The sequence below is a fragment of the Balaenoptera borealis genome (genome assembly GCF_965194805.1).
Source record: "Balaenoptera borealis genome assembly, chromosome: 1".
In the NCBI taxonomy this organism is placed as follows: Eukaryota; Metazoa; Chordata; class Mammalia; order Artiodactyla; family Balaenopteridae; genus Balaenoptera; species Balaenoptera borealis.
This window is the reverse complement of record NC_138860.1, coordinates 92,621,772-92,765,950: the sequence shown is the minus strand read 5'-3', so window position 1 is coordinate 92,765,950 and position 144,179 is coordinate 92,621,772. Positions and strand designations below refer to the sequence as shown.

The window sequence follows — 144,179 nt, the reverse complement described above, 5'->3', positions numbered from 1 at the left end:
TGCATGAACATGTGGTCAACTAATGTTTGACAAGGCAGCCAAGAATACTCAGTGGAGAAAAGACAGCCTCTTCAACAAATACTGCTGGGAAAATTGGATATTCACATGTAAAAGAATGACCCAAGATAAAACAAGTTTTGGTGAGAATGTGGAGAAAAGAGAACCCTTGTACACTGTTGGTGAGAATGTAAACTGGTACAGCCACTATGGAAAACAGTATGGAGGGTTCTCAAAAAATTAAAAATAGAACTACTGTACAATCCAGTATTCACACTTCTTGATATATATCCAAAGGAAATGAAAACAGGATCGCAAAGAGATATCTGCACTCCCATGTTCATTGAAGCATTATTCACAATAGCCAAGAGATAGACAACTCAAAGTGTCCATCAATAGATGAATGGATAAAGAAGGTCTTGGAGATTATACATATATATGAATGGTAGTTACCAGGAGCAGAGGAAGGAGGAGGAGATGGGGCGAAGTTGGTCAAAGGATGCAAACTTAGTGTTATAAGATGAATAAGTTCTGGGGACCTAATATACAGCATGGTGATTGTAGTTAATGATATTGAATTGTATACTTGAAAATTGCTAAGAGTAGGTTTTAATGTTCTCACCACAAGAGAAAAATGGTAATTATGTGACATGATGGAGATGCTGGCTAAAACTATGGTGGTAATCATTTTGCAATATATAAGTGTATCAAATCAACAGGATATATACCTTAAATGTACACTGTGTTATATGTCTATTATATCTCAATAAAGCTGGAAAAATTAAAGTAAAATATTTGAAGGTGTTTACCTCTCAGCAGAGCCTTCTTTGCCAACCTATTTTAAAATTCATTCTCATCCCATTCCCCCATTTTATTTGTTTTCATAGAAATTATGAACTTCCGACATAGTAATTTGCTTGTTTACATTGTTTATTTTCTGTCTTCCCCCCATTAGTATGTAACTTCATGAGAGTAAGATATTTCATCTGTTTTGTTCCTGTTGTTTCCTCAGTGCCTGGACCAGAGCCTGACAACTATTTTTTAGTGAATAAATAAATAAGATTCATAAGTTGAATTTTAAAACAATCAAGAACTGGGATTTGAATGTGTAATTCTAATAAAGTATTATTTGTTAAAAAAAAACATAAACCCTTGGATAGTCTTTTCAGAACACAGAAACCACCCTCAAGTGTACCTCAAAAGAAAAAGCTATAAGACCCTCATTTGGGCTTTATCGTACAGTGCTGATGGATAATACAGAAGCAGTGGAATTCCTTGGATCTTGCTTTATTCCTGCTTCCTTGTCCAAGAGAATCCTCTCCATGCTGAAAATTAACTGTTAGGAAGGGATGAGAGTCTTTGAGAGATGACAAAATTATTAAAAAGCACCCCCATCCTCTACGTTAGACCTAGCTTCCGGTCCCAGAAAACTGTGAGAAATTGCAAATTGTTAAATGTGAACTTTGGGGGTACTCTTGAGGGTGATTTCTGTGTTCTGGAAAGACTACCCAGAAGTTTATCTACTGTAGGGGAGGAAATTTTTTTCCTTTACCCATCTTAGGGTCTTGTTTGGGGTTCTTTATAAAAGACAGATTAACAAGAGAAAAACAAGTTTATTAGCATCTATATCACACATGTAACAAATGGGAGTATTCAGAGATGGGTAACTCAAAGAGGTAGCTTAGAATTCAGGCTCATAAAGTGTCCTCAATAAAGAAGAATAAATTTGTAGAGAAATGACAGGACAAAGGAAAGATGTTTTAGGCTTTCAAGGGCAGCAAATTGTGGGTAGGTAAATATATGGGGATCCAATGGTAGATAAAGGATAATCAGTAAAGTTTGTTATGTAGATTCCTCCTCTGGTGCCTTCTTCAGGCTGATAAATTGTTCCTAGTGATTAACTTTTGTTTGTCCTGGTAGAGAGGAGGAGGGACATCTTTGTATATTTATGTCCAACTTTCAGGCAAATACAGGAAGGGCAAGGCATTTTTCTTGTATCAACATCTCAATTACCTTCAGCTCAAAATAATCCTTATGCCGAAGTAGCATATTTGGGGGTAACATATTCTAGTTTATTTTACTATCAAATAGCATAATTGCTTCTTTGGGTACTGACAGCCAGAGAAGACACCATCACAACCCCCCAGAGAATCAGAAGAGGCTCCAAGATGATTCCACATATGTAGAAAAAAGAATTAATCTCCTGAATGTATGTGGACAATGCCTGAGGAAATCAGAACTATTTGAAAGGGCTGTGAGGAAAGTTAGTCTTCCTAAAAAGTAGAAAGCACCAGAGACAGAGAAACACTGATTGTCAATGTTAATTTTACACCCTAGCTGGTGGACCTGAACATATGAGTGATGTGAGAAGGTTGGTAGCACTAAAACTGAGCAGGACCTGTGGGGTCCTCCAGGGTACAAATCCTTTCCATGTCCCTCATTTATTTTTTTATTTTTTATTTTTTTTGAATTTTTGAATTTTATCTTATTTATTTTTTATACAGCAGGTTCTTATTAGTCATCAATTTTATACACATCAGTGTATACATGTCAATCCCAATTGCCCAATTCATCACACCACAACCTCCAACACCCCACCACTTTCCCGGATTGGTGTCCATACGTTTGTCCTCTACATCTGTGTCTCAATTTCTGCCCCTCAAACCAGTTCATCTGTACCATTTTTCTAGGTTCCACATATATGTGTTAATATACGATATTTGTTTTTCTCTTTCTGAGTTACTTCACTCTGTATGACAGTCTCTAGATCCATCCACGTCTCAACAGATGACCCAATTTCGTTCCTTTTTATGGCTGAGTAATATTCCATTGTATATATGTACCACATCTTCTTTATTCATTCACCTGTTGATGGGCATTTAGGTTGCTTGCATGACCTGGCTATTGTAAATAGTGCTGCAACGAACATTGGGGTGCATGTGCCTTTTTGAATTATGGTTTTCTCTGGGTATATGCCCAGTAGTGGGATTGCTGGGTCATATGGTAATTCTATTTTTAGTTCTTTAAGGAACCTCCATACTGTTCTCCATAGTGGCTGTATCAGTTTACATTCCCACCAACAGTGCAAGAGGGTTCCCTTTTCTCCACACCCTCTCCAGCATTTGTTGTTTGTAGATTTTCTGATGAAGCCCATTCTAACTGGTTTGAGGTGATAACTCATTGCAGTTTTGATTTGCATTTCTCTAATAATGAGTGATGTTGAGCAGCTTTTCATGTACCTTTTGGCCAAATAGACAAAAGCATGTCTATTTGGAGAAATGTCTATTTAGGTCTTCTGTTCATTTTTGGATTGGGTTGTTTGTTTTTTTAATATTGAGCTGCATGAGCTGTTTATATATTTTGGAGATTAATCCTTTGTCCATTGATTCGTTTGCAAATATGTTCTCCCATTCTGAGGGTTGTCTTTTTGTCTTGTTTATGGTTTCCTTTGCTGTGCAAAAGCTTTGAAGTTTCATTAGGTCCCATTTGTTCACTTTTGTTTTGATTTCCAGTACTCTAGGAGGTGGATCAAAAATGATCTTGCTGTGATTTATGTCAAAGAGTGTTCTTCCTATGTTTTCCTCTAAGAGTTTGATAGTGTCCAGTCTTACATTTAGGTCTCTAATCTGTTTTGAGCTTACTTTTGTGTATGGTGTTAGGGAGTGTTCTAATTTCATTCTTTTACATGTAGCTGTTCAGTTTTCCCAGCACCACTTATTGAAGAGACTGTCTTTTCTCCACTGTATATCCTTGCCTCTTTTGTTATAGATTAGTTGACCATAGGTGCGTGGGTTTACCTCTGGGCTTTCTATCTTGTTCCATTGATCTATGTTTCTGTTTTTGTGCCAGTACCATATTGCCTTGATTACTGTAGCTTTGTAGTATAGTCTGAAGTCAGGGAGTCTGATTCCTCCAGCTCCATTTTTTCCCCTCAAGACTGCTTTGTCTATTCGGGGTCTTTTGTGTCTCCATACAAATTTTAAGATGATTTGTTCTAGTTCCATAAAAAATGCCATTGGTAAATTGATAGAGATTGCATTGTATCTGTAGATTGCTTTGGGTAGTATAGTCATTTTCACAATATTGATTCTTCCAATCCAAGAACATGGTATATCTCTCCATCTGTTGGTATCATCTTTAATTTCTTTCCTCAGTGTCTTATAGTTTTCTGCATACAGGTCTTTTGTCTCCCTCGGTAGGTTTATTCCTAGGTATTTTATTCTTTTTGTTGCAATGGTAAATGGGAGTGTTTCCTTAATTTCTCTTTCAGATTTTTCATCATTAGTGTATAGGAATGCAAGAGGTTTCTGTGCATCAATTTTGTATCCTGCTACTTTACCAAATTCATTGATTAGCTTTAGTAGTTTTCTGGTGGCATCTTTAGGATTCTTTATGTATAGTATCATGTCATCTGAAAACAGTGACAGTTTTATTTCTTCTTTACTAATTTGTATTCCCTTTATTTCTTTTTCTTCTCTGATTGCCATGGCTAGGACTTCCAAAACTACGTTGAATAATAGTGGCGAGAGTGAACATCCTTGTCTTGTTCGTGATCTTAGAGGAAATGCTTTCAGTTTTTCACCATTGAGAATGATGTTTTCTGTGGGTTTGTTGTATATGGCCTTTATTATGTTGAGGTAGGTTCCCTCTATGCCCACTTTCTGGAGAGTTTTTATCATAAGTGGGTGTTGAATTTTGTCAAAAGCTTTTTCTGCATCTATTGAGAGATCATATGGTGTTTATTCTTCAAATTGTTAATATGGTGTATCAATTGATTGATTTGCGTATATTGAAGAATCCTTGCATCCCTGGGATGAATCCCACTTGATCATGGTGTATGATCCTTTTAATGTGTTGTTGGATTCTGTTTGCTAGTATTTTGTTGAGGATTTTTGCATCTATATTCATCAGTGATATTGGTCTGTAATTTTATTTTTTTGTAGTATCTTTGTCTGGTTTTGGTATCAGCGTGATGGTGGCCTCATAGAATGAGTTTGGGAGTGTTCCCTCCTCCGCAATTTTTGGAAGAGTTTGAGGAGGATGGGTGTTAGCTCTTCTCTAAATGTTTGATAGAATTCACCTAGCTCTTCTCTAAATGTTTGATAGAATTCACCTGTGAAGCCATCTGGTCATGGACTTTTGTTTGTTGGAAGATTTTTAATCACAGTTTCTATTTCATTACTTGTGATTGGTCTGTTCATATTTTCTATTTCTTCCTGGTTCAGTCTTGGAAGGTTATACCTTTCTAAGAATTTGTCCATTTCTTCCAGGTTGTCCGTTTTATTGGCATAGAGTTGCTGGTAGTAGTCTCTTAGGATGCTTTGTATTTCTGCGGTGTCTGTTGTAACTTCTCCTTTTTCATTTCTAATTTTATTGATTTGAGTCCTCTCCCTCTTTTTCTTAATGAGTCTTGCTAATGGTTTATCAATTTTGTTTATCTTCTCAAAGAACCAGCTTTAGTTTTATTGATCTTTGCTATTGTTTTCTTTGTTTCTATTTCATTTATTTCTCCTCTGATCTTTACAATTTCTTTCCTTCTGCTAACTTTGGGTTTTGTTTGTTCTTCTTTCTCTAGTGCCTTCAGGTGTAAGGTTAGATTGTTTATTTGAGATTTTTCTTGGTTCTTGAGGTAGGCTTGTATAGCTATAAACTTCCCTCTTAGAACTGCTTTTGCTGCATTCCATAGGTTTTGGATCATCGTGTTTTCATTGTCATTTGTCTCTAGGTATTTTTTGATTTCCTCTTTGATTTCTTCAAAGATCTCTTGGTTATTTAGTAACGTATTGTTTAGCCTCCATGTGTTTGTGTTTTTTAGATTTTTTTCCCTGTAATTGATTTCTAATCTCATAACGTTGTGGCCAGAAAAGACGCTTGATATGATTTCAATTTTCTTAAATTTACTGAGGCTTGCTTTGTGACCCAAGATGTGATCTATCCTGGAGAATGTTCCGTGTGCACTTGAGAAGAAAGTGTCACCTGCTGTTTTTGGATGGAATGTCCTATAAATATCAGTTAAAACTATCTGGTCTATTGTGTCATTTAAAGCTTCTGTTTCCTTATTTATTTTCATTTTGGATGATCTGTCCATTGGTGTAAGTGAGGTGTTAAAGTCCCCCACTATTATTGTGTTACTGTCCATTTCCTCTTTTCTAGCTGTTAGCAGTTGCCTTATGTATTGAGGTGCTCCTATGTTGGGTGCATATATATTTATAATTGTTATATCTTCTTCTTAGATTGGTCCCCTGATCATTATGTAGTGTCCTTCCTTGTCTCTTGTAACATTCTTTATTTTAAAGTCTATTTTATCTGATATGAGTATTGCTACTCCAGCTTTCTTTTGATTTCCATTTGCATGGATTATCTTTTTCCATCCCTTCCCTTTCAGTCTGAATGTGTCCCTAGGTCTGAAGTGGGTCTCTTGTAGACAGCATATATGTGTCTTGTTTTTGTATCCATTCAGCGAGCCTGTCTTTTGGTAGGAGCATTTAATCCTTTCACATTTAAGGTAATTATCGATATGTATGTTCCTATGACCATTTTCTTAATTGTTTTGGGTTTGTTTTTGTAGGTCCTTTTTTTGTCTTGTGTTTCCCACTTAGAGAAGTTCCTTTAGCATTTGTTGTAGAGCTGGTTTGGTGGTGCTGAATTCTCTTAGCTTTTGCTTGTCTGTAGAGCTTTTGATTTCTCCATCGAATCTGAATGAAATCCTTTCCGGGTAGAGTAATCTTGGTTGTAGGTTCTTCCCTTTCATCACTTTAAGTATATCATGCCACTCCCTTCTGGCTTGTAGAGTTTCTGCTGAGAAATCAGCTGTTAATCTTATGGGAATTCCCTTGTATGTTATTTGTCGTTTTTCCCATGCTGCTTTTAATAATTTTTCTTTGTCTTTAATTTTTGCCAGTTTGATTACTATGTGTCTCGGCATGTTTCTCCTTGGGTTTATCCTGTAGGGGACTCTCTGCGCTTCCTAGACTTGGTTGGCTATTTCCTTTCCCATGTTAGGGAAGTTTTTGACTATAATCTCTGCAAATATTTTCTCTGGTCCTTTCTCTCTCTCTTCTCCTTCTGGGACCTCTATAATGAGAATGTTGTTGCATTTAATGTTGTCTCAGAGGTCTCTTAGGCTGTCTTCATTTCTTTTCATTTTTTTTTCTTTATTCTGTTCTGCAGCAGTGAATTCCACCTTTCTGTCTTCCAGGTCACTTATCCGTTCTTCTGCCTCAGTTATTCTGCTACTGATTCCTTCTAGTGTAGTTTTCATTTCAGTTATTGTATTGTTCATCTCTGTTTGTTTGTTCTTGAATTCTTCTAGGTCTTCGTTAAACATTTCTTGCATCTTCTCGATCTTTGCCTCCATTCTTTTTCCGAGGTCCTGGATCATTTTCACTATCATTATTCTGAATTCTTTTTCTGGAAGGTTGCCTCTCTCCACTTCATTTAGTTGTTTTCTGGGGTTTTATCTTGTTCCTTTGTCTGGTACATAGACCTCTGCCTTTTCATCTTGTCTGTCTTTCTGTGAATATGGTTTTTGTTCCACAGGCTGAAGGATTGTAGTTCTTCTTTCTTCTGCTGTCTGCCCTCTCCCTCATTTATTGTCTGTAGGAAATAGGCTTCTTTCAGCCTCCGTGACCTTCCTGGAGTTCCAAAGGGCAGATTCAAACAGTTGCTAATCAGAAAAGTGAGGGAATGCAGGAACAAAGGAGGAGCAATCAAGAAAGAGTAGTGCAGCAATAAAGCAGGATCTTGGTTCCTCCTCAAGGGATCTACATACCAACACCTTTGGTCTTGAGAACTAAGGCCACCACCCAGGTGGAGGATGGTAACTTCAGGCTGAGCACAAGAATCCTGGAGTACCACCCTGTTACCTCACCACCAGCCAGTCAGAAGAAAGTCTGCACACAGTGGAAGATAATGAAATTTCTGACCCCCTCCCCAAAGGATTAACTGCAATTACCTTCCCCTTTCTCCCTTTCAAAACTTTTATAGTCAAGCAAAATATTCAGAGTTGGTTCTTGGACATGAGTCTGCCTTCTCCCCAGGCTTCCAGCCTCCTGAATAAGGCAACCTTTCATTTCCAACCAACACTTGTGTCACAAGTATTGGCTTTCAAGTGGTGAGCAGCCGAACCTGAGTTCAGTAACAGCATTTTATACAATCCAGGCTTCAGGTGTCTCACCAAAGGCATGGAACACACATAGCTTGTTTTGTTCACATTACAGAATACTGGATCACATCCTGGGAAATGACACGTTAAGTGTAGGTTGCTTTCATGTAGCTCCTATATCATATGCACTGAAATATTTCACATAATTAAGTCTATTGTGTCTGCAGCACTACATTTGAAGATTTGAAGCAAGTCCTGCAGACTGCCCTCTTGTCTGAGGAACCCATTTCCTGGTCTCCATGTTGCAAACACAAGCTTCTTTGCCTGAACCTTGCTTCTTAGGCTGTGCTTTCCTCAGCTCTTGGGTCTAAGCCTATCTGTCTCCCCTTCCATTCTGTCTCATTTTCATCTCCTTGCTTCTGCTCTTTTGTTTGAGTAGGCAAATAAACCCAGAAAGCAATGTTTGAGGCAAAATTCTAAAAACAACCAAACAAAAAAAATCCAGCTGCTACAGTTTAAAGCTCATTAATGCTTGGAGGGAAAACTGCTGAGTGTAAAATATATTTCAGTAACATTTTTGGAGGGGAATTTGTCAATATCTATCAACATTTAAAATTTGTATACTCTTTGATGTTTTGATTCCACTTTTCGGAATTTATTCTATAGATAAACTTGCACAAATGTGCAAGTGTGTGCGTGTGTGTGTGTGCACATAGACACATCATTGTACCAACTTATAGTAGATGTTGTAGCAGCATTGGAAGAGCAGGAAGTTGGTAACAACATAAATGTCCATCAATAGGGCTGTTTAAATAAATTAAAATATTCATATACTAGATTACCACATAATCATTAAAATAATGAAATAGATCTATATGTATGATTTTTAAAAGACATCTAGGAATCTAGAAAAATGGTACAGAAGAACCAGTTTGCAAGGCAGAAATAGGGACACAGATGTAGAGAACAAACATATGGGCACCAAGGGGGAAAAGTGGAGATGGGGTGGGGTGGGATGAACTGGGAGATTGGGATTGACGTACATACAGTAACATGTATAAAATAGATAACTAATAAGAACCTGGTGTATAAAAAATAAATAAATAAAATAAAATTCAAAAATTAAAAAAAAAGATATCTAGGGACTTCCCTGGTGTTCCAGTTGTTAAGACTCCATGCTCCCAATGCAGGGGTCCCGGGTTCGATCTCTTTTCAGGGAAATAAGATCCTGCATACTGCAACTAGGCCCACACACCACAACTACTGAGGCTGGGTGTTCTAGAGCCCGCGTGCAGCCACTAGAGAAGCCCGCATGCCACAACGAATAGCCTGCGCACAGCAACGAAGACCCAGAGCAGCTAAAATGAATAAATAAATAAATTAATTTTTAAAAATAATAAGACATCTAAGATATACTATCAAGTAAGAAAAAAATCAAGTTACAGAAGAGAATATTAAGTTCCTTTTGAGTTTTAAAAATGTAGGGTGTGTGTGTGTGTGTGTATACACCAATGTTTTCTGAATGAACCCCAAAATTGCTAGTGGTTGTTGCCCCTTGGAGTCAGACTGGATGTTGTGAGATGGGTGGGAAGTGTGGTGGAGACTTATTTTTCACTTCATGCCCACCTGAACTTTTAGAAAATTTTCCCCCATGGGTACAATTTACATTTATAATTTAAAATAAATTTAAATAGGAAATATATAATTAATTCAGCAAAGTTGTATAAATCATCTTCCATGTCCCAAGTCATTTGTATCATTCAGGGTGTTTAGTTACTCATAGTCAATCCACTCCTGTCAGTTAGAATAGCAAGGGGTTTATTACGAGATACTGGATAACTCACAGAATTGTTGGGAGGCCTGGAGCATTGGGTTCTAGGCCAGATTTCCAAGAATGATTCCTACAGCCACAGACTTGTGATGAGGGAGTTGCCACCACCCTTACCATCCCAGCCCAGGGTGGTACCCACGCCCAACCGCATGGAACTCACTCCAAACCCCATCTCACTCGGGCAGCCATGACCTATGGGATCTCAGTCACATGTTTGTCCTCTGGCAAGGAGGTAGGAAATACAAGGATGAAAAAGAAAAATCTTCCTTAGGAAGGCACAACTCACAATGTGGGAAATACCAAAATGTGGAGAGGTTCAGTTTAAAAGACAAGGGCAATTAAAGGCGATAGATATCCATTACATGGTTCTACAGGTTACTGCCTCTGGGATTCTACTAACTAAACATATTTTATCAGAGAAAAAAATGTATTCCTAAATCGTGCTGTGTCACATTGAAAATGAATGATTGCAGTGATCTGGACTATCCTTTAGTTAACCATTTGTCAATTACATGTGGGAAGATTTTCTGACAGAAATAACCAGAACTTCAAAGTCTGGCGAAATCAAAATAAATCCTGGATTTAGATGGTTATCTCTGAGTTCTAGAATAGTAATGATAGTTACCATTTAATTAATGCTCATTATATGTTAGGTACAATTCCAGGGTCTTTACACATGAAAAAGGGGAAAATTGTCTTAAAGAATATTACCGTGGCCACCAACCCTACAACCTATTGTATCAGTCAGGGTTCAACCAGAGAAACAACCAGCAGGAGATATATATTAAGAGATTTATTATAAGGAACTGGCTTACACAATTGTGGGGTCTGATGAGTTAAGTCTGAAATCCAGGATGCATGCCTTCTGGAGGGGCAGGCTGGAACTCTTGGGCGTGAGCTGAAGCTGCTATCACAGGTAGAATTTTACCTTCTCAAAGAAGCCTCAGTTCTGTTCTTAAACCTTTTAAATTATTGAGTCATGCCCACCCAGAATAGCTAAGCGATAGTCTCCCTTACAAAATCAACTGACTGTGCACCTTAATCACATCTTCAAAATACCTTCACAGCAACACCTACATTGGTGTTTGAATCACTGGAGATTGTAGCCAAGATAAACTGGTATGTAAAACTGACCATCACACCTACCTACTGCTAACCATAGCAGACATTTTATTCTGCAAAGATTGTTCATGGATTCTTTAGTTATGCAAAATAGCCCATTTGGTGCTAAACTAGAATGGGACTCATTGGGAGAAGAATGATTTGTACACACTAATTCACTCAATTCATTGGACAAGTCATGAATGCCTTACTACAAGTTATTGTTTTTGGTGCTTGGGATACATCAGGAAATAAAACAGACCCAGTTTCCTGCCTCCATGGAATTTATATTCTTTGTGTAATAGAATGGTGACGATTGTGAGTTTTCTTCTTTTTGTGTGTGTGTGTTTTCTTTTGGCAGTTGCAAGAGATTGAAGTTTAGAGGCCCAGCATCCAAGAAGACAGCTAAGGAAGACAGATTTTAGGAAAGAATGTGTTACAACACAGTAGCAGTTTGGAATCGAGGAAATGCTGATCAGTGGGAAATCCTCTTGTGCTGACAGCCGACCGTTAAGAAAAATGATTTCCAGTAGTTCAGTTGTCTGCTTTGCTGTATTTTCCTCCATTATCCCCAATGTTTCTGTTAAAGTTATTGACACACCCAGCCTTAGATTAGTGAAGTTTGGTAGTGTCCATGCATTGAGCAAACTGGTGCAGAGTGAGGATGGCAGCCACAGGGAGCAAGAGGGCTGACAAGAGAAACAGAACTAGTAGCTAAACATATATATATAGAGAGAGAGAGAGAAATATAAATATATATATATAGAGAGAGAAATATATTTATATATATTTCAATATATATATTGAGGATTCAATATATATTGAAAATTGAAATATATATATATACTTTATATAAATAAATTTTCAAGAAATTGGCTTATGTGATTTTGGGAGCTGTCAGGTCCACAATCTATGGACAGACCAACAGACTGGAAACCGAGGCAGATTTCCTTCTTCCTTGGGGAAACTTCAATTGTGCTCTTAAGGCCTTTCATCTGATTGGATCAGACCCACTCACATTATCGACATAAAGTCACAAAGTCAACTGATTGTGGATATTAACTACATCTGCAAAATACCTGCAGAGCAACCCCTAGTTTCATGTTCAATTGAATAATCGAGTACCATAATCTGCCCAGCTTCACACATAGAGCTATCCATCACAGGCAGGAAATCGAAGTGGCCAGAAGAATCTAAGACCCCAGGAATCCTCGGAAAATTGAGAATGGAATTGGACTTTTGTGGGATAGAGCTTGAGACAGTTTGTCTATTAAAGTAGTAAGGAAAAAAAGATCAACAATTTGGAAATAGGCAATAGGATGACTGCATGTCCTATGAGTGTCATCCTGAAGCACCACCAGCTCCACCCAAGGATTATCTCATCCTCTGGAGGCATGTAAGTGTTTTACTCAAGATTTACAATTCTTTTAAAATTTATTTATTTTTGTCTGCATTGGGTCTTCGTTGCTGCGTGCAGGCTTTCTCTAGTTGGGGCGAGTGGGGGCTATTCTTTGTTGTGGTGCGCAGGCTTCTCACTCTGGTGGCTTCTCTTGTTGCAGAGCACAGGCTCTAAGCACACGGGCTTCAGTAGTTCTGGCACGTGGGCTCAGTAGCTGTGGCCCGTGGGCTCTAGAGCACAGGCTCAGTAGTTGTGGTGCACAGGCTTAGTTGCTCCGCGGCATGTGGGATCTTCCCGGACCAGGGCTCAAACCCATGTTCCCTGCATTGGCAGGCGGACTCTTAACCACTGAACCACCAGGGCCCATGATTTACTATTGATTAGGGTATTTTACAACTCTGGAAGGGTGGAGGTTAACTTGCTGAAGATGATTCTTATCTGACTGCAATGCAAACAACTTTTGGCTGATATAAGGAGTACAAAGTCACAAAGTCAACTGATTGTGGAAGTTAACCACATTTGCAAAATACTTTCATAGCAACCCCTAGATTCATGTTAGATTGAATAATCGAACACCATAATATGGCCAGGTTCACACATAGAGCTAGATGCTACTCCAAAGTATGTCTAGAGGGACTTCCCTGGTGGCACAGTGGTTAAGAATCCACCTGCCAAGAATATACAGTGGAGAAAAGCCTCTTCAATAAGTGGTGCTGGGAAAACTGGACAGGTACATGTAAAAGTATGAAATTAGAACACTCCCTAACACCATACACAAAAATAAACTCAAAATGGATTAAAGACCTAAATGTAAGGCCAGACACTATCAGACTCTTAGAAGAAAACATAGGCAGAACACTCTATGACATACATCACAGCAAGATCCTTTTTGACCCACCTCCTAGAGAAATGGAAATAAAAACAAAAATAAACAAATGGGACCTAATGAAACTTCAAAGCTTTTGCACAGCAAAGGAAACCATACACAAGACCAAAAGACAACCCTCAGAATGGGAGAAAATATTTGCAAATGAAGCAACTGACAAAGGATTAATCTCCAAGATTTACAAGCAGCTCATGCAGCTCAATAACAAAAAAACAAACAACCCAATCCAAAAATGAACAGAAGACCTAAATAGACATTTCTCCAAAGAAGATATACAGATTGCCAACAAACACATGAAAGAATGCTCAACATCATTAATCATTAGAGAAATGCAAATCAAAACTACAATGAGATATCATCTCACACCAGTCAGAATGGCCATCATCAAAAAAATCTAGAAACAATAAATGCTGGAGAGGGTGTGGAGAAAAGGGAACACTCTTGCACTGTTGGTGGGAATGTAAATTGATACAGCCACTATGGAGAACAGTATGGAAGTTCCTTAAAAAACTAAAAATAGAACTACCATACGACCCAGCAATCCCACTACTGGGCATATACCCTGAGAAAACCATAATTCAAAAAGAGTCATGTAACAAAATGTTCATTGCAGCTCTGTTTACAATAGCCAGGACATGTAAGCAACCTAAGTGTCCATCATTGGATGAATGGATAAAGAAGATGTGGCACATATATACAATGGAATATTACTCAGCCAGAAAAAGAAACGAAATTGAGATATTTGTAGTGAGGTGGATGGACCTAGAGTCTGTCATACAGAGTGAAGTAAGTCAGAAAGAGAAAAACAAATACCATATGCTAACACATATATATGGAATCTAAGAAAAAAAAAAAAGGTCATGAAGAACCTAGGGGTAAGATGGGAATAAAGATACAGACCTACTAGAGAATGGACTTGAGGATATGGGGAGGGGGAAGGGTAGGCTGTGACGGAGTGAGAGAGTGACATGGACATATATACACTACCAAACGTGGAATAGATAGCTAGTGGGAAGCAGCTGCATGGCACAGGGAGATCAGCTTGGTGGTTTGTGACCACCTAGAGGGGTGGGAGAGGAAGGGTGGGAGGGAGGGAGATGCAAGAGGGAAGAGATATGGGAACATATGTATAACTGATTCACTTTGTTATAAAGCAGAAACTAACACACCATTGTAAAGCAATTATAGTCCAATAAACATGTTAAAAAAAAAAAAAGAATCCACCTGCCAATGCAGGGGACACAGGTTCGAACCCTGGTCCAGGAAGATCCCACATGCTGCAGAGCAACTAAGCCCGTGCGCCACAACTACTGAGCCTGTGCTCCTAGGGTCCATGCTCTGCAACAAGAAAAGCCACCGCAATGAGAAGCCTGGCCACCGCAACGAAGACCCAACACAGCCAAAACTAAATAAATAATAAATAAATAAATTTATATTAAAAAATCTATGTAGAAAATAAGTGTCTCTTTAAAACACACACACACACACACACACACACACACACACACACAAAACAAAACAAAGTATGTCTAGAAGAAGATGCTACTCCAAAGTACGTCTCTTCGACAAACGGATTATTTTGAGCTATAGACCACTGAGAACCAGCAGATGCAAGAAAAATTCTAAAAGCAGAGCACAAGTTTTCCTTTTGTAAAGGAAGTTAACACTTATGAAGGAAATTTTAGTTTGCAAAAAGTATCTCCCTATCAGATCAGGAAGATGTAGAAAACAACTTTATGAAATGACCCTTACTTACCATGCTTTTCTTGGTCACCTTCCCATTACTTGCCTCCTCCCCTCCCGACCCCCCAACCACCCAGAATCCCCAAACCCCTTTTCCTTTGTTTTACCCTAACATGATATATAAATCCAAGTTCTAATCACCCCTCTGAATTACTCATCTCTGGGTACTCCCATGTGTAAGCATGATTCACAGGCTAATAAACTTCTGTTTGTTTTTCTCCTGTTAATCTCTCTTTGGCCAGTCTCATTTACAGAGCTTCAGCTGCATAATCTAAGATGGGTGGAGGAAAATATTTTTTCCTCCCCTACACATAGAAATGAAAATTATTTCCAGCCAAAGAAAAGACACTCCCCAAAGGTTACTGTTTTGTTGCCCTGTGGATCATTAACCAGTTTTGTCACAAATCAAGCAATCTTAGTCATCAGTCTTTATTTAAGTGACTGTAAATATTTCTGTCTCTACTACAAGCCTTTGAAATAGCTTTGCCATTCTGGTGCTTCCCTCATCAATGAGTTACATAAGTCTTTGATGTGTGTACATTTTATATCTGTATGAGAGACCTGTTTTTAACTTTTGAAAATTATACCTGGACAAAAGGAAAGGGTGAAGGACCCAGACACTGAATGACTTGGGAGTATTTGGGTGATGCTTGCCTTATCATATTTAATTGTCACAAAAATCACAGTGGTTTAATATTAGTATTGCTATTTTAACATGTGAAGAAGTAGATACTCTCCAAGGTTAAAAACTTACCCAGAACTACGTAAATAACATGTGGCGGAGCTAGGGTCCAAGCCCTGGTCTTTACTTGCCCTTCTCTATGCTGTGCTATCCGCAACTGAAGAGAAGGCAGAAGGGATTCTACAAGTCTAAATCGTCACACTCTGCCCGAATCCCCTCTGTAAGATCCTTGATAAGTAGTTACTCTCTTCCATCGGACAGGAACATAGTATTCACTTTCCTACAGTTTATTTTCTTTTCTGGCTCATCCTCTGTGTTCTCACCCATTCCTCAAAATGTCACAGACTTCAGATCTGTAACTTCCTAGATACTGGACCTTCATCAATTAGCTGTGAATATCACTCCTCAGACATAGCATTCTGAATTGCATATCATAATAGTGTACATGGAGCTGAAAAATGAAAAGTAAAAAACTATCAATCATCTTCCTTGTTGTATTCTTTCATTATTCTGCCTAAGATTGAGTTAGCTTTCTTGGTAGTTTCAATAACTGATAGCGACATTAATCTTGTAGGCAAACAAAAAAATTATGTCCTTTGTATCTCAGCATTATTTATTTCACTACTTCTTGTTTTCTCCTGTCTTTCACTGAAATGAAACAGAAATGTGTGGCACAGAGCTAAGAAATCCATGAGAGGAGGGGAACAGCTCAAACAGTTTCTGTATGTATTTTAATCAAAAGAAAAAAGAATATCATTTTTTTTTGTAAAGTAGCTAAGCTGAAGCAGCCAGCTGCAGAAGTTCCTAGAGGACAAAATATACATAAAAAAACAGAAATCAAGATTTGACTGACATAGTCTAGGAAATATTTTAATGCAGACAAGAGTCATTTGAAAGTTTTAAAGTGAATTCCTCAACCATCAAAATAAAATGTTGCAAGGACACAAAAAATAAAGCTGTATTTTTCAAAACAAACAAAACTGAATTTTGAAAATAAGTCATTCGTGTTTGGTTCCACAAGGAGTTGAATTACATGGAGAACTACTTGTTTTAGCATCTGGATGCTAATGATTGCATGAGGACAATGATTAACTCATGAAAATGCAAGAAAATCATCTTTTTAGATCACGAATAGCATTAACCTCATCTGAAATTACTGAGTCTGGAGCATCAAGCTGAGTGAGTTAGGTCTCTTCAGATGACAGAAACCTATTCAAACTTTCTGAGAGACAGAGGTTTCACATACTGCAGGAAGGACCCAAGGAGACCCATCAAGCCATCTCTGATTCTGCTTCTCTTCAAGTTGGTGTCCATCTCTCCTGCTGAGAACAGCTCCTTCTGCACAGTGGGCAGTGTGGTCAATCCACAGGCTCATATCTCCACTCCCACAGATCTGAGACTCTCCAAGTAGCCCCAGCGAAGGGCTCTCATTGGCTCATCTTAAACTTGGTTCATGTCTAGATCTGAATAAACTGTTGTGGCCAAGAAAGAGGGGTGATATGATTGGTCTGGCTTAGGTTAGATACTGACTTCTGAAACAATCACTATGGCCAGTGGGGTGGAATCTAAAAGAAAATGGCAAATCCTGTTCAAATCATATGGTTTATGTCCAGGAATGGGTAGAAAGCTACTTTTTTGGGCATTCTGAACAACAGATATTCAATAAACAGGGACAATTAATATTTGGAATTTGGTATTTTACCTGATAAAAAATACCAAACTACTTTTACATTAGAGTTAAAGCATTCTATTTCAAATGATTAGTCCATATAGTCTGTGTGTAAAATTGAGAGGCGTTAGCATCTTGTCTGTAAGGGCCTGCAGGAATAGAAAGGTCTTGCTGCCATTTATGAATGCAGCTCAACATTTCATACCTCCAAGAGCTACTGCTTCTTGGCAAGCCTCCATTAAGACTTTGATTAAGTTCAAGGTGATGAGACTATTATTTACATTAGTCATACTCTGGTAGACTCATTTCACCCCCTTCTCCATTCCTTTGATCATTGCTTTATTCACTTGCTCAACAAATATTTAACGTGACAGTTGTCTAGATATAGAAAGATATATAGAGAGAAATAAGTATGGTCCCTGCCCTCAAGTGCTACATCAAAGAGGAGACATCAAACAAGTAAACAGATTATTACAATACAGTATGATAAGTGCTGTGATTGGCCTATTCTACTTTCCACAAGCCTCTAAGGTCAAGTGAACAACCTGTTTCTTTGCACCTCAAAATACTTATTCATCCTATCTACTGATGTCTGCCTTTTTTCAAGCAGGAATTAACTTTCATTTACAAATACCGAGAAGTATTAAAGTGCAAATGTCCATGAGAATTATTTTAAATTCACACTGGCGACTGGTTCAAGATGGCAGAGTGGAAGGATGTGTGCTCACTCCCTCTTACGAGAGCACCAGAATCACAACTAACTGCTGGACAATCATCGACAGGAAGACCCTGGAACTCACCAAGAAAGATACCCCACATCCAAAGACAAAGGAAAAGCTTCAATGAGATGGTAGGAGGGGCACAATCAAAATAAATCAAATCCCATGACCGCTGGGTGGGTGACTCACAAACTGGAGAACACTTATACCACAAGGGTCCACCTACTGGAGTGAAGGTTCTGAGCCCCACGTCAGGCTTCACAACCTGGGGGTCCGGCAATGGGAGGACGAACCCCAGAGAATTGGACTTTGAAGGCTGGAGGGATTTGATTGCAGGACTTCGACGGGACTGGGGGAAACAGAGACTCCACTCTTGGAGGGCACGCACAGAGTGGTGTGCTCATCAGGACCCAGGGGGAAGGAGCAGTGACCCCTTAGGAGACTGAACAAGACCTACCTGCTAGTGTTGAAGGGTCTCCGTCAGAGGAGGGGGGTGGCTGTGACTCACCACAGGGACAAGGACATTGGCAGCAGAAGTTCTGGGAAGTACTCCTTGGCATGAGCCCACCCAGAGTCCACCATTAGCCCCACCAAAGAGCCTGTAGCTTCCGTGCTGGGTTATCTCAGGTGAAACAACCAACAGGGAGGGAACCCAGCCCCACCCATCAACAGACAAGCAGATTAAAGTTTTACTGAGCTCTGCCCACCAGAGCAACACCCAGCTCTACCCACCACCAGTCCCTTCCATCAGGAAGCTTGCACAAGCCTCTTAGATAGCCTCATCCACCAGAGGGCAGACAGCAGAAGCAAGAAGAACTACAATCCTGCAGCCTGTGAAACGAAAACCACATTCACAGAAAGACAGACAAAATGAAAAGGCAGAGGACTATGTACCAGATGAAGGAACAAGATAAAACCCCAGAAAAACAACTAAATAAAGTGGAGATAGGCAAACTTCCAGAAAAACAATTCAGAATAATGATAGTGAAGATGATCCAGGACCTCAGAAAAAGAATGGAGGCAAAGATCGACAAGATGCAAGAAATATTTAACAAAGATCTAGAAGAGGGACTTCCCTGGTGGTGCAGTGGTTAAGAATCCACCTGCCAATGCAGGGAACATGGGTTCGAGCCCTGGTCTGAGAAGATCCCACATGCCGTGGAGCAAATAAGACTGTGCACCACAACTACTGAGCCTGCACTCTACAGCCCACGAGCCACAACTACTGAAGCCCATGTGTCTAGAGCCCATGCTCTGCAACAAGACAAGAAACTGCAATAAGAAGCCTGTGCACTGCAACAAAGAGTAGCCCCCGCTTGCCACAACTAGAGAAAACCTGCACACAGCAATGAAGACCCAAAACAGCCAAAAATAAATAAATAAAAATAAATAAATTTATGCTAAAAAAAAAAGATCTAGAAGAGTTAAAGAACAAACACCCAGAAGAATTAAAAAAAAAAACAGAGATGAACAATACAATAACTGAAATGAAAAATACACTAGAAGGAATCAATAGCAGAATAACTGAGGCAGAAGAACAGAGAAATGAACTGGAAGACAGAATGGTGGAATTCACTGCCGCAGAGCAAAATAAAGAAAAAAGAATGAAAAGAAATGAAGACAGCCTGAGAGACCTCTGGAACAACATTAAATGCACTAACATTCTCATTATAGGGGTCCCAGAAGGAGAAGAGAGAGAGAAAGTGCCCGAAAAAATATTTGAAGAGATTATAGTCAAAAACTTCCCCAACATGGGAAAGGAAATAGCCACCCAAGTCTAGGAAGCACAGAGAGTCCCAGTCAGGATAAACCCAAGGAAAAACATGCTGAGACACATAGTAAACAAATTGACAAAAATCAAAAACAAAGAAAAATTATTAAAAGCAACAAGGAACAAATAACAAATAACATACAAGGGAACTCCCGTAAGGGTAACAGCTGATTTCTCAGCAGACACTCTACAAGCCACAAGGGAGTGGCACAATATATTTAAAGTGATGAAAGGGAAGAACCTACAACCAAGATTACTCTACCCAGCTAGGATCTCAGTCAGATTCAATGGAGAAATCAAAAGTTTTACAGACAAGCAAAAGCTAAGAGAATTCAGCACCACCAAACCAGCTCTATAACAAATGCTAAAGGAACTTCTCTAAGTGGGAAATACAAGAGAAGGAAAGGACCTATAAAAACAAACCCAAAACAATCAAGAAAATGGTAATAGGAACATACATATCGATAATTACCTTAAATGTGAATGGATTAAATGCTCCAACCAAAAGACACAGGCTCACTGAATGGATACAAAAACAAGACCCATATATATATGCTGTCTATAAGAGACCCACTTCAGACCTAGGGATACATACAGACTGAAAGTGAGGGGATAGAAAAAGATATTCCACATAAATGGAAATCAAAAGAAAGCTGGAGTAGCAATACTCATATCCCATAAAATAGACTTTAAAATAAAGACTGTTACAAGAGACACAGAAGGACAGTACATAATGATCAAGGAATCAATCCAAGAAGAAGATCTAAAAATTATAAATATATATGCACCCAACATAGGAACACCTCAATACTTAAGGCAAATGCTAACACATATAAAAGAGGAAATTGACAGTAACGTAATAATAGTGGGGGACTTAACACCTCACTTACATCAATGGAGAGATAATCCAGACAGAAAATTAATAAGGAGAAACAAGCTTTAAAAAACACAATAGACCAGATAAATTTACTGGATATTTATAGGACATTCCACCTGAAAACAACAGATTACACTTTTTTCTCAAGTGTACATGGAACATTCTCCAGGATAGATCACATCTGGGGTCACAAATCAAGCCTCAGTAAATTTAAGAAAATTGGAATCATATCAAGCATCTTGTCTGACCACAAGACTATGAGATTAGAAATCAATTACAGGGAAAAAAAACATAAAAAATACAGGCACATGGAGGCTAAACAATACGTTACTAAATAACCAAGAGATCTTTGAAGAAATCAAAGAGGAAATCAAAAAATACCTAGAGACACATGACAATGAAAACACGATGATCCAAAACCTATGGGATGCAGCAAAAGCAGTTCTAAGAGGGAAGTTTATAGCAATACAAGCCTACCTCAAGACACAAGAAAAATCTCAAATAAACAAACTAACCTTACACCTAAAAGAACTAGAGAAAGAAGAACAAACAAAACCCAAAGTTAGCAGAAGGAAAGAAATCATAAAGATCAGAGCAGAAATAAATGAAATAGAAACAAAGAAAACAATAGCAAAGATCAATAAAACTAAAAGCTGATTCTTTCAGAAGATAAATGAAATTGATAAACCTTTAGCCAGACTCATCAAGAAAAAGAGGGAGAGGACTCAAATCAATAGAATTAGAAATGAAAAAGGAGAAGTCACAACGGACACCACAGAAATACAAAGCATCCTAAGAGACTACTACAAGCAACTCTATGCCAATAAAATGGACAACCTGGAAGAAATGGACAAATTCTTAGAAAGGTATAACCTTCCAAGACTGAACCAGGAAGAAATAGAAAATATGAACAGACCAATCACAAGTAATGAAATTGAAACTGTGATTAAAAATCTTCCAACAAACAAAAGTCCAGGACCAGATGGCTTCACAGGTGAAGTCTATCAAACATTTAGAGAAGAGCTAACGCCCATCCTTCTCAAACTCTTCCAAAATATTGCAGAGGAAGGAACACTCCCAAACACATTCTACAAGGCCACCATGACCCCGATACCAAAACCAGACAGAGATACCACAAAAAATAAAATTAAAGACCAATACCACTGATGAATATAGATGCAAAAATCCTCAACAAAATACTAGCAAATAGAATCCAACAACACATTAAAAGGATCATACACCATGATCAAGTGGGATTTACCCCAGGAATGCAAGGATTCTTCAATATACATAAATCAATCAATGTGATACACCCTATTAACAAATTGAAGAATAAAAACCATATGATCATCTCGATAGCTGCAGAAAGAGCTTTTGATAAAATTCAACACCCAGGGATTCCCTGGTGGTTCAGTGTTTAAGAATCCACCTGTGAATGCAGGGGACACGGGTTTGAGCCCTGATCCAGGAAGATCCCACATGCAGAGGAGCAACTAAGCCCATGTGCCACAACTGCTGAGCCTGCGCTCTATAGCCTGTGAACCACAACTACTGAAGCCTGCATGCCACAACTACTGAAACCTGTGTGCCTAGAACTTGTGCTCTGCAACAAGAGAAGCCACCACAATGAGAAGTCCGTGCACTGCAATGAACAGTAGCCCCCACTCGCTGCAACTAAAGAATGCCCACACGCAGCAACAAAGACCTAAGTCAGCCAAAAATAAATACATTGATTAATTAATTTTAAAAAATTCAACACCCGTTTATGATAAAAACTCTCCAGAAAGTGGGCATAGAGGGAACCTACCTCAACATAATAAAGGCCATATACAACAAACCCACAGCAAACATTCTCAATGGTGAAAAACTGAAAGCATTTCCTCTAAGATCAGAAACAAAACAAGGATGTCCACTCTTGCCACTATTATTCAACATAGTTTTGTAAGTCCTAGCCCCAGAATTCAAATTGGAAAAGAAAAAGTAAAACTGTCACTGTTTGCAGATGACATGATACTATATAGAGAGAATCCTAAAGATGCCACCAGAAAACTACTAAAGCTAATCAATGAATTTGGTAGTCACAGGATACAAAATTAATGCACAGAAACCTCTTGCATTCCTATACACTAACAACGAAAGATCAGAAAGAGAAATTAAGTAAACAATCCCATTCACCATTGCAACAAAAAGAATAAAATACCTAGGAATAAACCTACCTAAGGAGGTAAAAGACCTGTACTCAGAAAACTATAAGACACTGATGAAAGAAATCAAAGATGACACAAACAGATGTAGAGATATATAGCATGTTCTTGGATAGGAAGGATCAATATTGTGAAAATGACTATACTACCCAAAGCAATCTACAGATTCAATGCAATCCCTATCAAATTACCAATGGCATTTTTTACAGAACAAGAACAAAAATTCTTAAAATTTGTATGGAGACACAAAAGACCCCGAATAGACAAAGCAATCTTGAGGGAAAAATATAGAGCTGGAGGAATCAGGCTCCCTGACTTCAGACTACACTACAAAGCTACAGTAATCAAGACAATATGGTACTGGAACAAAAACAGAAATATTGATCAATGGAACAAGATAGAAAGCCCAGAGATAAACCCATGCACCTATGGTCAACTAATCTATGACAAAAGAAGCAAGGATATACAATGGAGAAAAGACAGTCTCCTCAAAAAGTGGTGCTGGGAAAACTGAACAGCTACATGTAAAAGAATGAAATTAGAACACTCCCTAACACCATACACAAAAATAAACTCAAAATGGATTAAAGTCCTAAATATAAGACTGGATACTATAAAACTCTTAGAGGAAAACATAGGAAGAACACTCTGACATAAATCACAATAATATCTTTTTTGACCCACCACCTAGAGCAATGGAAATAAAAACAGAAGTAAACAAATGAGACCTAATAAAACTTAAAAGCTTTTGCACAGCAAAACTATAAACAAGACGAAAAGACAACTCTCAAATGGGAGAAAATATTTGCAAATGAATCAACAGGCAGAGGATTAATCTCCAAAATATATAAACAGCACACACAGCTCAATATTAAAAAAACAAACGACCCAATTAAAAAATGGGCAGAAGACTTAAATAGACATTTCTCCAAGGAAGACATACAGATGGCCAAGAGGAACATGAAAAGCTGCTCAATATCACTAATTATTAGAGAAATGCAAATCAAAACTACAATGAGGTATCACCTCACACTAGTTACAATGGGCATCATCAGAAAATCTACAAACAACAAATGCTGGAGAGGGTGTGGAGAAAAGGGAACCCTCTTGCACTGTTGGTGGGAATGTAAACTGATACAGCCACTATGGAGAACAGTATGGAAGTTCCTTAAAACACTAAAAATAGAATTACCATATGACCCAGCAATCCCACTACGGGGCATATACCCAGAGAAAACCATAATTCAAAAAGACACATGCACCCCAATGTTCATTGCAGCACTATTTACAATAGCCAGGTCATGGAAGCAACCTAAATGCCCATCGACAGACGAATGGATAAAGAAGTTGTGGTACATATATACAATGGAATATTACTCAGCCATAAAAAGGAACGAAATTGGGTCATTTGTTGAGACATGGATGGATCTAGAGACTGTCATACAGAGTGAAGTCAGAAAGAGAAAAACAAATATCGTATATTAACACACATATGTGGAACCTAGAAAAATGGTACAGGTGAACTGGTTTGCAGGGCAGAAGTTGAGACACAGATGTAGAGAGCAAACGTATGGGCACCAAGGGGGGAAAGCCGCAGGGGGGTGGGGGTGGTGGTGTGGTGAATTGGGCGATTGGGATTGACATGTATACACTAATGTGTATAAAATTGATGACTAATAAGAACCTGCTGTATAAAAAAATAAATAAAATTAAATTAAAAAAAAAAAGAGCTCGGAGGAGGGGAGTATGAAGAGAAGATTATGGAAGACAGGGTCCAAAGATCAAATCCCCCTGCTTCACATTGTCTCCAGTACCCAAGAGTGGAATCAGGAGGATGTTCCTAGGAAAGGAGGAGGCTGGTTTAACTTGGCCCCATTTTCAAGATCACCTGTTGGCATGAGTAGTTGAGTTGCTGAGATGAAGATTGACAGCCAGGGTAGTGGGTGATTTAGAAGTCATCCATGTAAAGAGGATGGTAAGCCAGCCTCAGTCACTAACAGTTAGACTGTGTCTTCATGAAATCTGGTGGAGAGCAGTATGGAAGAGGCTGTGAGCCTCTCAGGATGAGCCCAGGCTCAGGCTCTGGGCAGGCCCCTGCTAGGGATGGAGGCCAAAAATGGAGGGAGAGATGAGGGTTTCCAGCCCTGGGGAGAGGCAGGGAAGTGGGAGCAAGAGAGGAGCTCTGCAGACGAAGCTCACTTATTTCCCAATTTTGTCCAAAGTGAGAAGTCCACAGAAGAAAGGGTAGGATCGAGGTGAGGGAGTGGAAGGGGTGATGGAGAATTAATTGGCAGTGCAAAGAACAGGTGAGAGAGTCTTCAGTAGAAACTTTATGACTTTATGAAACTCCACAATATTCTGCTCCCTAGCAGTTAAGAAATCAGTGCTTTTTTTCTGTCTAGCAAGTAAGAACTTGCAACTTGTGTCCCCAAAGCTTCTGAATAAAGTGAGGACACTGGTCAGCATGGAAATTCCTTTGAGATTCTGGGAACTCCTTACAGATGGTCCCTTTGTGGAGCAGCGATGAATTTTTATTCAAGAAGGTAAATTATGGGAAGCAAGCTCTACTGAATGCAACTGAACTGTGTAACGTCTCAGGGGTTTATTCCTTACAGACCTTTCCTCTGATAGCGACATTCTGTTGAGTCTAGACGTCAGCTCTGTAGCTGGCCGTTGGTATTTGCAAGAGAGTAATTGTTCAAGGAAAACCCTCCTGTCTTTTTCTGAGATCAGAGTGCTCCGGAGCCACTAGCACCTCTTTTTTTCCCCACTCTGCTTGCTGTCTGCGTGAAGTGAAATTCGGGGCTCCCTGTGAAATTACTAGGAACCAGGCATCATTTTAATGCATTGTTAAACATCATCTGTTTTTCTCTGGGTCATAGTGGCGCTGAGCTCTCTTTCACTGAGGAGATGCAAAGTAGCATATTTCATGCACTTTTATGAGTCCTTTGGCTCTTCTAGGCTTTTCTTTGCTTTAGCTCAGCCCACAAACCAAAGTGAGTATCTGTTAATATTTCCCCAGACCGCTATTCAAGAAAAGGAACCGCTTGATATTAATCATGATGGCAGAACTCCCTGACAGTATTTGGTCCAGAATTCTCGAGGCTACAGTGCCTGTGGCACACTGCTAGTCCAACTCTGTAAACCCACGAAACTCCCTGAGGAGTTTGCTAGCAATGCCGGATCCAGCAAATTCTCCCAAAGATTCTGATCCAGTGGGTCTGGGGTAGGACCCAGAAATTTGCACTGTTAACAAACCCGTCAGTTGATGCTCCAATAGGTGTGCTGAGGAACAAACATGAAAAACCCTGAAATGTAGTTTTTTTTCCCCCCTTATTAGTGAAGTTGTTGGCTCATGCGTTAGATTCATTCATTCATTCATTCATTCATCCATTCCTGTTACCCAGCACTTGTTATGTGCTTCCTAACTTGATTTCCCATTTCTAAAGACTTTAAATTCCATCATCAAGTTTCACTTTTCTTGGGAAGACTTGCCAAGGGTGAGGCTCACAAGAGACAAAGTGAAATTGGCTGCAAGAGTGGTCACTCCAGCTGCAGGCCTGGAGCTGGGAGGGATGACATCTAGGTGGTTGGAAACCATCTGGTAGGGAAACAAATCCGATGATGACCTTCACCTAAGGAACTTGGCTGTTTGTCTAAGCCTCCAGAGGGAGTGATCCCTGGCCCCATAATGGGCTGAAGCAGCTTCAAGTGTTATGAGGGAATGGAGATTTCAACATGTGTGATCGGGAAGCTGAATACGATCTTTGTTTGGGAAGCTAGTGGGCCTCTTTTCTTTACTATTGTGCTGTGACCAATAATTGAGTGTTTGATTTTTGTTATATCTTGAAAATTGTGGACCATGTGAAATGATGTCTTGTAAATATTCCACATGGGTATAGCCCTCTCACATCCTCAGTTCTCTCAAAGTGTTTCTGGAGAACTACAATCCCTCAATACAAGCACAGGTTTCATTTTGGGGCTGACCCCAAATCATATGGACTCCTTCGAAAAGGCCACAGCCACCCCTTGGATGGGGGAATGTGAGGGAGGCTGCGTTGAGCTTTTGGGTGGTTTCATTTTGTTAGTTTTCTTTTTGGGAGGGATGGTAGAATTTCACAAAGATTTGGTGGGAGTGAGTGAGGAGAGAGGTATCCCAGGGAGGAGGAGCACTGTATACCCCACATCACCCTCTGACCTCTATAATCCCATTCAGGCTGCTATAGCAAAACACCACACACTGGGTGGCTTATAAACAAGAGATATTTATTTCTCACAGTTCCGGAGGCTCAAGGCCCAAGAATCAGGTCCAGGCCTTGGGCTTTCTTCCAGGTTGCAGACTGACATCTTGTCTCCTCATATGGCAGAAAGAGGGCAAGAGAGCTCCCTGGGGTCACTTATATAAGGGCACTAATCCCGTTCATGAGGGCTCCTCCTTCATGACCTAATCACCTCCCAAAGACCCCACCTCTAAATACCATCACTTGGGGGGTTAGGGTTTCTAATATGAATTTTAGGGGACATAAACATTCAGAGCATAGCATGACCTCACTTTTTTTAATGGACTTGTAACCTGTCTCCAAAAGAGACTTGGGTAAAGGTAAGTCGTGTGTGTGTGTGTGTGTGTGTGTGAGAGAGAGAGAGAGAGAGATCTATGTGTTTGCTGGGGAAAGCAGTGTACAGGTGAGTGGGTATACAACATTCCCAGTCCCACGATCAGGTACCCAATAGCCCATCCTTGGTAATAAATATGCCTGTTGTTTGGTTTGCCCCTTAAGTGTGGAATTCTCAGAGCCCTGATCCTATGGAGAAGAGTAATTTCAGCTGGGATAAAGAGAGATCACAGATATCAAAAATCCAAGCAGAAGAGGGACATCTCATGGGTGTTACAGTCTCACCCAGCCAGCAAGCAGCAGAACTTGTGTTCTCCCCACCCCATCATGATAAATGGGGACGTCCATGAGGACAGGCCACCAACATGAGGAGGTGATATGTATAACAGGCTCAATCCTGGGCAAGCGGCAAATGGGCATGCAGACACTCAGGCTCTGCCTTCCACAAAGTTTTGCCCATGACTATCCAACCCTCCGCCTTCACTCCTCCTTCTGTTGTCATCCCAAGCATAAACATGGGCCCAGGAGACTCTCCTGCTCACTCAGAGTCTCTCTGGCAGTCTCACTTGGCAGCTATCGTAACATCATGGACTTGCAAGGCAGAACTGACTTCCTGGGTGTGTGACCTGTATAGTCTCGCAGAACCTTGTGCTCAAAAGGGCCCTGTGCTTGGTTCAAAGCTCTGCTGTCACCATCTTGAAATGTTTAATAATTTTTTAATGAGGAGTCTGCAAATTATGTCTCCAGTCATGCTGACAGGGCCAGGAGGATGCTTCTGGCTCAGTGGTGGGCAAGGCAAGGCGGCTCCTGGTTATGTCCCAGCAGCAGAGCACCCCTGTGTCTTCTAGGTCTGCTACTCATCACCTGTCTTCCCCTCATCCCTCCAGGAAATGACCTAGAAAGACGTAGGGAAGAGAGAGCTCTGGTGTAATTTATTACTGCTTCTGGTAGGATCCAGGGGAGGGCATGGGGGAAGACTGTGAATGTTGGGACTGAATGAACTTTGATTAGGGGAGGCGACAAGAATGGCCCTCAAATAGGCCCCCAGCACAGGGGGCAAGTGCTGCTCACGGGGTCAGAGGCCAGGCCCTGGTGGGATGAACTCCTGCATGACCACCTTTATCAGTAGACTCTCTCCTTTGGCCCAGCACAGGCCTGGCTTGGATCCCAAGAGACTAGGGCATGGAGACCTCATGGAGCCCATCTTCACCTGGCTTGTCTTAGGATTGGGGTGCTGCTAAGTGCAGAGCCTCTGTCTACTGTCCTGTGTGCTGTTGGCAGTACCCCAGCACATCACCCTGGTTTCATCACCCCGGAAAGGAGCAGGCTCATGTTCAAAGCTTGTGGTGGGATTCAGCATGACCTAGTCAAGGAATCGAAAGAAGGTCAGTGAGGCCGAAGTGAACAGAAAGAGAGGTGCATGGGTCCAGAAGAGCCTGAAGAAGAAAGAGGTCAGAACCCGCAAGGCCTTTGAGGATTTTAGTCTTTATCCTAAGATCAATGGAAAGCTATTGATGAGTTTTAAGCAAAGTGACAGGACCTAAATTATAGTTTCAGAAGATCACACTGAGTGCTGTATGGAGAACACGTTGAAGAGTGGCAAGAGTGGAGATGGATGACCATTGTTGGCTATTTTAGAAGTCTAAGAGAAAGACAATGGTGGCTTGGAGGCAATGTTGGAGATGGAAAAAAACTGAGAGAGAGTAAAGAGGTAAAATTATAGGTATTGACTATGATTGGATCGGGGAAGTGAGGAAGAGAAAACTTTCAAGGATTTGAATTCAGGTCTGTTAGTCTCCAAAGACTGTACTTTTAATCACTACTCTTAAGCACTTGGTTTTTCAGGTTTAAGTTCAGCTGTATATAACCAGAAACACCGAATAGCAATAGTTTAAATAAGATAAAAATTTATTTTTAACTCACATTTAAAAAGTCTGAAGATGGTCAATCCATGACTAGTTTAGGGTTCTGCCACGTCAAGCACACAGGCATCTTCTATTTTCTTGCTTTGGCTTCCTTAGCACAGAGCCACCACCTCCTGGTCCAAAACTGTCAGCTTGAGCTCAGCCATTGCATCTGCATTCCAGCTAGCAGAAGAGGGGAAGAGGAAAAAGGACATGTCTCCTCCCTGTGAGGGTATTTCTTGGAAGTCACATACCAAACTTCTGATTACATCTCATTTATCAGAACTTAGTCAATGGATATACTTATCTGCATAGGAAGCTGAGAATTCTCCCCTTTATGAAGTACCAGCTTAAAACCAAGGGTTCAATTACTTAGAAGGAAGAATGGATGTCAGGGTACAACTAGCAGTCTCAACTATAACCACTAGTCCTGAGTCTGTGCAATGCCAAATGAAATGCTAAATAATGAAAAGTCAGAAGCAGAGACTCAAATATAATGAAATAAATTTCTCTATAAAATTGAGACATAAAATGTCTCAATTTTATGCATATTTTGAAGTTCCCTTTTTGTATAGTCATTAGACTGTTTACTAGGTTAAAAATACCCACTTGAATGTAAAATGGTGCAGCCACTGTGGAAAACAGTTTGGCAGTTCCTCAAAAAGTTAAACATAGAGTTACCATATGATCTTACAATTCCACTCTTAGGTATATACCCAAAAGAACTAAAAATATATGTTCATGCAAAAATGTGTAAACACACACACATTTATGGCAACATTATGCAGAGTAGTCAGAAAGTGGAAACAGCCCAAATGCCCATCAGCCGATCAATGGATAAATAAAATGTGGTATATCCATACAATGAAATATTATTCAACAATAAAAAGGAATGAAGTACTGATACATGATAGAACATGGATGAACTTTGAAAACATTGTGCTTAGTGAAAGAAGCCAAATAAAAAAGGACACACTGTATGATTCTGTTTCTATGAAATGTCCAGAATCGGCAAAGCCATAGAGACAGACAGTAGATTAGTGGTTGTCAGGAAATGGGAAGAACAGATAAGAGTCGTATTTTTGGAGTGATGAAATTGTTCTAGAGTTAGATAAAGGTGATAGTTGCACAGCACAGTGAGTACAATAAAAACGACAATAAAGATTGTATACTTTAAAGGGATAAATTTTATCACATGATATCGCTTATATGTGGAATCTGAAAAAATAATACAAATGAAATTATTTACAAAACCGAAATAGAGTCACAGATGCAGAAAACAAACTTATGGTTACTGGTGGGGGTGGGGGGAGGGATAAATGGGAGGTTGGGACTGACATATACACACCACTATATATAAAATAGATAACTAATAAGAACCTACTATATAGCATGGGGAACTCTACTCAATACTTTGTAATGGCCTATATGGGAAAAGAAACTAAAAAAGAGTGGATATATGTATATGTATAACTGATTCACTTTGCTGTACTCCTGAAACTAACACAACATTGTAGATCAACTATACTCCAATAAAAATTTATTTAAAAAAGGATGAATTTTCTGTTATAAGAAATATACCTCAGTTTTTAAAAAAACCTCCGTCTTTAGTTCCACGTGTAGTTCATTTTTTAAACCTCCTCCCAAATCCCACAAATATATATATTTTGGTTAAATCTAATGAAATAACACTCTAATCCTGGCTTTGATTCACGTCGTCAGGATAATTGAAGCTATAGGAAGCCAGACATTTACGTTTTTGCCTGGATTTGGAAGTCTTCCTAAAGATGCCCATCACCCCACATCACTGCAGTGCTGCTGCGTAAAGGTTATCTAGGGCTGGGTAGCAAATCACATCACAACTCAGCCGCTTAAGACAACAGACTTTGGCTATATCAGAGCTTCTGGGGGTCGGGAATCTGGGAGCAGAGCTGGGGGGTTCTGGCTCATATTTTCTTGTAGGGTTTCTGTCACGCTGTCTGTCAGCCAGGGCAGCAGTCCCTGTACCCATGACTACGGCTGCAGGACATGCTTTGGAGCGCCCTCCAGTGGCCGTTGGGCAGTGGACTTCAGTGTCTCACCATGAGACTCTTCATAGGGCTACTCTCAACAGAGCTTCTTCCCAGAGTGAGTGATGAGAGAGACAGAAGACAGAGAGAGAAAGAGAAATGCCAGCTGCTGTGTCTTTTTAACCTAATCTGAGACGTGACACCCGTCACTTCTGCCATATTCCACTGGGCCAAAGACCAAGCTAGCAGAGTGTGGGCGGGCACTGCACAAGGGTGTGAACACCAGGACGCAGGGTCGCTAGGGCCATCTGGGGGGCTGGCTGCTCCGGGGAGGCAGCAGCTTTCAGACTGTACGAACCCCAAACTCAGAAACTCAGTGACACTTCCCGAAGTGCCGTCACTCAGCTAGACGGAGACCCCACTTGAGTGCTGTAAGGTGAAGGCTCCGGTTCAGCAGGAGTGACACCCAGGGGTCCAGCTGTTAGTGCTGCTGCTGTGGGAGCTGCCCTGAGGACAGCACGCTGCGGGGCAAAGCGTGCCAGACCCGGCATGAGGCGTCTCTGAATCCACTCTGCCAGCTCCTCCCTCCGTGAGCTTGGAGAGGCCGCTGTCCCACTCCAGGCCTCTGCCTCCTGATTTGTAAAAGAGACAGTGTGATTAGACCAGTGTTTTTCAATCTGCGATCTCTGTGCCCCCAGGAATCCAAGAAGGTACTGCCAGGTGAAGCTCTGGTTTGATCAGGCCCCATGTAAGAGTTCACTTGGTAAAAAAATAAATAAATAGGGCTTCCCTGGTGGCTCAGTGGTTGAGAATCTGCCTGCGAATGCAGGGAACACGGGTTCGAGCCCTGGTCTGGGAAGATCCCACATGCCGCGGAGCAGCTAGGCCCGTGAGCCACAACTACTGAGCCTGCGCGTCTGGAGCCCGTGCTTCACAACAAGAGAGGCCGTGACAGTGAGAGGCCCGCGCACCGCGATGAAGAGTGGCCCCCGCTTGCCGCAACTAGAGGAAGCCCTCGCACAGAAACGAAGACCCAACACAGCCAAAAATAAATATAAAAATAAATAAATAAATAAGAGCCTTCCCTAAATTAAAAAAAAAAGAAAAGCAGCTTCATTATAAAAAAATAATAATAATAAAATAAATAAATAAATAAAAGTATAATGAAAGGAACGCAGGTATAAAAAGAACGAAGTGGGCTTGAAAGCCACCGTACACTATGATGTTTGAGCCCCCTGTGCCTTCACTTTTGAATGTCCTGATCTCGGAATCAGCAAAGACTTCACTACAGGATCACCCTCAGTCACGCTAAAGGTATGCAAAGAATGTGCAGTTTTGTTCCATCCCGGGGTTGGCTAACCAGAGGGAAATTGCCCTTGTATCAGATGTCACAGTAATTGTCATTCAGTCGTTTTCTTGTTGCCTGGAGGGGGAGTAATCATAAGGAAAGGGCGGTGTTGAGAAGGGGCCAACATATCTGCATGGAAAGAGAAAGATCAGTCATGGGAGTTGGAAGCCCGAGCACCGGAAGGAGCGCAGGGGGAGAGCGTGGGTTTGAGAAAGGGCTGCACCTGGAGTCCTCTGAGCTCTGCTCTCCTCACTGTGATCACCTCAAGCGTGGCCAAGACGAGCAAATGAAGTTGGAAAGTGTGTAAACAGGTAGTGCCCCAGCTGAGGGAGGCTGTAATAGGATAGGGGTGGTGGTGCCGCAGGGGAGAGGGCAGGAGGGTTCCCCGGAATGGTGGCAGCCTCCACCCACTCCCTCTCCACATGGGAATGCAGACTCAGGGTTGCAGAACTTCACATTTTCCATGAGAAGCCAGAAATCCAGGTTTTCATGTGAAATTTTCCAATTTTAAAACTTGCCAAACAAAACTTTTCACTGCACCAGACCTGATCCATTGGTCCAGTCTGCAACCCCTGAATTCCAAACGAATGACTCCATTTTAATTAAAAACACTGGGAATATTGGATTAAAATTTCCATTCTCCTTCTGAGAATTTGGAGGCACATTATTCAATTACCAAGTCCCTACTGTGTGCCAGGCACAGAGAGGATTCTAGAATGTTCTCATTTTCTCATCACCTCTCTGACCACAGAGCCCACTTTCTCCCTTGTTCCATCTGTTGCAGGAAGGGAGACCCCTTCCAGGTCCCGAGAGTGGGCTCTTGTCTAACACTTGGAAATGAATTGTCCGAGAAGACACACGTGCTGACAAAGCAGGAGACTTTATTGGGAAGGGGCGCCCGGGCGGAGGGCAGGAGAGTAAGGGAACCCAGGAGGACTGCTCTGCCACGTGGCTCACAGTCTTGGGTTTTATGGTGATGGGGTTAGTTTCCGGGTTGTCTCTGGCCAATCATTCTGACTCAGGCTCCTTCCTGGTGGCGTGCATTGCTCAGTCAAGATGGATTCCAGCAAGGAGGATGCTGGGAGGTTGGTAGGACACATGGACTGGCGTCTCCTCTCTCCTTTGACCTTTCCTGAATTCTTCTGGTTGGTGGTAGCTTTTTAGTTCCACGTTCCTTACCAGGAACTTCTGTTGTAAGAGAATTCATGCAAGTGGTTACTATTGGGGCTGGCCAGGGAGCGTGGTTTTGGTCAGTGTCTCCCCTAACACATCCATTAAGTTTTCCATACATGGGAAAGTGGGAAAAATGGAAATAGAAGGGAAGGAGAACCGAAGCCTGGAAGAAAAATTTGGCCAAAGTCTCATTCCACAAGTGGGGGTAAAATTATGCCCCCTAAGTCACCATCTCTGTTCCCTCAGAAACTAGCCCACCTCTCATTACATATTTATCAAAAGACTCAATAACGATTATAGCATACATCGATGGATCACCCACCATGTGCCTGCCCAGTGGGGGCATTATCGTATTACCATGCATTTTATTCCTCATAACAGGACCCCTTTGTGTAAGATGAGGAAACCAAAGCCTTAAAGAGACTAAGTTACTGGCCGGAGTTCACAGAGCTCTCAAGCTGTGGGGCTGGTATTTAAATCCAGATGTGCTGACGCCAGAGCACACATTTTAAACATTATACCGAATGAATGAATGAATGAGTGAGTCAATAAGTGAGTGAGTGAGGCCCTCATCCCTTACCCTCCAGCCCCTCCCTGCCTCCCAACTCCTGCACTGGTTCTGAGACTTAAAGGCCTGAGTGACATATTTTCAGGTTTCCCAGAGGAATCTTGGGGCCATCAGTTCCCTTAGTGGCTCAGGAGGCTCCTACCTGGCACGGCCTCCCAGGAGCGGTCAGTGTTAAACAGGAGCTCAGCCCCCTTCCTGTCACGCTGATACACTTGGCATCATTTGCCTTTTAAACGTGGTGAAAGGGAAAGAGTCAAGAAAGCTGCAGGTTTTATGCATCAAGGAGGGGTATTATTTACCAGCGCACTAGTTTCTGTTATTTTTTTCTGTACCTTAGTGTATAATCAGAGCTCATAAATGTGCTACTGTGTGGGAGGTCTACATTTCCTCCCGATTAAGCGTCCCCAGATGTTCACAGATCCTGACAATGTGTGCCTCCCTGCCTGCTTCAGCTCACCTTCCAGCCTCACCCTTCCGCTTTGCTCCAGCCCAGGAGATCTGAACATCCCGCCCTGCGGTTGCCTAATCAGTCAGCATTCCCCAGTACTGCAATTCGACCTCTGCCTGTGTCTGTTTCTTCCTTGATGTGGTTGAGGCGTCTACTGTCTGCTGTGACTCAGAAATCTCTCCTTCATTAGAACCTGACTCCCAAAGGCAGCTGGATTTCCTTGCTGCTTTTGGAGAGCACTAATAGGACTCCCTCGGTGCAACCACAGAAGTCCCTATGTGATTCATGCTGGCCTGATGGCTAGACAAGGGATCAGCAAACATTTCTCTACACTGCAGTTAGCAAACTCGCAATTTCAGGGGCTGTTGGGATGAAACCAGGAAATACTGTGGTCCTTAAGATAGGCCCAATGGTCTATTTTTGCAAAGTATCATACCCAAAGGATACTAGGGCTAACCCAAATAGGGGCCTCTCTGTTTTCCCCCAAATCCACCCGATACAAGCTCCATGGGCTTAATGGCTCTGTCCCAAGGGCTTTGGCCTTTATTCCCCAGGAAGAGACAATGAAAGGATCTTAGAATGACATAAGATTTGGAATCTGCAGAACTGGGGTCACATTCTTGCTCTGCTATGTATTGGTTCTGGGATCTAAATAAAATCACTGAATTTGGGGTTTGTTTTCCTCACCTATAGAAATGAAAGTAATAAGGACAAAAATTGCCTCACAAAATTATTGTGAGAATTACATAAATTGGCATCTGTGAATGTACTTGGAACAGAGTAGGTTTTTTACCAAATGTTAAATGAATTTCTTTAATGAAAGAATAAAGGTGTCCCCTTTCATTTTCCCTTCTCACTATTGAGGTGAAAGAAATATCATTACCTCCAGTGAGGAGCTCTGCACCCAGACCTGAGACCACTTCTCTCTCAGCATGATGGTGCGGTTCGGTCCATCCTAGTCCTGGTTTCTTCTCTCTACCTGGCCGAGAAGTCTGGTGTCAGTTTTTACCTCTACTCTTTTACTTAATTTTTTTTATTATGAAAAATTTTATGTCTACAGAAGAGTGAAAAGAACAATATAATGAACAATCTACCACCTAGTTAGCATTTTGCCATATTATATATTATACATATTATATATTTTACATATTATGTTATATATGTGTGTATATGTATATATATATATATATTTGCTGAACTACTGCAGAGATAATGACTCTTCATCCCAAAATATTTCAACAGGCATTTCCAAGAGAAGTCATTCTTTCATAACTAAATTAACATTATACACTAACCAAATTAACAATTTCCTAATATCATCTAATACCGACTTAATGTCAAATTTTCCCAAATTATTTCCAAAATAGATCTTGTAACTTTTTTTGGAATAGGTATCCAATCAAAGATGCATTTGGTTGTTATGTCTCTTAAATTTTTAAAAATCTAAAACAGACTACTTTCCACCCACCCCCACTCCCAGCTTGCCTGCCACACACACACACTTTCTGTCTCCTTTGATGCTAATTTTTTTTTAATTAGGGTATAGTTGTTTTACAATGTTGTGTTAGTTTCTACTGTACAGTGAAGTGAATCAGCCGTGTATATACACATATCCCCTCGTTTTTGGATTTCCTTCCCATTTAGGTCACACAGAGCACTATGTAGAGTTCCCTGTGCTGTACAGCAGGTTCTCATTAGTTATCTATTTTATACATATTAGCGTATATATGTCAATCCCAATCATGATGCTAAATTTGATTCCAGGGCTAAGATGGTGATCAGCCAGACCTCCATGTTTTTAAGGTAGAGTGCTCTCCTTTGTGATTAGCAAGGTATGGGGGCGAAGGGGAGGAGGGGCGGGGAGGAGGAGAGTTGGCTATTCTCTTTCCATTCCCCAGTTCCATTTGCTCCTCTGGTGCTAAGGAATAAAGAACATTCCTGATTCTTCAGGAACAACTGTTGGTTCTGAAAAAAAAATGTACCTCTAGGTGACTTTGACCAAAATAGAAGTTCAGGGAAGGGAGAAATTGCTACCCTAGGGAGATGATAGGAATATTCATTCATTAGATGGCATCTGAGTCAGCTCTTGAAGACTGGATTGGCAGATGTGGAGAAGTGTGTGAAGGGTGTCTGGCAAAGGGAACAGCATGAGTGAGGACATAGAGGAGGGAAAGTCTGGAGTGGTGTGTACAAGGAACAGTGAGCCATTTACTTTAAATAGAGGGTGGGCTAGCCCTACTGATACTACCCACAGTGGTGAAAAATACATACAAAAGGACCCAATTGTTGTCAACCGTGGATACCCTCAGGGGTCCAGAGGTCAGAACAAGCATTGCTTTGCTGTCCCCCTTGAGTCAGAAGTAAGGCTTACTGTACTTTGCAAGGGTGCAGGGGAGCTCTTTCCCCTTGGGTCTTCCTCCTTGCTGTTCTACTCTTTATCCCCATGGTCTTGGCTCCACGTTATTGCCTCATTCTTTACCTCTGCAGCCAAGCCCCACATCTCCTAGATCTATGCTATCTCCAGATAGCTCAAAGGAGGCAATCCAGTCTCTCCTGCTAGATTGATTGCCTCTCATGACTTTAATACTTTATTAGGATAAAATACACTAAAAACAAGGATGTTGAGAGTCACAGGGTTGTCAGGAACAAAGAACCCTCTACTGATGAGTGAGTCAGGCAGAATCTCCAAGTGATAGGAAGTAGGGTTGGAAGGGTTGGTTGGGATTTGGTCATCAATGGTTTCTGAGCAAGGAAAGGACCAGATCAGAACTCCTGAAATGTATCAATCTTGCAGTGGTGCATAAGTGCATAAAATGGCTTGGTGAGGAGAAGTGACCTGAGGAGGGGAGATTCGGGTAGAGACATCAGCTGGCAGGTGGCAGGTGACTCTAGAAGCATAGATATCACTGTGCAGAGAGAGAATGTTGAGATATAGGAAAACAGCACCAAGGATGACTCCTCAGGGGACACCCAAGGGCTGGGAGGTAAAAAGAAGCACCTGAGGAGAAGACAGAAAAGACTCATCCTGAGAGGGAAGAGGTAAACCAACCCATCCCTGTATAACACAAGCAAGTGAAGACATTGCCTGCAAGGAAGGAGTGGTAATAATATTCGGTGCCGAACTATCAGTACTTTCACAGAGATAAGAACTGAGCAAGAGACTTTGAATTGGGTGGACATGTTTCTCCTCCAGCCCTACCACTTGCTCGTCTGCATCCATCTCCCTTTCCTGTGGTCCTCCTCTGCCATCCATAGCTCATCTCTCCTCTGAACTCTGGGACCATCTCTTTCTTCCTTCATGTTCCATCAGTCCCTCCTCTCCCTCTCACCCTGCTCAGCCAAGAAGAGGCTCAAGACTCTTCTATCTTAAAAACACAAACCAACCAACCTTCCTCAATCTCATATCTACCTCCAAATCTTGCCCTTTTTCTCTATCATTCCACATTTAACTCTGGGAGGAAGTTATCTTAGCTGCATCCGTTTGTCACCTTTTACTCATTCCTTACTGCTGCCCAACCTCCCTTCACCAAAATGTTCTCATTATGATCACTGATGTCCATACAGTTAAATCCAATGGACAATGTTCGGTCTATATCTTATCTTGACTTTGTGAGTCATTGATAATATTAATTACTTTCTTTTTCTTGCAGTCTCCTCTTGCCTTGCCTCTGAACACCACTTATTCCTGTTTCCTCTCATGCCTCTCTATCCGTTCCCCCTCAGTCTCCTCTGCTCAGGCTGTACACACCCTTGGACACCCTTGGGAAGGCCCGTGGTGACCACTACCATTTTTATTCTGATGAGTGCCAGATCTGTGTCTCCAGCCCAGACTTCTTCTTTGAGCTCCAGAACCATATATGGTAACTAACTGTCTACCAGAGAACTCAATTTTTATTCAACAAATCCTTATATACTCTGTAGCAGGTACTGCTCTAAACACTTTATGAAATATTAGCTTATCCACTGCCCCATCCCAAATTGAAAACCACCATGACCAGAACTGAACTCATCACCTTTCCACCCAGCCTCCTCCTGCTCCCCCTGTGAGGCTGGCCTTGTAGAAGGGCATCCACCATTCACACAGCTGCTCCAGCCAGGAATTACTGGCTCCTCCTAGGCGTACCTCTCCCTCACCACCCAATCCTTGCCCTTTCCCTCCAAATACAACTAGTCTTCAAGACTGGCTGATCCCACCGCTTTATCACCTCCCACTGCCACTGCTTTAATTCAGGCCTTCATCACTTGTGACCTGGATCATCTAGAGACTCTCCTGCCTCTGGTCTGACCCCTCTCAAATCCACTCTCCATGATGCTTTCCAAATAATTTCTTCTAACGTACAGTTTGAGCCTGTCTCCACCTCTGCCTTCATGTTTAAGCCCTTCCATTTTGCTTCAAGATTTAAAGATGAATAAAATTCTGAGACCCAGGAAATAAGGTTAGGAGGTCCAGGTGGGCTCCGGGATGGCTAGCTGTCTCATGCCTCTGAATATTCTTGCTATGCCCTTCCCCTCTTCTCTCTATAACCATCATACACTCCTCCATACGTGACTTTTGCTCTCAGAAGACTTTCTTATTCTGATTTAAACCCCCTTTCTTGGTGTTCCCATAGCATACTTTGCATATATCTGCTGTTGTATATATCATTCTGTCTTTTATTTGTGGTCTCATCATTGACTGTAAACTTCTTAAGAGGAGAGATTAAACATTATTAAACTGTGACTCCCCTGTATTCAAAAAGCTTCTCTTGGATGAATGAACAAATAAATGAATGAATAGCAATAACTGAGTAGCATTATAATTAAATATTTAAGGATGTGGGGTTTTAGATCAATCTAGTTCAGTTCAATCCCAGTTCAATTATCATTTACAAGATCTATGACTTTGGGCAAATTTCTTAATACCCGGCACCTTGATTTCCTCTTCTATACAGTTAAGATTAATGAGAGAACTCCATCGGTTCAATGTGATAATTAAATGAGATTATCTATATAAATCAAGTAGCAAAATACCTAGCTCACAGTAATGCTTAATAAATGTTTGCTATTATTACCATCTTTAAATTAGGAAATCAATTACTTTTGAGGTGCTTGGAAGTAATTTTTTACATGTAGATGGAATATTCTCCCTGAAATGTTTAAAATTAATTTTCATACTTTTTACTAATTATTGTTACTGTTGTTAATTCGCAGAGTTAAAACTTAGTTTATAGCTAGGAAAAGTTCAGCCCAGCCCCTGGCATATCATCAAAACTTCCCCCAAAAAGGAGCTGAATTCATGAGATGATCCTACCCTGTTGAAGGTCCCAGAGTCAAATGGCTAGGGAATATAATCTTTCATTCCAGGAACTAGGGAATGTTGCCACTCACTTATGCTTTAAGCAGTTTCCTGACTCAGAAGCCAGATGATCAAGATATACATTTACCAGCACCCCAGAGACCCACTAACTGTTTGTCCCCAGCACATTTCAGAGACAGTCCTTTCTTTCACTGGTTGGAAAGGGCATGGGGATGCAAAGGTATTTTCATATTTGTAAAAGCAATACTATGGATGCTTCAGAACACTTAAATAGAGCAGAGTTAACTCTAAGACTAACACAAATAGTTTCTGACCTAGCCACGGATTTGGAATATCCAAGTAAGGAATACCCATCTTGAGCAAAAAGGAAAACCGACTATAGAATTTTGAAAGCCTGCCTTGGTTACTGAGAGCTCATTTCAACAACTGATTAAACAATACCACAAACTTAATTGACAAACCACTCATCAGCTCAATTTCTTCTATTAATACCCTTTTACCTGAATGTACATTTACAGTTGGAGCCAATCCAGCTGCTGCTGCCACCAGATGGTTTATAGATGCATGCTGAGACGCATCTGAAAAGTAACATCTGGAAGTCTTCGAATCACATTCTTCTTGCTAAAATATCCCTGGGGGAAAAGGGGCCTCAAAGAGAGGAAAATCCAAACTTTTAATGTATATTGTGAAAGATGTGAGATGTTAAAGTTTTTCTGTCTTAATTAAAAGTTCCAGAGAACAAAACAGAAATTGATCTAAAATTCTAATTGGAAAAGCATTAACACTATCGATAAAGGAGTATCACCTTTCAATTTGTATTATGATGTCATTTATGAGAGCTCATCTTTATTACAAGTTTATGAAAATGCCCAACCACTCATAAGGTCTGCACTCAAAACCATTTGTCCAACCGTGGTGACAGATTTGCACTGACCCTCTACATGCACATTTGCTCCAAGGGGCCTGGAGCAAAAAACTTCCCTGGGTTGTTCCCAGGTTTAATGAGATAATGAATGTGAAAGTGCTTTGTAGAATGAAGAACACTTTGTAAACTGTAAAGGGCTATGTTAACACAAGATTAGTCACTGTTAAAGACAAACTGTTTGACAGAACTCATAGTACAGCAAATAATGGTGGGTAGAGCAAAGAAAAATGATTAGCTCAGGCAGACACAAAACCACAGCTAAGTCTTTATTTTCAGACCAGTGATCAAACCACCACAGTTAAAGGGTCGGCTTGCATTACAGACCTGGGGTGGGGATGCGGAGGCCGTTCTTGTTTTTTTTCCTAACTTTGAAAATACCCTATATAGAATATTATCCTAATTTGGGACTTCCTTCCCTACCTGTGATTTCAGACTTTCTGGGGCCACAGGGTTATTATCCATGGATCCTTATGCTGAGCCAGCCCTGAGAGCAGTCTGGACAATGTGTACTCACTAGGCACCGGTAAATATTTATTAAATGAATGAATGAACCACCTCACTCATTTACATACTAGTGTATTTCAAATTATGTAAATACCATTGTATTTAGATTATCTATGGCTGCATAACAAACTACTCCAAAACTTAATGGCTTAAAACAACAATGAAGGGGCTTCCCTGGTGGCGCAGTGGTTGAGAATCTGCCTGCCAATGCAGGGGACACGGGTTCGAGCCCTGGTCTGGGAAGATCCCACATGCCGCGGAGCAACTAGGCCCGTGAGCAACAATTACTGAGCCTGCGCGTCTGGAGCCTGTGCTCCGCAACAAGAGAGGCCGCGATAGTGAGAGGCCCGCGCACCGCGATGAAGAGTGGCCCCCGCCTGCCGCAACTGGAGAAGGCCCTCACACAGAAACACAGACCCAACACAGCCATAAATAAATAAATAAATAAATAAATAAATAACCCAAAAAGTAAAAAAAAAAAAAAACAACAATAATCTTGTCATTTCTCATGATTCTGTTGGTTGCCTGGGTTGTCCTGCTGGTTCTACCTGGGATCATTCATGTGGCTGCATTCAGCTGGCAATCAGCTAGTGACTGGACTGATAGCTCAGCTGGCACAGGTGGGCCTCTCTTTCCCCTTGTGAGGCTAGACCAGCTCCCTCACATGATGGCAGCTAGGTTCCAAGAAGGCAAACCCCAGAGGGCAAGCACTTACCAAGCTATTGCTGTGTCAAGTTTATTGATGTCCCCTTGGCCAAGCAGGTCACTCCATCCAGAGTCAACGTGGCAGGAAACTAAACCAGGAGGTTGATTTTTTTTGGACCAATAGTGTGACAATCTATAACAGTGTGATTAATTAATTGCAAATTCAGAGTTACTGAATTCATAAGAGCTTTTGGTCATAATGTTCTCTCAAGCATCAGAATGTTCATTAAAGTTCAGACATTCTTGTGAGGCTCCACTAAATTGTTTGGCAGTTTAAAGGGATCCTTGTAGTCAAAAGAGATGGAAGGAATTTAAAGTATTTGATCTTATTGATATATTTGGGATGAGATTTGAGGTATTTGGAAAATGTTGCTTTAATATTTATTATGTTCTCCACCATATTAGGATGATGAGTGCTAACTGAAGAATGTTTAAAAAGTTAATACATCACTGCACTTTTGCTAGAGAAATAAGATGGGGTGTTTGTTCTTTCTCATCCCAGGGCAGAGCACGCCACCCTGGACGCCTCAGGCCCACCCCTGGCTCCTATGACTTTAATGTGGCAGAAATCAAGGATAAAGTACCAAAAGTCAACTTTTGCAAAAAAAAAAAAAAAGGAACATTGTAAAAAGCTGGCAACTGACAAATATAAACCTTCTACTTTTACATACTAGTTCTATAGTGCCAGCCAATAACTATAAAGTGAGAAAGGCATCAAACAGTAACAGGAGAGAAGGCAGGGGAAATGGCAGGTGAATGAATGTGCCCATTGACAGAGAATCTAGTGGCCATTCCATTCAGAGGGGTGAAATCAGAAGTGGGAACTTAAGTGTCTTGGTGAGTTGGATATTTTCCTTGGTGATAATGAGTCTGTGCTTTCTTTGGGCAATCAATCAACTAGCGATGTCGAGAGATCCAAAAGGAGACCAGTTCCCTTCCAGGGGAGCCTTCCTACAAGGATGCTCGCTACACGTGTGGTCAGAAGGCAACGCGTTGGCTTGTGGTCCAACTGCAGGCAGCACTGCTCTGGCTGACCACAAGGGGCTGCATTTGGGCACATGGCCACCAGAGTGGCGTAAGTTGTTCACCCCATCTTTATTGGCACCTTCCTGGCCCCACCCACACAGTTTTCTATGTGATCCTAATGTTCCTCTTAAGACCTTTCTAGCAGATCATTTTCCCAGTTTCTCCTCTGTGGCTCAACACTCCTCTCTAGTTTCCTCTTTGTTTACTTGTTCTTTCCATTAATTTACTCAACATGTCTTGAATGGCAGCTGTGTTCAAGGTTCTCAGTGAGATCCTGGAGCTACACAGGGCAAATACAGTTGGTTAAGGAAGACATATCCCCAAATAACCTCCAAAAAGCAGGAAGTGATACTAAATGTCACACGTGGTAGAATAAAGGGTCAGAGGAAGGAACTGATCTTTTACCTCCATGACCACTGCTTCTCAGCTTTCTTCACGGTCCCTTTTCCTCTTTGCCAGGATTCACTTTCCAGCCGCTTCTGTCTCCCTCACCAGCCACCCAGCCACTCTGGCTTTGATACCTCGTCCCAGCCCTGATCATTCTGCTTAAATCCCAACCACTCTTTCCTCTCTCTATTAGATGTTGTCATTGAAGGATTCTGGGTCTTCAGTCAGGCAGCATGGCTAAGCCTGAACTTACTCTTCTGGGACCTACTGTCACTCCTGTATTCTGAGACTCAACAATGGCTACAAGTGAACTACAAGAAACCTTAAGTAGTCTTGGACATATCCTATCTCTGGGTTTCTGAATCTACCTTGCCAAGTACTAATGGGTTTTACCTTCATTATACCTGGGAAATGCCTCATCTCATCCTCTTCCTATTAATTCCCAGGACCATCACACCAACCTACTAACTGGACTCACACCTCCATCTCTTTCTTCTCTAAACTATCCTCCAGGGACTTCCCTGGTGGCGCAGTGGTTAAGAATCCACCTGCCAATGCAGGGGACACAGGTTCTATCCCTGGTCCAGGAAGATCCCACATGCTGCAGAGCAACAAGCCTGTACACCACAACTACTGAGTCTGCACTCTAGAGCCCTCGAGCAACAACTACTGAGCCTGCATGCCACAACTACTGAAGCCCATGCACCTATAGCTTGGGCTCCGCAACAAGAGAAGCCACAGCAATGAGAAGCCCACACACCACAACGAAGAGTAGCCCCTGCTCGTTGCAACTAGAGAAAGCCCGTGCACAGCGACGAAGACCCAATGCAGCCAAAAAAAAATAAATAAATAAAAAGCATAGGCTCAAGGGCCAGCCTGATAAACTATCCTCCACTGAGACCAGGGTGATTTTTTTTTTAATATATAAAGTGATCATGTCACTTCTGTGCTTCAGAACTTTATCATTGTACACAGAGTAAATTTTTTGGCGTGGCATAGAAGACTGTCGGAATGTAATCTCATTTCCAATATGTTAATACTTCCCCTCCACCTCTACACCCTGCCCACACTAAACACACACACACACACACACACACACACACACACAGATACTTTTAACTCCTTCAAAAAGCTCCAAGGGAAAAAAGGCATGCAAGTCTCAAAAATGAAGAAAAGCGATTAGTAGAGTACCTTCTGTGAAACGCTGGCCTTGCCTCATGTGATTGTCAGGGACTGTCTAACTCTATAGGGGCTCTGCGCCTCTGATTGCCTTTGGTGGACGAGGCTGTTTCACAACTCTAGAATTAGAAGTTAAGTTGCGGAAAATGGATGGTAATGCAGATGTCTTCTTCCACAACAGGGCAAATGATTCCTTTTCATAACTATGCAAATAAATTTTGTCTCACAGAGACTACAAACTACTGTAAGTCAAATCTTGATTCAAACTGATTTTAACATCTTACTGGTTCCCTCATTAATTAAAGAATTACATAACATCTGTGGTACATGTTCATTTTAAATTTCTGTGAGAGTCATGAATTTACCACTTGACAATATTTTGAGGATTTCGTCAGTCATCACCAAGATGCTCCAGTGTACTTTCCTGGGGGAGCCAGGGAAACTGCTTTGCAAGAGAAGTCTCCCTCCTGGGCTGCTTATGCCTAAGCCCATCTTTTCTTTGCTCCCAGAGTGCTCCTTATTGACAATAGAACCTTAACTTTTTTCCTCAGTTTTTTATATCAACAAAAATTATGTGTTGTATGCGTCAACTTACACATAATTTTCAATATTTTAGGAAACTTAAAACCTTGAACTAATTTTTTTTATATAAATTGATTTTTTTTTTATATTTATTTTGGGCTGCACTGGTTCTTCATTGCCGCACATGGGCCTTTCTCTAGTTGAAGCGAGTGGGGGCTACTCTTTGTTTCGATGCGCGGGCTTCTCATTTCAGTGGCTTCTCCTGTTGCAGAGCACAGGCTCTAAGCACGCGGGCTTCAGTAGTTGTGTCATGCAGGCTCAATAGTTGTGGTTCACGGGCTCTAGAGCGCAGGCTCAGTAGTTGTGGTGCACGGGCTTAGTTGCTCCACGGCATGTGGGATCTTCCCAGACCAGGGATCCAACCCGTGTCTCCTGCATTGGCAGGCGGATTCTTAACCACTGCATCACCAGGGAAATCCCTTGAACTAATATTAAATTGAGCCAATAAAAGGAAAATACTGGACACAAGTATTGATTATTTATTTACTTTTGTTTTCATTTTCATATGCTATAGAGTGGTTATATTGTGGGTCATTTAATAAACATGGTCATTTTTGCCACTTTAAGAAGGTATAAAAGGATTGGGTGGCAGTAGAAAGTTGTGTTTTGTGTATTCAAGATCTTTTTCTGGCCTGCTAAAATGCTTGTATACGACTGAGGTCAATTATCTATTGTGCAGTTTTCTTTATAAAACAATTATTAATTAAACAATTATTAATTAATTAAAATTAATTACTTTGATTAAAAGTAATGATAATATAAGTGGTTAAAACTATATAAGAACAATAGTGATGAAGAAAAACAACTCTATGCATTGTTTATTTTCAAGGGAAAAAGAATAGTTTCATCCTAAAATAAGAGTTTGTTACAGTCAGAATAAGAATGAAGGACAAAACTCAAGAAAAGTACAATTTATTTGCCATGGTTTTTGGGTTTTTTTAATTAATTTATTTAATTTATTAATTTTTGGCTGCATTGGGTCTTTGTTGCTGCGCGTGGGCTTTCTCTAGTTGCGGTGAGCAGAGGCTACTCTTCACTGCAGTGCACGGGCTTCTCATTGCAGTGGCTTCTCTTGTTGGGGAGCATGGCCTCTAGGCGCGTGGACTTCAGTAGTTGTGGTACATGGGCTCAGTAGTTGTGGCTCGTGGGCTCTAGAGCGCAGGCTCAGTAGTTGTGGTGCACAGCCTTAGTTGCTCCGCTGCATGTGGGATCTTCCCGGATCAGGGCTCGAACCCGAGTCCCCTGCATTGGCAGGCGGACTCTTAACCACTGCGCCACCAGGGCAGCCCCTTGCCTTGGTTTAAAGCATCTCAGTCTGAAAATAAATTTATGAACTCTTAAAATTTTGATGGGCTTGCTTCCCTGGTTTATTAATGCCCTCGTTTACAACGTGAAAGGTTATTTACCATCTCTGTCATCTACCTAGAAATCAAAGATTCCATGTCTTTGCAGAATAATTTTCTGTGACGATGTTGACTTTATGATGTTTTTGATTGTTTTTTTAAAGTTTCTTTACTTGTGAAAGGGCTGAGTTTCTATAGAGTTGTATTATTTTCTTCTGTTTATTTTAAAATATTTTATTGTAATTAGATTAAGTTGGTAAGTTGGTATTGTTTCTCAATCACCCATGATCCTATTTTAATCAAGTGATTAAGACAGGATTAAATCTCTGACAAGCTTTTTAATTTTGTCCTCCCAAGATCGAGCCCTAAGTTTAGAAAGAATAAAATAATGTTTCCGGAATATTATTTACACCTAAACCTATCTTTGAGATAACCTAAAAGGCCCATGGAAAATGGCAACAATTTGTTAGTTTGCCTTATAAAAGGAGCATTGTTAGAAATAATTAGGTTTGTTTGGCATGCCCATATTTCTTAACAAGCTCAACATTATTGTAAGAGCTGCATAAGAAGAATTACCAAATCATGAAAAAATCTTCCATGAATTAAGTCAGAATAGGTAAACTATTATTAATATAAATTTTTTTAATTGTATGCTTTATGTGAAATCCCTGGAAACTTTTCAGTGTACTCACTGTCTATAATATGTTTTTACTTTCAGGGGAAATCACTGTTCAAACTCACATGAAATGTCCCCCAATAGAGGATTTTATTTTTCTATATATTGATATGATCAGTTAATGTAATAAATTAACCTCAGCCTTTCTATCTTTGTCATTTACAAATAATTTTTGCTTTACTTTTATGCTTGCCTGATGGCTCTCTCACAAGCTATAAACTAGAGTTTTTCTTGTCAACTAAGAAAGAGTCTCAGAGCTTCATGGGAAGGATTGCATCAGGGACTTTGAACTATTGACACTGCTTGGACAACTTCAGACCACACCAGTGGGCTGGGTGGGATTTCCAGGACTCATTTTAGTCTGGAAGTAAATGGCTTTCTGAAAACAAACGGCTGACAGAAAACTCAGCAGCAGAAGAATTAATTATGTTATTAATTGTGAAGTATAGTATATTAAGAATTAATTACATTAGATTGAGTGAACTTGATGAGCTAAGTTTAATTGGAGCTACTTGTTTGGAGTATTGTTCATGTTGCTTTTGTGTGTGTGTGTTTGTAGGGTTTTTTTTGCTTCATTGGATACATCAGGAAACCCTTTCTCTTTCTTCTTAAGCTATCTCTAACCTTCACTGTAGTAGACTCTGCTTTGCTACCTGAAGTTAAACAAATGGTACCCAATTCTCCCTGACACTCCTCTCCCCTCATTCTTCAATTCAGAAACTCTTATAGTCTCCTAACTTTCCTTGAACAATATAGTTATTGCATGGGTTTAATTAAAATGTCTTCTTTTTGCTAGAATATAATTTAAAACACTGACTTGACAACCAAAGACATCCACTCTATTTAGAGAAAGACGGAGCACCACATTTGAGAAAGATTCCCATTTAATTAGATATGAAAAAAGCAACATATGTGGAGCCAGTGCCCACAAAACTCTCTATCAGGGAGATTGTGAAAGCTTTGGAAAGGGGCAAAGAAGAGGACCTAGTGTCCTATCTAGACCACCCTCTAGGTTATCTCTCTGCTATTCATTGTCTTTGTGCTGTGACACAACTCTGTATGTTGTAGAAATTAATAATACATTTTATTCTCGTCCACGGAAAAGCAAATTGTGTTTGGTGAAGATGCACTTGATTACTGCCCTGTGGATGCTAAGTGGTTTCACATAATTAAGCAAATTTATTTCTATATTCCTGATGGCCTATGTAAGTATCTCCTCTTTGATTTCTCCTTTGAACTAGTTATAATGTCCTGCTGTTTCCCATATTAATAAATGGGTTAAATAAAGCCTTTGGCATGAGTTTATTATCATGATTTTACTTTTGTTAAAAATTTTTATTTTTTTTAACAGTTTCAGAGGTTAGCCTAGCTACCCAATGGATTTACCTGACAGAACCAGGTAAATTGCATTGCCTCAGGAGTGCCCTCCATGGGGAGGTTAACCCAGATATATCTCTTCTTGACGCCCACAGGTGAGTTCCAAGTGACAATAGAATTTAACTTTGCTAACTCTCCCTTTCTCTGGTTTATTTTTATTCTTCCCTACTGGATTTTTGTTTTGTTTTTGTTTTGTTACAGCCAGTGAGTTAGTTCCCATTGTTGGTAGGAATGATTAGGAATTTGGTTTTATAATCTCACAATTTGGGTGATTTCTCTAGAAGGATGATAGACATCTATTCTCTGTTGGGACAGATGACAGATAATTCAGTTCAGTAGGGTTTTTTTGTTTGTCTGTTTATCTGTTTGTCCTTTTATCTAAAATCAATTAATCATTTAGTGCACAGTGGGAGAAGAACAGCTCTTTGGTATATTTATAACAGTGAAATTTTTTGTTTGTTTCTGTATTTATCTGTGGCTGAACTTGCAGATTTAAAGCTATAAGCTCTCTGCATGTCTGTCTGTCTGTCTGTCTCTAATTCAGAAAGGCCTTTATCGCTCATTGTAAGACTATGGAAAGATTTCCTATTTTTTGAAGGCTCAAGGTCTGTCATGAGTCTGCAGTCCAGCTGTTGGCCAGGGCTGCAGTTTCATGTGAAATCTCGACTGGGCAAGAATCTGCTTCCAAGTTCACTCATGTGGTTGTCAGGACTCAGTTCCTCATGGGCTGGTGGGCAGAGGTCTTCAGTTTCGCACTGGCTGTTGGGCAAAAGCCTTCCTCAGTGTCTTGCTACATGGGCTTCTCTAGAGAGCCACAATGTGGCAGCTGACTTTCCTCAGGGTGAGCGAGAGAGCAGGAGAAAGCACCCAAGAAGGAAGTCATGGTCTCTTGCAACCTGGTATCAGAACTAACATCTCATCACTCTGGCATATTTTATTCATTGGAAGCAAGTCAGTAAGTCCAGCCTACACTTAAGGAGAAGCAATTACACAAGGTATGAATACCTGGAGGCAGACTCAGTGATCGTCTAGAGGCTGCCGACCACAGATCTCAAAGAGTTTTTATATATGTGGGTTATAGAACTGTCAATGTTTCCCATATTAGAAATTGATATTCAGAAATTTTACAAATATTTATTAATTGGCTCATTTAAAGATAGCACTGATAAATGCATTTCATGTTAACATAAATAACATCTTAGCATTATTATTAAAATAATTTCAACCTCATGGACCCCTGAGAGAGAACTGCTGTCTTAAAGTGTCAGTTTGCTCCAGAATGTGAACGAGCATAATGAAGAACAAAACTTGGAAAGTTAAGTTTCTTTTCCTTGGTTTAACATACCTGCATCTGAATAAAAAGTAATGAAAGATGTTAAAATTATAGCAAAGTCCATTCAATGCCCATGGGCTTATTACTTGGTTTACCAACGAATGCATTTGACTATAACATGAAAGGTTATTCTCTGCCTTCTTCATAACCTTCCTGTGTAGTAGAAACTCTGGGTCTTAACAGCATAATTTTCAGAACTTTATATTGACTGTATTAAGGTCTTTATTATTTAAGAAAAAACAAAGAGTCCTCACTTACAAAAGAACTAGGGTTCTTTTCCATCCCATGTTATCGTCTATGTTTATCCTTTAATGTTTGATTGTCATTTTGATTGAGTAGGTAACCAAATACTGTTTCTCTTCACCCATGACCCTATCTTAGTCAAGTGTCCAAATCTCCTCTTACAACATTTTTTTAAAAAATTTTTGCCTACTCAAAATTAGATCCTAGATATAGGAAAGAATAAAACTTTAGGATCTCTCTTACATCTAAAACTATCTTTCCAGTTCCCTGGAAAATCACACAATTTGTTCTTTTACCTTATAAAAAGAGAGGTATTAGAAAGAATTTGACTTATTTGATGTGCTTTTACTATAAGAGTTACACGGGAAGAGTTGTCACATCAGAAAAGATACTCATTCTACCGTAGGTTAAATTTGGATAGATAAAATGTTATTAATATAAATATTCCAGGAATTGTATGCTTTGTGGGAAGTCCCTGGGTAATAATGATCAATACCCTTGCTGTTATAATGTTTTTTCCCTCTAGGATAACTGATCAAAACTCTGATGAAGTAGTTTTGCAGCATTTTCCTATACTTGTCAGAATCCTGGAGGTGCTTTGCCTGATATTAGAAAACAACAGTATCTTGTTAGCCATAATAATTTTGCATATTATTAAAATGTTTAATTGGCCACAATCTTCTTTTATTTGCATAAAGCATCTTCTAGGCCAGTGGATTTCAAGCCGGGATACACATCAGACTTATTCTTGGAGTTTTATAAAAATTCAAATATCTAGGCCCTCTACACTTACTGAATCTTTTTTTTTTTTATACAGCAGGTTCTTATTAGTTATCTATTGAATCTTTTTACTTAATATTCTAAGAAAAAAATATGCCTTTAGACTATTATATGTTAACCTTAAGATTTTTCTATCTTTATTTTATGTGCCATTGAAACAACCAAATTTCTTCAACCAGTGTATTTTTCATGTTACGAAACTTCATCAGACCTTTCACATTTGAAAACGGTCTATTATAAAATAACCATAGCCATTATTATTTCTATGTTGTGGAAATTTTTTTTAAAAACCACCCAAATGAAAATAAGCAAAGCCTATTTTTTCTGAGCTTACTATAACAAGGAAGTCAGCCACCATTGCTTGCATCTTGGCAGAAACTCAAAGGCGGGCAGAGGAGTGGGAAAGCTCTATAGTGGGAAAAAAGGGAAGGCTTCAAGTGCGCCCTGATTGGAGGCTGCTGACCTGGAGAAACTGGAGGTGGCAAACTAGAAATGGCACATCCTGTGTGATTGATTAGGGGGGTCATCTTTGGCTTTGCTGGTTGGCTCTAAGTTGGAAGCTGGGGCAAAAATTCAGGAAGCTGTCAGTTTTTAATCAAGTGCTGGCCATTTGGGGCTGATTGCTACAGGAATTATCATTTGGCTTCTTGGACGGGTTGGCTTCTTGGGCTGGTTGCTGCAGGTTGTGGGTCAGAGTTCTATTTTTATATATAGTCTGGCCCTAGTCCATTGGTATATTCAGTCTCCCATCATCATTTACAGATAGCTTTTGTCTCATTCAGTTGCTTGCTTGAAGTCTCTTCTATAAGCTACAGGCCAGCGTTTGTATCTTCAGCAAAGGACAGTCTTAGAGCCCACCTTGTGGAGATGGACTGTACCACATCCTACGAACTATTGATGCTTCAAAGACTAATCTCTCAGGTCCAGGCTTCTGTGCTGGCTCTGCTTAGACAACCTTCAGACAACAGCAAGATTTCCAGGACTGCTTTTAGTTCAGAAACAGACAGCTTCATGAAAACAGACTACTAACCCAAGATCCAGTAGAACAAGAATTAATGACATAAGACTGAATGAACTAATGAAAAACATTTTTGTGACTATTCATTTGGAATACTGTTGATATCATTTTCATGTATTTAAGAACATCATTTTACTTTCTTCCTAAACTTTCCATAATCCAAATCAATTTAGTAAACTCTACTTTTGTAAACCGAAGTAAAACGTTTAAAAATGATATCTGGGGACTTCCCTGGTGGCGCAGTGGTTAAGAATCCACCTGCCAATGCAGAGGACACGGTTCAAGCCCTGGTCCGGGAAGATCCCACATGCCGCCGATCAACTAAGCCTGTGCGCCACAACTACTGATCCTGTGCTCTAGAGCCCATGAGCCACAACTACTGAGCCCCCATGCCTAGAGACGGTGCTCTGCAACAAAAGAAGCCACCGCAATAAGAAGTCCACGCACCGCAACGAGGAGTAGCCCCCACTCACCGCAACTAGAGAGAGCCCACACGCAGCAACAAAGATCCAATGCAGCCAAAAATAAATAAATGAACTAATTAATTTTAAAAAATTATATCTGATTAACCCTGGACCCCAAATCAGAAGTTCTGAATTCTGACTTTCCTTACTTTCCGTGGCGATGCAGTAACTTGTACAAGTTCTTACCAGGATATAATTGGACAAATGGATTGTGCAACCAAGACCTTAGCTGGAGTGTCACATTTGAGAATGATCCTCATTGAATTAGGTATGACCAGCCTCTTTTAAGGAGCAAGGGCTGACTTTACTCATCAAACTGATGCCCACAAAGCCCTACTGGAAGTATAAGTTGGGTTCCTGATTTCTAGGGTCCCGTTCTCACAGATAGTAAAGAAGGTCATTTCCTGGAAAGCCAGAAACCTTTGTCAATTTGGGGGACCTGGAGAAGAGAGGGATTTCCTTTAGTTTTTGGATACTGCAGGTAGAGTCTGGTGGAGAGAGTTTCTTGGGTTTGGCTTTCTCACATGCTCTTCCCTCCACCTAAAGTCCCTACCTCTACTTCTCTATCAGAAGGATTCCCACACCAAGGCCAAACAATCCTTCTAGACTGAACTAAAATTCCTCCTCCTCTGGGGAAGGCTTCCTGGCTCCTCCTCTAGATAGAACTCTCCCTCCAGGATTCTCAAAGTACTTGCACATTTTCATTATCCAAGTGGCCTAGAGCAGAGCACAGTACATGGCATCACATGGCAGATGAACAAAAAAGGAGGGAAGGAAGGAAGGAAGGAAGGCAGGAAGGAAGGAAGGGAGGGAGGGAGGGAGGGAGGAAGGGAGGGAGGGAGGGAGGGAGGGAGGGAGAGAAGACTTGCAGCTAAGAAGAAATAATGTGTGGTTTAGATTTCAAGACAGATTGGATTTTAAAATCAGGGAGGGAGCTCAGACTTAGGCTCTCAATAATGCTACGTCTTAGCCACTTTGGCCTACTTTGGGGTCTGCTGCTAGACTCTCCTTTCCCTCCCTCCCTCTCTCCTTCCCTTCCAGGAATGGGGACATGAAACCCTGGTGTCAAAAGCTGGGAAGACATCTAGTCTGTAATCCTCCATCCCTTACTCCTGCTCGAGCCAGCAAGTTACCTAACCTCTGTCAGCCCTCCGTTTCCTTATCTCTGGAGTGGGAAAAGCGATATCCACAGTCTGGGGTGGCTGGTAACGTCTGTAAAACCTTTTAGCCCGGTTCCTGGCCAGAAGTAAATGCTGGCTATTGTATTGTTATCGTCGCCACTCCCCCGTCATCCAGGAATCCCAGTGCCTGTCCTATTAGCAAGTTAATACGAAGCCTGACCTCACTGTGCTCCCTTGACACATTTATAATCCTCAGTGGCCCTTCTGCCTGCCAAGTCTTCTCCCTCTGGAGGTCAGGGTCCGGAGTTAGTGACTTTTGCTAGCCGGGTGTTGTGTGTTTCTGAGACTCTTGAGGCTCTGGTGCCCACTCTGCTCCCAGTCTGCAGAGCTGGTGTCCGGAGAATTCTCTGCAGCATCCCCTGGGCGTAGTGTGTGTGTGTGTGTGTGTGTGTGTGTGTTTTGGCAGTGGAGAAGCTGGGCTGCGAGGCACGGCCTCTTGGGTGGACCTCCGCTGAGGCCCTGTGTTGGGGAAGAGCCAGCCGCCCACCGGGAGGAAGCAGGGAAGGCTGGCCTGACCCCTCCCCTCCAACCCCTGCCCTCCCCCCGCCCCCCTCACCTGCCCCCCCAACGCCCGCCACCAGGCACGGGCCCTCCCCATCTCTGTTTCACAGGTGGACCAGAATCTACTTTATGGCTACTCCTAAATTAAGGGGCTCACTCAGAGGGGAGGGAGGACACGCGCGCTAGAATTCACCTATACTACGAAGTACCTGCTCCATTTCAGATCCTCTGTGACCCTCTGGAGCAAGGCCTTCACAACCTGAGAAAGACCCCATCTACTTCCATTTCTTGAAGCTTCTATTTTTAAGAAATGGATAAATGTCAAAATGGGGTCATAAAAAGGGCAATTTATACATTATTCTTTGATGCTTTTTAACAAAAAAGCACCAACTGAATGACCACATTTGGAGACAATATGGGGGTCACATTTCAGGCTTACTGTGCAGGGGAGACCCAGGCCCGCCCGGCCCTGCCTCCGCAGTCCTTGCGGTCCGGTGCGGTCCTCTCCCGGCCGGCGGTGGACGCGGCGGGACGTGCGGCGTGTGTCAGAGGGAGCGGACTGTGCACGTGACGGGAAGTGGGCGGGCTGTAGAAACACAAGGCTGGTGCTGGGCCTTGCGGGGGACACCACTTCCTCCCAGTCTGGGTGTGCGGGCAACCAGAGGACCCCAGTTCTCCCTGCAAAGCCCTACCCAGCCTCGGAGCCAATCCAGTCCAGCCTCCGGTCGTGGTAAATGGTCATTTCTTTGACCCTGGGGTCACAGCCACGTCGCCTTATTGCCGGAGCAGATCCCCAAGCTCAGCCCTGGGCTCCAGGAGCACCGCCCGGCCCGCCTGGCCTTGTGGATGTTCCCCGGGGCCCTGAGAATAAGAAGGGCAGGACTGAGGAGTGGGAGGGCACTGGGGCGAGGGGAGGATTGGCGGACAACCACGCAGATGATCGTGGAGACGTCAAGGCTCCCTGTCTCAGGAAAGTAGAATTCAGGCCCCCGGACTGTGTGTTGAAAGGAAGGGTTGGGGGCCACTGGATGGGCCCAGCCCAGTCTGACCAGGCCTGCAGCTGGCCTGTTGCCTCTCAGTCCCTGCGCTGTCCTTGGTCCAGAGAATGCAGCAGGAGAGCCCTTGTACTTGCCCTGGGACCTAATGGCCAGGCTGAGGGCTAGTCTGATTCAGTTCTAAGCCACTAGGCACAGCCATGGGAATAGAAGTCTCTGGCCAACCCTCTGGATTCCTAGGCATACAGGGAGGACATGGCAAGAGGAGAGACCCTTGCCCTGGGTCCCCCCATCTCTCCCCCGCCGTCCCCAGCCAGGCTCGTGTGATAGGCACACGTTATCTCTTTGAATCTGCACAAAACATGGAAGATGCACATGGTCGTTCCCGCTGTTCCATGTTAGGCATTAAGAAACCTGCCCCAAGTGTCTACCGTGGAGTAAGTTTTAGGGCCAGGCACAGGCACCTGTGGCTCCCAAAATTCAGCACCTGCTCCCGGCATCACGATGAAATCGCGAAGGGCTGAACACCAAAGGGTGTCTTTCCTGGTCCCGGTCTCTTATGCTGATAGCCTCTTCTTGTTCTTCCACGATCCCTGTTCTGCCTTCTCCTCTCTGCCCTCTGCCTTGGCTGAACTTCACACCAGCATCAAAGGCTCCCCTACCCTCTAGCTTCCCGCTGGGCTTGGCAAGGGGAGGCCCCCACGGAGATCCAAGGAAGAGAGATGGGAGGAAGCAGGCAGAGGAGACGCGAGGAAGGCAAGGTAGGGGCATTTCCCCAGCCCTGGCACTCCAAGTCCTGGTTCTCTCCTACAGCTCCAGCTCTGCCGCTAGATTCCAGTCACTGCCCTTGCACTTGACCCTTGGCCCGGGGATGGCAATGGCTCTCTCCCCGCTGTTGCTAGCATTGCTGGAAACGTCATCTCTCGTTGGTTTTCCGTAATCCTGCCCCTTCCGTCGTACCTGCTCCCTCATGAAACCCTCCTCGGTCACCCTGTTCAGGTGTATCTTCTCTCTCCCAGGGGTTCCTGACTGAGCTTTCCTGTTTGCTCCCTCTTCTTAGCTTGCGGTACCCTTGTCTTCCCTCTTCGCATACCCCGTGGTCCCCCGGGTCTACTCTTCCCTTCCCAGCTCCCCTCCACTAATCCTCCTCTGACACAAGATGGAGCTATTGCTGAGGAAAAGGATACAGGATGCCCTTGGTTCTGGGGGGCAACCCAGGCCCTGTGTCTGACCCTGAAACTTAAAGCTTTGCCTGTGCTGGGGACACATGGACACACGGGTGGGAGGGGGCAGACCCCTGGCTCGCCACAGCTCTGCCTCTCACTGGGTCTGAGGAGACTCCCGCCAATACCTCCTAGACCTGTGTGATGGAACAAGTGTGGTCCAAGGAAGTCAGTCAGTAGAGGATTCTACCTGTTCCCTACCAATCACTCTCGGCTCTTTGGGGCAGACCTTCCTCGGGGTGACTGACAGTGTCAGTGTAGGTATTTTAGTCTTTGTCATTCCTTCACTGTGGGAAAGGGTTGGCAGAAATCCTCTTACAGAATTTCTTTTAAAGAATCCAGAGGAGCCTTTTACATGTCCTTTTTACATTCCGGCTGGCTGAGCGATTGAGCGCAAAACTGGAGATTTCATGTGGGTTTGGCGCCATCTAGTGACTCAGGAGCCACCTGTCTACCTGTCAGTCACGCAGCTCTCCTGGAAGTCAGTTTGCCTTCTCGCTGGGCAGACGTTCTCTGACTTAGGTGTGCAGGAAAGTCATCGGATGCTTGTTAAACATGAGGATTCTTGGGCTCCACCTGAGGTTTTAACTCAGTCAGGAGGGAATCTAGGAATGTGTTTCTCTAACTATCATCTCAGATGTTTGTGAGGCAAGGCTCTGGCCCACACATTGAGAACAACTCTCGTGAAGAACTGTATCTTCTAAGCGTCCTGCTTTGCGTGGATAATTACATACACTGACATTGTTCTAAGAACTGTGCTGACCACTCCTAAATCTGTATCTTCAGCAAAAGCTCCTGAGTTTCAGGCTTGTGTTTTTGACTGGTGGCTTCACAACTATGAGTAGAAATAGACACACAGATTCACCGTGGTCATCTCTGAATCTCTGTACCTCATCCTCAACCCCCTCTTATTCAGGGGAAGGTCAGTCTTTTTGTGTGCTATTCAGGCCTTCAACTGGTTGGAAGAGGCCCACCCACGGTATGGAGGGCAATCCGCTTTACTCCATCTATCAGTTTAAATGTTAAGCTCCTTCAAAAACACCTTCACAGAAACACCAGGATAACGTTTGACCAAATATCTGGGCACCCCGTGGCCCCGTCAAGTTGACACGTAAAATTAAGTAAGCATCACAAGACCACCCTTGTCAACCTGGCACCTATCACGTCATCTTAAACCATATTTAATTTCCAAATAAAGACAATAAGAAGGTCATAATTCCACCTCACACGAGACAACTGTCCTATGTACAACTGAAAAATGCATTAGCTCCTCCCCCAAAAGAGGAAGTAAAGTCCTTGAGTGACATTTACTCTTCTTCTTGATATCTTGTAGCTTAAATACTATGATGTTAAATTAACAATACTTAAATATTATCATATAAAGTCAATACATGTTATGCTTCATGATAAAGGAATAAGACAGGGAAGAAAACAAATATACATATTTAATATATGTATTATGTATCTTATATATAGATATTATATATAATAATACAAATTATAATATATATAATATATATCTTCTTCCACTACTCATTCACTCATCCCATCTTCCTTTTGCTTCACGGTAGGGTGACCCAAACCTTCATTCCTGAAGGGTCTGAGCCATTCATAGTCCTACCTGGATTGGGTAGCTGTCGTTTTCCATTGATCTTAATCACAGGGCATGGTAATATTTTAAAACACCCTAAGGAATCTCCCAGAGTCCCGACATATTCCTCGTTACCGCCATTGTGGAGTCGTAGTCTAATTTCTCTTTGATAGTCAGGCTCAGTCATGTAAGTCAGCACAGTAACTCCCTTCTCTGCCTGTTGATTCAGAGGCATGAGGAGCTCAAAGTGACCGAGCGGAACTCTTAACTCTCAGTTTAATGGAATCATTGTTGTGTCTTCTGGGGCAAGCATTCCTCCCTCTGGAACGAAGACCTCTATGCCAGCAGAGCATAAGGTCATGGGAACAGGAAGCAAAAATTTTGCTAGTGGGTCACTAGGGGGTCATCGTGAGGGGTGACACTCCCATTCCCACCCCTTGACGCCTGGACCAGTGAACCTGGGCAATGGAAGGAAAGGCATCATATGTTGGATGCTGATTCAGAGCCTATGTAGCTTTCTGGAGAACCATGTCCCAGTCCTACAACATATTGCCACCTAGCTGGCACTATAATTGAGTCTTCAAGAGGCCATTCCACTGTTGAATTGAGCCATCTGCTTCAGGGTGCTGGTGAACACGGCAAGATCAGTGAATTCCACAAGCATGTGCCCATCGCCGCACTTCGTCCTGCCTGACTGCCTTCAAACTGGGACGTCAGTGTTTTCCTGCCTTTGGACTCAAACTGAAACAGCAGCTCTTCCTGGGTTTTAAGACTGCTGGCCTTCACACAAGAGCTACACCATTAGCTCTCCTGGGGCTCCAGCTTGACAGCTGCAGATCCGGGCCTTTTCAGTCTCCATAATCACATGAGCTAATCCCTTACAATTAAAAAAAAAATGAGTGTGTGTTGGGGGGGGGATAGATAGATAGATAAATAGTAAATAGATATAAATATCTCCTATCGCTTCTGTTTCTCTGGAGAACTAATACAGATTTTGGTACTGGCAGTAATGTTTGACCAAATAGCTGAGCACCCTATGACCCAGTAGAGTTGATACATAAAATTAATCATCACAACACTTTTTCCTTCTTTTAGATCTTTTAGGCACCACCATATTCCCAAACCATACCAGAATACTTGAAATTATCCTTTAGACTGTCTTCTTCCTCACCCCTCAGACTGCATTGGTTGAAATCATGGCTCTATCATTTACTAGCTGTGTAAACTTAGGGAAGTTACCTAACCTCTCCGGGCCTCAGTCTACTCATATGAAAAGACATTTAATAATACCTACCTCATAAGGTTGTTTTGAGACTTAAAGGAGTTGATATTCAAGGAGCTTAGAAATGTCTAATGCCTAGTAAAGGGCTAAATGTTTATTAAATAAAATAAATTTTATAAATAAATAAATAAATCCAGGGACTTCCCTGGTGGTCCAGTGGTTAAGACTCAGTGCCTCCACTGCAGGAAGCGCGGGTTCGACCCCTGGTTGGGGAACTAAGATCCCACATGCTGTGCGGCGTGGCCAATAAATAAATAAGTAAATCCACGTAAAGACTACAGGACAGCAAATAAAAAAATCTTTGAAGCAGAGAAAAGAGAAATTGGCTATAAAATTGACAATTAAACAGATAACTGTCTGCTCAAAGACAATAATGAACAACAGAATATAGTGGAATTATATCTTTAATTTGCTGAGAGAAAAATAACTAGAATTATACAACGATAAAAAATATTTTTCAAATACAAAGATTAACTAAATTAATTTTTAGGCAAACAAAAACTGAAGGAGTTGACCACCAAAGACCATCACTAAAAAGAAATCCAGAAGATTCTTTAGAAAGAAGAAAAATTATTCCAGAAGAAATATCTGATATGTGAGAAAGAATAATGAGAAAATAAAATAGTAAAGATGTGAGTAAATCCAAGTAGTACTGACTATATAGTACAGTAATAATGATAATGTCTTATGAAATAGAAAAGGAGAACGATAATAGCATGACAATAGCAGAGAAAGTATGTGAGCCTTAAGCACTTTAGGGGATGGGGGGGTAACTTGGAAGGAGGAGGTATCCCTTAGAGGCTTGATAGTGAAAGGAAGGGAGGAAGAAACATCTGAATTTAAGCGTCCTTAGAAACAGAGAGTATCACAGAATCAGAAGCATGGCACTAACGATGGCACACATCCCTCCGCCATTCATCAAAGAACCTGAACTCCATTGTACCAACAGAAGAGGGCACTGTTGAACTAAGAGACGCAGTAAGCCAGCCTCTCAGCCTGGGTTCCCACCACAGCAGAGTTTGAGACCAGGGTTTGTATGCAGATCACTTGAGAAGTGATCTCAGGGAACAGATGCGAGGGACTAGGGAAAGAGTCAAAGGAAGGAGGGTAAATCAAGCCAAGGGTGCGCCATCAAGCTGGTTACTGCTGTAGGCAACTAGGGCTCAATCTTGCTGGAGGCCCTCTGTGGAGCCCTGTAGAATACAGCATTGTCTGCCCTAGGGACAGAAGGAGGGGGTATTTCATCACTAGTTTAAATGTAATTTAATCCCACTGGCTGATGTGGCAGCCATGGAGGTGTGCTGTTTGGATCTCCCCTCAGGAAAGAATTTGCCATTTAGTTGAAAGGAGGGCAGCCTCCAGCTGCAGTGCACACAGGATTGGCCTTGGCTTTGGAATGAGCTGTGTCCTTCTGGGGCAGGATCCAGTTAGTGAGTGAGCACAGTGGTGGGTCCTAGGACTTTGCCATACATAGTTAGAGAATGTTTTTCTTGTGATGAGAACTTTTAAGATGTACTCTTAGCGACTGTCAAATATGCAATACAGTATTATTAACTCTACTAGCCATGCTGTACATTACCTCCCCATCACTTATCTACTTTATAACTGGAAGTTTGTACCTTTTGACTTTCTTCACTCTTTTTGCCCAGCCCACCGATCTGTTCTCTGTATTTATGAGCTTTGGGGTTTTTTTGGGGGGGCGGGGGGGGAGCAGAGATTCCACATATAAGTGAGATCATATAGTATTTGTCTTTGTCTGCCTTGTTTCACTTAGCATAATGCTTTCAAGTTCCATCCATGGTGTCGCAAATGGCAATATTTCATTCTTTTTTATGGCTAAATAATATAATACATATTAATATACATAAATATATATTAAGTTATATAATATATATTTTATATATCCATTCATCCACTGATGGACACTTAGGTTGTTTCCATAACTTGGATATTGTAAATAACGATGCAATGAACTTGGGGGCACATAGATCATTTCCAGTTAGTGTTTTCATTTTCTTTGAATACATTTCCGAAAGTGGAATTGCTGGATCATATGGTATTTCTATTTTTAATTTTTTGAGGAACCTCCATTCTGTTTTCCACAGTGACTGTACCAGTTTACATTCCCACACACAGTATCACGTACTGTTTTTAGCTTTCAGGCTTCAGCAGAAATTCTGAGACCACCATAAATGTCCAATTCAAGATGAAAAGATGTTTAGCCTCTCTGTAGTCATAGAAATGTAAATTAAAGCAATAATGAAATATCATTTTTGACTCGTAAGGTTGGCAGAAATTAATAAGAGCAATAACAACCAATTTGGGGCAAGACCTGGAGCAACCCTGCAGGGAGCTGATGAGAATGTGGCTATAATTTTTTTCTTTTCTTTTCTTCATATGGAGAAAGGAGACTTCTGTACCTTGAAAACACTAATTACAGTTCATTGTGGTTTTTTTTTCAAAATCTAATTTGCAATATATCAAAATTTTAATTCTTAAAGCCTAGTTTATCTTAAACCTTCAAGCTCAACCTACAAATCAGTTTCTTCTGTGCAAATCCAGCAATGAAAAAGAAGTATAAAAGTTGTTTCTACTGGCTCTTTGATTAATGTCAACTAACTTAAGTTTAACAGATTAAATCCTTCTTAAACATTTACTTTATTTTTTAATTAATCACACTTCCTCAGACATTTAAAAGTACAATCACAAATTCAATATATTGGATTCTTCCAGGTAATTGAAACTCCTGTCGTGGCAGGCTTAGCAAGAGCAAAATTATTCTCAGCAATTATGAGAACTGCAAATTAATAAATCAGTCTTGCAAATGTGGTGTGTCAGATTCTCTTATCCATTTCCAACATCATAAAAACAGAAAAGCAGACAAAGCATATACAAAGCAGTAGAATGATTTCAAGACTTGTTACAAATCCCATACAATAGAACCCACTGGAAAGAATTCTGCATCCAGTGTTTCATTATCTCTATACTTATTTTATACCCGTCTAGGGTTATAAATTGCTACCTCAGGAAACAAAATTATGATCTCAGCTGAATGATTCTATTCCAGCTGCAGGTTGAAAAGTTGACTAATTTTACTGCCTGGTTTGAGATGCGCCTGCACCCTCTTTCTCTATTACTTGCTGACCTGTCTCATAGCCCACTTTTTCTAGAGTACTGTGTTGGCACAGGTGGAGGTGATGAGCTTACATGGGGTGGTCACTCCAGCTAAGGGGCCTCATCCATAACCACAGGCTGGCGAGTTTATGCATCCTCATGGGAGAGCCTACCCTCTCCTCCACACCAGGAGGAAGAGAAATGCCATGCAAGCCCACCCCTTGAGAATGCATCCTCCCATTTTAGATCAACGACGAAGCTTCTGTGACGGGCTTTCTTCTCTGTAAAATTTGACTCTTTGTTTAAAAATAAGTCCTCCTATATTCAGCCAGGGAGTCCCAGTGGTAACACTCCTGTTTATGAATCTTTGGGGAACAAAGTCCTTTCCTATCAAAGTCAGCCATGGTTGAAACACAAATAGATATACACGCCCCTCATAAATTTTGTTGGCATATCATAGAGTTTGCCAATGGTCCTCTTCTCCCTTCCCTGTTCATCCCAGGTGGAGTCACAAACATCCTCCACCGGCCTTCCTAGTTTCTCCACTCCCCTGCCTGTCATCCGGGGGCTAAGAGTAGGTCTTGTCTACATGGACCCAATACTTGGCCACCAGGGATGAGCCTTCACAGGTTCAATTAGCAACCTGATCCTACTGCTGCCTTGCTGGTATGTCCAGGGCCAGGCTTCCATCTCCACTGCCAGCAAAACCCGCTACTAAAACACTGAAACCCTCCCCTAGTCCCCAGCCTCCTTGGGTGGGACCTTCCCCTCCTATACCAGTGTTTCTTCAAGGGTGGCGCAGGATCACTTGAAGCAGACTCCTTTGAGGTGTTTGTTAAGATACAGAATCCCAGGCCACATCCCAGACATACTGAATCTCTGGGGATGGACATAGCACTCCTTCAGTTTGAAAGGTGATTCTTCCACACACCAGAGTTTGAGCGTCCTCGATCATCCTTGTCTCTGCCTTCCTTGGACCAATGGAGGTGGCATCCGATTCCCTGCTGTGAATGGCGTGGACCTAGGACTCTGTCGACCCTCTGACCATGGGCATCACCTCTGACCAGCATGTCCCTGGCACTTTTTGGGTGTAATTCTCAACCATTTTTACTTAAATCCCATCATGCTCCGTATTCATGGCTTAACTTATATTCTTGCTTAATTTGACTTGACTGCTTTTGTTTTTTTATTGCACGATAATTTATTCCATAAGTGCCCCCCTTTTGATAACTTGAAATACTAATGACACGGTTTAATTTCTCTCTTAGCAAGTGAAGTTTCCGCCTCATTAGGACACTCTCTGAGGGGCCACCAATCACAGACTGGCAGGTTTCAGGCCAAAGAACTATTTCCTTCAGTAAGTTGTAGAACTGGAAGCCTGTACCGAATTGTGCAGCTGCAGTGTGATCAGTGCTTTCAGGCAGGGAAACAGCCTCCTTTAGGAAAGGCAGTCAATTCTCTTAGGAAAATGGAGCTTTCAGGTTTGAGCTGCAAAATGAACAGGACACTCAGCAGCTGGGATGGCCAGGCTCCTGGAGAGCAGGGGTGGGAAGTCCACTCTTTCTTGCTCTGGGCAGCAATGCAAAGCCCATCTTTTGCCCCTTCTGCTCTGAAGAGTAGCACCCACATCCTTCCAGATGGGCTCTCACCCCCGCCCTTAGCACCTGCCTCTGTGGGTTCTAACCCTCAGGATCTTTCCCCTGCTTCCCAGGTAGATAACTGATAGATGGACCCACACAGGTTATGGATGGTTTGCTGTGTTACCTCTTTTTCTAAGTGAGTCTGAATCTCCATGAGACACACACAGAGCCATGGTGTGTCAGACCTTAAGATGATCTGGTCCACCTCCTCCTCCATGGACAAACAAATGAGCTCAAAGCAGACAATCATCTGAAAAAACACATACTAGGAAGGGGTGGAACCTGGGTGTGAACTGTCAGAGCCCTGCCCTCCATCCAGTGCCTTCTTTATGCCCCCCTACAGACATACCTACATGGAGAAAAAGAAGGGACGGTCCCCAAACACTGCCCTACCTCCCTATGTCCACTGCTCCCTCTGTCCACTGCTCCCTCCAGCCTTAACCTCTTCTCTGCATGCCAGATTCATGCCTCCATCTGTCTGCTGACAGCTCCTCTTGGGTGTCCAACAAACATGTCCAAAACCAACTCGTAGCCCACCGCCTTCAATTTCCTCATTTCAGTAACTGGCACATCTGTCCTTCCGGTCGCTCAAGTCAAACACCTTGTAGTCCCCCTTGCTGTCCCTCTTACACCACATTCCATTCACCAGCACATTCTGTTGCCTCCACTTTCTATCCAGGATCTGATCTCTTCTCGCCAGCCACACAGTTGGACCAAGGTCCTAGACAACATTTCCTTACATCACCATGGCTCCCTGAATGGTCTCCCAGTGTCTATACCTTTCCCCTTCCTGCAATCTACACTCCACACAGCACCCCGGGTGAACATGGGCCACCCCTCTATTATGACCCTCCCACGGCTCCATCTCAGGGTAAAAGCTGTGGTTCTCATGGGCCCACAAGTCTTACAGGACATATAACACCCTCAGCCCCTCCTCCTCTCCCATGGCTCCCGTCCTCACTCTGCTCAGGCCACCCTGGCCTCCTTGCCCTCCCTCATCCCTCACACTTGCCCAGCCTGCCACAGGCTCCAGACCTTTGTTCTCTTTGCTCCTCTACCAACTGTCTCCCCATATCGTTGGCACTCACACCCTCACTTCCTTCAGGCCCTGCTCAAATATCACTTCAAGGAAGAGGCATTTGACCACCGCATATAAAATTGGAATGATGTCCCTTCCTCATACTCCCTACCCCCTTGCTCTGTTGTCCTCTGGAGCACTTACTATCTGACATACTTTATATTTACCTGTTTATTTACTTTTTTATCACTTTGTTCTACAATACGAGCTCCATGGTGGTGGGGAATTCGCCCTGTTCACTGTTGAATGCCCGGCATGTAGAGGGGTACCTGGCACTTAGTAGGTGCTCAATAAATATTTGGTGAACGAATGGGTGAATGGATGATTCTTGTGAGATATGCTGTGTGAGGCATTTTATGTTCACCATCTCACTTCATCCTCACATACCTGTAAGATGGGTATCATTGTCCTCATTTTACAGACGAGGGAATGAATGCTCAGAAGGGTTAAAGACTAAAAACAAAAGGTTCGCAGTGCTCATCGCTGGTAATTGGTAAGGTCAGGATTTGAACTCAGTTCTAATGGATTCAAAGCCCATGCTGTTCACATAAAACCAAACCAAAGGAATCAAACATATCACCCTTCTTAGATTTGCATTTTAAAAGACATGGTATGGAGGACATGGTAAAGTATTGAATCCCTAATCGTGGGATTTCATCCACTCTTACATTAGACCTTCCGCGACCCCTCAAGCCATTCACCTAGGTGCGCCTACCCTGTCTGTGCCTCTCTCTGCAGCAGGGGCAGCCTCACTGGGTCCCTTTTCATGCAGCTGGCTTGAAAGAGCATCCCCAGCAAGAGCTGTCATCGTTACCCTGCTGTGTTAATTCTTGTCTCATTTGTAGCTAGACACTTGTGTCTTACCAAAACATTAGCACTGATGGATGAGATGCATCTCTCCAGGGATGCTCTAGAATTGTGATAAAATGAGCAAGCCCATTTCTGCCTGTCTCTCCTCCCCTTTGAGTGCCCTCTGAGCCATCCCTCACCTTTCCTGGGGTGCTCTCCTCCTGCCAGTCACACCCAGAGCCTTACTTTCATTTCACGTACACAATGCACACTGTTGCCCTCATCACTCTCTTGGATGGACACACACACACATATACACATGGAGTTGTTCCCCCCTATCTTCAGCTTTGGAAGGCAGAACTGAGGGCATTTTGTGAGAGTCAGACAGGGCATTACAGGTTCAGGCAACACCTTGAAGAAGTCAATAATGTCAGGAAAGGGAGGAATGTGTTTGAGAAACAGCAAGTAGGCTAGTGTGTCTGCATCGTGGAGGGACATGGAGCAGGTTGGGAGTGGTGGAGAGCACAGCTGTGAAGGTCAGGGGGGCAGGCGGTGGAGGGGGGGGTGGTGTGAGGCATCGTCCTGGATCCTGAGTGCAGAGCAGAGTTGTGGTGGATGCATCATCACCGTCCTCCACAATCCTCCTCCCCTACCCTGGGTGGGTCAATTCCTGGCCAGTGATGTTTCAGAAAGCCACCCAGTCAGGCTTTTTGGTTTTGGTTGATAGCTAGATTCTTGCCTCTGACAGAAGTGTGAATATTTGGACCCTCACCCCTTGGGCAGCCTCTATTCCCCATGCTCTCTCACCTCTCAGGGTGCCCAAGCTTTCTGATGTCTCATCCTGCCCCTCCATCCCAATGAAGACCTCACAGATTTCTGGTAGCTAAGGAGTCCCAGCATCATCACCTACCAATCGAGGCGGATAACCTCTCCAAGATCTCAGTTTCCTCTGTGTGAAACGGGAGACTCACCTCTTCTGGCCATTAAGAAAAAGAGTGAATCCGGGGACTTCCCTGGTGGCGCAGTGGTTAAGAATCCGCCTGCCAATGCAGGGGACACAGGTTCGACCCCTGGTCCGGGAAGATCCCACATGCCATGGAGCAACTAAGCCCGTGTGCCACAACTACTGAAGCCCGCATGCCTAGAGCCCGTGCTCCACAACAAGAGAAGCCATCGCAATGAGAAGCCCACGCACCACAATGAAGAGTAGCCCTCGCTCGTTGCAACTAGAGAAATCCCGCGCGCAGGAAGGAAGACCCAACGCAGCCAAAAAAATAAAATAATAATAATTTGAAAAGATTAAACAAAATTTTTTAAAAAAAGAATGAATTCGATGCTAAGAGAATGAGGCTTTCTCTCAGGACGAAGAGAGCTGGAAAGAATGTTATTCCCATCCTAACAATGAGCAAAAGCTAGATAAGCTATAAAATTATAACTTTTATAGAGCCCATGAGTGATCTGAGTTCACAAGGCAACTAAGTTAACCAGATTCCAAGGAGGAACAAGACCCTCAAAGGCAAGGTGGGACACACACAGTGTCTCTCCTTTGGCAGAGCCTGGGAGAAAGATGAGGCTGCTTAACAAACAAGTAAAAAGTAAGCTAAAAACTTAACAAATTCTTGGAGGCCAAGAGAGGGTCAGCATGTCAGTTTGGAATAGTGGGGCACTAGGCACCAGGAGAGCTTGCTTCACTTGTAAGCTCTTCTTCGTGAACCTCTACTGGGTGCTCACAAGAGAGATTGGGTGCAGGGCAGCAGATTGATGAGAGTCTCCTCTGACACAGGAGGGAAGAAGGTAATGATGGCTGAGTGGGACAGGCACAAAGCCCTGTTGCTTCCCTGGACCCTGTTCTCCTATGAAGCAAAAGCCTTAAGCTGTTGAGGGAGAGAGAGTGTACCTTATAGATGCACGGCTTCTGAGACAAGGAGTAAAATCCACCTTTCTTGGGAGAGGGTAGGAAACTCTCCCCCAGGAAACAGGCAAAGAACCATCGCTGCTAAAAGAAGAGTAGAAGTAAAAATCCTCTACCCCCAGGGATAGCAAGAAAGATCTTGGGTCCAGGATTCTACACTGATGTCAAGAAAACAGCATGACCGGGAAAAAGGTAGATCAACGGAACAGAACAGAGAGCCCTGACGTAGACCCGTATGAATAGAGTCAACGGATCTTTGACAAAGGATCAAAGGCAATACATTGGAGCAAAAACAGTCTCTTCAACAAATGGTGCTGAAACAACTGGACATCCACATGTAAAAAAGATGAATCTAGACACAGACCACCCTTCACAAAAATTAACTCAAATGGATTAAAGACTTAAATGTAAAACATAAACTCCTAGAAGATAACATAGGTGAAAACCTAGATGATCTTGGGTATGGTGATGACTTAGACACAACAACAAAGGCACAATTCAAGAAAGAAATCATTGAAAATCTGGACTTCATTAAAATTTAAAACTTCCGCTCTGTGAAAGATAATGTCAAGAGAATGAAAAGACAAGCCACAGACTGGAGGGAAATATTTGCAAAAGACATATCTGATAAAGCACTGTTACTCAAAATATACAAAGAACTAGTAAAGGTCAACAATAAGAAAAAAAAAAAAAAACCCGGTTAGAAAATTGGCCAAAGACCTTAAAAGACATTTCAGCACTGCCATACAGATGGCAAATAGTGTATGAGAAGATGCTCTACCTCATATATCATCAAGGAAATGCAAATTGAAATGAGATACCACCATGCACCTATGAGAATGGCCAAAATCCAGAACACTGACAACACCAAATGCTGGTGAGGATGTGGAGCAACAGGAACTCTCCTACATTGCTCATGGGAATGGAAAATGGTATGGCCACTTTGGAAGACAGTTTGGCGGTTCCTTACAAAACTAAGCATACTCTTACCATATGATCCAGTAATTGTGCTCCTAGATATTTACCCAAAGGAGTTAAAAACTTATGTCCACATGAAAACCTGAACACAGATGTTTATAGCAGCGTTATTCATAATTGCCAAAACTTGGAAGCAACCAAGATGTTCTTCAGTAGGTGAATGGATAAATAAACTGTGGTACATCCAAACAATGGAAAATTATTCCACACTAATAAGAAATGAGCTATCAAGCATGAAAAGACCTGTAGGAACCATAAATGCATATTACTAAGTGAAATAGGCCAATCTGAAAAGGTTATATCTGTATGATTCCAACTATATGACATTCTGGAAAAGGCAAAAATATAGACACAAAAATGATTAGTGGAAGTCAAGGGTTGGGGAGGGGGAAGGATGAATACACAGTGCACCAAGCATTGTTAAGGCAGTGAAAATACTCTATGATATTATAACAATAGATACATGTCATTATACACTTGTCCAAACCCATAAAATTTACAACACCAAGAGTGAACCCTAAGGTAAACTATGGACTTTGGGTAATTATGATGTGTCATTGTAGGTTCATCAACTGTAACAAATGGACCACTCTGGTGGGGGATGTTGATAACAGGGAAAGCTGTGCATGTACAGTGTACATACATGGAGTACATGGGACATCTCTGTACCTTCCTCTTTATTTTCCGGTGAACCTAAAACTGCTCTAAAAAAGTCTTTAAGAAAAGTAACGAATGAATTGATAATGGATATAAAATGAAATCACGAATAAATAATTAATACAAATGAGAGCAAGAAAAGAAAAATAATGGAAAAGAACAAATCGAACAAACAGAAAACCATGAGCAACATAGTAGATATAAAGCCAACCAAGTCAATAATTAAATTACATGTAAATCATCCAGGAGTTCTACTTTTAACTAAGATGGAATAACAGTGACCAGATTTACCCTCCTGCCTAAAACTTTTAAACTGGACAAAATTCACAAAACTGTGGTTTTGAGACATTTCACATTAGGCAACAGAGGACAGTGATCCCTGATAGATGGGGAACAAACAAAGTGAGACCTATGATTGCCCAGGCTTACTCTCTTGGGAGAAATCCTACTGTGGTTAGGAAAGGCAAACCCGGAAAAGCCCAGAAGACTGCATGAGATAAGGAGATATTTCCCTGAATGTCCAGAGAAACTAAGGTAGCTAGAGTTTCCAGTAGAGAGTACCAGAGAGGAAAGAGCTGCACAGAGAGAGAACCTCAGAGATTCTCAGAGAGTCCCTTTAACGACTTCTACAGAATACTGATGAGTGTGTTAATGTGAGGAGAGTATTGAGACTGAGGAAAGAACCACTCAAAAGGATTAGAGGGAAAAGTACCTGGTGCTCACACTAACTAGGAATAGTGCCTGTTCCCACCTCATAATCCATGGGGTGTTGGGTAGAGTACTCAGAAATGTCTTCCTCAGTATTGGGAAGCAATTAGCCCTAGGGTAAACATGACTCTGGTCCCACATAACAGGTCTTAAAAGGAGGACCTAAAAGGATCAAACGACTTCCAAGTAACTTAGCTGCATCCCAGAGCAAAGCTCAGGAATATTTATAGGAATACAAAACTAACAGTCAACAAAAAAATTCACAATGTCTAGTATCCAATAAAAAATTATTAGACATCCAAAGAAGCAGAAAAATATGACCATAATGAGGGGGAAGAAATCAATCAGCCATTTGAAAATGACAAAGAATTGATACAGATGTCAAATTTAGCTGACAAGGACTTTAAAATAGTTATAACTGCATTTCATAGCTTCAAAAATTTAAGTAGAAACATGGACAATATAAAAGAGACACAAATCAAACTTTTAGGATGAAAACTACAAAATGAAGAAGTACACTGGATGGGATTAACAACAGATTACACATTGCATAAGAAGAGGTTAACAAACTTGGATAGTTTCTATTGCTATGTTTTCAAGTTCACTGATCTTTGTTCCTACTATGTCTAATCTTTTGTTAATCTTACCTAAGAAGCAGTATAGCTGATGGATTAAAGGCGGGGAGTCTGTGGTCAGCAAAACTGGGGTCAAAGCCTGGCACCACCTGTCAGCAGCTGCATGATCTCCTGCCGTTTATTTAACCTTTCTATGCCTGAGTTTCCTTCTCTGTAAAATGGATATAGATGATATAATACCTAAAACATAGGTTGTTGTGAAGGATGAATAAGACCTATAAAATACTCAGAACAGTGCTGGCATATAATAAATGCTCAATAAATGTGACCTCTTATTGTTTGCACCCGCACCTCCCAAAGATACTTACACTCAACATACCTAAAACTGAACTTACCTTTTCTCCTTGAACTTCTTCTTCCTCTCTGTTCCCCATTTGTGACTGATATTTGCCTCCAAAGGCTGCAGTAACTCAGGCCCATTCATCACTTCAGGCTCCCTATGTCTCTCCTATTTGGTCCCTCTGCCTTCACTCTTTCCTCAAAAAGCCACTCTCCAAGCCGCAAAGTCAGCTCATCTTATTCCTCTCCGTAAAAATCTTCAATGGCTCCCCATTGCCTACCAGATAAAACCCACGCTCTTAAGCTCACCACATAGAGCCCTGCGAGCTCCCGACTCTGCCCCCTTTCTCCAGGTCGTGCTGCCCGCTTCCACCCATCCCAGCCCTGCTTCCTCCCGTATGCTCTCCCCAGGCCAAACTGCTGGCAGGCCCCCGAGGAGCCGTGCTGCTTCAGAACTTCCTTCCTCTCCTTCCGGACACCAGCGGCATTCCGGTGCCTCATCCTTCCAGACCTGCGGCTCTGCACGGCCCCCTGTGCCACCCCGCCCCCACTCTCCTGCGGCGCATCCGCGCGGCACACGGTCAGACATGGCCTCCTGGACGTACTCTGCCACGCTTCTGTGCCTGTACCCAGAATGCTTCCTCCCGTTTCCTCTGTCAAATACTCATCCTTCAAGTTTTGCTCCCAGGGTCATGGCCGGTTGAAGCCACGCCGCTTCTTCAGGCTAAGCTGGCCCCTTTCTCTGTGCTGCTCTGGTCCCCGTCCCAGCGCTCTCCTCTTCCACTGTGAGGCTCTGTTGAAGCTGCAGTAAGACATCCTCCAGGACAGCGAGGGGCACACCCCACCCCCACCCCTGTCTCCCATCCCGCTTTGTTCTCGCCTGAGCACTTGTTAAACCATCTGACATGCTGCTCATTTGCCCATCTCCCCCTCACTAGAATATAAACTCCATGAGGGCAGAAGCTTTTGTCTATTTTGATGTTACCCCCAGAGCCTAGAATAGTGACTGGCACTTAATAAGTTCTCAATAGGGACTTCCCTGGTGGTGCAGCGGTTAAGAATCCGCCTGCCAATGCAGGAGACACGGGTTCGATCCCTGGTCCGGGAAGATCCCACATGCCGTGGAACAACTAAGCCCGTGCGCCACAACTACTGAGTCCACGTGCCACAACTACTGAAGCCCAAGCGCCTAGAGCCCGTGCTCCACAACAGGAGAAGCCACCACAATGAGAAGCCCGTGCACCAAAACAGAGTAGCTCCTTCTCGCTGCAACTAGAGAAAAGCCCACAGGCAGCAACGAAGAACCAACGCAGCCAAATATTAATTAATTAATCAATTAATTTAAAAAAGTAAGTGCTCAATAAATATTTGTTGACTAACTTGTTGAATCACGGATCAATGTTACATTACCTACTTTTGTTTCTCCGTAGCTCATACATTGCCTGCCTCTAGTAGGTACTAAGTATGTGTTTTTGAATGAATGGATGGGTGGATGAATACTTTATCACATTGCTAGCCCATTTTAAAAAGTTCAGACACCAATGTTGGATTCGAAGTTCTCCATCTTCTAATCCTAGCCACTCAACTTTGAATCCTCTATGTCTCAGCATGAGCCCTTTTCTTGAGCTTAACCACTCTGCTCACTGCCCTTGACTCTATCTCAGACACTGTTCTCTCCACACCCCTGCCCAGACTCCAAACAGAAATACTATTTACCCATTTATTCAACTCACATTGATTAAGCAAGTACTTGAGATGAGCCAGTCACTGTTGCAGCCACTGTCCTCCACCTGTGCCCGTTCCACTTCTTTCTTTCCTCTTTTCCTTCTTTTCTTTTCTTGTCCTCATGGACAAGCTGACCTTGACCATTCAGACCCGTGTGACTCTCCCTGTAGGCACTAATAACCCATATTTTAGCACCTCATCACTGGCATTATTAACCTAGAAGCAGATATTACACATATGTAGATTTTACAGAAAATGGACTTTTAAAGAACCAGCACTTCTTAACATTTCAACCATTTTAGATGGAAATCTAATTTTTTTCCAACACCTTCCCTGTCTTCTTAAATAGAGTACTATCTACAGAATATCCGTCTAACTTTTATAACTCAGGGTCATCGGTATTCTGTGATGTGATAATGTACCAAGAGGAGGAACTGGTAAAAGGAAAGGGCATGAGTTTTGGAGTTAAACAGTCTTTGCAATGACCCCCCTTTGTGGTCCCTGGGGTTTCCTGAGGTCACCTCCTGCTCTCTTTTAATGTGTTTCTAACCTACAGTGGGCTTAGGAATCAGACGACGAAGTTTATAGAAATATTTGTAAACTACATGTAAACAGTGTCTTAAGTGAGGGCATGAGAGATTCTCCTATGTATAAAGTCTATTTGTTTTGGTTTTTTTAAATTTTTATTTATTTATTTTTGGCTGCGTTGAGTTTTCGTTGCTGCACGCGGGCTTTCTCTAGTTGCGGCGAGCTGGGGCTACTCTTCGTTGCAGTGCGTGGGCTTCTCATTGCAGTGGCTTCTCTTGTTGCAGAGCACGGGCATTAGGCGCTCAGGCTTCAGTAGTTGTGCCTCGCGGGCTCTAGAGCGCAGGCTCAGTAGATGTGGCACACGGGCTTAGTTGCTCCGCTGCATGTGGGATCTTCCCGTGTTCGAACCCATGTGTCCTGCATTGGCAGGTGGATTCTTAACCACTGCACCACCAGGGAAGTCCCAAAGTCTATCGGTTTTAAAGCATAAATTTATGCAACCTATTCAGTTGATCAGAGGCCTTTTTCACTTAACTCCTGTTTTTCAGGTGTATTCAGAATTCTTGAGGCTGGATAAGTGACTTCGTAAAAAGTGTGCCAATAGTGCATTTAGCATTTTATATATTCTTTTGTTGTTAACTATCTTTATGTGCACATGTCATAACTTTCCAATTAGATTACTTTCCAATTAGATTATTTCCTGATTAGAGTATTAATTTCCCGGGGCAAGTGGTATTTTATAGCCATTCATTCATTCGCTAAGTAGTTTTCAAAATGACTACTATGTGGAAAGACCTGTGACAGAAAAGAGATAAAGACTTAGCATTTACACATTACTGAGGAGTGAGACAAAATAACCAATACACGGTAGAAGGTGAACATAAAAATCCAGAGAATTCAAATGAGGAGAAGAGAACGTTTTCTCGTTGGGAGAACTGGAGAAGGCTTTATAGAGACAGCATTTGTGTTGGACCTTGGTAGCAGGAAGAACTTTAGTGGGTAGCATTTTAGGGTTTGGGAAATGTGCAAGAATGGGCAGGAAGGGAGAGAGATATATGCATGAATTTGTGGAATTACAGTCACGCTGTTGTCTTGAGAGCACCCAGTACATAGTACCCCCTTTCCCCAACTGACTTTGGCACAAATGATAACATCAAGGAGTGGCAGATGGAGCCCCCAATATTACCTTTTTTACTGATTAAGGTTAAGCTAGAGTCTAGGCAAGAGTTCAGTAAGCCTGCTAACCGAACCCTAGGTTAAGGCTGACCCACTTTGTGACAGGTAATGGGAGCCGGGTTATACAATCATTCAGTTCCTGAGAAGTTTTCCAACTCATCTTTTAAACTCGAATACTTGAGATTGTCAGATAAAAACAAACAGTAGATGGCATTTAAAGGTGAATTTATTATCTTAAAAAAGGGTTTATTTTGCACTACCTCTCTTTCCCACAAAAGCACCACATGGTAAGGTAGACATAATACACTAAAGTGTACTAAAATCACTTTTCATGGAAATCCATTGAGGATCTGTAGATCTCATGGGGGCTATTCAGTAATGTCATAACTACAATTGGAAATCCCTGGCCTGTTATAACTTTGAAGGGTCTACACTTTAAAGATGAAAGAGACATGTTTTTATAAAACTCTACATTTCTGCACCTGAGCACTGATTCGGGTGGACAGACAATGGGCTTTACCCTTAGGAGGCTGGCTGCCCTCAGGAGACAGGTAAGAGGCTGGCGACGGGGAGGGTCAGACGCCTTACACGGCCAAGAGTGAGCAGTAAGCCTGGTGGCCGGATGGGGCTGCATGAAGATCACCTACATTGAACATATAATATCCTCAAGAAATATAATATATATGGGAGAGAGAATGGGGACTAGGGAGGATGGGGAAGAGGTGGTGAGGGAAGAGTGAGGGCTTTGGGGGCTAAAGTTCCGTAACTAAGGCTAGTTCAGCGTGGGTATGTTTCCCCACCCCACTGCCCACACTACTTCATTATACACCACCTCTACTAGGCAGCGCTGCCATGTAAGCTGCTTTGGGTCCCAGCCAGATTCCAGACTCTCCACATGGATCCCTAACCCTATTCACCCACACAAGACAACTAAGTAAGAAGAGTGTAAATATTCATATGAATAGTTGGCAACTGTTCAGTGTCTACTGGGCACCAGCCACTTTTCATAATCCTCACCACTATCCTGCAAAGGCTGGCTTTATCTTCCTCTCTGCTTTTCAGATGGGGAAACAAAGACTTAGAAGCAGACCTGGTTGAATCAAGATTGGAACCTGGGGCTGACTGCCTGCCTTCAGAGGTGTGCTCTTCTAGTAGCTTCTAGGATACTGGGGTTGGGGGGCAGTGATCACGCTGTTAAAGGGAGGAGGGGGGGTAGGGTCGGCTTTGGGGGTCTATAGGGGGTCTGGGTGTGCCTGGTTATATGTGGGGTCATTTCCTGAGCCGCATGTGAGTTTAAGTGTGAGTGTGTATGTGGGTTGAGGTGTGGGTATATATGGATATTTGTGGGCTGGTTCTTGGAATATGTGTATTTGAGTGTGTGTGTGTATGTGTGTGTGTGTGTGTGTGTGTGTGTGTATGTGGAGGGGGTTAGTCCCTGGGCTGCTGGGCAAATGTATGTGTTTTGAGGCTCCAGTGGGGGCAGACAGACTTGAATTTTGTGCATGATTGGGAGTCTGTGTGTGCATGAGTGTGTAAGCTTGAGCGTGCAAGTATGTTGGGGTGCTGGGGGGGTCAATCCCTGACCATGTGTTTGTGATGTGTGGATGAGTGTGTGTGTGGTCAGCCCTTAGGGTCTGTGTGGGTACGAGTGTGCCTGCGCGGGTGTGTGTGTGAGTCGGTGTGTGTGTTTGAGTGTGAGTGTGTGTGTGTCCGGGGCGCGGAGAGCCTGGGGGTTGCGGGCAGACGCCGGCGAGCCCCGCCCTGCGCTGCAGGTGGGCCGGGCCCTCGGCTGGGCCGGCCGCGCTCGCTGCTCTTGGCTCGCGGCCGCGCCGGGCTCGCAGGGCTGGGCTCGGGCTGCGGGGCGGCGCCGGGACAGGAAGCGGAAAGCAGCAGTGCAGCGGCGGCGGCGGCGGGGCTCTGCCTCTACAGGAGCCCAGTGCAGGCCGCAGAGTCGGGGCCGCTGCGAGCCGAGACCGCGGGCCGCGGAGCCCGCACGGCCGGCGCGGAGGTGAGTCCCGCCGCAGGCCGGGCGCGGCGGGGCGGCGGGCGCGGGGTGCAGACCTCCCGCGGGGAGACTCCCCCACCCGGACCCGCGACCCCGCGAGCCCCTGAGTCCTCCTCCCGCAGCCCCACCCCGGACTCAGACCCCGGTTCACTGCCCTCCTCCCGCCTCTGGCCGGGAGCCTCCTTACCTCCCGCGGTCCATAGCCCGAGCCGTGCTTCCCGGGACCCCACTCCTCTCCCATCCCCGCGAGGTGCGCCCCTCCCGCCCTGGGGCCGCGCTCCCCGCGCACCCCACTTCCTCGGTCCGGGCATTTCCTCCCCACGCCTCGGACGCTCGCTTCTACCCTGGCTGCCCTTTGGGGTGCGCGCCCCGGCCGGCAGGGAGTGGCCGAGCGTTCCTGCAGGCACCCGCGCTGAGGCACCGGCCCTGCGGGGCTGGGGCCGGACCGCCCTGCGCACCCCGGGAGCCGGGCGCGCTCCGTGGTTCCCACCCCGCCGCGGGGCTCGACCCGGGAACAGCCCGCGCCCGGGGGCCCGCCCGACCCTGGGCCAGAAACCGGCACAGAGCTGGCCTGTGTTCCCACCTCGCTTACAGAAGGGAGCTGGCCCTGGAGGCGGGCGGGGGGCGAGTCCGGTTGCGCATCGGAGAGCGCAACAGGCAGGTAGGAGTTTACTTTCAAAAACGCCGGGGTGGAGCAGGAGGCGTCCGGCTAGTCTCTGCCCGAGGCGTCCGGGTTGGAGACAATCTCACCGCCTCGGGGCAGCCTTCGCCACGGGCAGGACCTCATTTCCTCCTACAGGCTTTAAACTGCCCCAAGCAAACGTGTCCGGAGAAGTGTGAAGCTTTATAAAAATTTATACGCGTCGGTGGCGGAGGCAGGAGTGGGGCGGAGCCGCGGCCTGGCGGCCCGGAGATGAGCTAGTGAGACTTGGAGCCGAGAAACCTGTGGCTCAGTTTTCACAGCTTCAAACCAGGTATAAAGCCCACCCCGCGAAGGTGTTGTGAGCTCGTTTAGCCGCTCGTTAAGAGATGTTAGAGCTCTTTATTATGATGATTGTGTGGCTGGCACGTGCATTTTGTTAAACCCCTTTTGGGGGGCTGTGATTGGAAATGCATGTATTTTTAGACATTTATTCCAAAAGCTAGCAAGCTGTAAAGAATCTGGCATTTTCACTAATGTGTTTATAAATTTTACAGGGTTGCTGGAAAAATATTATAACTTGTGTCACCAATCAACAATGCTAATTAGCATTCTCCTTCCAGTGGGTGGGTTGTTTGATTACACAGCTCCTAGGCTCTTTAAGTGAGATGGCAGAAACTGTCTGAATCCAGGGGGATGTAATTCGTCATTTTATGTAACCACTAATTAGAGTTTTTAGAGTTGAATTAAATCAGTGTGATATAGTTGGGGCTTTGATTTGTGGGAGGAAACGGTTTATTCTCCAGTTCAAAGAAGTAACACTCTTCACCTATCCATAAGCATTTAGCATTCCTAGACTTTGGTGTCTCTCAGTATAATTAGTGAAACAGCTAGGGTGAAATTTTCACTGTTACAGTGTTGGCAGTGTGACTTGGTTGTAACTTAATTTGTAAGTAAAATGGGAGAATTTTGAGAATAGCATATTTGTAAGGACTGCTTGCCAGGCAATACATTTTCATTGCCTTGCGTACTTGAGCAAAAGGATGAAACCGTAAAGGAAGGTTTCCTGACCAAGAAGCAATGCCAGGTCACCCTGGTCCACTGGAGAATAAACAAATGTTGAGTGAGGAAGGTATTCTCCCCTCCATCCCCCAACACACACAAACACACACCCTGTTTGTTATCCCAGACCTCAGCAGCATTTGGGTTGAGTGGGCACTTATCACATTGTATTTTAATAGGCAGGTTCTACCTTTAGGCTGTGAGCTCCTTGGAGTTAGAACTATTTCAGATTCATTTCTTTTCTTTTGGACTCCCCACAATGCTTGGGACACTGAACCTGTGAGTAGGAGTTGAAATTGCAGAATTCTTTGTGGGTTATGTGTGGTTTGGGACAATTTGTGATTGTTACCTCCCCTCCTCTCTGTAAATAAACAAGTCTGATAATTGCTACATTGCTATATAGTTTCCATAGTCAAGAGCACAGGTTCTGGAATTAGACTCTCAGAGTTCAAGGCCCGGCTCCAGCACTTACCAGGTATGCCACCTTGGTTTTCTTAACTGTAACATGAAATTCATATTTTTTCTCCCATATAAGCCTTGTTCTGAGGATTAAGTGAGATATTATATGCAAATGACTTAAAACAGTTCCTAATACATACGAAGCACTCGATTAACTGTGAGCCATTAGATTATTATGGCCCTTCTCTCTCACTTTATAGTGAATTAGCTGTGGCTAGGGGACTAGTTGTGTATGGGCATCGTGCTGTGCCATTTTCCAGAAGGTGGACAAGACAGGATTAGGTGGACGTGGGGTTGGACCATGTTTCTAGTAGTGGCTTTGGTCTCACCCGAAGCCTGATGAAAAGGTGCATGTATGTTCAACTGAGGTCTGTCTCCATCGGTGTCCTTCTGAATACCACTTATTGGGCAGCAGTCATCGGACCCGGCATCATGGAATTTACAGGGGAGGTAGTACTTATGAAATTTACTTTTCCGAAGCTTAAAAATCTGGCAGGGGACAAGGGGGTCACTTGAAAACAAATATACATCGTAAGACTTCCAGACACATTAACCATTCACAGCTTTTGGAAATCTATACCCAGCTGTTAAGGGTGTTTCAGAGGTAATTGATGACTGGAGCCAAGAGGAGATATTCTGGGAAGGTGAGTTGAAATCATTGGCAAGACAGGTAAAATGAGGTTGACATTTTCTTTCCTTGTGAATAGTGGCCCGGAATCACTCATTTATAAGAGCACTGTTGTAATGAAAGAATCACTGGGTTTGTTGCAAATGCCACAATCCTTCTGATCCCCACATCAGTGGCCTGGATGATGTGTTATGGTTTATAGACCACAAGTTCAGCAAAATACTTCTTCCCGTCCTCCCTTACAACCCTGAGGTCCTCCAGATAAACCCAATAAAACACACAGAGTTTTCTCTGATGCTCACTTCTAACCTGGGGATGGTAAAAGAAGGCCTGCAAGGAAAAGAATGGAAATCAATAAATTAGTTGACTCTAGCTAATGGGATTCATTAAAGGTAGATGCACATGGACCAAAAACAGTACATAAGTTTAATGAAAATGATACATAAGTCATGTGCCTTACAAAGGTATTCTTTCCAATGGAAGGAATTTAACTTTACTAAGTAGTAATAATGCTTACCAGTTGTGAGTGCTTACTGTGTTCTAGGCATTAGTCTGAATGATTATGAATGATCTCATTTAACCCACCTTGAGCCTATAAGGTAAGTAAAATATAATTCTGTTGTTATAATTAGGGAAACAGGCACAGAAAGGTTAAGTACTTAATCTGAGGTCACACAGCTGATAAGTAGCAGAGCCAGGATTTGAACAGTGACAATCTGACTTCAAAACCTGTGCTCATTACTTGTCCCCTGTAGAAGAAAAGTTGACTAAACAAAATTATCTGAATTATCCTTTTACCCTTGAGTGCCACGTAATTAAAAATGGGTACCTTGAGAAACATGTTAGCTTGAAAACAATAAAAATAATAAATGGTGTAAACCCTTTAGAATTATATATATGATAAAAATCAAATATTCGAAGTGATGTGCACAGTATATGTAAACACAGTTGCTTCCCTTGGAAATATATCTACTGCAGAAGGAGCAGAATGGCTATTTAAATTCAGCATGTGTCTCTGTACCCCTTGAAAGGTAACTTTCTACCCTCCAACCCAAGTTCACTTAATAGCTCTAGGCAGAGCTGTTGACATTTTTATAACTTCCTTTTCTGAGAAGGTTAGCTTATGTTTACCACTCTCATTACCATAACATATTATTTCCCTCATATGATTTTCCGAACACTGTGTTTTCCTTTTAAGTAGGAGTCAGGTATATTTTATGTGAGTGAATGTGACTTTAGGGGCAGATTCTCTTCGAGGCCACTGATCCCCACTTTGCTTTTAATAAAGGAGGGGTGAAGGAGATTTTCTGACATTTTTGCCGGGGAATTCCAGATTTAAGATGCTGCCACTTAGTCAAAAGTGCTCTTGCACCTGTCTCAGCACTGCCTTCTGACCTTCATGAGATGTGATTTGACAAGCTCTAGCCCTATCCTGGTGTTTGCTTGCAGCCCGGAAGGGATAAATGACAGGAAGACAGGGGGAGGCAGAGACTGATGCCAGTTCTTACTGTGTCTGGCATATAACCTTTGCCGCTGAGTAAGACTTGTGCAAGCAGCAGAGCAGCTCAACTCTTGGTGGTTCGGATACCGTGGAATGTAACCTCTGCATCTTTTTCTTCGGTTGTAAAACTGAGGATTTAAAATAGACGACCTCTAAGGTTTCTTCCGCAGTGAACCTATGGGCTCCACGTCCCAAGATCTGCCACCTAAACCCTTCCTTCATTCAGCACACATTTACAGAGAGCCTGTTGTGCTCCAGGAGCTGGAGAGAGAGTAATGAAAGAGACCCCTGCCCTTGTGGAGCTTACTGTCTCTACAGGAGCCAGTCCCTGCGTAATTGGAAATTGGGATATCAAGAAGTACAGGGAGCTGGGAAAGGGCCAGGCGAGGCCGGAGGACCAGAAAGGCCCTTGAAAGAAGCTGTATTTCATCTGAGAGGGATGAGTAGGAATTGGGCAAAATGAGGTGGGTGAAGAGTGAGTAGAGCAGATATACTGAGGCTGCAGAGAGCCGGGTGCCTTAGAGAACCTCGGGTAGAGAAGGAAAGCCCAGCTGGAGAGGGGGGCAGGGCCTGGCAGACCAAGTGAAGGATTTTGAGTTTTATTTGAAGCGCAGCGGAACACCGTGGAGGGGTTTTAAGCAGGGAAGTGACGTTCACATTGTGATTTGAAAGATCACTCTGACAGCTGCCCAGCCAGAGCCAGGCACAGTCTGGGTCATGTCAGGGGTCAGTGTGATAGACAGATAGTTCCAGATTCCAGGATCCACGTTTACACCTTTATATGACCCTATCCTATTCAAGCCAGTGCAGCAGCCTATCAGTTTATTACCCAGAGAACCTGATTCCTTTTCATTACTTTATTATCTTCCTGATAAGGCCTCCCTCTGACCTTATCTGAGTTCTGCTAATTTCTTGTGCATACAAGGGAACTATCTTGTAAATGTACCGCTGCAATGATAAGCTTCAGGATGTGTTTTTCTGTTAACTATGTCGAAACTCTTCCATTGGCTTTTGAGATGAGTTCGCTCTGGATTTTGTCCGTCTGCCTCTGGTTGCTGCTTCTTAATCTTCACTGAGATCTTGGACAAGAATCGATAGCTCTGATAGAGACAGTGTGACGCAGAAGGGACCCGAACTCTCTAGAGAGACTGGATTCTGCAAGGAAACCTGCAGGCTTTGTAATAGTTTAGCCCTGTGTCCGTGGAGCCTGGAGGAAGTGGGTGGCCTGAGAACTGGGAGAGTGAGGGGTGGATCCCAGGGGACAGAGGGCACTTAGTGACAGTAGAATGTGTGGGACGAAGGGGGGAGAGAGTTGTGAAAATGGTGCTGGATTGGCTCTATAGGGTCGGGAGGATGTTTGTATGGCGCCAGTGGAGGAAATTGAAAAGAACAGTCCGGGGCACCGGAGAGCATCGCGGGGGTGATGATAATTCCAAGCAGAGCAAGAGGCATCTGAGTAGGAAATGTGCGTTGGGGATTTATCCTTTCAGTAAGTATTTGTTGGGTACCTCTTCTGTTCAGTGTATCCTGGGGTAGGTAAACAGTAGCTCCTGTCTCCATGGAGCTTATCCTAGAGTAAATCCATGGACGGAGGAGAATAATGGGTGAGTTTTGAGTCTTAAAAGATAACTTGATGGGGGAGAGGGGAAGGACTGTTGGAGGAGTAGTAGCATAATCACCATCAAATCCGAGGAGAGGCAGCAGGGAGCTCCGCGAGGGCAGCCGTGTGCTGTGTGCCGTTGTCATTGCTGTAACCTAACATCGCCTAGCAGGTCTCTCGTAGCCCCACTAAACGTGGAGGCGGATGAATGAACACATGGGTTAAGAAAGTCTGGGGGGAAGGAGGACAAGGATGGGACCTTTGGATTTGGCTCCTGGCAATCTCTGGCCAACTTAGAGCTGTTTCAATGGAGTGTCGAAGATGGAGGATTGGGGTGACAAGAGGGAGGAAATGGCAGCATTTGCAAACCACCCCTTTGATAAGTATAGGCAGGAATTGTGAGAGAGAAACCAGACAAGGGCAGCTGGTAGAGTGGAGGTAAAGCTTTCCCCCAAAGAGCACTTGGGAACCCATGGTTTCCTTTGAGGGACATGCCTGGAGTTGCCTTAACGGATGGCCAGAGGTTTTAATGAGGACGAAGGATGACGTCCTCTTGCAGTAGGGGAATGAAATTTGCATTAGCATGTGCCAGAAGCTTTATTTTGGGAGCTTCCTTTAATGCTTAACAGCAACCCTAGTAAGAGATCATTTTAAATGGCCTCATTTTACCGGGGTGGTCAGGGGGGTGGGAGGGTGGGGAGATAAGCTCAGAGGGGTAAGTGTCTGCCCCACGGTGTCACGGCCGGGGAGCGTGAATAGGATAAGCCCAGGTCTTCGGGGCCTGGGCCACCTGCCTCTGAGACACCCCAGCAGCATTTAGCCAGAAATAGTTAGAAGCTGGGATGGAAAAGAGAATCGAGAGTTAATGGGTTGGAGGGCAGAAAAAAGTGTAGACGTTGTGGATGGTCAATTCTGGATGTAGAAGACAGCAGTCAGGTTTCTGGGCCAGGCAGCCGGGTGTTGGAACCTGCAGGTCAGCAGAGAGCTGGGGTGAAGGGCCTTTGGGGAAGGAGGCTCATTCAGGGCAGGTCTGGAGATCTTGGCTCACCTCCTGAGGCTGGTGTCTGCCAGGTATGGAGAAGAACAAGCAGCATAGCCCAGAGCAGAAAGGCAGTGAGAGTCTAAGGTGCTGAAAGCTCATTGAAATTGCTAGTGAACATGCTGGGAGGAAGAGTAGGGAGAAAAAAAAGATGAGCCGCCTCTTAAAGTCTTCTAGAAAAGTGGAGGAAGGTCCAAGAGCAAAACTAACATGTTTTTAAAGTGCCCACAATGGGGTTTTTTTTCCACATTTGATCCTTTACAGTCACCCCACAAAATAGGCTGCCTTATTTCCATTTTACGGATGAGGAGACCTGAGGCTCCGAGGGGGGACACAGCTAGTTAGCAAGCCCTGGACTGCACTGGGATGCAAGTCCAGCGCTATCTGGCCACAGGTGAGCCTCAGGTGGGAAGGTGAGCATGGGCACCCGCTCTGCCTTGCTCCTTTCTATGCCTTTCTCTTACTGAGAGAGACAAGGAGAGCCTCTAGGTTGGGGACTGGTCACGGGAGTCCTGATAACCCCAAATGTCCCTTATCCAGCGTATCGGAGCCGGTGCTGGGAGTGGTCACAGTTGTAGCTTGTTTGTTTCTCGCATGAGCCCTTTTATTCACCTTTTACAGATGTGGGTTCAGACAGATTTAATAATTTGACTGAGGTCGTGTAGCTAACAGGTGAGTAAAGCCTGGGATTGGAACCCAGCTCCCGATACTGTATCAGCTTATATCTCCAGATCAACCCTGTGAAGTCCATGGCTGGTGGGTTTATCCCCATTTGACAGATGAGGAAACCGAGGCTCAAGAAGGCAGATGACTTATCCCACGTTGTACTTGACAGTGAGGAGCCCTGGCTAGACCCCGGGTCTCCCCACTGCTCACCTTGGGCTCATGCAGGAGAGCAGACATGAAATAATGAGTCAGGACATCAGGATAAGGGAGGCTAGCCCTAGGTGACAGACCCTAGGGAATGAATGACAAGGGCAAACACAACCTAGGTGGTACTGAGGCTCGGACTGTGTTGGCCAGTGGTGGCTTGTGGGTGATTCCCTCCAGACTGGCAGGTCATTGCTCAGAAGCCTTGGCCTCTTCCCAGTGGGGGTAGAGGTATGGCATTTGCAACTTCTTTGTTTTTTCTTCACACTGATCTCACTGGCTCTGTTTGCAGTGTCAGCTTCCAGGGGCGCTGGAAGGAGGAGCCCTGTGGGGTGGAGACCAGCTCTGGGGTGAGGGGTGCAGAACTCCTTTCTCTGGAGGTAAAGGTTTAGCATATGGGGCTCAGGAATGTACTTGGAAACGTTTCCAATTTATTTTTATTGCATAGCAATATCTAATGAAAATGTGGGAAAAGACCCAGGAACCTGCAGCTAATAAATCACCTGCTTTCGTTTTCTGATGTTCTGTCATCCTTGTCCTTACATAAGTGATCTTATGTGATTGTACCTGGAATGTAGATTTCAGTGTCTATCTGCAAAGCTGTATGCAGCCTGCTTTTTAAATTTATCACTATATCATACAAATTTCTGTTCTTCATAATTATCATTTTAAACAGCTCTATGATGTTTCTTTGGGTGAATGAATCATGTTTCCCTGACCTAGTCCTCTGTTTGGGGGGCGTTGAGAGTGTTTCTCGCTTTTCTCTATTTTAGACAATGTGCTAATCATAGTTTTTCTTTTAAAAAAAGAGATTAGTTCCCTGAGATAAATTCTCAGGACTTTGGATTCCTGGATTAAAGAGATTGAGAACCTTTTTTTTTTTTCCCCCCCCCCAGTGGCTTTTGGAAACTCTGAGCAAATCCCTTAAAAGCTGCTTCCCTGGGTATTGTTTTGTAACCAGCACACTGGCAGTGGGAGCTGGGCACGGTGTCTAGGGCTGGAATGCCAGGAAGGCCGGGCTGTGTCTGGGAGATGGCCAAGGGCCAGGTCTCTCCCACCTCCGGTTTCCCGCTGCCGCGGGGTGGGGGTTGGGCTTGCCCGGCACCCACCTGTCTCCCTCCCAGACACCTGGGCAAGCTGGCTGCTCGCATTTAGCACTCAGGAGCCTCACCCTTGCTCACTTGTTCCATCACAGAGACCCCAGAGAGGAGGTTACTACTGTCACTGATCTTCTGGCCCCTTGGGTTTGGCTTTGAAGGTTGATATCTTTTTTTTTTCCTGTTTTCCCAGAATTCGTTCCTGCCGAAGAGTAAGTCCTTGATTCCCAGGCCCTTTGAGGTCTGAGGAGGAGTGCAGTAGGTGAGATTCTCTACCTCTAAGGAGAAACAGTACCTGCTCCTTCAGCAAGAGCAAGCTCTCCATTGCTATGGATACCGAATCCACGTATTCTGGATATTCTTACTATTCTAGTCATTCGAAAAAATCTCACAGACAAGGGTATGTAAGCTACTGCTTGTTCCACTTTTCCTTTGGGGGAAACTTGCAGGTTGCTCAGGCTGCCTGCTCGCTTTCCAACAGTCCCACTGCAGGGCAGCTGTCGCCGGAGGTTCTGTCCACTGGTGCGTGAGAAGCTGAGCTTTAAGGGCATTTAACAGGCATTGGGAGGAGCTACACCACCAGTTCACATTTTATAGCCACCATTGCAGTTGATGACTTTTAATTTCTCACAATTGATTGTAAATTAAAGTTTCTCCCTTCAGTGGAAATGTTTTTCATTTCTAAGTACTTTTCACAGATGACAGTTCTCTCAAAGCTTTACCAAGAATGTAAGTGAAAGTTCAAAAAAAAAAAAGTGTTAATTTGTTGCTTCTCACCCGAAGCTGCTGACTCATTGTCCCTTATGCATGTGCCTGAGGCTTATCCACTGAAGTGGCGGGATTGGCCTGGTGCCTTATTTATTTCTCTCTGACTAGTCTTCCCAAGTGAGCAGGCCTGGGTTTTGAAAACTCCGACCTCGGTGATGGGGCCAAATTTCCCCTCCTCTGTGAGGAACGAACAGGTCTGCACTGGTGCTCATAAGACCCGCAGTATTACAGACCTGCAGAATGGTGAGGAGAGAAACGAGGAAATGAATGAATGAAGAGGTGGTACTGTACTGGTGAAGAGTGCAGTTGATAAAATTGCAGTGCTACCTCTTACTTAGAGCCCTCATCTGTAAAATGGGTATAGCAGGGCTGTTGAGAGGGTTACATGAGATTATGCTTGTGAAGCATTTAACACAGCCCATAGTAGGTCACTAACCAGTGGCTGTATTAATGCCATCAATGGCCTTGGCATTTCAGCACCACATTCAAAGGCCCACCTGGGGTCACAGCCCTGCGATGGCTGGGAATGGTGATTATAGTGGTGTTTCCCTGACTGAGCAGTTCCCCATACAAGCAGCTGAATGCAGAGCAGGATTTTGTTTCGTAAAACAGCAGTAAGATATGGATATCTACTGGATTTATTCGTTTGTGAGCATGTACGGATGTACACACGCAGAAAGCGGTCTGGAAGGATAGTGTCCGAGCTGCCCAGGGCGGTCATCCACAGGGGAGGGGTCCACACAGGATGGTGACTGATAGGAACTTTCATTTATGCTTTATCTTTCTGCACTTGTTCAGTCTTTTACAAGTGTATATTTTGTGATTAAAAGTAGAAATAGAATGAGTGTAAAAGAAGGACTTTCAAAGGTTATTTAATGACATAAGAAAATATATATGATGCCATGTTATTAAAAAACAAGATTCGAAACTGTACATATAATGGTTATATATTCTTATGATTACATTGAATGGTAACAGATTGACCATGCCTGTCTCTAGGTGTGCAACTATTGGGATTATAGTTGTGTGTGTGTGTGTGTTTAACTTTCCTTATTTTCTAAATTTCATGTATTGCTCTTATAATCATAACAATCCGGGGAAAAGAGGTAAATGAGCTTGTGCTGGAGCCCAGGCAAGGCTTTCTAGTCAGCATGGGAAACAGCAAGGAGGGCTGCTGAGTGAGGCCTTAAGTAACATGCCAGAGCCCAGATCCTGAGAAAGTCAGGAACCCTCTGGTGAGAAACATTTAATCACAAATTTCAATCAGTGGGTAAACATATCAGATTTGTTCTAAAATACTAGAAACAGCTGTGTAAAAATGTCCAATCTTTGAACTTAACTGGAAAAAGCAATTCCCTTGTCAGTGTGCCAAGCTTCCCCGTCCTGCACTGTGATGAGTGGAGTGGGAATTCGGGGTTCTCTTGGTGCTTGGGGATGAGTAGAGAGGGACGCCTTGCAGTGTTCAGAGGAGGAACCGTCTCTGGCCTCCTTTATCTAGACTCGTGTCCCGACTGTCATTGCTCTGTGCTGCTGTTTCCTCAGGCCCCTTGGGGCCCCCAGAAATTGATACTGCAGTGCTCTTGTGGTAACTTTAGGAGACTATAACTTTCAATGAAAACAGCATGCAGAGCTCTGAGGGCCTTCTTGGACCCCTGCGGAAAGTACTTGGCAAATGATAATACAAGCTGAGACCTTTAATAATTTAATCAAGGGTGTTGCTGAATGCCTACTCAGAAGAGCTCGGGGTGAGAGATTCGAGATTTATAGGTGAACTTCCTGGCATCTTTAGAAAAGCAACAGCCTCTGAGATGGATTCCCTGACAGGCAGCCCTGTAGGGCATAGTGACAGTGGGGCAGAGGTTGTAATCCATAGAGAGTAGGTGCCAGGAGTCCTTTGTCAGGGTGGTATTGGGGAGTAGTAGTAGCCTTCCACAGGCGTGCCCTGGACCCAGCAGAGGGTCTCTGTCACCCAGGAGTGTCCCTGTGAGGGCTGCTTTGCTCAGGGATTTGTTGGGAATTTGAATGGCAGAGTAGGAAAGGAGAGGGAGCTTGCTCTTTGGGAATCTTAGTAGAACTGTCAGAGGGGAATAATGAAGGGCGGCAAACTTGATATGCTTGATGACACCGAGATCATCTTTTGGAGGACTGGCTAGGTTCTAAGCAGATGACAAGTGACTCTTTTCTAACAAAGAGGTTAGTGGTCTGCTTTTGTGATACCTGCCATCTCCAGAGGGTATCCAGTTAACTTGCTGGAAAAACGGCATAGACTCCAGCCTACCTCGCCTAACCTTTGGGTTTTGGAGCACCAGTTCCCCGAGTTCAATACAGCGGCTGCCAGTACCGTTCATGACCAGTTTGAGAGTGCCTGTTAGGACCCTTGGTCATTATCCCCCATCCTCACAGCAGTCCCAGAACGGTGAGAGGTGGGACCCCCGTTCAACAGGTGATACATTTGAGACGCGGAGAGACAGCTTTATTTGCCTGAAGTTATGAGGTTGGTAGGGACCCTCAGGTTTAAGGCCCCATTTAGTCCTCCTTTGGAAGCCCTGCTTTCCTCCCTGGGCTGTGCTGGGTGGAGAGCGGCAGGAGTAACTGATAGGGAAAAAAGGGAGTGGAGGGTAAGCCACGTGACTAATGTACTAAAATGCATTGTCCAAAAGAGGCTGCCTGAGCGGTAGGGGGATCTGTGCTTTTGTTCCGAGGCCGCTTCCAAGTCAGTTTGTGCTGTGCCCAGCCCTCGCACCCGAGGCAGTGCCGAGAGGAAGCAGCCAGACCCCGGCAGTGGCAGCTGGTGGCGAGAAAGGACAGGTCGTGGATGGTGGTAGAGAAGGAAAGGGAAGAGTAACCGGTGGGGCTGACTTTCCCCAAATAGAAATAGACAAACAACAGAAAGAGGGCAAAATCATCTTCCCAGGAAATGCCGACTGTAAGTGGGAACGGTCTAGGAATCGACGGGGATTCTGGTCGGAGTGAGACGGGCTTTACAGCAGCACCTCCAGGGCTCAGCTCTAGAATCGCCTGAATACAAGCATTTACACACTCACACACGTGCAGGTACAGACGCATGCCCAGGCCTCCAGCATGTTATTGCTTGCCCCCCACCCCTGACTTATCTTTACTTATACGGGCAGATGATGCATGGAGACCGGCTCAGAGATAAAGATACAAGGATTGCTGTGGCTGACACACCTGCCCAGCAAAGACGCGTAGGTGACCCAGACAACTCGGGTGGAGTTGGAAAAACACCAAGTGCACATGTGTTTGAAAAATCCTTTCAGTGGTTTGGTAGCCTACTCCCTGTCTCCTATTTCTCTTAGGCACCGTGGACTGATGATGGTCTTCACCACTGGCGGGCCCTCTCTGGAGGGTACTTGGCACGTCCTTGGCATCACGGCAGTTGGAGCTCTGGGGATGAACGTTTGGGTACCGCTGCAGTGAAGCAGCAGCCATTCTGGGCTCATAGCTCTGCATGCCGGAAAGCACTTGGAAGGCAGCCTTTTTGTTGGACTTCTCTATGTAGTCCGGGCTCAGACAGTAATTCAGAGCAGTACTTCAGGACCAGTGATTTTTATAAAAGCTGTGCAACAGGTCTTTCTCCCTTGACCAGGACCAGCACAACACGCAGCCCACATTGAGTTGATAGGGTGAGCTTTCCATCGGCCCCTCACTTGACAGTGTATGGAAGGCTCTTGGCTCTGGGCCTGATGCACTATCCTGAGTCCTGCCCCCAGCCTCCTCCACTTAATGCTGTTTTAGTATAGAAGCCACACTGTACATTGCAACATTGTATAGCTGAGCGCTGCACTCACAGCTCCCATTATTGAGCCCCCGCTGTATACAGGGCATTTTACAAACGGGAATTTCTGAGTAGTCGCTCCAGCAACCTCGTCCCCCAGGAGCATTTGTGTGGGAGAGCCTTGGGCAAAGTTTCCTGGACCACCTGCCTCCTAATCACCTGGGGTGCTGATGGAAAGGGCAGATTCCTGTTGTCTCTCTGCTCCGGACTATTTCTCTGGGGATGGGGCCAATGAATCTGTACTTAATCTGCACCCCAGGTGGCTTGTCTGCACATAAAAGTTTGAGAAGCACTGGTTTAGGGTTTTGGGCTTGGAGGATGAGAAACCTTCCTGGGGTTGTCAGGTAATATCCTCTTATCTGGTTTACCTCTGATGTTACCAGGGGAACTGTAGAGATCGCTTCTCCTCTGGGAACTGTTGGGCCCTTTAAGGGCCAGGCTGGGCCAGTTGGGGTCGGGTCGAGGAATGGCTGGCCCCTGAGAGGTTGTTTCCAGCCCTGGGTGGTTCCCTACCCGCTTCTGGCCCTGGTAGTGTTCAGCCTGCAGGAATTGGCACTCAGTGAAAGAATTTTGATTTCCAGTGGAATTTGTGCTGTCACAGAGTTTGACCCATGGGACTAGTGAAGAGATTGATGGGTTAGGGGAGCAAGTGACTTGGCAGATGGCAGGACAGTGATAGATGTGAGAGCACTTGGGGAAAGTGGAAACAGAGTAAGAGGAGGAGTGCCTCGGTCTGGCCGGGCCAAGGTGGGGTCCTGGGGAACAGTGATTCCAGACTTAGTCTAAACAGCTCATTCTAAGACTGATCAGACACATGGGAAATCTTTCCCAAATTGCTTATTGTTTCCCACAGTGAGTCCTTTTGAAGTGGTTGTCTTTGGCAGCCCAGAGTGTTGGGTGCACTGCTTTGTGTTCTCCAAGGTCATGGTCCAGTCATGACTTCTAGCAGTGGCTTCAAAGGCAGATTCCATAGCTCTGGTAAGTTCCTCAAGTTCAGGGTGTGAGAATGAGCGTAAGGAATACTTACGCTACAGAATCTTCTAGTTGCTCCTCAAATCAGTGCAGCATAGCGGGTCTGAATCGAGGCAGCGGTTTCACATCCTGCTCTGCCACTTACTATGACTTTGGGGAGTCACTTAGCCTCTGTGAGCCTCCGTTTCCTCATTTATAAAACGCAGACAGTAATACCACATAGGGTTATTGTTAGGATTGAACAAGATTAATATACGAAAGCACTTGGTAAAGTGCTCTTTAAACTGGGATGGGCAGTGGAGTGATTGGCAGTGAGACACACCCCTGGATAAACAAACAAAATCTCTTAGCTGTTTCCTTAGTTGCCCAGTTAAAATAAAACACCAGAGTTGACCAGAACACATCTATTTCTGGACTCTAATTTAGCAATAGATTGTAGTGATAAATTACACTACAGGGATTAGAGGTGGTATCACTGAAAGCGTCTCTGGGACAACTGAAGCCTCCTTGCCCTTTGAAGGAATTAACCAGGGTTTATCCTAGGGAGATACTGATAAAGCAGAAGTTTGACCACAGAAAGTCTGCATGTGGCTTTGTTGGCTAAGTAGTAGGTTAATAGGAGGGATGCGGTGCAGGGGGAGGGGATTTGATTGTGTGTTAAAAGCTGCTTTTTCATCTATCTCCAAGGAACACATACTCTGCTTCACCAAGTCAAGTCACCATTCTTTGCCATGTGCAGATAGTAATAGCAGTAATAATAGCTACAGTGTATTATTTCACATCCCTGTGTCTGTGTGGTGAGATCATTATCCCCATTGCATAGATGATGAAACTGAGGTTTTTCAGAGCTGTGAGGTCACTTTTATTTGGGGCTTCCTGAGGACTAAAGCCTGGGAGACAGCCTCTCAGCTGGCTCTGAGGAACTGCTCCGAAGAGGTAGTGGGGGAGGTCAGCATATATATGACTTGACAAAAGGGATACATGCAAGCAAGCACACATCTTGGTAGAAGGTTGCTGCTAGTCACGAGGAGCAGATGTCTCCATTAATGATTTTAGTGCTTTTCTAGGTATGAGAAGAAGCAAGAAATTGGGTTCATAAAATTTTCTCCTGAAAATGTCTAACTGTCTGAAGGGCTGTTCTGCCAGTTTTCCCAGAGCACAGACTGCCTCATTCCTGATCTCTGCCCTGAACTCCTTTCAGGGTGTGTCGAAGGTCAGCAACTGCAGTGGCTAGTGACTTCATCCTTTTAGAGCCACTGGTGAGCGACATTCTTTAATTGGCAGGTTCAGTAACTTGTGCAAGCTCACACATCAGGTGGGGGCAGAACCAAAATCTGACCGTCTGTCTCTGTATTGTGTGTGTGTGCAATGCTTCTGTCCTGCCTGGGAGACCTTGGGGAGGAGGGTGCATGGGTGAAGGAAGGAGGACTGATGTCAGGGCGGCCTGTGGGTCGGAGTTTGAGGGAACTTATTCTTGGCCACTGAGGGGCTCCTTTGGTGGGGCTCCTGGGTTGACTCTTCACAGTTGGGGGTAGGGGTGCCAGTCTCCATACGTGGGTAATGCCCAGGTCATGACCCCTGGGCTTTGCACAGTGGTTGATTCCTTTCCTAATTTCAGCATTGACCCACAGCAGGGTGCGCTCATAGTCACCCTGGAAGACCACCTAGGAAGTTCATCTGGGGTAAAATGATGCAACAGCCTGCTTTCCTTAGGGGGCCTGAAAACACACACACACACACACACACAACCGTGTGTGTACCTCTTGGGGTCATTTGCTCTAGATTTTGCCTGTTTCTGTGGGTGCTTTAAGTTCATCTAGAATCTATGGGAATGACTTTCAGTTTTGAATTTGTAGGAATGAGAAGTAACTGATTCTCTGTATTGGTTTAGGGTTTCCTTTCTTCTCTTCTAGTCCAAAGGTGTAGGGTGACAGTGTGTCCCAGATTTTTTTGGACAGACCAAGCTTAAGTATTTTGCTGTGTTGTCCCAATAAAAAAAAGTCCTAGAAAATAAGTTTCAGCAAATTATAATCAAATCAAGTCAGTAATTTTACAATAAAATGTGCCTTACCTACAGAAATTCTAAAGTTCACAGTATTAGGCTTTGAAAAAATATGATCACTGTTGATAGAGAAGAAGTGATAGTCTTTTTTTGGGTCTTGGAGTGGCAGAAAGAAAATAGTAAGTAGGGAGTAAACATCAGCTTACTCGGACTTCCCTCGTGGTGCAGTGGTTAAGAATCCGCCTGCCAGTGCAGGGAACATGGGTTCGAGCCCTGGTCCAGGAAGACCCCACATGCCGCGGAGCAACTAAGCCCGTGCACCACAACTACTGAGCCTTTGCTCTAGAGCCCGAGAGCCAAAACTACCGAGCCCACGTGCCACAACTACTGAAGCCCATGCGCCTAGGGCCCGTGCTCCGCAACAAGAGAAGCCACCGCAATGAGAAGCCCGTGCACCGCAACGAAGAGTAGCCCCTGCTCGCTGCAACTAGAGAAAGCCCGCACGCAGCAACGGAGACACAACGCAGCCGAAAATAAAAAAAATAAATAAAGTGCAGACTCAAAAAAAAAAAAAAATCAGCTTACTCTTTGCCGGGGGGTGGGATGGGTGGGTGTTGGCACTGTGTGTGTGTGTGTAGAAGTTAAATTCAAAATGAAATTTATAACATGTTTTTTTTTTAACAATATATTTTTTTAATTTAATTAGTTAACTTATTTTTGGCTGCGTTGGGTCTTTGTTGCTGCTCATGGGCTTTCTCTAGTTGCAGCGAGCAGGGCTACACTTTGTTGCAGTGCTCAGGCTTTTCATTGCGGTGGCTTCTCTTGTTGCAGAGCACGGGCTCTAGGTGTGCGGGCTTCAGTAGTTGTGGCACGCAGTCTCAGTAGTTGTGGTGCACGGGCTTAGTTGCTCAGCGGTATGTGAGATCTTCCCGGACCAGGGCTTGAACCAGTGTCCCCTGCGTTGGTGGGTAGATTCTTAACCACTGCACCACCAAGGAAGTCCTATAACGTTTTGACGAGGGTTAATTAACATGGCATAAATGTGCTAGCTGATTATCTTTCATTATTTTTTTTCAGGGAAAGAAATAGAGAGAGGCACAAATCACCCCGGAATAAAGATGGCAGAGGGTCAGAAAAATCTGTCACCATTCAAGCTCCCACCGGAGAGCCCCTGTTGGCAAATGATTCTACTCGGACGGAAGAAGCTCAGGTAAGGATCAAAGGCAGTCTGTAAGTACGCTGGCACTTGATCAAGCCTCTTTTCTGTAAATGTTTTCCTAAGTCTTGTTGTAATAGGTTCTCTTGGGTTTTTATCTTTATTTTTCTAGCATGTTAATTAGTTTATCTATATCCTGTGGTTTCTTGTTGGTCTAAGGACAGCCTGACCTACCATTGGCTAGCTTGAGGATTCTTCTGAAGTGTGATTGGTTGGCCTGCTTTAAATGGTGTTGAAAAGAAGCCAGCAAGGCTGACGACAGAGCAGAGAAGGGAAAGTTGCAGGCCGCAGGCTGAGACTCACTCCAAAGTAGAGCAGTGTAAGAGAGAAGGAAACTCGCTCTCCAGAGACCCTAAGTCACGTTAGGAAGAAGAGCTGAGAGGTTAAGACAGCCCAGACGAAGCCTCACTAAACCTGGAGCTGTACACTTAGATGCCTGCTAGGGAAACATAGGTGAGTGAAATAGACCCTGGGTTACACAGAAGAGGCAAAAATATATCAGGCTAGCTTGGGAATAAATAGCAATCTGTGTGGCATGTCAGTGTCATGGCTGTGGCATGGAGTGATGGAATCTGGCACCTGGAGAATGCATTTCCTCTGTCAAGGAAACAGCAGGAATGCAGGAATTCAGTGTTCCTGGGTCTTGCAATATTTAAGAAAAGCTGGAAGTTAGGATTTTATGTGAAATCATCCAATTTTAAAATATGGACTATTTATAAATTTTTTTAAAACATTGTGTGCGTTCTTCTCTCTGGGTCCCAACTGTCTCACAGTCTACTTGATTTGAATAAACGTCTGAGCTATACTCAGAAACATGTTTGCACAGCCCCTTGAAGTATATGCATGTCTAGCCTTGGCCCCAAATAAACTGATGTGTGCCCACACAGCTGTAAAGATATAGATAAGCATGTATCTGTGTGTACCTATGGGTACAGACAGATGTGCATTTATAAGCAGATATATGGACTGAAATTGGAATTCTTCAGAGCATGCAAGATGCTCTTAGAAGCCAAAGCTGCAGTTGTGGTTGAATGTGGGGTTTGTTCAGTGGTAAGTAAATGTCTTTAGTCCTTACTATTGCACAGCCTGCCTTGGCTCTGGGACAGTCATAGGGATGGAGAGCCAGAGGGCCAGAGGAATGGTTGGATGGATGGGGCCAATCCTAAGACTGGACCACCCTTAAGTGCTGCAGGGGTCAGTTTCCTCCTGGATGTGAATTCAGAGGTGCTGGTGGCCCACTGTGAAGGCATTTCGTCTGTCATCTTCTCTACATCTTGTAGCTCACTAGGAAGCTACATTAGGAAGCTGTTGGTGTTTACACCAGGGAAAAGCATTGAAATGGGCCTTTGGAGGCTGTACTTCTCAGCAGCTATGTGACTTGACTTTGGGCATTCACAACCTTTGTGGACCTCAGTCTCTTCATTGAAAATCCAGGGGATTGAGATAGAAGATCTAAGATCCTTTCTCTTCTAAGAACCTCAGTCTTGGGAAGATTCTTGGACATCTTCATTTTTTAGGCACAGATGTGCACATATTCTTAAAATGGACAGGGGATTTAGTTAGCAACTCTTTGGCAGGAAAAAGGGTGAGTAGCTAAATCAGCTACATAACAAAATGACCACAATACTAGTGATCATTATTTCAACACCGGTCATCAACTGAATATTAGGCCCAATACAAAACATGGAATCCAATATTTGCCTTCACTAAGAGTGTTACAAAGTAACTTTACTAATCTGTAAACTCACCTTATGTTAAAGCAAGTTGTCCATCTTTGAATGTGTGGCTGTTTCTTCTTGTGCTTGTGTTTTTTTCTTTTTCAAAATTGAAGTAAATTCACACAGAGAAATAAACAGATCTTAAGTGTACAGTTTGAAAAGTTGTAATAGCTGAATAAACCCATATAACCCACACTCCTATTGAGATATATTTCTTTCACTCTTGAAAGTTCTCTTATGCTTTCCCAGTCAACCCCTGCCCCCAAACCCCTCTAAGGCAAGCCCTGCTTTGATTTCTATCACTGTAGATTAGTTTTGCCTGTTTTAGAATTTAATATAATTGGAATCATATTCTTTTTTTTTGGACTTTTTTCACTCGGCATGATAACTTTGAGATTCATCCATGTTTTGCTGTGTTTCAGCAATTCATTCTTTTTTATTTTTGCTGAGTAGTGTTCTAGTGTATGAATATACCACAATTTGTTATCCATTCTCATGGTGGATAGACATTTGGGTTGCATCGTTTTTGGCATGAAAATAAAGATGTTAAGAACATTCTGGTTCACATCTTTTTGTGGACATATGTTTTCATTTATTTGGGGTAAAAATCTGGGAGTAGAATTGCTGGGCCATACGGTTAAGTGTAAATCTACATTTATATGAAACTACCAGACCAGTTTTCAAGAGTGATTGTACCATTTTAAACTTCCACCAGCAGTGAGAGAGTAGCGGTTGCTTCTGGCTGTTATCTTAACTAGTAACTTCCCTCATAGTACTTGATACTTGTAACTTTCCAAGTTGAAGAACTATTGTTCGCAGATCCAGACCTTCCCTGCCGCCACCACTATTTCTTGCCATAACTTATACATTTCATGAATCATAATTTTTTTGATTGTTACTAGATTTGAGGTTATTGTTTGGCTGTGAGATCTCTATCTTGCTGATTCAGCTGTTAACTTAGATTTTTCTAAATTGGTATCTTACGCATTAATTGCACCCAACTTACCACCATGGCTGACTGTTTTTTCCAAGTTAAATCATATACACAAATTTCTGAGGCAAAAACCTCTTTGGACCCAATGTGGCTTTTCATTGTCTTCTTGCTCTGTTGTTGCTTTGGAACGACGTCGTAGTTGCTAGAGAAGTAGCGAAATTGTTTAAAACCCTGGCAACTGGATCATGTTAAATGAAGAGACAATCACTCCAAACTACCTCAGACTTTAAAAAGCAAGAGAAAGCGAGACAGTGAAAGCAAGAAAGTAAAAGGCACACATTTTAGTAATCTCAGTATTTTTATGCTCTGGATGTTTAGTTTGCCCTGAGAACATGTGTTTAGGGAGGAATTTTTGAGCTGTCCTGGCCAGAGATACTTGCATCTGCTTAGCTTGTTCAATGAGAAATGTTGTCAGAGTGCTTGATACTTATTGAAAACATCATGGAGTTTTAAAAGATGTGTGTACCAACTACAGGTGGCTTTTCATTTGTATGTAGCCATGTAAGTTTCCCTCCTGTGCACGATCTTCCCCCCTCAGAGCTCCTGGAGGGCATAGTAATACTCCCCACTCAGGGGTTGGGCTTTAAAGTAAGCCTTTATCGCCCAGCCATGAATCAAGAAGGAAATGCACAGGGTTCTCTCCTTAGGCGGTAGGTGAGCTCGCACACGTTAGTCTAACAGCAGGATCGTCTGTCCCCGAGCCTCTCAGGGATGCCAACACAGTGGGTGATAATCACTGTTGTAGTCACGAATCACCCAAACACACAAACAGGTCAAATTATGTTTTCTCTGTTTGAAAAGGTAAATATATAGTACATTTTGAAAAATTTCAATGAAAATTGTTAAAGTTAAAAAGTTTCCTCTATTTAAAGAGCTAAGCCTCCATTTCCCAGGAAGCCCACGCATGTGGGTTGGTTGAAGGAGGTGGGCCCTCCCTGTCCCCCGTGCCTCCGCGGGCTTTGTGGCTTTTACACGTGACCTGCCATGTGGCTCTTCACCCTCACTGTCCTCTCCCTGTCAGGATGACAACTGGGGGGAGACCACCACGGCCATCACGGGCACGTCGGAGCACAGCATCTCGCAGGAGGACATCGCCCGCATCAGCAAGGACATGGAGGACAGCGTGGGGCTGGACTGCAGGCGCTACCTGGGCCTCACCGTCGCCACGGTGCTCGGACTCCTGGTCTTCCTCACCCCCATCGCCTTCATCCTGCTGCCCCCCATCCTGTGGCGGGAGGAGCTGGAGCCTTGCGGCACCATCTGCGAGGGACTCTTCATCTCCATGGCATTCAAGCTCCTCATCCTGCTCATTGGGACCTGGGCGCTGTTCTTCCGTAAGCAGAGAGCTGACGTGCCGCGGATCTTCGTGTTCCGTGCCCTCTTGTTGGTCCTCATCTTTCTCTTCGTGGTTTCCTATTGGCTTTTTTACGGGGTCCGCATTTTGGACTCTCGGGACCGAAATTACCAGGGCATCGTGCAATACGCCGTCTCCCTCGTGGACGCCCTCCTCTTCATCCACTACCTGGCCGTTGTCCTGCTGGAGCTCAGACAGCTGCAGCCCATGTTCACGCTGCAGGTGGTCCGCTCCACTGATGGCGAGTCCCGCTTCTACAGCTTTGGACACCTCAGGTGAGGGGGATCGTCTAGGGGCGGAAGGACCACTGATGTCTTGCTAGAAGACGGCTAGTCTTCAACAAGTGAGGGGTGACGGCAGGTGCCAAGAGCCAGGACCGGGCTCTGACTCTTTTTTTCAGGTTTTGGGAGGAGATGTGTGTGTGTGTGTGTGTGTGTCTGCGTGTGTGTGTCTGTGTGTATGGCAGGGTGGAGGTGGGGTTGTTCATGTGCATTGACTTTCCTGATTTCTAGATGGTGTGGCACAGGTACTGGCTCTCTTCCAGCTTGGAGTTTTGTTGGGCCTATTTCCAAAGTTGTTGGCAGCTCTTAAAAATGATGGAGAAAGGAAGCCTTAGTGATGGCTGCTGACCTTGCTCCGGAAATTGGCCTGTGAACGATAGAGTAATCAGCGGTTCCATTTTGTTCATAATGGTACATCTGGTTTACCCCATTGTCCCAGTGGAATTATTAATCATTCCTTTTCTCCTCACTCTCACAAGTGTCCTGGTTTGGGCAATAAATTATATGGTCACCTTAGTGATCCTCCAGTAAAGAATCAAGTACAAATTTGGAAGAGTTGAGTGTTTTAAAAATGTATGCGCGTGAGAAGAAGTTAGAAATACATTAAGATGTCATATTTTAAATCTGTGCATAAAATCTAATTATTTTGTCGTTAACTACAAGAGTGATCATCATTATTTATTTTATTTTGTTTTTATTTACCCTGAGATAAGCACTTTGTATAGATTGTCTTCACAGAACTCCTTGGTGTGGGTACTATTAATCCCTATATTACAGATGAGGAGATGGGGGTTTAGGGAATTTAAGTAATTTATACAAAAGAACATGACTAGCTTTGTTTAGGATCCACCAGATGCCATGAAGCCAGACCTAAGTTAATGCCCCCATTATGGCATCTCTCAACGTGGCGTCATTGGCCTATTTTTCTATGTTTTCTTCCACAAACTGTGGGCTCCCTGAGGACAGGTGCTGTGTCTTACTCTTCTTTGCATCCTCAGTGCCTGGCCTAGAGCATAGCACATGGTTGGCACTCAGATGGTTACCGGATGAGAGAATGACCTGGGATGTGTGACATTGTCCTCTCCTAGGGCTCTCCTCCCTCCTCTGCATCAACATGTGTGTCGACGTGTGTAACCTGCTTGGCGTATGGTAAGCACTTTGTTGGTTGTAGCTATTACTGCTGTGATACTGCAAAGCAGCCAAGATGGCAAGGGCACCTTAGTGGAGATCAGAACAATGGGCTTTGTCATATTTTTGGCTGGGGCCCCGGGGAGGTGGCCCAACCCCGGTTTGGAGTCCGTGATCCTGCCAAACTATCTCGGTGTTGGCACGAATCTTCTTTCATTCCTCTGGCTCAGATGTACCGCCTGAGGACGGGGTGGTTTCAGGCCTGTGCCACTTTGACCAATCCTTGGAGGGAATCGGTGTCTGATTCCCAGGCTCTACGCAGCGAAATCAGGTGTATTGAGTCCTTTGCAGATGCCAGAGGGGCTCTGAAGGCAAGTAAGTCTCTGCTGCTTATTCATCTCAGGCAGCTTTCTTTCCCCATATTTTACATCGGAGAATGACCAGCAGACTTGTATTAAACGTCTGCTGCCTACAGAGCCCGGACCTGGGGGGCTCCAGAGACACAGGGTGCCTGCCTCCAAAGCTCTATCCTGGAATTCCTTGGAGGGGGGACCAGTGCCACACTGTGCAGTGCACAGTTGCAGACACAGGTCTTGGAATGGGTGACGGGAACACAGGAGGACGGAGCAGGGGGGGACTTCAGGCAGTGACAGAGATAAAGCCCGGCCACACATCGATCTCAGGACTGGACAGGTTTTGCTAAAGGTCAGGAGGGTGGAGAGAAATCCAGCTCTGGTCACAGAGAGATGAGTGACATTTGGGACTCTGTAAATGTAAGTAGCTAATACCCTGGCCCGTTGTGAGGCCTGCTGTGGTTTTGTGCATTGGCTCAGCCCTAGTTGTGTGAATCCCACCTGCGGAGGGGGAAAGGGGAAGGGAGTCTTCCCACTTTAGGTAGTCCAGGCAGTGGGGCTGACTCCCTCCGTGGGCTCCCATGTCCCTCCTCCCTCTAGGACTGCTTGCTCTGCGTGCTGGATCAGGGTGGAGGCGGGGAGGGGACACACAAAACAGCCCCAGGGCAGTGTGCCACGGTGTGTGCAGAAAATTGTGGGTGGTCCCGGTTCCTCACCACATGGCTGCGCCAGCCAGGGGTAAACCTGGGCAGGAGACGCAGGGCCCACGGTGCCGTGCGGCCCAGGGCTTGCCGCGGACCCCTCGGGGTTGTCCTCACCATGACCAAACAGCTGCCTAGTCCTTACCTGCTATCCCTGAAGCCACTCACCCCAGCTCCCCAGGGAGACGGAAGGCGGCCCGGGGGTGGCCCCGTATCTTCCTTCCGGCCCCTCTGCAGGGCCATTTGTTTTCCTCCTCTCCTGCCTTCATAAGGCCCCTCTTGCCCCTCACATGGAGACCCTGGCTGTGGGGTGGAAAGATGGCCAGGGAAGGAGAGGTGTCTTTACTCCCAGAACCCTCGGGCGGGGCCGGCCACCCATGCGACAGCCAGGCTGCGAGATCTGGGGCGGGCTCGGCATCCGTCTCTCCCTGCTGGCCCCCGTGGGCCTGTCACCCGCTGAGCCTTGGGCTAAATCTGGTCTAAACCCATCGGTGGCTGGAAGAGTCACTGGGCCAGAAATAGAACTTCTAAGCCCTTTTGTAAAGTGTCGAAACAGGAGGGAAGGGGGAATCGGAATAGACACAAAGCAAGTCCCGGGGATCAGAATAGCAGGTCATCTCCAGACCTGCCCGGAATCAGGCCAGTCTACTCTCCTGTTATGTAAGGCCCTCCCCGGAGCAGCGACCTACTGGGCTGGGATGCAGAGCGATGGCGAGTTCTTTTGTTGTTTGGTTTTCAAAGGTGATTTTTATAAGGTCAACTGAGCTATTTTTGAGAATAGTCAGAAAAATGTCTATTCTTTAGTGTCTTAAAATATGCTTCTCCTTAGCTCTCATAAAAGGTACTTGCAGGGGCCCTGCTTGTTGGCAGGAACGGGGGTCTGGGCTTATTTGAAAACTTTCAGAAATGTAAAAGGTTCCAGTTGTACAAAGTGAGACCCCAAAGTAGATTAAGATACATCCTAACCTTTGCCCAGTGCCGTAGGGATTACCAGGGCTCTTCGGGATGTCTCCCTTTCCCCTCCTCGCTGCTGTCAGGGGTGGGGGCAGGTGCTGTAGTGGTGTCGCCCCTTTACAATCGAGGGCCCCGAGCCATAGGTTCAGGGACCTGCTTGAGACCGCAAGGAACCAGCGCCTTCCTGTGCCTCACACTCTGTCCCCGTGTTCTCCGCAGCATCCTGGGGTCTTGGCACATTGGGTTCGTAGTTCTCCACACATACCTCACGTGTCACTTTTCTTGGCCAAGTTCTCGCAATGAGTTGCTGACTTTTCCAGGATTTCACCAAACACTAGGTTGTTTTTTTTTTTTTTTTAAATGTGTATATTTTAATTAATCAGCAATAAAGAAAAATGCTTCTGCAGACTGTAATAAATATTTATTGAGCATCTACTGTGTGTCAGGCCCTGGGGATGATGCCCTGTGGTCCTGGCCCTCATGGCCTCAGAGCAGGGACGATTATCACTGTGCCCTAGGAGCTGGTGCGATTCCTGCTTAGAGCAAGAGCGCAAACACTAGGTTTTGATCTGACTGTATCTGGGGAGAAACCCAGAAGAAAAAAGAGACTTAAAATGACTTTTAATGATCCTCATTAATGATTTCTCAGTTTTGAAATCTTTAAAGGTAAATCCTGTAAATATTGGAGCATAGCAGCCAGTGTAATTGACTGACTGAATCCAAGATGCAGAACAAAGCAACAACAATGGAAACCTTACTAGTTAACACTAACATAGACCTTAACATGTGCCAGGTACCTTCTAAGCTCTTAACATGTAACTCATTGAATCGTCACAGCAATCCTGTGAGGTAGGCACTGTTACCCTCATTTTCAGGTGAGGAAACTGAGGCTTGGAGGAGTTATGTAGGTTGTCTATGGCCACACAGTTTGTAATTGTGGGAGCCAGGATCTGAGCCCAGGCTGGTTCCAGAATGATCTTAACCGTTTCACCGTGGTGCCCCTGAACAGATGTGTTCATGTTCACGTCACCGCTTTAAGAACGCATGAATGGACTTGTAAGCATTTTTTGAGTGCTTACCATGAACCAGGCTGGGTGCTAGATATTTTTGTACACCTTATTCTATCTCATTTAAATCATAGCTTCAGGGCTGGAAAGGAGGGTGTGAAGAGGATTGTCAGAGATGGCTGGCTCCCACTCTACGGTCATTCCTTAGCTCCATTGGTTCTTTTATTCAGTCGCTCAGCAAACAAAGCCTCTGCCTTATAACCACAGTAGTAAGTAGGTTTGAGCCTTTGTCTGGTCAAACTTTTTTTTTCTTTTTTTTTTTTTAATTTATTTTTGGCTGCGTTGGGTCTTCATTGCTGCGCGTGGGCTTTCTCTAGTTGCGGTGAGCGGGAGCTACTCTTTGTTGTGGTACAGGGGCTTCCCATTACAGTGGCTTCTCTTGTGGAGCACGGGCTCTAGGCACACAGGCTTCAGTAGTTGTGGCACGCAGACTCAGTAGTTGTGGCTCGCGGACTCTAGAGCGCAGGCTCAGTAGTTGTGGCGCACGGGCTGAGTTGCTCTGTGGCATTTGGGATCTTCCTGGACCAGGGCTCGAACCTGTGTCCCCTGCATTGGCAGGCGGATTCTTAACCACTGTGCCACCAGGGAAGTCCCCTGGTCAAACATTTTTAACTTTCTGTTTGTCACATGTCCTGAAGAATAGCAGTCCCCAACCTTTTTGGCACCAGCGACCGGTTTCATGGAAGACAATTTTTCCACGGATATGAGCGGGGTGGGGGGCGGGTCAGGCGGTAATAGGAGTGATGGGGAGCGACAGATGAAGCTTTGCTCGCTGGTCCGCTGCTCACCTCCTGCTGTGTGGCCCGGTTCCTAACAGGCCGAGGACCGCTACCGGTCCGTGGCCTGGGGGTTGGGGACCCCTGCCAAAGAAGACCTCTTTTATCTATGGCTGTTAAAACCACCCCAAAACTTAGTAGTTAGGGCAACATTATTATCTTCTCTCATAGTTCTGTGGGCTGGGCTCAGCTGGGAGGTTCTTTGGCTGCTCTGGCCAGTGGTCCCTGTGTAATTGCAGTCATGTGGTGAGTCCACTGGGATTTTGCTGCTTTCTCGTCCAGGGTATTCTGTGGTTCTCTCCTTCCCCAGAGGGCCTTCCCTCTGGGGGAGTAGTGTCTTCATTAGTGTAGCTAGACAACTTCTCAGGGCTCCTAAGAACACACAAGCAGAAGCTCTCAGGCTTATATATAAGGCTTAGGCCTGGAACTCGCCCAGTACTACTTGTACTGCATCCTCTTCTTAGAGCAAGTCAGAGCCCCAGCCCCGATTTAAGGGGCAAAGACTGCACCAGGTGGGGGATATTGGAAGCGTTGGTTCATTGGGGTTCACTGTGTGGCAGGCTCCCACAACAACCTCAGACCCTCATTCTCAGAGCCTGCGTATTCTTATAGTTCTCAAAAATTTAATTATTGACTTTGAGATCTCCAAGAATCCAGAAGTAACCTATTTCAAGTCAGGGAAAGAGCTGCTATAAGGAGGTACATGAACATCAATGGAGGGTGATCGCTGGTAGTCATCAGCAAGGACAGAAACCACAAAAGCAGATTTAACTCTCGTCTCAGTCCTCTGGGAAACTTGTCTATTCACAGTGACCCATTCTGTAAGATATTCATATTGCCGAAGCTCCATTGTACCTAATTCACCCAGCAGGTTTTTTAACTCAATGCTTCATTCATTGAGACTAAAAGTATCTTACGAATTGGCACTGACCGTGGACCATTTAATCAAAGTTCTGGTTACTGATCACAGAACCACCCATGCTTTAGAAGAAATGATTCTTGGATTGCTTTTCAAACAGTGGAAATTTATGATCATGTATGATTGTAGCATTGTGTTGAAAAGGAACTAATACAGACTGAATGTGTTCCTTGAAAGATTCATAGCTAGAAATGAGGAAACAAGGAACATGTTATTGGATGATGGAGAAAAGGTGATCTTTGTAATAAAATGGCAAAGAACTTGGCGGGATTATGTTCATGTTTTAGTGTTTTTGTGGGAGGTAGAACTTAGAAGCAATGAGATTGGATATTTAGCGGAGGAGATTTCTAAGCAAGGCATTGAAGGTACAGCTTGGATCCTCCTTATTGCTTATAGTAAAATGGGAGGAAAGAGATGAACTGAAGCAAACGGTAACCAGAACTTGAAGATTTGGAAAATTCTTGGCCTATCCACATTGCAAAAAAATGATGACGCATATACTAAAGAGAACACCAAGGGGGTGGCTGACAGCCATTTGATAAGGAGATTAGTATATGGCTGTGAATCAGGGATGGACTCAGCCATCTCAGCAGAAGCCAGGAATAAAGATGGGATTATACCAGTAGAAGCACTGTCAGCTGGGACTAAAGGAAACAGAAAGTGGGGTGGAATGAGGGAATGCTATGAACATGCATTATCCTTCAAGAAAAGAGAAGAATGACTCCAAAGGTGATTCGGATTCATCACTCCTACCACAGGGCCAGGGGCAAGGCTGCTTCCCCATTGGTTTCAGAGGATGGTCCCCTGCCTCGATTTCAGTGGGCCAGGCGCCCAGTGCACACAGCTCCATTGGCAGGGCCACCCCACAGAGCCTTAGGAGGGTGATGTTGCCACCCCAGTGAGCCCCAAGGGCAAAGTGTTGAACCAAAGAGGATTATTCTCAAGCGTTAAGATCTATGTAGGGACTTCCCTGGTGGCGCAGTGGTTAAGAATCCACTTGCCGACGCAGGGGACACGGGTTTGATCCCTGGCCCGGGAGGATCCCACATGCCGTGGAGTAACTAAGCCCTTGTGCCACAACTGCTGAGCCTGTGCACCACAACTACTGAAGCCCGTGTGCCTAGAGCCCGTGCTCTGCAACAAGAGAACCCACCGCAATGAGAAGCCCGTGCGCCACACTGAAGAGTAGCCCCCGCTCGCTGCAACTAGAGAAAAGCCCTCACGCAGCAGCGAAGACCCAACGCAGCCAAAAAAAAAAAAAAAAAAAAATCTGATGGAATTTGCCTTGCTAGGTTTTGGACTTGCTTCGGACCCATTACTCCCTCCTTCTTTCCAGTCCGCCCCTTTTGGAATGGGAATGTCTATCCTATGCCTGATCCACCCTGAAATTTTGTAAGCACATAACTTGTGTGGTTTCACAGGTTCACTGTGAAGCTGGAGAGGAATTTTGCCTCAAGTCTCACCCATATCTGATTTAGATGATATTCAGATGAGACTTTGGACTTTAGGCTGAGAGTTGATGCTGGAATGAGTTAAGAGACTGGGGGCTGTGGAGATGGAATGAATGTGTTTTGCAGGAAGGACATGAATTTTGGGGGAACCAGAGGTGGAACATTACCCCCAAATTCATTGGTTGAAGCTCTAAACCCCCAGTGTGGCTATGTTTGGATATAGGACCTCTAAAGAAGTAATTACGGTTCAGGGAGTTCATAGATCTTCTAAAATTAGTGGCCTTAGAAGGAGAGACACCAGAGAGCTTGCCTGCATGCTCTCTCCCCTGGTGCATGCAGACTGGGGAAATACCATGTGAGGGCACGGTGAGAAAGCAGCCATCTGCAAGCCAGGGGAGAGAGTCCTCAGCAGAAACTGAATTGGCCAGACCTTGAGCTTGGACTTCTAGGCTCCAGAACTGTAGGAAAAGACGCTTCTGTTGTTTAAACCACTCGGTCTCTGGTATTTTGTTATGGCAGCCTGAGCTAAGACAGGAACGTTAGGCACCCTGGTGACCTTTGACCCTAAAGCCCCAGGGAACCACGGATCAATGAGCAGAGCTTAACCCCATGAAACAGAGCTCCTATTGTCCTCTCTTCCAGCTCACGCCTGCATCTTCCCAGCTTGAGTGGGGGCCTTGTTTCTCTCGATGGCACTTTGGTTTTCTAGTTAGAAGTGAGAAAAGGGGAGTCTCCTGGGGAGGTTAAGTTTACTCCAGTAACGCCGGGATATATCCAGCTCCACTGGAAATCTTGCGTCTGTGATTCTGGGTCAAATGATATCAAAGCTGGTGATTACCCCACTGATGAGGCTTGGCCGTCACGCTGGGCTGTGGGCCCCTCCCTCCCACGTTCAGCACCAGCACCAACTGTCGCGGACCTGGCTCCATCGCCTGTGAAGTGAGGGCGTGTGTTAAAATGACCGCCAAAGGTCTTGGTTCATGTTTTTTATGATCATGGTTTCCCATGCAGTCTCAGTTTTGGAAATGTGCCTTCTTGCGTAGCTGCTTTTCAGTAAAGATATTAGCAGTCCCCACCCCCACTCCCTAGGGAAACAAAGGATGAAAACGAGTAAGAGCTAAAGAGTAGCGTGTGCAGATTTTTGCTCACGCTCTGCTCTGCTGTGGGAGAATTTCGAAGGCGGGCTCAGAGCTGCCGTTTGTGGTTTGGCCCCGTGGTGCCTGTTAAAAGTGGCTTTAATGAGAGTGGAAGGTGCCGGACACTGCGGGCCTGTGTTTGCTCAGCTGCCTACTGGCAGCAGTTACAGCTGGGAAGGCTGCCCTCGCACGGTGTCTGCCCACAGATCCTCGCTCTGAGGCGGAGAGTAAGGGGACGGAGCCCTGGGCGTGAACCTGGTTTCCATGGTCCCATCCCCACCCCCAGCCCCTGGCGGCGGGTGGTGGATCCGCACTGGAGTGGTGTGTGGTCCGTTTTCCCAAGGACTCGCCCCTCGGCCTGCCTGGCTTTCTGCACGCTCCGCCACGGATTGATGGGTGTGATTTGGTTCAGTGTGTGTGGTACGCTAACACTCAAGAGGGCAAGTGAACAGGGTCCCCTTTCCCTGTCCTGCTCCGTATTGGCCTCGCTTGGTCTCTGTGAGCAGAGATCCATTGGCTAGACTGGTTGCCCTTGGCCTCCAGACCTTTCCATTTGGGTGCCTGCGGTTCTTCCCAGGACCAGAGGTTCCCGTGTCAGGAGGATGTGAGGCTGGATAAGGGCAGGCCAGCCGAGCATCTTGGGTGGGTCTGGAGCTGCTCTTGGTCCCGATCTAAATCTGCTTTTCAAGGCACCCAGAACAGGTGGTCGTCTTCGATGTTTATCTGGTGTGATTTAGCTCAGTGATTTAAAGCTTGGAAGGCTGATTTCCCATGGCAGGGCTGGCAGGTGCAGCCCAGGTTGGATCCTGTGGGAGGGGCCTGTGCCCTGGCCTGGAAGTGGGCTGCGAGCTCTCTGGGCAGATGTGGCCATAGCCAAACCTGCCACTTGAGGGGAAGCACATCTCGTAGGTCCCCCCAGTGCAAGGGGTCTGCCAGCATCTTTCTGTTACGGGACAGCCAGCTCTGACTGGATCATCCCCTAGGTGGGGGCTTTCTCATCAGTGCTGTCAGCACACTCAGAACCGCCCGGTGGTCTCTCCGTGTTGCAGCCTAGAGGAATGACACACGTCTCGTTGTTTAGTTGCTGCGACCAGGAGGACCAGGGCATTGCATGTAGCTGTTGGCCACTTCTGTGCTCACAGACTGTCTCCTCCCAGACTTTGCTTGTTTTATTAGAGAGGGTGTTTCCCAGGTTACACTTTCTTAGCAGGAACTTAAAGCGGGACAGTGAAGGGCTTGGAGAAGTGCCCTGTGTGCCCCGCTAGACAGCACATTTCACCTCCTTCCCCCATAGGACTATGCGGCTTCTGGTCTCAGTTTGCTAACTTTCAGTGGGGATCCCCTGCAGCGCTTGTCTGAAGCTGGTGTTCAAAGCCTCGTCCAGGGACACCTGCCAGTTTTCGAATCTCGATTCAGAGAACTTGGTCGCTGAAGCTGAGGAGCCGGCCCGCCTGGGTCCCTGGAGGATCCATGTGGCCTGGAGAAGGGCCTCCATGGGCCTCCCCAGCAGGACAGGGACGCTGGCCACTGTCCCTTCTCAGGATGGGCCTCGTATCTCAAGATCTCAGGCAGCCACGTGTGTCCCCTCCACTCTGTCATGAGAAGTTCCCAGAATGTCCTGCCTTTCTCCCAGATCTTCCTGCATCCTAACTCAGACCTGTCAGTAGACAGGAACCGATTCCAGTTTTTGCCGCTCCCTGTTCTCAGGTTCCCAGGTGATCACTGCCTGTTGTCTGTGTGGGACTTGTGTAAGCTACTGCCCCCAATGCAGCTGTAAGACAAACATTTTAATTGAGGGACAGGAGGGCCAGGAGGTGTGAACACTCGTGTGTCCGGTTCTCGGCAGAGGACGTGGCAGCAACATTCAGGGGCTAATTATATGTGCGTCTCTGGGACTCACACGGATGTTACTGCAAATGCTCTTGACTCTCGGTCACAAAGTCAGTTTCTCTCCAAGTCTAGGGAGCATGAAACCCACACATTCAGGAAGATGTAACCCTTGTTGACTGTCCCGGGGAGAAGTAGCAGTCAGGTGAAACCGAGGGCATCAAGCTGTCTCCCAGGGTGGGAATTTTCCCAAGAAGCTGAGTCAACTTTCATTTTGGAGCCTGCATTTTAGAGTTGTCTCAAAGACCTGGGTTCCAGCCTAAAGTTCACCTACCGGGTAGGCATGCCTTAAAGAGCCGTGGTACCCAGGCCCCTTTACGGCCGTTGTCCTCTGGGTCGTCTCAGCTGGCTCACCCTCTCTGCTACCCCCCCCCCCCACGCCCCCACCGACCTTTCCCTCCCTCGTCCTCTCTCCTCACCCTCTCCCCTTTGCCATTCATGCAGCGCCTCGGCCACCTAACCTTAGCTCAGCCTTGCCCTCTACCTGCCTCCATCCTGCTTTCCCTAAATGCAAGTGTATTCTCTTCCTAGAGCTGCTGGCAAAGGACCACAAACTGAGTGACTTGAACCAATTTTCTCTCTGAGTTTTGAAGGTTAGAAGTCCGAAATGTAGGTGTTGGTAGGGCCGTGTTCCCTCTGTACCAGGGAAGAGCCCTCCCTTGCTCCTCCTCGCTTCTGGCCACTGCCAGCAGTCCTTAGTGCTCCTTGGCTTGTAGCTGCATCCCTCCCATCTCAGCTCCGTCATCACACGGCCTTCTCTGTGTGTCCTATTTTCTTCTTATACAGACACCAGTATGACCTCATCTTATTAACTAATTGTAATTACATCTGCAAAGACCAATAAGGTCACATTCTGAGTTTCTGGGTAGATGCGGATTTGGGGGAGATGCTCTTCAACCCACCCCATCAGGTTTCTCAGAGCTGTCCTAGGACTCAGCACTGTGACCCCATTGCTCTTGTTGTAGCCATTTAGGTGGATTGTTGAACACCAGCCTGTTTCTGCCTGCGTTGCTTCCTCTGCCTGGAATTGGCTTTATAGGCTGTCGTCCATGTGATGTGACCATCATTCATCTTTTGAGACTCAGCTTTGCCTCCTCTGTGGATCTTCACCTGGAACTCCCCACCCCCACTCACATGCTCTGTCTTGGCCCCCAAGTCACTCAACTGTACTTACCTGTTTGGGTGGTTGTCACCGACGGGAGTGTGAGCCCCTTGAGGTGTCGTTCACATCCATCCCAGCACTTGGGACGTAGCAGGACTTAGCAGGTGCTCATAATTCCTACTTGCCTTTGGATGGAGTGGTCAAGGCTGGTCATTAGAATCTTTCTGAATGTTAGCATCCTTAGTTGACTGGCAGGATAATGAACAGTAACCCTGAAGGGGGGCCTTTGCAGATTTCACTCTATGACCAGCACACTGTCTCCCCAGAGCTTTCCTGTCAGCACATACCCAGGCAGGCAGAATAAAGGCAGCTAGCTAGTGTTTATGTGGGGGCTTTGGCATGTAGGAAATGCTTGCTCATTTTTCACACAGTGGAAAGCTGTTTTTGTTGACAGAGCTCAAGGGAGCAATTAACATTTGAAAAGAAGTGGCTAAAACCTGAACAAGGCTTCCCCACCTGGCCCTATCTCACCTTTTCTCCCTGCTCTGGGAGAACTTAAAGCTGCAGAGTGTGAGGCCTCTGACGGGGTGAGCTCTTACAGCCTTAATATTTCTGATTTTAATAGCATGTGCTAGTTTAATTGCAGAAGCCACAATCAGATCCGAGGAAAGTGAATGAATAGGAAATAGACAACTCTGTATGGGGGGGCGGGGTGGTGTGCACATGCTTTTTTAGGCCTCAGGGCCCTTATCTGCAAAATGGGAAGGTTAAAAGGGAGGAGGGTTATGTCCACAGTTGTTTTCTTCAAGTATATGATGGGCTTTCACAAGAAGGAGGGGCTTGGGTGCGGAAGGAAGCTGTGGGTGGACCGATGGGTAGAACTTAAAATAAGGTCATTTCAGTACAAAGTGAGAGCACATTTTCTTTTCAAGCAGAGGCTGAATGATTTCTGGGGTGTTTTAAAGAGTTGGTGCTTGGATTGCGTGTTGGGACTGGATGGACTCTGATTTCTTCAATTCTTGAGTCTCTGCTTGGGTGAACGCTAAAGCTCTCTTCATTTCAAAAATTTTCTGATTTATATAAGTGGAGGGACTTCCGTGGTGGCACAGTGGTTAAGAATCCGCCTGCCAATGCAGGGGACTCGGGTTCGAGCCCTGGTCTGGGAAGATCCCACATGCATCGGAGCAGCTAAGCCTGTGCGCCACAACTACTGAGCCTGCGCTCTAGAGCCCACGAGCCACAACTAGTGAGCCTGTGTGCCACAACTACTGAAGCCCGTGCACCTAGAGCCCGTGCTCTGCAACAAGAGAAGCCACCCAGTGAGAAGCCTGCACACCGCAACGAAGAGTAGCCCCTGCTTGCCGCAACCAGAGAAGAGCCCGTGCGCAGCAACGAAGACCCAAAGCAGCCAAAAATAAAATAAATAAATTAAAAAAAAAAATATATATATATATATATAAGTGGAGATTGGGTCATGCTTTTATGTCCAGGAACTGTGTGAATAGTTTAGCCAACAACCAACCCCATCCCTTGCTACAAAATGCTCAGACTCGTTAGTAATATGATACTATTTTATATTTGTATAATCCTGTAAGTTTATAAATGTTTTCACTGGCAGTATTTCATTTGTTCTTCTCAACAACCAAATGCAGTAGTTGGTATTCCCTCTCTATCACCAGCCAAGAGACAGGCCCAGAAAGGGGAAGTAACTTATATGGTTTATAGAATTGCAGGATCAGATCTGGAATCCAGGCCTTCTGACTCCAAGGCAGTGCTTTTTCTACTTTTTGTACCACAGATGCCTCTCGGTAGCTAAAGTTTTGTTTTTTCAGGAGGCTGAGAGTTGGCAGCAAATACTGCATAAACACAGAGAGTAGCATGACTTTATGGTCTAAGTCCCTAAAGAAAGCAATGGTCCTGGCTCATTTCCTGTAGTAGTGCCCTCGTGGTAGCCCTTGGTGGGGAGGACAGTGCAGGTACACATAGGGGACAGATTGGCCTCCCCAAACACGGATGTGTAAGCTCACGGTGCTACCATTCATAAGCCATTTGCTTTGGGTCAGGCACTTTAAAATATATTATCTCATTTAATCTTTAACAAAAACCTAAACCAAGCAGGCAGCTTCTCCTTGGGAAATAGGAAAGTGAAGGGTGGACTCCTGAGTCTCCAGTATTTTTCCTGGCCTCAGTGCCAACTGTTGAAGTCTCAGAAAGTCATTGAATTTGGAATTGTCCCCATTGACATTAAGCTTATGAGACAACTACCACGGGTGACTCCAGACCTCAGCCCAAACCTGTATATTTGGGTCTTGCAGTCTGTCACTAGATTTTCTGACCAGCTACCTGCACCAGGCTGGCCCAAGTCACTGCATTAACCTTTTAGTAATACATTTATACAGTCGACTCTTTTGGAGCCCACTTACCGTGTTATAGCAGGGTTTTCTGTGTTGTTATATTCTCATCTTACAGATGAAGAATCTGAGCTTTGGAGAAATGAGTTAACTCGTTCAAGGTCAAAGAATAAATGGAAGAGTCAAGGGTCATGCTCTCTGGGCCCTGAGCCTGCACCATTTACAGTCTGCATCCTAAACCCACTGTCAGAGAGAGTGGGGAGGCTGCGGAGGTACAGATACGTAGGGCATTAGTTTGGTTTTGTTTTTCAGAATTTATTTTTCAAAAACATGTCTTTCAGAGTTTTATGAACTAAAATTTGAACTATGTTCGGAGGTGCTTCTCTGCAAATGTGTTTTAGAAATGTAGCACGAGGGTGAACCCTGTCCTCCATTGCCATGGCAGTTTTGTATGACAGTTGTTCACTGACACTGGAAGATGTTTTGTAGCTGATTAGACATAGCATTTCACATTGCACCCTCTTTGTCCTGAAAAGAAAATAGACCCGTAAGGCAACATGGTCAAGGGTGAGTTTCAGATTCAGCCGTGGCTGTTGAATTCCCTCAGACATTTGTGCTGATCCATTGCCGCCCTGTCTCATCCACGAGCTCAAGTTCGGACCAAGTAGAGTTGAGGGGGGTTACTTTCCCACTGGGAACAGCATCAACTTCTTCTGGTCCTGATCATGGCTAGTCCGTCATCCATGTTGTCCTTTTCTAGGCATATCTGGGATTCCTATACTGGTGTTTTTATGTGCAGGTCTCAAGTGAATTTCTGTTACAAGCTATGCGTATCCATGCGCTGTTTTCCACAAATATATGTGGTCTGTGAAAAGGGGTATTTCCCTGGGAGGGTGTATTGGAACACAGTAATTATTGAGCTCAGAGTTCCGTATCTTGGGAAAGTGTGCCTTGCCATGGGTTTTTGGTGTGGCCATGTCCACAATCAGGCTGGACATCAGGCTCTGCCTGCCTGTATATGGGGTTTCTGCGTGAGGATCATTTAGTCAGGTTACTGTCTTTTGTCTATGACTGTGGTAGTCATAAGAGAGGCAGCAAATTTCTCACCAGCTCTGTTTTTCTTGCCTCCCTCCTTCCCCAGAGGCAGTCTGGTCCGGAGACTGGGGCTAGTTGAAGGGTTTGCTTTTGTTCATCTCTGAGGCCCCTCTGCCTCTGAAACTCCATGGTTTTATACATGCTCAGAACTGATCCTATACCTGTGGCAGTTACTAGGGTTTCCTAAATGTGCAGGTTGAGCCAACGAGTACCGTGCCCCGTGGGGAAGCCACCGCAGGTGTCCCTGTGCGTGGGGGACTTTCCCGGGGCTTGTTGGAGAGCGGGCCTCGCCCGTGTGACTCCCCTGACAGGTCAGTGGGGACCAGAGGGTTGGAAAAGCCTTCCTGAAAGAAATCAGCCCTGCTTTGGCCCTGTGAGATGCCACATTTGGAAGACGCCAAGGAGCAGAGGCAGGGGGCTTCTGAACCCCAACCCTGGCTGAGGATAGGGCTGCTCCTGCATCCTGGCATTGAGGGGCCATAACTTAGCTGATGCTAGGGTGCCCTGCAAGGTGTCCCCTCAGTGGATGCCAAATGATAGAGTAGTCGTAGATTTCTTTTATCCTGAAGTTATCTAACAAACTCAACCAGTCCAGAGCATGAATCAGGAGCCAGAACAGAAATGAGAAAGCCCTTAGACTTGGGGTTGAAATCGACATCGGACTGCCGTCCTGGAGCGGATATCACTTAGCCCGAGCAGAGCTCCTCACTCCGGTGCAGCAAAGCCCATTTTCTCTATTTATACCAAGGTTGAAGATGTACAAGAACAGAAGATCATTGCCTGAGGCAGCTAGGTTGACAGCAGCTAGGAATGACTTCGGTAGCCAGTAGTGAGGGAGAACATGGTGAAGAATGAGAAAAAACGGCTGTGAGTACTCAAGGTGACTACAGCGTGGGCACCAGGAGGAGCCCCTGCCTCCTAAGGGCTCTGACACCTCCCCTCTGATACACACGAGGCACAGCCCAGTACTTAATTCAGGCTGGTGATCACCCTGACTCACCAACATGACTTACATCGTATATTACATGGTCTGCTCTCTTCAAAAAGGTGAAGAAAGGCAGATTGGATTTTAATCCAAATCTCAACTTTTTTTTTTTTTTTTTTTTTTAGCTCCCATGTTAGCTTGTCATCCTGTGGAGGCGGGCAGGTCCACAGCTGATTCTGGGGCTTTCTGGTGCCTCTCTGTTGAGACGGGGCTGGAGGAAGAAAACATCACCTGAGCTCTCCCCCTTGTTTGGTTGTCTGAGCAAAGGCTCCTGAGCCTGGGGAGGCTCGTGTCCAGTCCCTGAGCCCTCCCCAGGCCGCCCAGGGCTCTGGCGTAATGCTGATTGTGGACTTGCCCAATTTGGAGAGCAAGGCCCCTGCCAGAGCTGGGTGTGGACAGACACCCCTTCTCCGGGCAGCACGGTGGTTTTGGGGGTAGAGAGGTTGGGAAACAGGGCCACCAGGCTCCGGTCCAGCCGTTCCCTCTCTGCCTTGCAGGCCCCGGCTGAGGTAGTGTGATGCCCTGGGCCCCCTCCTTGTGGGCTGGCTGAACAGAAAAGCCAAACCCCACAACCACAAGAGGGTTTGCTTTGAAGACGGGCCTGAGAATAACCTCTGAGTTGCCTTTTTAAGTTTTAAATCTTGATCAGGGAAATACTTCTCTGCTGGAATCCAGGCCCCTTGAGATGTGTCCGTGTCAGCACAGGAGCCTGGGATGAAGTAGCCTGCATGTGGCAAGTCTGTGCACATGAACAGACCTACTGCTGTGTAAAGGGGCTCCTCATCTGCAAAAAGCCCAGAGACTTCGGAAAAGCAGTGCCTGGGCAGGCGGGTAGAGGTGCATAGGAGGGAGTGTTCGTGTGTGATCGGTGAGCAGGCAGAGGCCGCCGTCAGCCTCAGGATGGAGCAGGAGGTAGAGAAGCGGCACGTGCCCCGCCCGTGGGAGAATGTCACAGACAGAGGGACAGAGAGGAGGCCGGCCATGCTGAGCCGGGGATCCACTGGGCAGGGGCGTCTGTGGAAGCCAAGGGGACTTCTGCACAAAGGTCTGTGACACACAAACCTCAACTCAAGGGCCACTTCACTTCCTCGGGAAGTTGCTCTTATGCCTACCCAAGTCCCAGGTGGTTAGAAGCCCTCCTCTGTGCTTCCTCAGCCCCTGTGTATTCCAGTTGGTGGTCACAGAGCTTCTGTTCCACATATGCCGCCGGCAAGGAGAAGCTCCTCCCACCTTATCTTTGCATTCCCAGAGCTTGGCTGACATAGGTTCTTAAATACGAGAGTGGTGAGTGGGCGACTGGAAGACTAAATGACTAGGGCTTTTGAATGTGGATTTGCTCTTAGGAATCTTATACTTCTGTTATTGGAAGTTGGTCTTCCCAGATTTCCCCAGCCCCGCATGAGTGTGCATATCTAGGTTGATACTAAGCCCCAACTGAATGCAGATCACGGATCGAGGCACTGTGGGGATATGAGTAAGAAAGCATTGCCAGGACTCTGCTCTCAAGGAGATGAGCTGATTGACTTCTAGATTGTTTTTTGACTCCATGTTAAACGCTGGGGGCACAGCCCCAAGGGGATCTGAGGAGTGGGTTGGCAGAGTGTCAAGCTGATAGGTTAGGGGCTGTCTTGTCTTGGTGTGAGGAACCCTGAGCCACTCAGAGAGCTGTAGAAGGCAGTGTGGTCATCCAGGAATTGAAGGCAGCCCTATCCTGGTGCCCAGGCTATTGTAAATAATCCTTACAAGCTCACCTACTTAGCAGGGAAACAGGAAGAAAAATATAAAGGGCAAGATACAAATAACTATGTGGAGTTTAACACACTGGTGGTTGGTGAACATCTAAGAGACCTGGAGAGGTCAGTGCATACGTACACTGTCCTACAGTGGCCACACATCTGGGAGAAGGAGCAGATTGGAGTTCCAGCTCTGCTGTTTGGTAGATGTGTCCTGTTTGCAGGTCATAGATTTATGAGCCTTGGTTTTCTTCCCTTGAATGATTGTGAGGGTCACATGAGATGAGGTATGTAAAATCCCTGGCTGTATTATTACAGGTCACTCTTTGAAGTGGTGAGCGTCCTGTATCTGTGTCCAAGAACATGTTCTTTTGCGACCGATACTGAGTATGGGTGCCCCCTTCACCCACCCTGCTACTTCTTCTCTGCTCCTCTGCTGCTCTCAGAGGGGCCAAGCTGGCGACAGGTTAGAGATCGCAGGACACTGGCAAGTGGAGTCCTCTTCACACACCCCTGCGGAGGACTGGGGACAGCAACCCATGGAACAGGAGGCCTTGTAGACCAAGAAAGAGTGAGGTCTCAGCTGAGGCCTCAGGGGGCTCAGGGAAAAGGGTCTTGTTTCCTCTGAAAGAGGGAGCTCTCGCTGGCCTGGGATGGATGGGACGAAGAGTAGGAATCAGGATTAACCAGTGTTTGCAGCCAGTATTTTTCGAGTGCACTCTGCCCTGTGTGGGTGTTGTTTTGACCTACAGAAAACTGAAAACCCTACATTCCTTCCATCAGGGGCAATGAGGTGTAGGTAGAAACACTGCTCTAAGACCTGACAAACTTGAATCTACACTTTGTTGTTTCACTCAGTAGCTCTGCAGCCATCTGTAAGCCCTTGACCTTCTGGGGGGATCCTCAGTTTGCTCTTCTGTAAACTGAGAAAACGAGGAACGTTCTGTGTAGCCTAAGCAAATCTAAATGAGAAGGTATAACATTCCTTTCTCGCCTATTGGCTAGATGGGATGCGGCTAATGATGTAGCCTGGGAGAAGGCACAGAAGCCACTGAACGATGGGACTTAAGTTTCATCTTTAAATTCTTGTCCTGGAGACAAAAGATGTGGTGAAACCCAGGAGCCTTCTATGTGCGGTTATCCTTGGTGATCTGTTATTTTACCTGACTCCCAAAAGAGGATTTTTTTTTCACACAGGACGTGCTTGGAAAAACTGCATTAATTTTGCCTTCTTTTCTCAGTATCCAGCGAGCAGCATTGGTGGTTCTGGAAAATTACTATAAAGATTTCACCATCTATAACCCCAACCTCCTAACAGCCTCCAAATTCCGAGCAGCCAAGCACATGGCCGGGCTGAAAGTCTACAACGTAGACGGTACGTGCCTTGAAGTGGTGTCTCTGGTGGGTGCAGGGAGCAGTTGACCAACCCAGTACTTAGACTAAACTGTATGTTCCATTTGGTTCTACCCCTCTCAGGGTCTGCCTTTATGGTACATTCTCATTTCAGAAAAATTTTTCCTTTTTTTCTTTTTCTTTTGTCTTTTCTTCCTTTCTTTCCTTTCCTTTTTTTTTTTTTTTTTTTTTCCTGACAAAGATATGTTTAGAGAAATGTTGATTGATAGTCTGCATATGTGGGAGATTCATTCATTTGAGGATTTTATGAAAACTACATGAAACAGTAGTGATGTGGGTTTCCTGCCTCCTGTGGTGAACATCTTACATTGAAAGCTCATAGGAAAAGAAGGCTGCTTTTCAAAATTTGGATAAATTACCGAAGATTCAGCTACCTCAATCCATGAAGACTATAATTCAGGCCTCTGGCGAGATTCTTACAGGCATTTGTCAGTCCTGGCTGAGAACTAGAGTTGAGTGAGTGGCTGGAGGCCGGAGGCCAGGCTGGAGACATCAGAGCTGTGTTTCAGGCTATCAGATGGTTAAGTGCAAGAAACAGGACACGGTGTCATTTCTTGCCAGGTACCCTGGGTCAGGGCAAGAGCTTTGCAAAGCCTAGAAGAGGATCATGTTGTTAACAAGTCGAGTGATTTATAGGCAGTGTCAGTTTTAGTGACAATATCCTCCCCCTTTTTTTGTTTTTGGCTCTATGAGATGTGCACTTGCTTGTGAATCCTAAAGGATTGGTAAATTTCACAAACCTAGCGCAGAATCCCACTAGCAAGCCAGGCCATTAAGTAGATGCTGCACAAGAAAGCACACGATCTGCCTCGTCCTTCTGAAAAGTTAAGACAGTCCGTGGTCAGGGGAACGAGACCAGGAGTTCTAGGTGTGTATTAATAAACATGACATTTTGCAAGACCCCAAGCATGGGTATTTTCTGTAAAAGTTGTGGCTACCATGACACTCCAGCACGTGTGTGGTCAATGTCTCTGTGGCCATTGACTCTCTTTTTCCTCTGTCCTGTTCCCCCTATCCCTCTCATTCTCTCCCATTGTCTTGTCGCTGAAATGCATGTTCCAGCTGCCCTTATGGCCAAAATGGAACTTTATGTAACAGATGGTAAGTAACATCTTCAGCACAGTCTGTGCTATTTTTGGCCAGCATTTTAATCGTCAAGCATTCTTCATCTCCTTCGGAGTTCTTTTTCCATTTCCACTCATCAAGTTGGGGTTTTGGGAGATTTCCTTCTTCTTGTGAGCATTTTGAATGCAGAGCAGGGGTCCTGTTCACCCTTCTGGGAAGTTACTTTTGGGATTTGTGTATGTGCTTCACAGAGGATGGGCGGACGGTGCTGACAGAGTGTGGACTAGATTTCTGCTCTGTTTCGCAGCCCCAAGGCATTAAAACTGTCCTTCCTCCATCGTCCTTTCCCCCAAAGGCCCCAGTAACAACGCCACTGGTCAGTCCCGGGCAATGATCGCCGCAGCTGCTCGGCGCAGGGACTCGAGCCACAACGAACTGTATTATGAGGAGGCGGAACATGAACGGCGAGTGAAGAAGCGGAGAGCAAGGTACACTGCCCACCCCCCAACACTAGCATGCCTGTAACACTTTTCTTTTGAATGGCATACTAATTCTCTTTTTTTTAAATTTATTTTATTGAAGTGTAGTTGATTTACAGTGTTGTGCTCATGTCTACTGTACAGCAAAGTGACTCAGTTACACATATACATACATTCTTTTTCGTATTCTTTTCCATTATGGTTTATCACAGGATATTGAATACAGTTCCCTGTGCTATACAGTAAGACCTTGTTGTTTATCCATCCTATGTATAACAGCTTGCATCTGCTAATCCCAAACTCCCAGTCCTTCCCTCCCCCAGCCCCCTTCCCCTTGGCAACCCACAGTCTGTTCTCTGTAAGACTTTTTTTTTTTAACCAGAATGAAATTTCAGTTTATAAACATGACCTGCTTGGGCCTTTGGAGGGAATCTTGCTCCAGTGTTTCTCAAACGTCAGCATTCAAAAGCATCACCAGGAGGACTTGTTAAAACACAGATCTCAGGTTCCGGGGCCCTACCCGCAACGGATACTTAACTTTTTTCAGTAGGTCTAGTGTGGGGCCCACCCAAGAATTTGCATTTCTTTAAAATTCCCAGCTGATGATGAAGCTGCTGGCCCTCAGCCCACACTTTGAGTGGCCCGCCCTATATCCCCAGGCTCTTGCTGATTTTCAAGATCTGATCACGTTAGCCGAAGTGGACAAAGATGGTTTTCATCATGTGTGCTGGGCCCCTTCCTTCTTTTCTCCCAGGGGCTGCTGGTATGGGCGGCTGGATCCGGGGATGCAGCCCTGGCTCTCTGTAAGGCTGCTTCTGCACCACCAGCCATCTCTCAGTGCAAGCAGAGCCTTTTGTAGCCAGAGTTTGAGGGGCCTTAAAACTCTTTTCATCTAACCCTTCATTGTAAAGATGAAAGGGACTGAAGTGAGTCTCCCAAGTAAATGAGTGGCAGAATTGAGAACAGAAGTCATCTCCGACTCCCAGCCTCCTTCCTCCTCACCCTGGAGCCCCCATCCCACGTATTATTTTTGCCTTTGCCTTCCTTTCCCCTCCCCTCCTCTCCCAACCATCTGGAGTGACAGCTAAGGACTGGAGCCTTGGCTGAGCTGGTGGCAGACTGGGAGGAGTCATCCCACGTTCAGTGTGACTCTGTTCTCAAGCCCTGCACCACGGTCCTGATTGCTGTGTTGCATCGCCTGCAGGCTGGTGGTTGCAGTGGAGGAGGCCTTCATCCACATCCAGCGTCTCCAGGCTGAGGAGCAGCAGAAAGCCCCAGGGGAGGTGATGGACCCCAGGGAGGCCGCCCAGGCCATCTTCCCCTCCATGGCCCGGGCTCTGCAGAAGTACCTGCGCACCACCCGGCAGCAGCACTACCACAGCATGGAGAGCATCCTGCAGCACCTGGCCTTCTGCATCACCAACAGCATGACCCCAAAGGTGCGACTTGTCACCGAGCTTGGAAAGTCCCATTTTAGGGTATTACCAGGAATGATAAAATCAAAGGCTTCTCTAAAGCACCAACTAATAAGAATTAATGGTTCTCACTTATTTTATGTTGTTTTGGTACAGTCGTTTTTAAAATGTGCCTTTGAAGGCCTCTAGATTCAAGCAGAGGAAAGACTTTCACTTAGAGACAGTCCAGGTAGTAGTTCAGATTACTCTGCGGATTCTGGGGCCAAGTTGACTCACTCTAACCTGGCACCTCCACCAACTAGTGGGAAACCTTGGGCCAAGAGCCTAATGGCTCTGTGCCTCAGTTTGCTAGTCTGTAAATTGGGTATGATACTAATATCTACCTCACTGAGTTGTCATGAGAACTAAGAGAGTCCATTCCTGTGAAGTGCTTAAAACAGCATCTGTCATAATATAAGGACCAAATAAATAGCCATTATTATCAACAATAGAAAACGTGCCATCACTTTGGTGTTTTGGCTCTTAGGGGGTTAGTTTTACTGAATGCTCTTTTGGATTATGACGTGAGCACACTTTTGGGGCTGTTACAAGAAACAACCATGCATCTAATAGAGGGCTGTGGCCAAGGAGGCAAAGTAGAGGAAGGGTTCAGCAAAGGACCTCTCTTCAAACAGAAGTGGGTTCAAATCCTGGCTCCACCACCTAATTGGTTTGTGACTTTGCCTGAGTTACTCTTCACTTGTTTCCTCTTTTATAAAATACGGATAATAATAGTACCTACCTGATAGGATTGTTGTATGAGAATTATATTAAATATGGCAGCATGACATGTAAATCATGTGGTAGAAAGTAAATGAGCTTGCATATAATACACATATAACACTTGGTAGTGATATTATTAGTATAAGGACCTGTGTTCATACATTGCCTTGTAATATACAACTGCTGGCTGCATTGTCACTAACCAGTAACGATCCTTAGAAAAGCAGTAAGGAAATATTCAGTAAGAAGCCATAACGTTTCCCATATTCTTTGACTCACTAATCCCTCCTAGAAAAAGTACTCAGCACAGTCAGCTATACTCATGAATATATATGCAGGTGATTTTTGCAAAATTATCTGTATTAACTCCAAACTGGAAATAACTTAAAAATGGAACAATGGCTTATATATTACGGTATTTCACCTGTTAAAACATGGAAGAATCTTTGTTAGAATATTAAGTTACAAAAAACAGAATGCAAAAAACTTTGAACACTGTGGTTGCAAGTGAGTACAATATGTCTGCATGTGCAAAGTGATAGCTCGTACCACATAGAATGGAAGTGGTGGTTTTCCTTTTTTCAAGGTTTTTTTCTTTTATTTAAGTTTCCTGGTTGCTTTCTTTTTCATTTAAAAAAAGTATACTTTTCTGAATTAAAACTAATAATCTTTGTATAAAAATCCAAACATTAAGGAAAAGTATAATGTACAAAGCGAAGTTTTCATTCCCCTACCCCAGACGGTTCTTACTGATATAAAGAGTTAGGGGTATATTCTTTCAGGTGTTTGTGTGTGTGTGTTTTTAAAGCAGAAATGGATTTAAAAAAAAAAAACAGAAATGGGATCTCATACCTTATAGGTAAAGTTTGGAAACTTGCTTTTTTCACTTAAAGCTGTCTCTTGGCTATCTTTCCATGTCAGTACTTCCCAATCTCCGTCATACAGATCTGACTCATTCCCTGTAATACCTGCGTCTTATTCCACTGAATACCATGGTTTGTTTAATGGATTGCCTACTGATGCACATTTGGATTAAGATCTTTCATTAGTCTAAACTAGGGGTTGGTGGTTTTTGTTAATCGAGTTTTATTGGGACACAGCTACACCCTTTTGTTTACAGATTGTCTACGGCTGCTTTCTCTCTACTACAGCAGAGTTGAGTAGTTGTGACAGTGTGCGCCTTTGCAACACCAAAATTATTTACATTTAAAGAAAAGTTTGCCAACCCCTGGTCTAAACAGTGTTGCAGTGAATATCTCTTTTTTACATATGGCTGTGCATTTATGCAAGTATTTCTGAAGGATAAATTTCTAGTACAGGAACAGCTGGATCAAAGGTACAGATCCTGCCTAATTGTCCTTCTAAGGGGGTTACTGTTTTACACTTTTGCCTTTAGGATATGAGACCGTTTATTTCCCCCTTACCCTTGCCAGCAGTGGGTGTTATCATTCTTTTTGATCATTGTCCATCTAAGAGGAAGGAAATATATTTTTATTATTTGAAGTCATATTTCTTAACTATTAATGTGATAGAACATCTTTTCATATCTTCATTTTCTATTCTTTTATAAATTGTCTTATTAATTTCATTTCTCTAACTGTTGAGCTGTTTCTTTTCCTTATGATTCATAAGAGTTGTTTTTTTGTTATTTTTTTGGCCGTGCCACATGACTTGCAGGGAATTAATTCCCCGACCAGGGACTGAACCTGGGCCCCAGCAGTGAAATCGCTGAGTCCTAACCATTGGGCCGCCAGGAAATTCCCACATAGGAGTTATTTTTATATGCGTGTGTGTTGTAGTAGAGGCACAACTCTCCCTTCTGCCTTAGAATATATATGCTTATAGATGAGAAATAATGTACCTGGCAGCAGCAGTGAGGTGTGGTTGGAAGAGGATACCACTTAGAAACCATCTGTGACCTGTGTTTAGGACCAGAATGTTTTATCCTAGTATTTTCTATCTGGATCCCTGGTTCGTTCTTTCTTCTTCTTTCTCAAAGCTAAATCGATGTATTTATTGATGTAACACACATGCTGTTGACCCCCCCAGCATATGCCAGGCACGTGGAAAATCCAAATTTAAAAAATAGTTCCTGCCTTCCAGGAGAGTATAGTTTAGTGTAGGCCTCAGACAAGCAAGTTGGCAGTAATTGTTCAGAAAGCAAAATGTCACCCGGGAGTCACGCCCATGATTATAGGCACTTAAAGTAGGACATGTTCCCCTGTCTGAGAGGTTCAGGGAGTGGTGTGAGAAGATTTAAAGGGCCAGGAGGAGTTTGCTGAAGGCCGACATTCAGCAGGAGGAACAGCACACGTCGAGGGGAACGTCGAGGAACCCACGGAGCTCAGCCTTGCTGGAGCCGAGAGACAGGGAGGTGGACGTGGGGCCCGGCCATCCCCCGGACTTGCCACGCGCACACTCCATCCACCATAAAACAGCCCGGCACCATGAGATGGTTAGAGTCAGCCACTCCGTCCTCACGGCAGCCCTGTGCATTAGCGCTGTCATGCCCTCCATCCACAGAGAGGTTAAATGGCTCACCCAGAGGCACACAGCAGTAAGGGCAGAGCACGTGTTTTTGTGTGTGCAGGTATATCCCTGTGTGTGCAGGTATATCCCTGTGTGTCCCTGTGTTTTTGTGTGTGCAGGTATATCCCTGTGTGTCCCTGTGTTTTTGTGTGTGCAGGTATATCCCTGTGTGTCCCTGTGTTTTTGTGTGTGCAGGTGTATCCCTGTGTGTGCAGGTATATCCCTGTGTGTCCCTGTGTTTTTGTGTGTGCAGGTATATCCCTGTGTGTGCAGGTATATCCCTGTGTGTCCCTGTGTTTTTGTGTGTGCGGGGTATATCCCTGTGTGTCCCTGTGTTTTTGTGTGTGCGGGGTATATCCCTGTGTGTCCCTGTGTTTTTGTGTGTGCAGGTATATCCCTGTGTGTCCCTGTGTTTTTGTGTGTGCAGGTGTATCTCTGTGTGTGCAGGTATATCCCTGTGTGTCCCTGTGTTTTTGTGTGTGCAGGTATATCCCTGTGTGTCCCTGTGTTTTTGTGTGTGCAGGTGTATCCCTGTGTGTGCAGGTATATCCCTGTGTGTCCCTGTGTTTTTGTGTGTGCAGGTATATCCCTGTGTGTGCAGGTATATCCCTGTGTGTCCCTGTGTTTTTGTGTGTGCAGGTATATCCCTGTGTGTGCAGGTATATCCCTGTGTGTCCCTGTGTTTTTGTGTGTGCAGGTATATCCCTGTGTGTCCCTGTGTTTTTGTGTGTGCAGGTGTATCCCTGTGTGTGCAGGTATATCCCTGTGTGTCCCTGTGTTTTTGTGTGTGCGGGGTATATCCCTGCTCACGTTCCCAGAGTGCTCTTCCGTGCCTGACACTTGCCCCGAGGAGCTCTCGGGATGGGAGGAGGCCGATCTATGAACAGGTACAAGCCGTGGCATGGGCCGTGGGACCCGGGCCCTTAGAGGCGGCTGGTGCCTCAGTCACGGCTTCTGGGCAGACGTGGGTACCAGCCACCCCACCTTCCTCGCCTCTGTGCTTACCACCGTTGGCAGCCTCTGGTTGGAGAGTGAGGAAGTGGGGGAGCCTCCCCTCCCCAGCAAGGACTCCGTGGGGCAGGCCTGATGGAATTGGGTGTGACCTGAGGGGCCGTCCTGGTTTGTTGGGAGGACATGATTTCCCAGGAGTGAGAGCAGGCAGCCCCCAGCAGCACGGCCTGGAGCGGGTGCTCCCTCCCTAACAGCACCTCCGCTTGTCCTTGCAGGCCTTCCTCGAGCGGTACCTCAGCACGGGCCCCACGCTGCAGTACGACCGGGAGCGCTGGCTCGCCATGCAGTGGCGGCTTGTCAGTGATGAGGCCGTGACCAGCGGGCTGCGGGATGGACTCGTTTTCGTCCTCAAATGCTTGGACTTCAGCCTCGTAGTCAATGTGAAGAAAATCCCATTCATCATGCTCTCGGAAGAGTTCATAGACCCCAAGTCTCACAAATTTGTCCTTCGCTTACAGTCTGAGACGTCGGTTTAAAAGTTCTATATTTGTGGCTTTATTAAAAAAAAAAAAAAAAGAATATATTAGAGAGATATATATGTATACCAGAGGGGCATCTTTGTTTTTATTATTCTTCATTGCTGACTGAACTGGCAGGTGAGAGACCAGGGTCCTTTGACCATCTGCACTTTATTTGGAAGGAAGCAGAAGATGTCCGTCCTGGAAGAAAGTGACTGATGACATCTGACTTGGGGATGGGACGTCTCGAGAAGCCGTTCCCTGGCGTTTCTGTGACAGCTGCAAACCAAAGCGGAGCTGGAGGGTCTGGGGAACCTCGCCTTACAACTCGTCCCTGCCTTTCGTCCAGCACCCAGCCCTGCCCTGGCTTCAGGCCGTCCCACTCGTGGGCCTCTGAGGACATGTCTTTGTCCTGTTTCAAGGAACCAGACAGGACGTGTCCACACGTGTTTGTATATGTAAACATCCGGCCCCACGGGAGCCACGGGCTGTTCACGAAACGCCTGCCTTCATCTTTGTTCTGTGTTGCCTTAGGTTCTGCAGAGAAAGATCACAACGACAAACGTGTACTGTCAGTTTACAGCTCTTAAGGATTTTATTTTTTTCCCCAAAGAGAGAATCTGCCTGCCCCGGTTTTGACCTGCTTGCCTACCAGCTTGAGCAGGTAGCCCTTTCCTAACCCTGTGATGGCCTACCTGTCCCCACTCCATCCCACCCCCACCCCCCCAAAACACACCACACCCTACCTGGCTGGCAGCCCCGGCCAGGAAGCCCAGCCTTCAGAGCCGCCCAGGACCTGGCTCTTCACGTGTGCCCTCGGGCTCCATGCACAGCCTCAGGTCCGCCCCACGGATTGTTTGTTTACGTAGGGAAGGGTGAAGTACCCCCCAGGTAGGTCCCAGGGAGGGCACGCCAGCTAGGATGTCCCTTTCGGGCTGCGGCAGGAGCCCCTCCCCCCGCAGAGCCTCCTCCCACTGCCCCACACCCACCGGGTGGGGGGAGGCCCACGCTGTGACTCAGGGACTGGCAAGTTCAGCTCGGAGCCTCCATTTCCCGGGAGATACGTCCTCACAAAGGTCCACAGCAAGCTGCCCTGCCAAGGGACAGCTGCGGCGTGCAGCCCCTGACTTCTGACCACCGTCACTGTGCACTCATCACCTCCGCCCCTTACCACCCGGGCAGGGGCTCCTTTAGGTCCTGGTGCTAAATCACCCGTAGTTGGCAGTGAAGCGAGGAGAGGGAATGGGCAAGCTGCAGCACTTGGGGAAAGGAAAGTAGGGAGCCGAGCTTGCGATCCAGCATGATGCCGGCCTGGTCTGTTTCTTAGATGGTTTCAGTGGGCTTGCCTGGGCCCGGGCCCAGGGGAGCAGCCGGGCCGGGCGAGCGGAGGCGCCAACGGGCAGAGCCCTGCAGCGGCCTTCAGTTCCTCCATCTGCCTTCCTGTATCCACAGCAAACCTTTGCAAAGTGTTCACTCTCGCTTTTCCCCAGTGTTTAGGGTAACCAGTCACCTTGCTATAGCCAAGGATGGCACTGTCAGATGCTCTTTGTGTACGTGTTCGCATGTACCCTTTCTGGTTTATGCATTCCACAAGTGGTGCAGTGTTTGTTATTACTGTCTTAAACCAAAATTGGCTTTCGATATTTGTCACACCACTGTACCTGGAAAAGTAAACAGCATTCTTGAATCCACAGCCTTCAGGTCAACAAGAAGATGTGTTGGAAAAGTAGGAAGGAGGAGCCAGTCGGTATGGGGTGGAGCCAAGACGTACTATTTAACTACATGGCTTCCGTTTATGAAAAACATACCATGTAACCATGGTGCTTTTGTTCTTCTTAGTTTTGCCTTTAGGTCCCTTCAAGCCGGACATTCCTTTTGATAATGTCTTTCTCAGGAATATATTTTGGGAGACTGGGCAAGGGATGGTGAATGTATAAGAGACTTTGGCTGCATAAAGGTTATACTGTCCCAGACTAAATGTATCAGAGGCTGCTGCATCAGAAACCCAGCAATAGAAGTGCCGTACATGTATATTCATATGGTTAATAATGACACTATCCATCAACATTCTAAAAAACTGTGCTTACAACCCTGTCTTCAATTACCAGTCCAGAAGAGGTTAAGTTGGATTCATGGCTTTGGTGCCTGCCTTCCCAGCAGGGTGAAGAAAGGTTTAAAGAATTTCTTTTCTCTCTCTCCCAGTCTTTGCATAGGAGAATGTCAGACTTTGTGAAATGACTGTTTCTGTTTTAAATTGAATATTGATTTTTTTACACTGACTTTGTATTGAGTCCTTTTCGAAAGAACAACGTAATAAAATGCAGGATCTTTGTAACTCTTAATAGCTTGAGTTACTGGTGCAGTGGGAACAATGGAAACGGCATTTTTTTAAAAATGTAAGTTTTCAGAAAAGCTGTATCATACAATTGGACACAGTCCTTTTCAGTTCTTGCAATCAATAAGCTCTTCTTTTGAAAAGGGGTAAACTGTGCCCTGGGCTAGTAGAATTAGAAGATAAGTTCACATTAGATGATACAAGATTTTGTTTGCCTGAAATGTTTATAGATTTTCTATAACTTTCAACCTGTTATTAAAATGTGAACATTAAACACTAAGGAGTAGAAAAACTTAATGAGGAGTATATCTCTGAGGTCATTCTCTTCCCTGGTGATGTTTTTTTTTTTTTTTTTTTTTAATTTATTTATTATTTATTTTTCACTGTGTTGGGTCTTCATTTCTGTGCGAGGGCTTTCTCTAGATGTGGCAAGCGGGGGCCCCTCCTCATCGCGGTGCGCGGGCCTCTCACCATCGCGGCCTCTCTTGTTGCGGAGCACAGGCTCCAGACGCGCAGGCTCAGTAATTGTGGCTCACGGGCCTAGTTGCTCCGCGGCATGTGGGATCTTCCCAGACCAGGGCTCGAACCCGCGTCCCCTGCATTGGCAGGCAGACTCTCAACCACTGCGCCACCAGGGAAGCCCCCCTGGTGATGTTTTAACCAGTAGATAGTTTCTGTTCCTAAATGTGTACTTTTGAGGATAATGACACTTTTTAATCGTCCATGAACTAAACATTGAAGTCTGCATTCTTAGAGCTGGAAGGGATTTTAAGGTTTTGTGATTGATCCATCCTTTGCATTATCAGTTAAGTCAAAACGTGTGATAGTTTTGCGAAAGTTTTTAAAGTAAGCCCTAGAGAAGATGCTTGACCGTTTTTTGCCCAGCCGTCATCATCTCCCTTCCTCCGTCTCTGTCCTCTGTCTACGCACAGGACAAATTCTGTACAGCCAATGGATAGAGGAAAGTGGCCGTAGTATGTGTGTGTGTGTGTGTGTGTGTGTTGTGCTGCGGCTCATTGCCAGAGCTCGGACCTCCTTTGCGGTGGGGAGACTGTGGCCGTTCTGGTGTGTGTTGGGTGGGCATGAGGTGCTCCGCTCTCTTCACCTTAGTTGGTGGTAGTCGGGTACTCTCTTTCTTGTGTCTCCTGGTCGCTTTGGTGTGCATGTATATAGATAAGGCTGTAACCCTGTGGGAAGCCACGAGCCTGTTAGGCTGACAGAAACTGACGACCCTGCCCCTCCTTACTTTCTCCCAGGAGAGTGAGTGTAGCAGCCGCTCCGTGACAAAATCAAGCCCTTGGTTTACTCTTGTCTATGTGAACCCTGCTATGGAAGGCTCCCAACACTGGGACGCGTATTTGTTTGTGGGTGTGTGTTTCTATATATGTGAGCATTTCTCTGAGTGTAATTACCAGATGGACAGCATGTTTATGTTAGCCATCTGAACATCTGTGTTATCTGTAGCAGATGGGTGTGTATCTCAGCAAATAACTTGTGGATGTGTTTATATAGATGAGTGTGTGAAAGTCCATGTGTTTCTACATATGCCCTGTGTTTGAGAGATACCCTAACAGCACCCATCTTCTGGGAGGTTACTCTAAAGCCAGTTACTTCTCCCTCCTCTCCTTTACTCCTTCCCCTAGGTTACACTGGCTTCTCCCCAGGAGTAAATGGCTTTAGCACAGCAGTGGCTTCTGGAGACCCTGCTGTCCTGTAGGCAAGTCCGTTAGACTTTCTTGCCTCAGGACTTTATGACCTGAAAACAGCAAGAAACAAAGAAAGAAAGGTCAAGCTCCATGATAATGACTGCTCCAACTTCACTACCCCGGAAGCCTTACCATAGATTTCTCAATATAACTTAAAAAATTGAGCTTCATTTTTAAAAAAAGATTGATTACTAAAAGTAGCACAGAAATGGTGCCATAATATTCAAATAGTCCAGCAGAGACCCTGCAATTGTAAAGTGATGTAAGTATTTCTGGGTAGTGTTTGTGCTTTGTGAGTCTTGTTTTACAAAAAATAAATCACTACTGTGAATTTACTGCTATGTAACCTTGTGGTCATAATCCATTATAAATAAAATATGAGTTATTCTTAAGCCCATAGCACAGTTTTTGAATGGTACTCAGTGCAGTAGTGAATAAGGTACCTTAGACACGACATTGAAATCTCCATATTGAGCTTTAACCAAGTGGAAGCCCAGAAAATTAGATTTGGGGTCACATTTTTGACAAAATATGTTTTGGTCAAAGAAGGAAGAGAAGGGTAATAAGATGTATCTATCAGGTATTGTATGTTAGGCGTTGTCTTAGAATGTGAATTCCTTTAAGGTAGGCGTTATCTGAATTTTACAGGTAAGAAAAGGGATGATCAGAGAGGGAGGAACTTGCTTAAAATCTCATGGCTAATAAATGAAATTTCAAATCTAATGTTTGATTCCAATCCCTCAGTCACTGTACCTTGAAGTGTTACCTAAATAATTTGGTATTTTCTGGATGTGGAGGAGAGACCTGAGGATACTTAACCTTGAATCAAAACCTGGGATTGGGGGTTTGTTGGAGGTGGAATCACATCTGTTCTTTGACCTCGGCTTTGCACCAGAGCTGTGGTTCCAGGGAAAGCTGCTCCGCCGTGCTGGCAGATTTCTCAGGAATTTTGATGGAACGAACTTGAGAATCCTCCTTCCCTTAGGAAAACCAGCCCTGCTAGCGCTGCACCTGCTGTAGGACTCAGGTGCTGTTTGTTCTGGCAGCCTCCCTTTGCTTCTGCCCCTCTTCCCCTCCACTCCCACCCTGCTGGCTTGGGCAGGTGTGCACCTTGGGGAGGTGTGCAGGGGCTGACCTGGCCTCCTTCTGACCTGAGGAGGCCTCTTCCTGGTGCTCTGTCAACATTATGCCCCAACAGCTTCCACTGGTTGGGGTGGGAGAGGGACAGCCTGCAGCCCAGCCTAGGGAGGTTTGGGACTGGAGCCCCTGGCCTCCATCCTTGACTTCATGTTCTCAGCAAGCACTTTGCATCCCACTGTTTTCCCCACATTTGCCCTCTAGAATTTTAATCACCAGACATAAAACAGGACTCTGGGCACACTTTTTCTCTATTCCAATGTCTTGAGGTTTTGGTTTAGTTGTGCATAAACTACCTTCTCTCCTGCTGTTTGCTTTCAGTAGAGGATAGGAAAGGAAAGATGACACACCTCTCAGCATTGCTGCTTGTTAGGAATGAGTAGGACACATTTTCAGAGGGTAAATAGGGAAGGCATAACTACTGAATAAAATTAGGTTTTAGCACTCTGTGTCCCTTTTACCAGGCCTGTCCCATTTCTACTTAGATAACCCAATTTGTTTTGTTTCACCTGTAACATAAATGTCTTCAGTGGGTTGTTTTAGAGTCTCCCCAACACAACAACAGATTTCTGACACCTAAAGCAGCACGGTGAAATGTTACTCCCAATATGGCGCCAGGAATCTACAATTGATATGTCTCTCAGCTTGAAAACATCAGTGTTTTGTCCTTGTTTTAGTGGGATAAAAACACTCTTAAGCCTTGGGGACAAATGTGACCAATTCCCAGGCTTTTATCTTGAGTGTCTTTGGCACTTCTTTTGGCACTGAAATAATACTTGGATAAAAATATTTGAATGTGCAGTGTCTGGTTTTGTATTTGCTTGTATTTATCTGAGCTTTCCCTTGTGGACATGAGCTTTCATTCTGAAGGAGGTCATCCTTTAGGAGTTTTTAAACCCCCAAAAGCCCTCACCTTGGGAAAGCTTCATGTCTGAGGACCAGAGACTCTTGCTCAGGGAATTAGTAGTAGGACACGGGCATCTGATCTGCAGGTGTCAAGTCTAGTTCAATTCATGTTGTAGGGAATTTAAACAGTTATACACCATCACCATTCCAGGGGCCAGGTGGAGAGAGGTGGCGGTCGCTTTCCATTTGCCAGCGCCCCTCAGTTATAGAAATAATGGAATATTCTCTTAGTGTTGATCATCATTCTAAAAAAAAAATCCACACGTTGCTGATAAGTCCTTATTTTTATAATGGATTCACAGTAGGCTTTAACTAAATAGCAAAGTCCTCTGGGACTCCTAAATTGTGACATGTTTCACAAAATTTGATTTCCAAGCAGTTGTTTATGACAACTATTGCATAGAGTGCAGGACACCAGCCAGGATGAGGGCAGTGGTGGATACTGGCTCACTGGGGTGGTGAATTAGCTTGTGTTGTGATGACCACTTCCTCAACAAAGATGCTTGGGAGAAGACCAGAGAGGCTTGGGCCAGGTCTTACTCAAGGGAAGTTTATTTGACCGTCGCTTTTGTGTTGAAAGAACTTTACATTTCTGGATTTAGAATCCAGTATCAACCCAGCAACTTCAGTGACAAAACCATCTGTCTCTATCTGATGGGGCCATAACTGTTTGTGCAAAGATGTGGCCAGGGGTCTTTTGCATTTTCCCTTATTAGTTAATACTGCACTTTGTAACCAGAAGGGGAAGTTTTGCTGGTTAGCAAAATGCACAATCGCTAGATAGGTATGACAAAGTCTGAGTGTGACTTCCTGCATAAACTGGGTGGTGGGCTGTATTGAGACATTGTAAACATGTGAATGAATGAATTACACTACCAGCAACCATCTGCCCAAGTACATTTACGTATATTCATAAGATGTATGCAGTGAAGCCTCTTTTCATTGTAACATCAGTAACAATGTTAGAGTCTATGAGGGGCATAGTGTACCTGGCATCCAAGTTATTTTGTTCTCTTTTGGGTCCCCCATTCCAATTAATTGTAAAACATTTTACGTGTTACATTTTTTATACTGTAAAACTCAGAAAATAAACTGAAATCCCAAGTTACATTTTGTTACTTTTTTTCATGTGATTACTTCAATCTAAAAAGTTTTACTTTTTATTTTATTTATTTATTTTTTATTGAGGTATAGTTGATGTACAATGTTGTGTTAGTTTCAGGTGTACAGCAAAGTGATTCAGTTATACATATATATATATTTTTCAGGTTATCTTCCCTTATAGGTTATTACAAAATACTGAGTATAGTGCCCTGTGCTATACAGTAGGTCCTTGTTGGCTATCTATATATTTCATATATAGTAGTGTGTATATGTTAATCCCAAACTCCTAATTTATCCCTCCCCCCTTCCCCTTTGGTAATCATAAGTGTTTTCCACTTTTTAAGGAACATCTTCACTCTTGAAATAATTTTGATACCCTCTTAAATATAACCTGTCAAGTTTCTCTGAAAACCAAGATAATTGTAATGATAGATTGAATGGGAAAGTGGAATTGCCATTGTAAGAAAAACTACAGGTTGCAATCATTTTATGGTCAAGAGAATGTTTTAAATGAATAGATTACTGAAAATTAAATTCTTAGGCTCTAAAACTTGGAGGTGAAACAGACCTTTTGAGTAAATCAGCAAGTGAAAAAAGATCTTTGAGTCAAGTAAGGAGGGAGGAAAATGTCAGACCCTGGAACTGTGAGGAGGGTGAATGTTGGATTGTTTTTGCAAATGGCTTGCTAATTCAGTTTAAATTATTGACTTATTTTCGATAGGTCTATTTAAAGGGAACTTGATTATTTGACAAAGAAATATTGGAGCTTGCCTTCTGCTACTCTCAGCTATCCTTACTGAATGCTGGTAGCACACAGTCAGATTCTTACCTCTTGCATGGATAAAGATCAGAGAAAGTAATTGACTTGATGATATTCATCGTATAGATTACTGATGAACTCTGTTTCTCTGGGCCAAGATGGGCACAATTTACACTTGCACAAGCAAAACCTACTAGAGAAAAGATTAGAAGTGTATGCAAACATAAACCAAAGACTTCTCTTTTTCATTCATTACCCATAATACAGATATAGAATTTTGGAAGAGTTTCGAGAATGTCAGATGATAAACTATGAGATTATGTAAGTGGAGTGAGGGCTATCAGGATGGCATCAGCTACAGCCACTGCCTGCTTGCCCAGTGCCAGAGACAAGACCCACCAGTAGTAGTGTGGGAATGGGCAGTATCCCTGCACAAGAGAGACTTGGTAATTCCCTATTGGTATCATGCAGCATCTTCTAGTTACACAGGCTAATGCTGACATGGAAAATCAAAACTGTATTTGCCTTCTGGATGTGTTCTCTATATTTACATCTGAACGTGTTTCTGCAGTTCTGAGAATTCATAATGTCTCAGACAAAATGATCATGCATTTGTAGGACTGACACAGGGGCTTTAAACATTTTTCCTTTTCTAGCTCCTTGCTCAGCTCTCCCATCTTACCCACTCAGTTTTGCCTTCTGTGATCCACATGTGGTAACCAGCTTTATGGGTCCATTGACTGAATATTGGAATGAGTGAATGAATGAATGAGAAAATGGCAGCACACTCAATGCTAAAACTACTGGGTGTAACCTAATCATCTGTGACTAGGGTGATCATTAAGAATTCTAGTCATCACTGCTCCAAAGAGTTCTGATTGATGAAATACCACATTAATTTGAAAAAGGTCCTTAATTCACCTTGCAACCATTTGGGTCTGCAGGTGCATTAAAATAAATGCATGGACACTTAGGTGGCTGTGGTCATTCCATGCCCAGAGAATGGGGCCTGGGACCTCTGCTATCATCCCCATGCTGCTTTGCTTCCCATCATGATGGCTATGTTGCTGGGGGACTTTGCTAACCTGAGGAAAGAGAACATCCCCCATTGGAAACCTTCTTACTGAGCCAAGGAGATAGTCTTCCTATTTCTTCAGCAATTGGCTATCCTTAGCAAATCTGAACAGATGACACCATGTTGCCAAAAACTTCTTGGGATAAGATAGACTTTCGAGAATCAATAGCACATTCTTAATGGTGCTAATAGTTGTTAAATTAGCTTTGCATTTGGGCTTAGAGAATATTTAGTCAAACAAGATTAAGTACCGAGATCACTGAGATTGGTTCAAGATGGCGGAGTAGAAGGACGTGCTCTCACTCTCTCTTGCAAGAACACCAGAATCACAACTAACTGCTGAACAATCATTGAAAGGAAGACACTGGAACTCACCAAAATGATACCCCATATCCAAAGACAAAGGAGAAGCCACAATGAGATGGTACGAGGGGCGCAATCACAATAAAATCAAATCCCATAACTGCTGGGTGGGTGACTCACAAACTGGAGAACACTTATACCACAGAAGTCCACCCACTAGAGTGAAGGTTCTGAGCCCCACGTCAGTCTTCCCAATCTGGAGGTCCGGCAATGGGAGGAGGAATTCCTAGAGAATCACACTTTGAAGACTAGTGGGAATTGTATGCAGGACTTCGACAGGACTGGGGGAAACAGAGACTCCACTCTTGGAGGACACACACAAAGTAGTGTGTGCATTGGGATCCAAGGGAAGGAGCAGTGACCCCATAGGAGACTGAACCAGACCTACCTGCTAGTGTTCGGGGGTCTCCTGCAGAGGCAGGGTGTGGCTGTGACTCACTGTGGGAACAAGGACACTGACAGCAGAAGTTCTGGGAAGTACTCCTTGGCATGAGCCCTCCCAGAATCTGCCATTAGCCTCACCAAAGAGCCAGGTAGCCTCCAGTGCTGAGTCGCCTCAGGGCAAACAACCAACAGGGAGGAAACCCAGCCACACCCATCAGCAGACAAATGGATTAAAGTTTTACTGAGCTCTGCCCACCAAAGCAACAGCCAGCTCTACCCACCACCAGTCCCTCCCATCAGGAAACTTGCACAAGCCTCTTAGATAACCTCATCCACCAGGGGGCAGACAGCAGAAGCAAGAACTACAATCCTGCAGCCTGTGAAATGAAAACCACATTCACAGAGAGACAGACAAAATGAAAAGGCAGAGGACTATGTACCAGATGAAGGAACAAGATAAAACCCCAGAAAAACAACTAAATGAAGTGGAGATAGGCAACCTTCCAGAAAAAGAATTCAGAATAATGATAGTGAAGATGATCCAGGACCTCAGAAAAAGAATGGAGGCAAAGATATAGAAGATGCAAGAAATGTTTAACAAAGATCTAGAAGAATTAAAGAACAAACAAACAGAGATGAACAACACAATAACTGAAATGAAAACTACACTAGAGGGAATCAATAGCAGAATAACTGAGGCAGAAGAACGGATAAGTGACCTGGAAGACAGAATGGTGGGATTCACTGCTGTGGAACAGAATAAAGAAAAAAGAATGAAAAGAAATGAACACAGCCTAGGAGACCTCTGGGACAACATTAAACGCAACAACATTCGCATTATAGGGGTCCCAGAAGGTGAAGAGAGAGAGAAAGGACCCAAGAAAATATTTGAAGAGATTATAGTCGAAAACTTCCCTAACATGGGAAAGGAAATAGCCAACCAAGTCCAGGAAGTGCAGAAAGTCCCATACAGGATAAACCCAAGGAGAAACACTCCGAGACACATAGTAATCAAAGTGGCAAAAATTAAAGACAAAGAAAAATTATTGAACGCAGCAAGGGAAAAATGACAAATAACATACAAGGGAACTCCCATAAGGTTAACAGCTGATTTCTCAGCAGAAACTCTACAAGCCAGAAGGGAGTGGCATGAAATACTTAAAGTGATGAAAGGGAAGAACCTACAACAAAGATTACTCTGCCTGGCATGGATCTTATTCAGATTTAATGGAGAAATCAAAAGCTCTACAGACAAGCAAAAGCTAAGAGAATTCAGCACCACCAAACCAGCTCTACAACAAATGCTAAAGGAACTTCTCTAAGTGGGAAACACAAGAGAAGAAAAGGACCTACAAAAACAAACCCAAAACAATTAAGAAAATGGTCATAGGAACATACATATCGATAATTACCTTAAACATGAAAGGATTAAATGCTCCAACCAAAAGACACAGGCTTGCTGAATGGATACAGAAACAAGACCCATATATATGCTGTCTACAAGAGACCCACTTCAGACCTAGGGACACATTCAGACTGAAAGTGAGGGGATGGAAAAAGATATTCTATGCAAAAGGAAATCAAAAGAAAGCTGGAGTAGCTGTACTCATATCAGATAAAATAGACTTTAAAATAAAGACTGTTACAAGAGACAAGGAAGGACACTACACAATGATCAGTGGATCAATCTAAGAAGAAGATCTAACAATTATAAATATATATGCACCCAACATAGGAGCACCTCAATACATAAGGCAACTGCTAACAGCTAGAAAAGAGGAAATCGACAGTAACACAATAATAGTGGGGGACTTTAACACCTCACGTACACCAATGGACAGATCATCCAAAATGAAAATAAATAAGGAAACAGAAGCTTTAAATGACACAATAGACCAGATTGATTTAACTGATATTTATAGGACATTCCTTCCAAAAACAGCAGATTACACTTTCTTCTCAAGTGCGCATGGAACATTCTCCAGATAGATCACCTCTTGGGTCACAAATCAAGCCTCAGTAAATTTAAGAAAATTGAAATCAGATCAAGCATGTTTTCGGACCACAGTGCTATGAGATTAGAAATGAATTACAGGGAAGAAAATGTAGAAAACACAAACACATGGAGGCTAAACAATACGTTACTAAATAACCAAGAGATCGCTGAAGAAATCAAAGAGGAAATCAAAAAATACCTAGAGACAAATGACAATGAAAACACGATGATCCAAAACCTATGGGATGCAGCAAAAGCTGTTCTAAGAGGGAAGTTTATAGCTATACAAGCCTACCTCAAGAAACAAGAAAAATCTCAAATAAACAATCTAACCTTACACCTAAAGGAACTAGAGTAAGAAAAACAAACAAACCCAAAGTTAGCAGAAGGAAAGAAATCATAAAGATCAGAGCAGAAATAAATGAAATAGAAACAAAGAAAATAATAGCAAAGATCAATAAAACTAAAAGCTGATTCTTTGAGAAGATAAACAAAATTGATAAACCATTAGCCAGACTCATCAATAAAAAGAGGGAGAGGACTCAAATCAATAAAATTAGAAATGAAAAAGGAGAAGTTACAATGGACACTGCAGAAATACAAAGCATCCCAAGAGACTACCACAAGTAACTCTATGCTAATAAAACGGACAACCTGGAAGAAATGGACAAATTCTTAGAAAGGTATAACCTTCCAAGACTGAACCAGGAAGAAATAGAAAATATGAACAGACCAATCACAAGTAATGAAATTGAAACTGTGATTAAAAATCTTCCATCAAACAAAAGTCCAGGACCAGATGGCTTCAAAGGTGAATTCTATCAACATTTAGAGAAGAGTTAGCACCCATCCTTCTCAAACTCTTCCAAAAAATTGCAGAGGAGGAACACTCCCAAACTCATTCTATGAGGCCACCATCACCCTGATAGCAAAAGCAGACAAAGATACTACAAAAAAAGAAAATTACAGAACAATATCACTGATGAATATAGATGCAAAAATCCTCAACAAAATACCAGGAAACAGAATCGAACAACACATTGAAAGGATCATACAACATGATCAAGTGGGATTCATCCCAGTGATGCAAGGATTCTTCAATATATGCAAATCAATCAATGTGATACACCATATTAACAAATTGAAGAATAAACACCATATGATCATCTCAATAGATGCAGAAAAAGCTTTTGACAAAATTCAACACCATTTATGATAAAAACTCTCCAGAAAGTGGGCATAGAGGGAACCTACCTCAACATAATAAAGGCCATATACAACAAACCCACAGCAAACATCATTCTCAATGGTGAAAAACTGAAAGCATTTCCTTAAGATCAGGAATAAGACAAGGATGTCCACTCTCTCCACTATTATTCAACATAGTTTTGGAAGTCCTAGCCACGGCAATCACAGAAGAAAAAGAAAAAAAAGGAATACAAATTGGAAAAGAAGAAGTAAAACTGTCACTGTTTGCAGATGACATGATATTATACATAGAGAATCCTAAAGATGCCACCAGAAAACTACTAGAGCTAATCAATGAATTTGGTAAAGTTGCAGGATAGAAAATTAATGCACAGAAATCTCTTGCATTCCTAAACACTAATGATGAAAAATCTGAAAGAGAAAGTAAGGAAACACTCCCATTTACCATTGCAAGAAAAAGAATAAGATACCTAGAAATAAACCTACCTAGGGAGACAAAAGACCTGTATGCAGAAAACTATAAGACACTTTTGAAAGAAATTAAAGATGATACCAACAGATGGAGAGATATACCATGTTTTTGGATTGGAAGAATCAATATTGTGAAAATGACTATACTACCCAAAGCAATCTACAGATTCAATGCAATCCCTATTAAATTACCAATGGCATTTTTTACAGAACTAGAACAAAAAATCTTAAAATTTGTATGGAGACAACAAAAGACCCCGAATAGCCAAAGCAGTCTTGAGGGAAAAAAATGGAGCTGGAGGAATCAGACTCCCTGACTTCAGACTATACTACAAAGCTACAGTAATCAAGACAATATGGTACTGGCACAAAAACAGAAACATAGATCAATGGAATAGGATAGAAAGCCCAGAGATAAACCCACGCACCTATGGTCAACTAATCTATGACAAAGAAGACAAGGATATACAACAGAGAAAAGACAGTCTCTTCAATAAGTGGTGCTGGGAAAACTGGACAGCTACATGTAAAAGAATGAAATTAGAACACTCCCTAACACCATACACAAAAATAAACTCAAAATGGATTAGAGACCTAAATGTAAGACAGGACACTATAAAACTCATAGAGGAAAACATAGGAAGAACACTCTTTGACATAAATCACAGCAAGATCTTTTTTGATCCACCTCCTAGAGTAATGGAAATAAAAACAAAAATAAACAAATGGCACCTAATGAAACTTAAAAGCTTTTGCAAAACAAAGGAAACTACAAACAAGACGAAAAGACAACCCTCAGAATGGGGGAAGATATTTACAAATGAATCAACAGACAAAGGATTAATCTCCAAAATATAGAAACAGCTCATGCAGCTCATTATTAAAAAAACAAACAACCCAATCCAAAAGTGAGCAGAAGACCTAAATAGACATTTCTCCAAAGAGGACATACAGATGGCCAAGAAGCACATGAAAAGCTGCTCAACATCACTAATTATTAGAGAAATGCAAATCAAAACTACAATGAGGTATCACCTCACACCAGTTAGAATGGGCATCATCAGAAAATCTACAAACAACAAATGCTGGAGATGGTGTGAAGAAAAGAGAACCCTCTTGCACTGTTGGTGGGAATGTAAACTGATACAGCCACTATGGAGAACAGTATGGAGGGTCCTTAAAAAACTAAAAATAGATTTACCATATGACCCAGCAATCCCACTACTGGGCATATACCCAGAGAAAACCATAATTCAAAAAGATACATGCACCCCAATGTTCATTGCAGCACTATTTACAATAGCCAGGTCATGGAGGCAACCTAAATGCCCATCGACAGACAAATGGATAAAGAAGATGTGGTACATATACACAATGGAATATTACTCAGCCATAAAAAGGAACGAAACTGGGTCATTTGTAGAAACGTGGATGAATCTAGAGACTGTCATACAAAGTGAAGTCAGAAAGAGAAAAACAAATATCGCATATTAACACATATATATGGAACCTATAAAAATGGTACAGATGAACCGGTTTGCGGGGCAGAAATTGAGACACAGATGTAGAGAACAAATGTACGGATGCCAAGGGGGGAAAGCGGCAGGGGGTGGGGGTGAGGGTGGGATGAACTGGGAGTTTGGGATTGACATGTATACACTGATGTGTATAGAATGAATAACTAACTAATAAGAAACTGCTGTATAAAAAAAACAAAATTAAAAAGAAAAAGAAAAAGATTAAGTACCAATCCTGGTTTAGGCACTGAGGATACAATACAATCAGCCAAAGTCTTTTCCCTAAGGTTGCTTTCAGACTAATGGCAGGGGGGTTGGGGTGGGGAGACACACACTTAAAAGTACAATACATTGCAGGTTCTGTAAGAGGCCTCCACGGTGTGCAGCGAGGCCTCAGCAGAGGAGGTGGTCGATTTGCCTGGGGCGTGACTGGAAGTGTCACAGAGTGTATCTCTATGGGAGTTTGCCAGGCAGGCACAGATGGGGAAGGACAGGCTTTCCAGTAGATGGAACAGCATGAGCCAAGACTTGGCGGTGTTAAACAGCCAGGCAGCTTCGGCCAACTTCAGGTTCTAAGAGTAGAGGGACAAAGGGGCAGATGGTTGGCAGGTGTCATGAGACATTGAGGATGGAAGGTAGATGAGAGACACTTCACATAGACCACCAGTGTCCTGTAAAGGAAATCAGTTTTTACCCCAGGACAAAGCTGGTCCTGATCCCTTAGCTCGTTGGCAGTGGTACTGACCCCACTTCTGCTTAAGTAACAACTGGGTGCTATAATCAAGATGAGGCATTTGGACGCCATCATTCCAAGATGGCGCTCCACCTTTGCAGCATGGATCACCCCAGCTAGGCCAGTGCTCTTCTCATCCCTGAGCCCAGATATCCCCAGCGTCAACACTACTCAGACTTCGCTTTCCTCTTGTGGAGGAGAGATTCTAAAAGGACTTTTAGTTTTACAAGCCCTACCTCATTGTTCCTCCCCAACCTCATGCCCCACAGTCTAGACTCCACGTTTGGCCGTCAGAAAACTTTCCATTCATTACTTGGTCTTTGGCCTCATAATCTTTAAAAACAACAACAACAACAAATTTTAAGCACCTATTAGGAATAGAGAACCACTGAAGAATTCTAAGCATGTGTGTGACATGATCAGTTTTTCATTTTCAAAAGATCATTTGATTGCAGTGTGCAGGGCTGGAGATGCAAGTACAGTCAGAAACTTGTGGTCACCCAGCTGAGAGATTGTAAATCCTCAATTACACAGTAAGAGCGAGTGAAGAGAAGAGGACAGGACTTGCTCCCTATTGGATGCGGAAGTGGGAGACAACAAAATGGCTCTAAGGTTTCTGGCTGGGACATTGTCAGAGGGGGATGTCTTCCCCACTCCTCTGCTTCTGTGAAGGACGTTCCCCAAAACATTGCTGGCCTTTTGTCCAGTCCTTGTTCCCGTCCTGAGATGGAGTAAGTTACCTGGTTAATGGGCGGTAGCCATTTGTCCATGCTTCTTAGAGTGAAGTTCTTAGGGTGCAGTTAGTGTGAGGGGTCCACTCCTTTTCTCCTGCCTCTCCATCCTTGAGCGCTGAGAGCACTGGTCCTCTCTGCACACCTGGATGACCTGCACTTGAAGGCTGGAAGCTGGGAAGCCCATTCTCCTAATCTCTAGTCTCCAAATTACTGCTTCTCTGTAATCAGGGTGATATTTTGGACTGCTGACTTTTGGAGCTAATTTCTCAGGTGGTTCAGATCTCAGTCAGGAAAAGAGAGCTATCAATACTTTTTAAGGGCACCCCCCCCCCTTAAAGCCCCAAAGCTGTGTTGGTCTAAGGTGCCTATGGGACATCCCAGTGATGCTGTCCAGGGGAGACGGCTGGAGCGAGGGGCTTGGAACTCAGGAGAGGCCTGGCTAGAGACAGATAGAGTTGGAAGCCGTAGGCTGGATGAGATGACTGGGGGGTGTGGGAAGAGCAGTGGTCAGTGCTGACTTGCCTCCATCCCCAGTGACTCTTGTTAAAATGGAGAGGGTCAGGCCCCAACTCCGGAGACGGTATATCAGTAAGTCTGGGCTGGTGACAGGAGTCTGTGTTTTCTAAAATAAGCTCAGACATGATTCTGACGCTCACTGAGCAGGGTTGAGGAGCCCTGGGGAGAGTGGGAAGTTCGAAGAGAGGCCATAGGACCCACTCAAGGGATGTGTGTGTCTGGATGTAGCAGGGATTATTGATCAAAAGCTATTCGATAATGACCTATGACTGGTGACATCATTAACAGAAAGGGCTATCTGGGCAATACAAACTAGGGCCTGGACAATACACAACCTTGTTACAGAAAAGACAAGCTCATTTCAACTATGAGATGATATTCTAAAGAAATATATTTAAATGATTGTGCATTCTTGATAACACAATGATTTTTTGTTTTATTTTGTTTTCTAGCAGGATGGCCAGATCTCACAGTTCTAATTAGCCTACATTTCTAGTACTGTATAATGGATTACTTGCCTCCAGAATGAAAGGGAAAAGGGCATCTTGGCTTAAGCAGTAAAAAGGATTATGAGAAATTCACTTGAGTCCATCTTGGGATACCATCTGAAGAAAGGAAATGGAATCCTTTGATTGCTTAATTTAAGGAATTAAATATAGTTTAAATCCTTGACTTAAGTGTAAAAATGGGGTTACATTTACACTCCTTTAAAGTATTTGTGTGACCCTGGGAAAATTACTCGAGGCCTCTGGGCCTCATTCAGTTTCCTCATCTGTAAACTGGGGAAAATAACAAAACTCATGAGATCTTCGTAAGGATTAAACGAGATAATACATGTGAAGCATATAGCATAGTGCTCCGGGCACATACCAAACATTCAATAAATATCAGCTGAAAAAGTTTTAGACCAATAACTAAACAGCACTACTACTTACAGATAGTACTAGTTTAACACTCAGTGCTTCTAGCACAGGAGCAGCATAGCATGATTTAAACTTAATGCATATTACTTAGGCCTGTAAGAAGCAGGGAATTTTCCTGGGCTGGGAAATAGACCACTTTCATGACAGAGCACATTCCTTGGCTATTTGAAAGGTTAGCTTCAAAGATCACTTTGAACACTCACCTCCCCAAGAACTTATTTGGGCCTGTCTGGATGGCAACATAGCCCAGCTTGGGAAGTGTCTGCCTTGTTTTGTGAGGCAAAGGGATAAAAATAAGGAGGCCTTGGAAGCACTGTGATCCAACAGTGCCAATCAAACAATTATTCACCCATCAGTTCAATAAATGAGTATCTACTTCATGTTGAGCAAAGTGCTAGGTGTTGGGGATACAATAGTAAATAAATTCCTTGTCTCCAAGGAGCCTATGTTTTAGTGAAAGGACAGACATACAAATATGTGCTACAATTTAAATGATGAGTGCCAGGATTTGGGGTATGCACAAAATGCCATGGGAGCAGACGGGAAGGGGACACCTTCAGACCACCCAGGCAATTGGACAGATGGTGATACTAATCATTTGAACTGGGGCTCCAAGAAGAGGAGAAGGAGAAGTTTAGGGGAGAAGGTAATGAGTTTGGCTT

The 144,179-nt window shown here is 44.2% G+C and overlaps 1 protein-coding gene and 1 long non-coding RNA gene across 8 annotated transcripts; one reads left to right on the top strand and one right to left on the bottom strand.

Annotated features, from left to right (window-relative positions):
* Positions 1 to 58,212: 58,212 nt before the first annotated feature.
* LOC309617611 lies at positions 58,213 to 77,585 on the bottom strand. 2 transcript variants are annotated; one of them, XR_014238084.1, is made up of 2 exons: positions 77,465 to 77,585; positions 58,213 to 59,252 (listed from the first exon to the last, which is right to left on the bottom strand). It is a non-coding gene; the product is annotated as an uncharacterized lncRNA (long non-coding RNA). The 2 variants fall into 2 exon arrangements; XR_014238085.1 differs by having other exon boundaries at positions 77,474 to 77,553.
* VANGL1 (VANGL planar cell polarity protein 1) lies at positions 76,739 to 133,234 on the top strand. Of its 6 annotated transcripts, none has more exons than XM_082369388.1 (10): positions 76,784 to 76,884; positions 77,681 to 77,855; positions 78,079 to 78,147; positions 85,971 to 86,177; positions 94,393 to 94,525; positions 98,265 to 98,872; positions 117,758 to 117,891; positions 119,350 to 119,482; positions 120,678 to 120,912; positions 125,406 to 133,234. In XM_082369388.1, exons 4-10 carry the CDS (start codon positions 86,107 to 86,109, stop codon positions 125,664 to 125,666), a joined length of 1,575 nt encoding a protein of 524 aa, XP_082225514.1. In that variant the 5' UTR covers positions 76,784 to 76,884; positions 77,681 to 77,855; positions 78,079 to 78,147; positions 85,971 to 86,106; the 3' UTR covers positions 125,667 to 133,234. The 6 variants fall into 6 exon arrangements, with proteins under 6 accessions (XP_082225511.1, XP_082225514.1, XP_082225515.1 ...); XM_082369386.1 differs by lacking the exon at positions 76,784 to 76,884 and adding an exon at positions 77,476 to 77,542; XM_082369389.1 differs by lacking the exons at positions 77,681 to 77,855; positions 78,079 to 78,147 and adding an exon at positions 77,476 to 77,542 and having other exon boundaries at positions 76,835 to 76,884.
* The last annotated feature ends 10,945 nt before the right edge of the window (positions 133,235 to 144,179 follow it).

Bases quoted from the DNA above. Each gene is read 5' to 3' on its own strand.
- VANGL1 (XM_082369385.1), top strand. From the start codon at position 86,107: ATGGATACCGAATCCACGTATTCTGGATATTCTTACTATTCTAGTCAT. The intron at 86,178-94,392 runs GTATGTAAGCTA...ATTTTTTTTCAG, and splicing joins AAAAAATCTCACAGACAAGG to GGAAAGAAATAGAGAGAGGC. The intron at 119,483-120,677 runs GTACACTGCCCA...CATCGCCTGCAG, and splicing joins GTGAAGAAGCGGAGAGCAAG to GCTGGTGGTTGCAGTGGAGG.